The 144,179-nt window shown below is 46.3% G+C and overlaps 3 protein-coding genes across 6 annotated transcripts; 2 read left to right on the forward strand and 1 right to left on the reverse strand.

Annotated features, from left to right (window-relative positions):
* Positions 1 to 21,555: 21,555 nt before the first annotated feature.
* Positions 21,556 to 55,878, forward strand: LOC131260505 (microtubule-associated protein Jupiter). Its single transcript, XM_058262246.1, has 8 exons — positions 21,556 to 21,663; positions 49,295 to 49,431; positions 50,221 to 50,256; positions 51,625 to 51,918; positions 52,854 to 52,871; positions 54,039 to 54,314; positions 54,580 to 54,702; positions 55,312 to 55,878. The coding sequence occupies exons 1-8, from the start codon at positions 21,602 to 21,604 to the stop codon at positions 55,455 to 55,457; spliced, it is 1,092 nt and encodes a 363-aa protein (XP_058118229.1). The 5' UTR covers positions 21,556 to 21,601; the 3' UTR covers positions 55,458 to 55,878.
* Positions 55,879 to 58,060: 2,182 nt separating this feature from the next.
* On the forward strand, positions 58,061 to 58,981 carry LOC131258422 (D-aminoacyl-tRNA deacylase). 2 transcript variants are annotated; one of them, XM_058259735.1, is made up of 3 exons: positions 58,061 to 58,189; positions 58,267 to 58,357; positions 58,429 to 58,981. In XM_058259735.1, the coding sequence occupies exons 1-3, from the start codon at positions 58,147 to 58,149 to the stop codon at positions 58,880 to 58,882; spliced, it is 588 nt and encodes a 195-aa protein (XP_058115718.1). In that variant the 5' UTR covers positions 58,061 to 58,146; the 3' UTR covers positions 58,883 to 58,981. The 2 variants fall into 2 exon arrangements, with proteins under 2 accessions (XP_058115718.1, XP_058115719.1); XM_058259736.1 differs by having other exon boundaries at positions 58,267 to 58,361; positions 58,429 to 58,622.
* A 5,160-nt stretch (positions 58,982 to 64,141) lies between these two features.
* LOC131260992 (uncharacterized protein DDB_G0283357) lies at positions 64,142 to 109,114 on the reverse strand. 3 transcript variants are annotated; one of them, XM_058262866.1, is made up of 6 exons: positions 108,962 to 109,114; positions 104,942 to 105,807; positions 69,029 to 70,601; positions 66,482 to 66,786; positions 66,204 to 66,424; positions 64,142 to 65,960 (listed from the first exon to the last, which is right to left on the reverse strand). In XM_058262866.1, the coding sequence occupies exons 1-6, from the start codon at positions 109,031 to 109,033 to the stop codon at positions 65,857 to 65,859; spliced, it is 3,141 nt and encodes a 1,046-aa protein (XP_058118849.1). In that variant the 5' UTR covers positions 109,034 to 109,114; the 3' UTR covers positions 64,142 to 65,856. The 3 variants fall into 3 exon arrangements, with proteins under 3 accessions (XP_058118849.1, XP_058118848.1, XP_058118847.1); XM_058262865.1 differs by having other exon boundaries at positions 66,216 to 66,786; XM_058262864.1 differs by having other exon boundaries at positions 66,204 to 66,786.
* Positions 109,115 to 144,179: the final 35,065 nt, after the last annotated feature.

Raw genomic sequence — 144,179 nt, forward strand, 5'->3', positions numbered from 1 at the left:
AGAGAGCCAACACACCTAAGCCCAATGTTGGCGTGCGCTTCGCTTGGTGGTGCATCATTTTCGCCGAGCACCAGCTTTACGATCAAGAAGAGTGGCTTTCCACTTTATCCAGCGGATAACGCGCCCCCTTTCTCGGTCTACCAAATTAAAGCACCGGCTCAAACACACCGGCGAGCTGCAGCTGTGGGAGGCGTGAGTTTTCCGATGCCTAACTCTCCTGCTAAGCGTGAAAGGAAGGATTATCGAACTACGCCTTTTTAATGGGGCGTGCAGTACTTGGCCACATAAATGGGATAGATCACTTACCATTTATTTTTACCACCGGCAGAGTACGAATCCAAAGCGGCGATCGAATAGGATTGAGTGCACTTTAGATCAGTGGTTCTCACAATCATTTCTTTTTGCTAATTTGGAGAAATGAAAAGTGAATTAGGTGAAGTAAATTTGTACACATATTTAATTTAGAATTAAGGCTTCATCTTTGCTCTTTGCTATGTAATTATTACTCTTCAGAAATTCTAGAGCTTAAAATTCTCTGAGAACGGCTGAACTTAAGAAATCTGTCCAATTCCGAGCGTGTGAAGTCGCGCAACTGTTTGTCATTCGATTTCCGGGCGTGTGTTTTCCTCCCGTGGTTGCGTGCTTACTTGCAATGTTGCAGCAACTGAACCACCAACATACCGGTGCGGCATTTGGATAACAGTTTCTAATTTGCTTCTGCACGGTCTGAGGGTTGGTCCTAGGGACCACCGGAAACTGGAACCATAATCGGATGGCTGATAAGCAAAGCGAGAGAAGGTGGCAGTGTCTATACTTGGACGTGGAGAAATACCGATGGGTAAGGCAAGCATAAACTAAGTTGGTTGGGTGTATATGGGGTGATAAATTTCAGTTGAAAATCGAACAAACATCATTACTCTTTCCAACTGGGACACGCGGTTCACGCTATAGCCGCCGTACCGTTTCCTTTATCTCTGCGGGACTCTGCACGCAACCACGATATCTGCTATTAGTCGATTTTATGTTGGACTGATTGTGGACAGCGCGTTTTGCTCCCTCGGGTGCTGCTGTTTTGTTGGGTTCCTGCCGTTTTTTTCTTCTCTCCAGTAAATACAAATTAAAGGGCTCCAAGGTGCTGTTTACTTTCTCCTCCTTCTGGGAGCGCAGAATTAACGATTATTAGTGTCGCAAAAGCCGGGAGGATTGCGAATGTCGTCTGAACGGATTTCGTCGTCGTCTCCTCCGAATGATCGAGTTGGGGGTTGTGGGTGAAAACTGGAACCAAGAGCACATACACACGACAAATGTCGGCGGTCAGCGGTTAATTGCTGTTCATTTGGCTCCCATTACAACTTACTTTGTCGGTGGTCGGTGGACAGTAAAGAGATCTCTTGTGTGCCGTCCATTTGTCAACGACCCCTTTCTCTCTCTTTCCACGCCCACGTTATTTATCGCTGTGCGCCGTGCGTTACATTGTGTTTAGCATAAATCAAACAATTAAAGCCCCAAAGGCCCACGTGCGGAAGGAACGGAAGCGTTTTCCGTCGGCCAGGCTGGTTAGTTCACACATAATTCGCGGTGGTGTTATTTTTTTTCTTCTTAATCCCTCTTGTATGCGCGGGAGTTGTGTCTTTGTGGGGGGAAAAGCGTGCACTGGCACGCTGTCTACTGTTGTTGCTTACTTAAGCCTTCCACGCGTTGGCCCAGAATGTGATAATGCTGTTGAAATGAATGCTGCCATGTTCTGCCGTTATGGAGCTGTTGACCAACATTGGCCCTTTTCCGGATTTTGCACTGGCGAACCCGACGCTACATGTTTAACCATGTAATTATGCTAATGAAATATGGCTTTTTAATTGAATAATCGGTTCTCTCCTGTTAGAGGTCGCTTCCAGTCCCAAGGGATCCCGGACGGGCTCTGGGGACTACTTAGCGCCACGTCTCACGAACTCCACACGAACGTGTTCGTGACGAGTTTGGCAGGCTAAATTCGAGCTCGGACCACTAAGGCGGTGGAGAGAAGGTTACGAGAAACGCGTCCGGACCGACATGTACCAAGTGGATCCTCCTCCTTTTAGGAGGAACGCGGGATCGATGTCTCGCGCATCAAGTCCTAATGAGGCTCATTAGCGTGTAATCCTTCCTCGTAGGGGTTCTTCATCTTCTTCTGAACATGTGTTTAAAACAAAGAGTAGGGTGAGGAAGGCATGCTGTGAGAGGCTGGGAAAAGGAGAGTCGATCTTGGCGAAAGGTCGTTAGGGATGGATCGTTAACAATTGGTTCCGGTGTTACGGCCGGTGGAAGCTTATGGAAATTTCGCGATCACTTTCCACGGCGGGAGGAAAGGCGGCTAGTGATAATGTTTCTTCATTGACCTGGTGGGAAAAATAGACAGAAGGCAATAGAAATACCGTTGTGTCTGCACACCTAATCAACGTAATCAATGTTTTCCATGGTTTGATACATACAGGTTTGTAATTTGAACGATCTTAGAACAAAATGTAATACAGCCTTTTGAATATTTATGGTGAGTATTAAGTGAAAGATTTATTGATCAGTCTCAGAGCATTCAGATCGATTGAGATCGAAGATTGCCATAAATCTCCATCCAGGTGATGACTTTACCATCGCGGATTCAGTGACAGTGGTTCACAATAATGAAGTTTTTTGTTTTGTTGTACCACAAACCCTCCGACAAAAACAACTATCTACCATTTTGCATTCGAGGTAACGGTTGGAAGGTTTCCTGCTAACCTTTCACGTTCACGCCGATTTTCACTCAAAAGACTTCAACGGAACGACGATGACGACGACGACGGAATCTAATTATGACCACCAATAAATTTTCTGAAGTGTAAAATCAGAAATTAGAAAACGTGACGCACCCGGTCGCCCTTTGGCACCACCGAAACCCCTCGCATTGGTGGGTCCAGGTGGTGTTCACGCGAATGCAATCACACTGTTCAATCAATGCAAAAAGGCTCACCTTTGCACTCGAATTGTATCCCCCCGTGATGGTTTCTCCCCTCGTTGGGCTACCACTCTTTTTGTTTATGATCTCGAGGGCCACCCTGTAGGGTGTTCTGGTCGGTGGAAACCCCAACCCCAACAGCGGCGTTACGTTTTTGCACCTGTATCCCGGACTTTAGAGTGGCTCATCATCATCCCTTAGGTCGAAGAGAAAGTGCAAGTGCACCTTGCATGTTCGATTCACCCTTAGTTACCTTAAAGGCAGGCAGTTTTGCAAATTTATCTAGTCAGAAGAAGATACTGTTAGTGAAAAAGAGGGAAAAATCGCACCCAAGAGAGAAACTTCACAAGCTTTGTTTTGCATCTGACCAGGAGTTGGCAATGGTTCGAGCTGCTGGCATTTGGTATGTCTTAAACAGAGAAGATCGCTGAGAGAGTTTCGTTAGCTGTAATGAGTATCAATTCGCGATACTTTGCGAGCTTAATGCCGATAATTGCCACAAAATGGCAAATGGAAAGCGAAATTCACGTTCAAGTAAAAAACGTTACTCTAGGAAAACCTCGACTGATTATTTATCCAATCTGATGGATACTTAATCTTTTACTTGAAATCATTGATACAAATAAATAAGTATAACCTAGAATTATTTGATTATTTATATTTCATTTATATCAAAAGAAATTAATTTATATAAACCGTTCTTTAAAAAAAAAATAGCTGGTTATAAAAGTTATTCTTTTGAAAATAATTATTCTACTCTAAAATTTTCCTTTCAAGTTTCTCGGCTGACAATGTATGTAACGGACATGACAAGCATAAAACAATCGGCCCAGCAACGTTCGCGTCAGGTTTTTCTTTGCCCGTTCATCGTTATGAGTTACATTAACGGGGCCTTCGGGAGCGGCGGAGCCTCGGGCTTCATCATGCGGAAATGCAGTTGGCAAAATCACGGTCCCCTGAACCGCAGTTTCTTTTGCAATGGATCGAAACCGGTGGATCTGGTGCCATATGTATGAGTTTGCGCGGCGATCTTGTGTGTGTGTGCATGAAAAAAGCGGTGGAAAGTCCTGTTAATTGCTTAATTGCAACATCACGAACATTGAATGTTCTTTGTAAGCTTTTTTGCTCTCTCCTTCCTCCTTGCTCTATCTTCCCTTTTCGCCTATTTGCTGTCATTTTTCCCCGCTTTTCATTCGATTCGAGTGCTAGTGCTTTTACTGTTTCTTCCGATGGCGATGGAACGATGGATCCATAACCATCATCATCATCATCATCTTAGTCATTGTTGGCCACCAAAGTCTTGTGTCGGTTGTCGGTAATGCACGAACTGCACATTACCACCTTCACCATACGGTGCACGATCGTGTCTTGGTGTTCTGTGGCGTATGTTTAAATGGGCCTCTTTTTCGTTTTTCGAGCTACTTTCTTCCGTCGAGTTTGGACTTCCTCCTCCCTTTGACGCTCGAGTGCGGTTCGTTCTGTTATGTTATGGTTTTTATAATATTTCTTCTGACCGTGGCGCTCTTCTCACGTAATGTTTCTGCTCCATGCATCCTCCCTTGGTTCGCAGCTAACACCGGTTCGCTCGAATGGAAAGCCATCGGGTGTCGCCCCACGGACTCCTCGTCCTCTTAAGCCCCTCGAGCAAAACAGAACAAGTTGATTATGAAATAGTGACAAGATCGTAGCATAAATGTGTGATGTCGTCTTCACATCCAACCGCGCCTCGACCGTTGAGTTGGTCGAAAGTCACCATCGAGGAGGACATCGAATGGGGTAGGGACAGAAAAAAAACCAGAAGCCTTCCATCGGAACGGAATAGGACTTCCCCGGACGGTGATGGCCACCCGGAGGACCATCCCGCGCGCGCGATGGTGTCATTTCTTATGGTGCACGAAATGTCGTTATGTGTTTCTGCACACCCACCCCCTGTGTGTCCCCAAATCCGACCCGGGCGAACAGCGTTAGTGTGTTTCGTTTAATGGCAGCATTACTTTAGCTTTGCTTGAAGCCATTTCTGCCACCAACTGGGCAGGCGTCGCATAAAATACTAAAGATCGTTTCATGGCGGAGGAATTGAAGGTAGCGAAGAGTAAATAAAGTTGTCGGAAATGATCGAACGTTCCCTTTTTCCACTCTTTGTTAAAGGGAGGGTTTTACCTTTAGCTCTTATGCTTGTGTTTTCTCTGTTGTATAAACTTGATGAAGATATCTTGAATGTGACATGGCAAAAATATATCCTCCAATGTGATGAGCTTTTGAGCTGATTTACCGTACTTGAAATGGTAATTTAAGCAATGTTGTATCTTTAAGTTATGGCGTTTGAACCGTTTTGTTTCGGTAAGTTTATTGCTTTAATTACAACGAAGTCTCCTGTTCACGTTTCCATGCATCACGACGTTTAACGCGATGCGCATTCCATTTCTCGAATTTTAATCACATATATTTCTTACAAGGCCGGAGAAAACACGGTTCAATTTTTCGTTTCTCGAATGCAAAATGCTCGGTCCACCTTAGCGCTCATAAATAATGCCCCTTCCTCGGGCTTATCACATCTCCCATTTGTTTTATGGACAAAAATCGTTTACAGCAAATGAAAGCAGGCGAAAACTAATCGCGCTTGTTTCTGTTGAGATGTCCTCGTTTATTTTGGCTTCAGGTGAGCTTAAGCACCGATTTGACATTTTGCTCCAAATGAGCAACATCCGTGAAGTCGCGAAAGTAACACGCGCTCGTCGTCTGCGTACACGCTTTTCTCCCAAAAACTGGCAACCATTTCTTGGTGAAATATAAATCGCCCCTTTGTGTATCATCTTTTCTTTTCCGTGCCCCCCCCCGAAGTTGTATTCATCCCAGGTCGTGTGTATCGTGTTCGCGAATGACTCTGCATTTCCGGAGCAATTAATATTAATCTCGATCAGCACACGGGGGGAATCGGATGGAAACCGAGACAATTTTCACTGCACCGCTGCTGGCGAACTCCGATTAAACTATTAAATGCCATCGCGCTTATCTTCTCTCTGTTGCTGTCTCGAGCGGGCCGTTTGGGGCAAGATAAACAAATTGAAACCCCGGCAAGCGTTTCTTCGCGTTGCGACTCCTCGGTAGGTTGTGCGACAACTTACACTTAATGTAGATTAATGTAGAATTTTTAATTAACCCATTGCGATTTGTCTTTCTCCAGCTGTGCTGGGTGAAACATAAAAGCGTACTTCGGGGAGGGTAAGCGAACGGTGAAATTGTTTTTGATCGTTTCATTCGATGGACTTTTACGAATGACGATGGTTTGGTATTGAAAATTTCCGCTTTTTTTTTTGCTATGTCTTGAAATTGTTGTTTCTCTTCACAGTGGAATCTGTTGGTGCCGCACCTCTCTAGTTTTGAAGGTAGTTCTGCAAAAAGACGAACGTCGATGTTGTGTTGCCCGTTCCTTCTGCTGCCCGTTCAACAACATGTTCCCAGCTTCCCTTACTCCCTCCTCCCCCTGCACGCAAGTATAGTTCACGCGCGATGTCAGGCCGCATCTCGATGCGAAATGACACGCCGATAGAGGTCGGTAATTATCTGTGCCGTTCCATCTAAGTTCCGCGCCCCGTTTTTTTTTTGTTTGTGCCGCAATCTCTCCTAAAGCCGAAAACAAGGGGTAAAAACGCGATGGAAAAATGCACTCCTCCATCGTGCATCATGCGAGATTAACCCGCGCATGAAATAATGTCAGGCGCATAACAGAATGGGCGACCTCTACGCCCGCCTGCCCCCCCGGTTCAGTTGTCTTGAGTAATTATGTGCGCCGACTGCATTCCAGCGATATTGGTAGGGTGGGAACTCGTGTGACCAGGAAGAGAGAAATAAATCCGCACATTTTTTTTTTTTGCATTCTAACGCTCGCCAGGGGTGTGTTGAAACATCGAGAATTTGTTTTTATCCCATGTGGTTTTTTTTACATTAGTAAAGCTAAGTCTTATTTAATTTTCTCCATGTTTCGTGGGCATGCATCGAAAGAAAATAGTTACAAGCACATGTTGTACCGGTTTGTTTTTTTTTCTCTCTCTGTCTCGTGTCGAATCGTATTAGAAAGTTCACGTTCAAAAGAAGATTAATTGTTGTTAGTAAGCCCAACCGTCACTAATTCGTCACAGGCCTCCAAAATGTCAGCACTAACCTCAATCAGACTGTGGCTGCACTTTCACGTGCGCGTAGTTGTCACAACGTTTCCATTTTTTTGTCACGAGGTTCGTTTCCTGCACCATCGTCGAAGTCTTTCGTTACACCTAAGCTCTACCTCCGCCGAGATTTTGGACCGTTGTAACAATGCTGTTGACAGTTGACGGAAAAGCGATCGAAGCTCACGCACAATTACATATGTATCGTTCAGTTCGTACCCTTCGTTTTCTCCTTCTGCTCTTCTCTTCCCTTTTTATGTGTGGATCATTGAAGCCTGTGGTCACCCTTTATCGATCCCGGCCTCGTATGCATGTTCTATCAATTTCCTTTTCCTTCCGGCACGGGCGGTCTTGTCGGCAACTTGGCACTTACGGCGTTGGACTGAGAAAACCACACAAGAAGTCGACGTCGATGTTCGACACATGTATTGGGGATTAAATTATTGCCATACATACGTAATTTATTAATTATCTTTTATCCCCGACGGCGTTCATAACTGGATTGTATGGTGTGGTTTTTTTTTTTGCAGCGTGGATTCGATCGTGGCTGTATCCGGTTTGATACTTACGGAAGAAAGTATACTAAATGTTAATTTCCTAGTGTGTTGCTGTTAAGACCTTTCTTTATATTTTTATTTCAATTTTTAAAAGTCTTTGTAGGATAAACTTTTTTGAAGATAAATTATTGGAAAGCATGTGTCATTCAAATCTCCAGTCTCTATTTCTTTCAATTTCCGTCGCCAGTTTGAATTGAAATGAAACACAATCAGAGAAACGCATTCCAAAACCAGAGAACCCTTTCTCTCATACAGTTGACTTCTTGTGCTGCATTTTATTGATCAATGACTTTTCGTTCACTATTGCACTTCCTGCACATATCTGTCCGACCACGTGTGGATGTGTGTGTATGCGTCCGAAACCCTTCCCAAACGTTCCCGGCTGGCCATATCTATGGCGTATCTTTTCTCCCTCGGCAAAAGTCAAAAGATCATTCAGTCACTAATTATTTTCCACATAATTGCTCCGGTTCGGCTCTCGACTGTTCGTTAATGTCACCGCGGACACCGCGATTGTGGTGAGCTGCGCAGCGATGAATTGTGCACGGCCCCTCCCCAACCCTCCACTATCGCTTTCTTTGCCATTCTTACTCCTGGTGGAAAATTCGTCGTTTTCCCGTCGTTCGGCACGCTTTTAGTACCGTGTCCAGCGCCGCGGGTAAAAGTAATGACAGTACGGCAATAGAATTAAAACATAATACTCCCACCACCCAAACCCGACGCAACCTCATGCCCGGACTTCAGTTGTCGTTTATATTTCTGCAGGAAGAAAGCATAGAAAGCGGACGGAGTACGGATTGGAGATAAAATGGAACGCCCAACTTGGCTTGGGGTTGCTTTTTTAATGATTGTTGACAGATCAGCGGTGTTTCCGTTTTATCATGTCAGGATGATTTAAAGGGCGAAAGATTGCTGGGCTTTTGGTTCAGTTTCACGCTAGGGTTTAAAAGATCGTTATGTTTTCCAGGGGGAAAAAATACACCCAGGAGTCGGCTCTTGGGAGTTGGTTGAAATTTAATTGTGCTTTGCTCAATTTTAGATTAATCGTTATAAAACTGAAGCTTTTCTACAACTATCGGTTTTGTTTGGTTTGGTTAAATTATCCTTTTTACATATTTTAAACTTAAGTATTTTTTAAATGTTTATTATATTCAAAGTTCTGTCACAATTTAACCTTTCCAACTGACCCAAACCGGGTGCAAATACTACCATCTCACGGACTGTCAGAACACTTGACACATGATCGGTTTATGCTCGGTTATTAAGTCATTTCCACCCCAGCTCCCAAGTCCTTCTTCCTGGAGTCAAGCATGATCACGTTTTTCCACCCCATCTTTCAAAGAGATTTTTCATTCAAAGACTGAACCGTTTTCCCACCGAAAAAATACATCGCACTACGAACCACGGGGATGCTGACATTTTTGCCCCTGGTCACCCGCCCGTCCGCCCGCCCGCCTGTCGTATGCATCAATTAAATGGCCGCGATCGTGCCTAAAATGTTCCTTTCGCTTGTCGCACGCGCTCTTGCTGTTGGCCTTTTCTGCGCAGAACACGATGGACAGCAAGGTAAAAATCTCGCACACAACCTCCTGTCCCCCGATCCGCTGTACCGTGGGGCTGCTCCCTGGTGGCTAATGATGGGCACAATCGGTCCAAGATTATCCAATCGGGGGGTTTTTTTTTTCGGTCTCTCACCATCCACCGGTCAATGGTCTATCCAACAACGACGACGACGACGACAACGAGGTTCGGTTGGGCACGTTCACAAACCGCTGGTGCAGTTGATTGGGCGCGGGAGACACTGTTTTCCACATAACGTCCCCGGACCCAATGCGGAATTGCGCAAAAATCACGCTCCTCGAGCTCGATCGACATTAGCACGTAATTTTGTTGGAGGGCCCAACCCTTCTGGTTGTACGCAAAAATATGTGGTCTCCACGGGGTTGCTCATGGATTTGAGCGGCGCAATGTTTTCCGACATCGGTTTAGGGTGCCAGGCTAGCACTTTCACTCACATGTGGAGAACGCAGGTTGATAATCGCATGAATGTGGGTCTTATCTTTTCTTGCAGGACATGTCGCAAGTAGTTACTAAATTACTTTGTATTCCGCACGCAAGCCCTGTTATTGATCACTCTGTTTCAGCAAAGGAACGTAAGCGTGTGATTTCAATCGATCGATAATGATCGATAACGATATCGTAACGTTGAAGAATTGTTTATGTTGACAAACTAGCTGCTCATAAATAAACAACACACTAAACAGAAAACGTTCTCCAGATCCGGCACGATCCAACCATTGTTTGGCGAGCGCGAAATTTATGTTCGACGTGCATTCTTCATCGCCGACTTCCTTCCCTACATTCCCGCTGACATTCCTATCTGAGAAGCATGAAAAATGGATCTTTTTAAACGGTCGAAAGCTGCACGCGCATCACCCTTGACAGCAGAAGTGGGTGGGAGGACAATCTTTCGCCGGGTGAAAATCCCCCACTCATTAATTACTCCCTATCGACCCGGCACGATACGATCTTCGTGGGGAGAAAAATTGAAGGGAAACGGGATACAACTCCACACGCACACACATCCCATCGTGTGACAATGGTGCGGGACAAATCTGTCAAGCCGAAGATCAAGTTATGATGGCCTCCACGACAGAAGAGGGCGTGCAGTCCCTTCCGACTAGAGTTTCTTCATTGGTATTCCACCGACGACGACGACGACGATGATGACGACGTCGGACGAGATTGCCGATTGGGATTTAATCTAAGGCGAACGAAGGAGCGAGGGAAAACACCACCGCACTCTCGGAACGAACGGAGCGGAGCAAAACCATCGATCGTGTGTTGCACGCGGATTAGAGATCGAGTGGTTCGCCCAAGACAAAAACCTACTTATTAGGGCGCACCGAGGGTATGCCAACTCCTGCCACAAGGACCCCACCGTCTTCGGCGAGCAGGGGTTCCCGAGTGCATCGAAATGGCGTCGGCGCAAGCCTTCCCCAGCCTGTTGACGACGTGTTTCTCTTCTAATGAGCACTGACGGGCGGGTTTTACACAGGAGGACTAGGTCCCACTCCTCGGACACCCCGGAGGAAATTGATGCCTTTGAAAGTCCGGCCCCGTACACAATCGATCGCAACGAGGTGGCTTCGGTCCGTTCGAAGTCGATGAAAACTAATCAAATTCCTCTAATCCGCAACACGCTCGGACAACGAGGACGCGAGGCTTGTCGGGTTGAGTCCACATAAAAGTAATCTAAAGGAAAGTGTTGCCTCTTGTGCGTTAGTTCTTCGTCACCGTCAACAAATCGTCGATGAGCTTTAATTCGAACGTGTTAGAATGTTTGTTATTAGTTTAATTTAAATTATACCATCTTACGGAACGATGCTCCTGACGCTTGATACGCAAAGGAAACGGTATCGTGATTACACTGAGTGCTCGATTCTCCTCGCTATCGGTAAACGTTGTAGCTGGTTCCATCGGGGATAACAAGCACTGTTGATACCATTTGCCATTTGGACCAGTGATTCGTTGTGCTGGAATTACTGTAATTACTCTAATGCTCTACAAGAATTCGCATACTTCGTAGACGAGGAATATGGAAAGATCAGTGTGGTCTTATCCCTCGATCGACCTAAGAAATGATCCCATCATCATAGTAAAGGCACCTCGTGTAGACACCATATTCTTTGAACCCTCCGCAATGGAAACGTGCGTAAGCAACAGATTTAGTTGCGTTGATTTCACTCTCGATACCGTTCACTTCAAAGGTGATTGAGAATTCCTCGCTCGTGCCAACTCACAAAAAAAGGCTTTCACCTGCTGCTGCAGACCATCTTCAGCTCAAGTCTGGATGAAAATGGCATCCATAGCGATGGACACAAGTCTAGACGAAGTCGTCACCCACCCCTTCACCTTCCAGCCGGTAGCTTCTTTTTCCGCGGTGAAAATTGATTCATTCAGCAGCGAGCGATAAGATCTCCTTAGGAGTGCAGGTAGTCCAAGCTGGTGGAGTGCTCGGATGGCGAGACGTTGTTGTTGCTGATGAACTACCGTTGCACGGAAATGTGCGCGGACATGTGACTGAAATAGAATCCACTCTCCTCGGATGGAACCGAAACGTGTGTTCCGGGAGAGTTGCAACCGCCTCGGGTTGGTAGAATACGACTCCTTTCCCGCCCCCCAACTACCTCCCCCGATGGTGCAAGTGTTGGTTTGGCGTGCTCGGAATGACATAACCGTGGCAAGTGTGTTTAAACGTGCGTCGAAGCCGCCGCAGGCGCAGCATCGCTCGCTGCACTCAATCGATCCCGGCTTTCTCAGCGCGAGCTACGATTCCCCGCATGTACATGCATTTTAACATTCTGTACCACGTCCACACCACGTTGGCTAACCTTTTTCTTCCTCCGTCCATGTTGCCACCCGATCTTACAGCGGGCTAAATTTATGCACCACAATCACAGTTTTTGCGGACCCGCGAGTAGCATAAATAAAATAACATAATCGTTTCGCGCTTCACTCCACCATTTTTCCATTCCCCACTCGTCTTCGCTAGGAGTAAAAACGGGAAAGGGTGGTGCCATAGGAAGGCCGAGGAGGGAAGGAGGGAAAACTAGGCAAATATTAGCGCAGCGCACAAGTTTTCCACCGACCGTGTGCAAGATCACATTCAATGCAAATGAGTGCAACACCATTTGGAGCGATTGGATTTTGTTTTTCGTTCTATTTTACTCGCAGATGTTGTTGAAGCCAGTGCGGGTGGGGCGGGTGTTTGTCCGTTTTCGTACTTTGCGGTTAATGTTTTAACTTCAGTGGTACAAACTATCGTTGTTTTCTCGTTTTACTCATTGGTTGACTTTTTAATAGCGTGTGTTTGTTTAATTGCCCTTCGTTACGAGAACCTAATATGTACTAGATTTGTTTTCTACTAAATGGACATCTGTTTGAATCAACTCGATAAAGATATTTTCGGTCGTTAGATGTTGTTTCAGTTATGCTTTAAATCTAACTCTTTTGGATAATTTTTGAAAATTTATTTACTGTTCCCATCCATTACCAAATAATACACATTTCTACAACCTTTTAAATAACCCAAATTACTCAAGTGAAAGCTTGTTGACTGAACATTTTTGTGCTAGGAGAAATGTATTCAGGCATGCATCTGACCTTCCGCCATGAAGGAATGTAAAATGTGTGCTTGACTTCGTGCCTTTCTTAATTCCGATCATAATCGAACATCAATTAAATACTCTTTTCACCAATAACATTCCATACTAAATACGATATTTTTCTTTCTTTCTGCTTTTAGGTAAGTTGGATGAAGATTTACTCTTTTGAAACGTTTTATGTCTACAAACATCATACCAAAAGTTTGGTTCATGAATGCGGAGTATCAATAAAATGACACTTGACTCAATAAGTAAGTAGATTATTTTAAGTTAGTTAAATGCCATCGCCATTACACCTAGAGCGGCCCCAGTTCAGTTCAGTTCAGTTCAGCTGAGCTGAGCTTCCGATTTGCCCACCACAAAAGAGCGACAAACCATCAAAAACGTTGGCGGCTGATGGATGTTTGATTATGAACGTCCACATACCGAGCATAGGAGAAAGAGTGCAAGATCTTTCACCTGTCTCGGTTGATCCGATCCTGCGTCTTTGTGCAACCGTCGCCGGTGCATGGAGGTTGGTTTTTGTGGAGCGCAGGCTTGGGTTTTCTTATTTGATTTTCTTCTTCTCTTTCCTTCTGTGACACAAAGGAATTTATGTGCTCCCTTGAGTGCCTTCGGCGACCCTAGGATGGGTCCGGCGATATCAGGCCGCATCTCTCGCCGCATACACCCCGGACCGAATGCAACCATGAATCATCCGGGGAAATGCTGTGTTGTGCGCCTGCGATGCTTTTCAGCTTGTCACCACCGCGGAGCGCTGACAATTCGGTGAAAGGAGGCTGACCGATGATGAAATCTAAGTTAGACCAACGGCAGCACGATGAATGAACGGAGGTCGGCACTTGCCTACCGGCTAGATTGAACCATTGGCATATTTGTGCTTCCTATCCTTCCCGGGGGCGCACACAAACACAAGCCCTCAGTCGACGTTGGATGGACGAAAACAAAATCAATTCGGAGTCCACTAACTCCGGGTTCGGCTGCGGGATGAAATCGTGTTATATCATAACCCGGCACTGGCCCTGCAGCACTGCAACGGAAATGATGCTCTATTTGCAAACCAATCAAGGGGGAAAATTGGTGTACTTTTTCCCAGCTACGTTCTTTTTCCACGCCGTCCTGGTTCGTTCGTTTCACACTGCTGGGAACTCCTTTCACTTTTCGGTGGTTTCGATTTTATATTCCGTCGCTATTTTCGGCTCAGGAGATGCGGCGAGATTCGATCGCAGGAATCTAAGGTATTTTATTTTTGACACTGTTGATAAATTGCCGCCTTGCTCGATGGGGGTGGGAGGTGCGGGAGACGCCACGGAACTTCCCAGGGGAGTTTTACGATGCCACACTTTTGTTCGTTATTTGTTTTGTATCACCTTTCAGCGTAAGATGGGAGATCGGGTTATGGACGATTGGAATCGAGGCAATGACGTTTATTAATTGGGTGAAAGGTATCTATTAGGTTTATTGTTCGGAGTCATTTAAATTTTCCAAAGTTGACCTTGACCGTTTGCGTAGAAATTGTGCTCTGGGAAATATAATGACGAATATTATGGTACAATAATGGCATGGTTCATTTCATGGCTTTATTTTCAAAGTTGGTTTAGGTTTGATGTATTAGTTTTGGGTTTTCCTAGATTGTTTTCATGAACACTCAGTTACATTTGATAGCTGGAATTGTTTTCTTTAAGCAGTTAAATATACATCATTTAAGTAACTTTCCATTTCAATATTATTCATGTGCAATCAATCAATTTTGGAAGGTTTAATAATGTTACATGCATATTTTTGCCTTTCCCTTTTCAAACGATTTTAAAAGTGGTTAAGACTGCCGGACTCGGAAGTGTCTCACTTCCGTTTTTACTTTTCCAAATGTCGTGTGTGCAAAATCATGTAAATCACCAGGCAAAATGTGATCCGTTCGCGGTGAACAGGGCTTGGGTGGCTTTAGGAAGGAAGAAAACACAACAACAGTACAAGCAACACAGGACCGGTAATACAACACGCGCAGGCTCGTGTTTCGGACGTGATGACATAATGAAGACGAAGTCCGCCAATGGCGACACCTATCTGGGAAGTTTTCCTCCGTGGAAAGCTACACAGAACGGGAATGTGAGAAGGTTCAACCAGCGCAACGGAACGCTCGGTAGGGTGCTAGGAGGTTTCGGAGGTAAATAATAAATAATAATAATAAACTCCTCACTACTGCTCGAGGAAACACGAGAAGCTTCGGCCGCAAAACCCTTCACTCGCACTCTTTCACCGCGCCGTGCTCCGCTGCCGGCGTTTCTATAAATCATAAAACACCTCATGTGTGGAAATAAATATAATCATGAACTCCTACCAACAACGCAAATGAAAACACAAAAAAAAACAGCAAACGAACTGAACGTTCGGTCATGGATTGGTTAGCTGTGAAATGCAGAGCGTGCAAAAAAAGGCTGAAAGGAAAAGAAAACTTCCCCAGATGCAATCTCTTTTCCTTGCGGACGGTTTTCTTCTGCACACTTTAGTTGCAGCTGCGAACGGAAGAAAACAGCGGTTTTCCAGCGCGCCGGTTATTGCGCGAGTGAGCAAACGCAAAGTCGAGCGAGCCAAAAAGCTGGGTCATCGTCAACGTTCTTCTGCTCAGCAGCAGCGTCATCATCGCCATCAAACAACGCGGTGCTCTGGGAAGCGTAAAAACCGCGACCAACTGGAGCGCGCACCTGGACTCGGGGAGGCCACTTTTCCTTCGGCCCCTTCGCCGAACCGATTTGCCGTATACATGCTGCCGGCATTCGTTTCCCCCAAAGCTCCGTTAGTGCCACGGTTTGGGCTTGGGCTTAGCTGCGGATTTGGGATTTGAGCTGCGGTTCTTTTTCGTTTTGTTTGGCTTTCGGAGCTCGAACACGCAGCCGAACATGGACACACATCTACACGTGTGGTGGATGAAGTTGGTTTTTTCTCCTCCTCCCAATGGCTCACCTCTTCTACCACAACCCTCACCGGGCATTACGGTACACACGGACGATCGTGCTGAGAAAGGGAAAAAGGTTCGGGGCTTGCTGCGCCGTGCTGACTCGTGATTTTCGTCGACCCAATTTTTGGGGCGAATTCAATCGATGATGTTTCTCGATCGATCACCCTCCCCAAAATCGTGTCGATGGACTCACACGAAAGCCAGCGTCTTTGGAGGAGCCAACCGGAAGTCGATAAACCGAAAGTGGTCAAGTGATCGCGTACCGAGCGCAGGTTTTCTTATTTTCCCTTTCGATGCCATTTGGCAAATTTCATTTTTAACCGTTGTCTTTCGATTGGAAAAGTGACAGATTGAGAACCCTTTTGCGGGGTTGAAAATACCAAACACGAAACGATTTACCGTGTGCTACTTCAATAGGGGGGGCACAGTTCAACTCGAAGTTGTTAGGAAATAACAGGTGCTCCAGGGGACAAGGAGTTCGGTTTCGGAAGAACAAGTGAGGGGAGAGATGAATGTTGATGGGGATGCTGCCCTTGAGGAAATGGCTAGACAACCACACGAGTATCGTCTATCCTGTGGAGGGTTTTCGGTCGCCTTCCTTTAGCATGTCTCATGTCACGCCTTCAAGGGCTTTCCACTGGAGTACGAAAAGTTTTCCCTTTTGCTGATGCCAGACGTTGTTATCAACACATCGACGCAGCAAAACAAAAAACATTGCTCAAGAGTAGTATAATGATGCGGTGACGTTTAGCGCCCGTTCATTGAAATGGGCAATTCATGATTTCTGCCAGAGTTGTTGAGCGGAAGGGAAAAGGGTATCGTCACGTACGAACGAGAGCATCAAAGGTGAGTGTTTCGGGGCAGACGTGAAAACGAATTTAAACAACCAATCTCTTGTGACAACAGTAAACACTAGTGCTTTCGAAGCGTGCACTTTCTTCCGGAGGTTACGAATTTTATTTTTTACCTAAACCCGGTCATTTGCAAAAAGTCGTAACAAAAAATGGAACTCTGGAAGCAAAAGCATAATAAAACTAAAGCGATGGTTTTTGTCCTGGTGACCTTCAAATTGGATGGTGCGCTTTTTTAGTTAAACGATTTATGGGTGAAGCTAACAAATGCAAAACCACCGAATCACGCGTTCGCGTCACCTGACAGCGTCAGCATACGAACGATAGGCCAATAAAATGTCATTTACCCGCGTGCCAATATTATCGCCACCTTCCTTCGAAGCGGTTTAAGCAAAACAGGACTAAAAAAAACCCGCGGTCGTGGAAAACCACGGTTTCGGTTTGTCGAAGTGGCGTTACGCATGAATGGTCGTTGCTTGAAAAAAAGATGCAATCACGCGTCCGTAGGAATGCAGTTTTGTCTTGGGAGGCGTCGCCCGAGAACGAGGGAGCGCGGGAAAGGAACCGCATGGCGACTCAAGCCAAGAAGGTAAAAAAAGGCATACTTTCCGCATGGTCACCCACACTGGGGTAGGCCGGGGCGGAGTATGGAAAACCGACCAGACAAAACGAATTCACGGTGCGAAAGACGGGTGAACTGAACCTCCTGGATGTTGCGGAAGAAGCAAACCACACAGGAGTCAGCTGTCCGTGTTCGTGTATTTCTGTAGCGATGTGTTTTTTTTTTGCAGCGCCATAAAAGTCTAGAATCAATTTTCCCTTCGTCACCCGCTTCATGGTGTTCCGGGTTTAGGTTTTATTCTTCCTGCGGTGGTTTATTGGTGAGTGATTTTATTTAAATTTCATCAATACGATTCAGATGACATCACATGAACGTTCTTTTTCAATTGTGTTTTTTTTTCTGTATTCTTCACCACGAGGGGGGAAATGCATAGTAATTTGGTCACATTTTCTTCCCTCACATCGTCGTCAGCTTGGCTTTCGGAGAGCGTGGATCGATGTCGGTGAGACATATCGAACGAAGGTCATTGCACGGATAAGCTCTGGCGGGCGAGAACCGATATTTCCCGTCCATTGCGCCGCCAGGTTGTAATAACGCTTTGCACCGCGACTTGTCGGTCGGACCTCAATAATCCAGGTCTTATTCGGTGGATTTGTCATCGTTTAAACATTTCCGGACGAAAAAGCGGCGGCCCGTGAATCAAGAAAATTTTCTCCGGCTCACTTAATCCGGCACCCTGCAGAAATATCAAAAATGACTTCGATGACGATGTAATGAAGCTGGAAGTATTGTGGAACAGCAGAGGGTGGTGGGATGTGGGCATGATGGTTGGGTTAATGGCTGAAAACGTAGAGAACCGATGAAAATAAACATAGAAAACACAGCTGACTCGCAGACGGGCCGACGGGGGGATTACTAATGATCGAGCGTTTCGCTCATCTTTCCCTTTCCCTTGTGCGTCGCGAGACAAGCGAGCACCGAGTTTTCCACGGGTTCCCCGCTCTCGTGCTCTTGGAAATCGCAGGAGGAGAAAGATTAGTTTTTCCTATTGCGAGCAGCTTCAGTGAGTGCCGCCGGCGAGTGAGTGCTACACTGTAAAATGTTTTGGTCGTTTGGAGGTAAAACACGAATCTGTCGAGCACGAGAAACAAATCGTTTTTATTTAATAAATCGTTGATCGTGTTTTATTCGAAGTAATTATATTTTTGTACAGATCTTATGTGTTTCATTATTGACTACTTGTTTTAATGTTCATTTCATTTTTAATTTATTTCGATACTTTCGGTCTTGATTGTGTAATTTTCTTCTGCTGTATTTTACTTTATTTTGCTTTGGTGTTATTTGATCTGAAAAACATTGAAAAAGCTTGTACTTCAGGTTTTCCACCCGGTTCAAGCATCGTGAGTTCCAGTGATGGTGTTTATGTTGCAGCATAATTTCTCTCAAATCGCTGCTTGTCTACGAATCTTTCGCTGAAAATCTCCCATCTCTCGGCGAAGAGCGCAAAGATAAGAGCAGGAGAAATTTCACCCAAGAGAGTGAGAGAAAGTAGATGGAGAGCATAAAACTATGTTCCAACATTCCGATGGGTGGAACTGTTGTATGGGGGAGTTTATGGCCGACTAGCGGCATGTTGTTGATGGCGCTTTTCCTCTGTTGGGGGGGAGCATAGGCAGCGCGGTCTAGATGCAACGCTCTCAATTCTCATCGCTGGTTCTTCTCATTTCCCACCCCGAACCGGAATCACCGAACCCCCCAGAAACTCCCGCATCCCTTCCCTTCCCTTGGTACCGGAGAAGGCGCTAGGGCTCTGATTTCCAGCGTCGCGGGACTGGCTCCGGTCCGGTGGGCTGGCCTGGGAGCGTGCGGTGGCTGTGGCTCAGCTGGGAGGGAGGGGGGGATTGCCACAACGGTTCCCTCGGGTTTCCCGCTCGCTCCACTCGCGCCGTCTCGCTCGGCTGGCCATTTCTCTCTCGCTCGGTCTATGCTGCTCGCCTAGCGGACGACCGGGGCTCGTATAAAATGCCGCTGGCACCGTAAATAAAACCTTAGTCCAAACTCCAGTCTCGTACCGTGCGCATTCCGTGTATTTCCGAGGTGGGTCTTCCTAGCCTTTCTAGTGCTTCTGTGAACAACGGTTTTTCCTCCTCCACCCGGGTTTGGGGGTTTCCTTCCCATCGAGTGCAATTTTTACTGTGGATCAAGTGGATGGTCGTGTGAATAGGACTACGGATTTTGGGTGCCTTTTGTTTCACTGGCGCATAAATTGTGTGTGTGTTTCGAAGGACTTCTTTCGTGGGTGAAGTGCACCCTGGCTAGACAGTTCTTTTCCCGCCCTTCGTTCTACTCCGCGCCCCACTCGTGACAGTTTGTGATTTTTCCGGCCTCTCCGGGGTTAGCGATTTGAAGTGTTGTTGTGGCTCGGGAAATCACTTTCCTCCACACCCTGTGCGAGTGTGTCGAATTGCATACAGTGCAGCATATAAAAGCACTCGCGTAAACAAATACGGGACAGAAAAATAGAACAAAAAAAACTGATTGCATGTTAAGAGCAGCTTAAGAACTCTTAGTGTTTTTTGTATGTGCTTTGTGGCTTTGGCTGACGAAACGCAGCACCGAAGTGGAAGTGTCGGACGATGAACTATTGTTATGCACCGGTGAATGAGAATGGAACCCTGTGTTCGATGTTGACGCAGGGTTTGGGAGTGCATGTTGAAAACATTGTGATCTGGAATCGCGTGAAAAAGGAGAAAAAACTTTGGCCAAAGATTAGAATTTGCAGATGTTGCAGATTGTGTGATTTGTTTGTAGTATGATCTTATTTGTTGAAAAACTATTTGGTGTTGGTTCTTCTCCAGTATGGTGTTCATCATCAGTAGATGAAAATGTGCTAAAACTTATCCCCTTTCTTTGGATTCGATTTGACCATGAAATGTTATCGATCCGACACCAGATGTTGATGGTCGTTGTTGATGATGCTGCAACTTACATGGGGATCATCTCACGCTTTTTTTGTTCATCTCCGAGCAAAAGGCAGCATTCCTAACCTCCATCAACGTGGTTTGCCTTGCGGTGCGAGTCCTTGCACTATACGAACTCAGAAGAGCGAGTTAACCTGTGCTGACGTCACACTTTCGATGCTCCCAGCGGTTCCAGCATCCAGCAGGGATGAACATGTACCAACTTTTTATCACAAATACCACCGCTTTTCCGGCGCATTCGCTGGTGCGGCTATGCTTTTCTCGCTTTCACTTTCGACATTCCCACTCGAGGATGCCACGGGGTTTACGAGGACCTATTTGAGATGTAATTCCGCATTGTGGAGGCTGCTTCTCTCATGGCGCTTTGCGCTATTTTCCTCTCCTTGTGGTGTGGCCCACGGAGCCTCCTTGGACGGTGCCCATGGTATCGATGCTTTTGCGCGATGCTGCGCGCGTACGTGCGTTGTCTCTTTTTTACACATCCCGTTCGCATTCGCGAACTCCCAGCGGGCGACGAAAACATTCCTCCACCCCGTGAGGGAATCCTCGCATTCCGTGGACCACGATGAGTCACTGCGGCATTCCTCGCATCCACCAATACACCGACACATCTGTGTGTGTGTGTGTGTGTGTGTGTATTTTGTTGGATGGTGGCAGACGATCGTCCATCCCGTTCTTCGGATATCGATCGGCGAGTTTCCATAACGCCTTGTTGGATGCTGGAAAAGAGCAGCAGCTGAGAAGAACCTAAACACGGTTGTAACAAGAGTTCAAGTGTCCTAGGATACGCTTCCTGCAACGGGGGGAAGCTCTCTGTTTTGTGTTCGCGCCATCTTTGCTCCCATTTCCCCCCTGTTTATTTTACTGAGAAAAAAAAACACGAACTTTCAGCAGGACTGCGGTGAGAAACTGACACTCATACCAAGGAGCCCGGCTGACGAAAGGAGTCGGTTCCGAAGGCTCCGATAATTTTGTCGCCAGCTCGTCTTCATTACGGTCGGTGGCACGGACGGTTGAAAGACGGGAAAACCTGTTAGTTGAGAGTGTGAAAATTTTCCTAAACTCTAGAATCTGTGCCACGGGAAAAGTGTTTCAAAGTATCGCGCCCCCCCTGTACCTCGGCGTTCTAGTGCGCGTTCCATGCAACAGTTGACCAGCAACCGAATTCTCTATCTTGCAGGTTGAGTTTCAAGAGTTTTCCACCTTTATTTTCCACCAAGAACATTACCGCGAAGCAGTGCAATTTGCTCGCTTACGAAGCAGCGACTAACCGAGTGTGTTCCGAAGCAGTGCTTTTTCGTTTTATTTCCGTTCGTTTGGTACGCATTTCCGTGCGAAAAGCACTCAGTGTTCGCTGTTCGGTTCGACCAATTACACAAAAGCTAAAACAAAATGGCTACATACGCAGCGTTCAAGCACGTCGAGCTGTACAATGTTGGAAACACCAAGAAAAGGTAAGATTTGGAGTGCTTCTCCGGGTTTGGAATATAAAACGGTTGCTTCAGATGAATATTAAACTCATCTAGGGTACAGTTACCTACTTCTAAAATCGCCAAAAATGATGTCAAATATGTACCGAAACATTTTTCCCCTTAATTGTTATGTCCTGTGCAATCACTCGACAATTTTATGTGCCAGGAATTTATTTTCCTCTTCGGTACCAAATCTGCCATAACCCCAAACCGAACCACAGCTGACCGACCTTCAAGGTTAATTTCATTTTTATGTTGATAAAGTAGCTGCTCGGAATCAAGCCATGTTCATGTAATGCTCCGTACTCCTCCGACCAATGAAATGTTCTATATATTTCCCCCCTGAAAGCACACCGCCTCCACCGACCTCGTCATAATTTGGGACGTCGGACGGAAAAGTTGAAATTGAATTGCGTCGGTTGAACACAAATCCCCGACCGAATGGGGGTCACTGAAGTGGGGGGAAGTTGCGTTGCGTTGGTACAAACTGTCGCCAACCGGGGTAAAAAGTCAAACAGGACATCGTGAAAAGCCCACTCGACGACCACACTGGCTGGGATGGGATGTCGTATAAATTAATTTCCTATGCAGCATAAATTCCGATGGATTCCGAGCGAGAGGGGGAGAAAAAATCATTAGAAATACAGCAGGGTGAGGTGTGTGCTGCACTGGTCTGGTCTGGTCTGGTCGCCGCACTTCAAAAAAACGAAGAAACATGGTGATTTTATTTATCTAGGTTCCATCGCAAGGACTTCGATAAAGTGCCAGGATTAAAGGCTAGCCCAAAAGCCTCGTGCAGCAAAAGCTCGGCCAGAAAAGTAGGCCAAAAGGAGGGGAAGGCAAGGTAAAAAAAGGAAGAAGATAGCCAAGTGGAAGAACTAACGCCTCCGCACCCTCGATGGTGTATGGCGATGGGCTTTGCTGGGTTAAGGGCACCGAGTGGCTATTAACATTATGCGAAGGATAATTTCGGGCTGCTCAATCGGTGGCCAGTTGGCTTTGGTGTTTCCTCCGTCTGCAGGATAGGATTGTGTTTTGTTTTTTAGATTGACCGGGGAGTTTGGTCGATTGCCCAGTTTAGAGGGTTTTTTTCCCACTAAGCGTAGTTTGTTGTGTCTGACCAAGAAAGGATTTAAGAACGTCGATTGTAGATCAAACGCAGGAAAAAAGCGAAGGGAATTTGTCGGGCCAATCGATCGATCTGTTGGCAAGTGAAGTGGTTCATCGAAAGTCTCCTTAAGTAGAATTTCTGCTTCTAGCTTTAGGAACAATTGGTCCCAAAGGGAGGTTTGGAATGGTGTCATGGTCAGCTTGCTTTTCTAATTTCGATAAGATGGTAATAGAGTTGGCAATGGAGTAGATGCTACACGATTTTTATTACCCTTCACTGCCGAGTTATATTCATTGATTGTTGGAAAACCCGGTTTGCTGTTTGTTTTCTGTTCATGCCACTCCCAAATACATGCCATTACTGTTCGATTTCATGTTGCTCTTTTAGTACCGTTTAGTCGCTTTCTAATGTTAATCTCACATTACGCGGTGCGATTTCCAGTACACGATAATTTCTCTCCACCGAACACTTTCATTCTGTTTGACCCAGCTTTGCTGGCCAGCCTTTCTCACCTGTTCACAAGCCCCCGCCCGTGTTGGAGTGGTGTATTTCGGTGATAAATTATTAATTTCTCGATTATTGCAATTACTTTCGCGGGCGGATGAGTTAGGCCAGCGCCAGCCTGTTAGTGTACCCTTTCTACTACTGTGGGGAGAAACGGTGGAAACGAGGGGTGGAACCGAATATAAACTAAATTTTCCTGTGTGTTTCTTCTTCTCCCGTCTGCCTGTGGAGGGGTTCAGTCCACCCTTCTCGCCATTCGCTACCGATTTGATCGATCGAATGCGCGCGCGCTATGGGCTTATGGGGCTATGCTCACGGTATGCTGCCCATCACGGTCAGTGGCGCCTCCCCATAATGTTTTTTTTCCCAGCCGCCAAATGGGTTTGCGTCTTTTTTCGAATAAAAAATGGGTAACCGGCACACAACCAGCCTCTCTGTTGCCACTCTCCCCGCTCCTCGTGGCTGGCTGACGTCTGGGGAGCTAAGATGGTTTACTTTTGTATTTACTTAACTCGGTTGTAAGACATGGGGCTGGAGAAAAGTGATGCGGTTACTGCATCACAACAAAAGAAAAGGGACATCGTGAATATTTGGCGCATAAATGGGTCCCTCGTCGTTGAAATAAAAGTATGGGGGCTTGTTCGTTTTAGAACTCTTTTCCCTCGGGAAGGTTATGCTCTGTTTACAAATCGGTGCCTTTTAAGAACGAACAAAACAGCGAAATTAAATGTTGCTCTAAGGAAGATACCATATAATTCAAGGCTCTGGCATTGATGTTACCGTTTTTGCATCGTTTGACGAACATATGCTAGCAAAGTTAAATATTAGCACAAAGCAAACCTTCCGCTAGCTTCAGGGACAGGTGATGGACCTCCCTCCCGGAGTATAAACATTCGGTCTTTATGTTTCACTTTCACGACCAACCTATCGGTTCCCGTCTACCGCGTTTGAACTGTTTGCCGATCAAACTGGAAGGGCACCTTTAATTAAGTCGAGCTACATACAACCCTTACCAAGGGTTTCCCTACCTTAGCTATGGGCTATACGAATGCAGGAATAAAAATAGGAGGCAGGTACATTCCCATCGAGCTTGGAGGCGAAAATTCTCATTTATATCTGTTGTCTTACGCTTATGACGTTTTCCTTTCGTTTCATCCACCGGAGGGGTTTGTTTCGCGTAGGTTTTCTTCACACTATTTTTTGCTGTACTATCGTGATTTATTGACCATTAAATGTATGTATAGAGCCGAGCCTCAGGTTACCTATCGTGGAACTAATTAGGGAGCCATTTCGAAGCTGTAGCTACAAAGTGTTGTAGTTATTATTAAATGCAGTTGCTGCAACAAAAACGTTGGTTTTAGTAAAAAACTTTAAGGTGATAAATATCTTTGATTTAGTCGACTAGAAACTTGTCGTTTTAACAGCAGTTGTTGCAGTTATTTAACCTTAATTAAATGGAAACATTTTTCTTAAAATGAATGATCATTTAATAGAAAACCCATCGCCTGTTAAGAGGCGATACGACAGGATTTTGCGCAAAAATTTCCGTTAGCGTAATTCGAAAATAAATGGTCACAAATTGTAACTCGATTTCGCTTCGACAAAATGTCGTTTTGACAAGTGATGATGTGCTATTTCTTTTTTTTTTCACGGCCATCGTTCATCGACCCCGAAAAGCGTTTCACGCCATTCCTTGCACGTGGCCTATATATCTAACGTTGCTCCATTTTCCTCGCACCGGCAACTTCCCAAAAACTAACAGGAGAAAAAAGAAATGGACTAAACATCGGGAACAGATTCCACCAATTACGGATAATTACAAATGAGCTGCTGCATTTTCGGGAGTCACCGACACCGCACGCTTGGCCACATCAGACCCGACCGGAAGTGGACGATTTCTGCCCCCCCCTCCCCCCCCCCCCCCCCCTTCTCACTTCACCCACTACCATCATAGTTTTCCCTTTTGGCAACCATTTTTTGTTTTGTTTTTTTGTTGAAGAACGTGTCGTTGACCACCGAAAGGCGCTTGATGATGGCACTATTAGGCTTGGCCTGGTGAACATTAAAATGGAGCCACACATAGACAGATACTGTACGAAGCGGGAAAATACAAAAAAATCGGATCTGAATCACTCCGGAACCGCAAACCCACTGTCCCATGAGCGTGTGTGTGTAATACATTCATTAGCAGTGAACTTTCATCGCGTTTTCGGTTCGGTCGGTTTAACTTCACCACCCCGTACCAACTCCCGCCCCCCGTCACCACTCTCAGAAGACAAACGGAACAAACAAAACATAAAAGTACGACCACGTCTGCGGACACGTGTTATGAGCTTTTAATTTTTCGGACAAGACCCACCGGGCTCCCCGATTTCACGTGAATGGGTTTCGCTCGGAGGGGGTCGTTTTGCATTCTTTTTTTCTACTTCTCTTCCCCTCTCGATAGTGCTGCGTTTTTATGCAAATGAGGTTATGATTGTAACTGTCATAAAGTAATATGCGAGCATAACCGATTCACAATCCCTACCCCATTCGGAGCAGCGGAACATTTGATTCCAACGCAAACCGAGACGACCCCCCCGAAGGAGCGATGAATAATTAAAAGCATGCATTACACATACGCAAATTCCTTAGCATATGAAACCATTGGGTTCGGAAAATAAACAGGCGCAAGCTTTTACTGCCAGTGGCGCAGCAGACAGAAGCAACTGTTCTTTTCCGCCGACCCTTTGCTTTTATTGCAGGCCCTTTCCTTGGAGGCCTTAGGGATGTGCTCGTTTGTGCACTTGCTACTAGTACGGCGGATAAACAATTAATTATTGTTGTCTGTTAACCGGTGGCTAGTTTCCTACGCTCACGTGTGCCTCAAAAGCATCGAAGACACTTGCTAAGGGCGCGTCGGAAAGACAAGGTTTACGCATAAACGCAAAAGCGCTTTCCCGCTGTCAAACAAATATACACATTTTAAAGCCCCCGGTTTTGATCGTGCCCCGATTGCGACCACCTACCGATTTTTGTGATGCTTTGTGTGTTTGTAATGTTTCGTTTGTTTCTTCCCCGGACGGTCCGGCTTTCGGCCGCGATGTGTAACGGCTTTCCAGCCATATTTCACAGATTGGGGCCATTTTTCTTCGCCACGATTACGATCGCGAGCGAGATTTCTTAGCGCTTTTAGTGGCTTGCGTTTTGATGATGATTTTCATAAATGACCCCCGTGGTTTGAAATTTATAACCCGTTACCCGCGGTGCGCTTGTTCGTTTCGCCCCTCCCCAGAGGAAGCAGTGAAAGTGTTACGTTTACGTTGCTCCGGGTACCGTTTCGCTGTTCGATTTGGAAAACTGTCAAAAAAGTCAAAATATTACCGCAACCGGCACAACATTTCACCGACTGTATATGCAAATAATGTGTAAAGCTTAGTGTCTAATTTTGCTTCTTTTCTTGTTTTCTTCTCTGTTGTAGGTAAGTGGACACGAAAACGATCTCAACGATTGGCCATTTCCTTCCGGTGGCACGCCGTATGTGATGTGAGAAAGTTAAATTTTCTTCCCCCCCTCCCGAACCGCCGAATGGAGCTTCCTGCAGCCTTCGCGGACAGCAAAGGAACACAACAAAATACGCAACCGGACAAATTACTCGTACCTGTCAAAACTTCCACCACTATCTTCATCATTCATTGCACACCCGAAGAACGGAGGACGGCTGTGGGGAGCACCCGAAGAGCGGGTGGTTGAGGGATCTTGCCCCCAAGGGTTGGCGGATAATCGGGTGCGCGTTGAAAAATGCGCGCACCCAGCAAAGAGGAAGCCCGAAAAGAAGCAGCAGAGTCGACACACGGTCTGTGATGTGTGGGGCTAATGTTAACTGTCTGGTAACGACCATTTCCTCACCTGGCGAAGACCCAAAACGTCAGCCCTTTTTGTCAGCGAGGCAGGGAGAAGGGAAGTCTGGTAGTCCACTTTGGGTGCGCCTGCGATCTCACCTATCGGGAAGAAGGTTACCGGAATGGCGTTAGTTTGTTTCCATTTTGTTAGCTTGTCACGAGATAAAAAGGTGACGGCGGTAAGGAAGGAAGGAAGGAAAGTAGAGCTATACAGCCGTGTCCCCTGCCGAGGAAGGTGTGTCAGGTCCGAAGGGATACACCGAGGTCGTAGAAATAGCCTGCAGCAAGTAGTAGCAGCACCCCGAACATGTCCGTGAGCGTATGCGGACGCGAAGTCACCGTAAATCGGTTAAAGAATACATGCACGAACAGGAAGTCCACTGTCGTCGGCGAGAAGATTTGTAGCATCTACGTGTCCCGAGTCCGAGTGGGATCCGAGCGGCTGACGAGCAGAAGGTGAATTCCGAGATAATTTAAATGGAGATGGAAAAAACAACGGGACACTGAAATAGATTCCTCGCAACATGGCATACCAGATAAAAGTGGTTCTTCTCTTCGGATGCTCCAAATTGGTTCATTCCACTGAGTTTTACCGGGCTTATGCTAACGGGAATCCGTTAAACCTATTTTACATGGTGCCACATTGTATTTGTTAATTATAAAGCCGTACTTAAATAGGATTTGTTTTCGGCTGTGCGTCATTCGCTGCTCAATCACGCTTTGGCCAAGAAGTTTTCCCATCCTCTCCCGATGAGTTACTTGTCCCCAACGGTGTATAGTTGCTTACGTCGGCCTGTAAAATTGTAATTAGACAAGCACACAACGAACAATCAGTTCGTTTGTCCATTCTCACACAACGAATCGTTCGGCCTCGAGTGATCGCGCGCGTTAGAATTAGTTTCAAGCCGTCAAAATTCCACTGAACCCAAGTCGTGACAACCGATGGTGTGCGATTAAGCGGCCAAGCAACTACCATTTGGTGGTTAATTTAATTAAATTATTCCCCCACGTTCCGAATCGGCCGGGAGGGACAAACATTAAAGGAATGCCGACCATCAGGTTGCTACCAGCTGGCCCTAATTAGTCAATGCACACTGGCAAGTGACAGTCGAACAGAGGATTTCCATAAGCGACCCAACCCACATTTATGATTCCTCCTCGAGGCCGTATGAAAGATGCCCGTCGGGAACGCGGCCCTTTGGTGCGATCAATCATCTTTTCTAAGCTCACCGTTTCGACTACTTTCACCCGTTCTTACCGGCATTAGTCCGGGGGATGGTCTGCTACAAAATGGGTTTTACAACGCGCCTGCTATTGCTCTTAACGGCTTCCTCTCAGGCCCTTTTCCTGGCGAATTCGAATTGCACTAAGTGTTTGTGTGGGTCGATGAATGATGACAATGCTACCGGGCGTAGCTTATGGAAATACGACGTCGAACTGTTCCTCCCAACATTGGTGTTGCGTGTTGCCTCTCCCATGTGTGTGTGTGTGTGTATAGAAAACGAGGGAAATTGAAATTTTGACAGTTTTCCTTAAACGTTTGAGAAATGATAGCGTGAACGAGATAAATCTTCACACCTTCCCGCGGGTTGAGTGTGTAGAGGTGTGGGGTTGGAGAAACACGATCGTGTTCGCACGCCAAAGGGTGGATGATCGCCAATTTTCCTCGCCGTCTGCTGAACCGGTATGCGCGGTTTTTAACATCTTGTTCATCGTTGTAGGCGAGAGTGTGATCAGTTGTTCGCGATAAAGGGAGAGAGGCGGGAGTGGTGGTTTTTCGTTTTAGAAAATGGCCTTCTGTTTGCCCATCTCGTGCCCTGGTATCGTTACTGCTAGCTGGTGTGTCTGTAATGAAGTTGGCTGTCGATTATCATACACCGGGAGCAATGGAAAATGGAATCTTGCCTCTAGTTAAGGGGGGGAGACTGCGAACATTAATCATAAGGTTGGAAAAAGGCTTTCTGCTTCTTGCAGCGCGCTCTCGGCGTGTGCATTATTGGCGTGCGACGACGGTGGTGGTGGCAGCTGCAGTAAGCCGGCATCTCGCCGGCCACCGTAGACTTAGGCCCTCGACCTACACACAACACAACACATCGCAAAGTACACGGAAACTTTCCACTAAACGAATGCTTCTTTTCGCTGCACTAATGCACACACAATGCTTTGGCAACTAATCTCGAGGCCGAGGGGGTCTTTCCCGACGGAAAGTAACTGGATTAGGAGAAATCATAATTTGGCCTGCGAGTGTGGAAGCGAGAAAGATTTCTTTCTTTTTTTGATAAATGATCAATTTAATGGCCAAGATTTTCCTCCGATTCGCTTAGTATAAACGGGTGGTCCCGTTTGTAACCGATTGGATTTTTGATGGTTTTTATGTGGCCTTAATGAACGATTTCGTTTCACTTGCGCGATATGATGAATCATATTGCACCGGGAAAGCCGAGGTGCATCAGCATTTTTCCTCCATTTGTCTTCTCTCTCCGCACGCTTGATTGCCTGTTGCGCATCGACGTCGTTTCTCAACCCCGCTGTCCAATTTAACGATTTGCCATTAATTTTCCTCTCCCCGGAAGTTGGAAGCGAAAGTCAGGTGTCGGGAGAGATAAGGTTGGCCCAATTCGGTGTTGCCCGGAATTTTACGAACTAATCTTCGATGTCAACGCGCGAGATCACCTTCGCTCCGGGGCGAATATCTTAATTAACGGGAACCATAATCAAACGATGGCCGTTTCGGGTTTGGATTCGGTTCACGCCCTTAGCACTCCCCGGCTCCTCTTCAGTCTGGTGCGCAGGTGTTGTGGAGTGGTCCGAAATTCATCACCTTGCCTTGAATCGAAACCTGCCCGTCGGCTCAGCCGCGAAGACTGATATGACTTTATCACCAAAAATCAGCTTCCATAAATTTACGCTCGCGAGCTCCGTTGAAAGAAGTGGGTTCCCAGTGTCTGGCTGGCCGCCTTTGCCTTGGATGATCCTCGGGGGCACCAGAACAACCAGGGATGCTCAATTTTAGATCTTCGATTGGCGCTTTAAATGGGTGTAATAAAATGTTAATCATTTGGTAATTTATTTACCGATAAACTTTATGACTTCTCCCAGGCAACGTTGTAGGCGCGGAGCGGAGTTGGACATGCTTAAACTTTTACTTCGGTGTGTGTGGGAAGAAAAACAACACCGCTCGAGGAATGTGCTCATTTTCCGCAAACTTGTTCGGTCCCATGCAGGAAGAAGCTGCATATGAGCGCGCACTCTAGTGAACCTGTGAAGGCAAACATCTGAAGAGCCTCCGGAGATGAGAATCTCGTTGCCATCTCTATTATTTTAATTAATTTTAGCATGGCGTGCGGCCAAGCCCGACTTCTTCGGCGTCCGATGCGATCTTCTTCCGGACTTCTCCGAACCTGAACCCCGAACTCGAAAGCGTACGCCTCGAACTCGAGCGCGACTCAACACGATCGCGATGCAATTAATTAAATCGAGAAATTTACATACCTATGCGCCCCGGCTCGGCTGCTGCCCTGGTTATCGTAAAACTTCATCTTGCGCGTTTTCCCCCCCAAGCGCGCGAGCCTATCTGCAGTCATTGATCTTCGAAGCCTCCCGACGGAGCCGAATGGTAGATTTTTTTCCCCCCGTCTTTTGTTTCAACCGTGGCGAGGTGTGGTAGCTCGGGTTTTTTGCTTCAGTATCTCATTCCGATTAGCTGGGGAGGGAATTCCATAGTGCGGTTTTCCACGCCATTCCCCCCAGTCTCCGAGTGCAATGAGGAGCGAAGAAAAATAAAACACAGTCATCTCTTATGGCACACCATAAATTATATGCCACTTTTGTTGCGGTGTGTTCGTGGCCTAGACGAAGAGTTGTTTCCACCGCGACGGGCAGGGCTAGTTCCCTCTTCCAATAAGTGACGTATTGAGTATCACTGGAGCTTGCTTGCTCTGGTAATTTATCCCCCAGGCGCAGACATATTCGATAGTGTGCTTTGTGGCTTTAACAAGCCCTCGACGGGTTTTCCACCAAGTCGACGGATCGTCTTGCCTTCTTTCGTCTTACTTCAATCGCATTTCCGACTGGAGTACTTGAGCGCACGAGCTCCACATTTGATCGTCGTTGGTTGGCCTTAGCCGCGATAACTAATCATCCCCACCGCACGGGCCCTTTTGTGGGGAGTGTCGCGGCAAGAACTCCGACATTATCACTTCCCGTAATTGTCTGCGTAATCGGGCTGGTTCTCTGCTCCGACATTACCTAGTTCTTGCGGTTTCCGCGGTTCCTGTGGCTTGGACATACACTTGCCCCAGCGAGAACCAAGCGAGTGGGCATTTCCTAGTCCAACCCTCCGCTTGTCATGTTTAATTTTCTTCTCGTCTATACCAATGTGTGCGGTCTCCAAGCTGTAGCGCCACGGTGCGCGCAAAGAGCTCTGAGCGTCCACTCCTTGCGGTTAATGGGCGTCATGATGGTTAGCTCGCTGCACATGTAACGAGGGGAGAAAAGCAGGCCACCAGACAGACAGGGCATGGGCATGGACGCGCTGCATTCCACCGCAGAAATCATGTTATCATGTCAGCCCTATCAGCTGTTAATGGAGACAGGTTGCTGCCGTGAGCAACCAATGCGCTGGAACGGTTACACAGCAGCAGTGAACAGATCCTCGAATCGGACGATAACATTGTACAAAGTTCTCGTCGGATTAATATTGAATGTCAACTTCTGAACTTGGAAAGTTGGTGTCGGGGTTTGACTAATGTCTCAGATATCTTGTAAACGCCATGTTTGGGTTTAAGAGACAACGTTCCTCGAGATCCTCTACTACACATTGCAGCTATTCAAGGAACCAATACCAGCTATCGGGAGTGTTGCATGATTCAAGTTTGTTGCTAGTAACCTTAAAGTTGCCTCAATCACCCTAGAGCGTCCATTTGGGGGAGAGTTTCGCCTTTTTTACTTTCCTCCATATTTCGTTTTATGGCCAGAGATTAATTCTATTGGTGCAATAAATCGCGCTCAGATAGGTGAGATTTTATAACACTCTTTTTTAGTGGGTTTTATCCGAAAATCATACAATATTGGGGATCTGTTGTTTCTAAGTCGCTATCATCTCTGTGTCGGGAACATTACTCAATTAAACTACTTTCTATCGGCAAATAAAAATAAAACGCAGGGAACAACGTGGTACGTTCAATGAACCTCTTCTGCCGTGCTTAGCTTTGTTTTGGTTTGGGTATCTTCCCTTTCCTTTGTACACTGATACCGAAGCACCACGTTAATCCGCTTAGTTGGCTCCGTTTGGTGCAATAGTACTTCGTCTATTGGGATTTTCCAATGGCGACCATTCTGTCTGGAAAGCCTCTGCCTCAGAATGGTTCACTAGTTTCAGCTGGGAAGCTCCATAGCTGATGTACGATTGCGGGCTTGTGTCGGACAGTGGGAGCAAACGGAGGAGCGTGGGGTTCGTTCCGAAGTGTAACGAAACGATTGAAGTTTTCGATTGAAAAGTAACTGGAAACCACTGGCATGGAACGGGAAGGTTTTATGGTTAAGCCATCGCAAGTCTTCTCTCCGCCCAGCGGATAAGGGCTTAGCCAACACATCTGGTTGTAGAACAAACTCCAGTTCAACCGTGGCTGTTTGTGGTACTGCACGGGACTTACGTTAATACGATTTTGAACCATAAACAGAGCTCCGGTTCCAGGGAACACTTACGGTAGTTCTCAGCATTTCCGCGGTTGGCAATAGCGTTTTCCGTGGATTCCCAAGAACTTCTGACGTATCTTCTACGCCACGCTCACTCCTCCGATGGGTGCTATTTATTCCGCATTGGCCTGGTTTCCGTGTGTCGCCGGGAATCGGATTTTGCGCCGGCCGAGAACCGGGAACCTAAAACGATGGCGCACATTCTTGGAAGTAGTTCATTTGAAGGTTCCATGCCTTCTTTTTTGTGAACCATTTTGTTGCCTGCTGCGGAAGAAGCGAACGAGTAAGTTAGGCAAGTAGTTGTTGGACCCTTCGGAACACAAACTATCGCCTTTTCGTCGACGGTCGTCTCGGATTGATGCGACAGAAATAGATTCTCCCGGCCGAGGAGGTAAGGAACCCATACTTTTACGACCAGAACGGTGTGAATAGGTTTTGGCCACGAGGGTGAGAGATTTGTCTTCCGACTTCCAGCGATTGATGTGCCTTCGCTTGGCCGTGGTTCCCGAGAATTGGAAGGATTACGATTGGTGATTTGTTTACGATGATGCGCGGTGGAATATGGGGCTTGCGATGGAGGGGTTTAGTTGGACAGAAGGGGTTCGAATGGAATGTTTGCGGTGAAAAATGGTTTCAACAAAGACATGTCACGGGAATGTTTAATGATTAGCGTGTTAAATTGTGAGCTAGTCGTACTGTAGGATTGTTTACTAACGTGGAGGTATGAGGAATGGTATTTACACAAAGTGTTTGTTTTATTCCGGACAGTTTGACAAGCATGACGGTAAATCTTAACAGTAAAACATACTTCATGGTAGTTCTCTTTTATAGAACAAATGAGTTTGGCATATCAATAATATATGTAATAATGCGAATAGTATTTTCCTCCTGTACTAAATTCAGAATTCTGTTCTGAACCTAGTCCCCGTTCAGGAAACGAACGTTCAAAGGGCATTGCTAATAACCATTCCCATGTGGGAAGTTCATTGTCATGCAATGGCTGCCGGTGGGTGCAGCCTTACTTTTTTTTTAAACTCCCTCTTCCGGACAGAGACGGTTCCAGTCCCGCCACCGTAGTTGACCTGGCGCCGTCCGTGGCCCTGCCCCAGAGTACTTTTTCTTGACTTTCCCAGGGCCCCCGGGTCAACTGTCGGAAAGGGTTTGCCTTCCCAACCTATTCGCGCGGCAAGAAAGTAGAGGTTTCGCGACTAAAATTACCATACCGGGTATGTGGCGTGCAACTTTAGCCGAAACCCGCTTGGTAGTGGAGCAACTTGTCTGGCCCGTCCGTGAGGCAGACGATGGAAACAGCCGGTTGCACTTGCAGAAGCATGCAACTATGCTCCCCTTTTGGTCTCGGACCCAGGCTAACCGTTCTCGGTTGGTTTGAGTTGCCTCACGGCCCCCCTCATGGTGTTTCTAAGCCCCTTCGTGGTTTAGGCTTCAGAACTCGGCCGGTTTCGCATTGAACCCCGGAGCACACGCTCCCGACACGCCTCTGGGCGAGTGTTTAGTGTTTAGCGGTGGATCTATAAATAGCCGTGTCACGTGTTCCGTGACAGGCGACCGCGTTAGTTTTTCTCGCAGCGCTTGTTGAACTCCAACTTTTGACGCAAGCGAAGATGCGCTACGATGAGGCCGGGTCCTCCTAGGCCTATCTAGGAAGTAACATCGATGATCTCGTTGCAATGGACGATAACCATAAACGAGTTGACGAGACGAGAGAGAGAGAGTGTCTGTTTATTGCTCCAGTCGGTGCTCCATTCGCGGCCCGTTTCTGTTTGGGAGTGAGAAGTGGATGAATTAAACGTTGAGAAACACTCCGAAACTCCGACCACGACTAGAAAGGGCTCTGTAAGACGTAAACGGACAGAAACGAAACGGCTCGGTGTGTTTTATCGCACTTTTCCAATCGAGAATTGATTGTGGTTCTACCGGGCCGACCGACCAGCAACAACACATGCTTGGTCCAACGCCGCGCGCCTAGAACCGACCTCTCTGCTAGTCCTCAGCATAGGAGTGAGCACTCCCAGCACTCCGATGCACCGAATGGGGTGTTGCTGTTACACCGTGTGTGCCTTCGTTTACTTAAAAATAGCTCTGGAAAAACTCTTTCCATGGTGTGGGTGTCCCATCGTGTTGCGGTAGTCCAATTGGATGGATGGCGATTGGTGGCCGTGCCTTGGCCATAGGTGCGGTTCATTGAACTCCAGCATGGACACAAAACAAACGGGCTACTACGGGCCCTTCGCTAAGGGAAATGACTTAAGTTTTTCCCTTTCCACTGCTCTGCACACATCTGTGATTGCTCGCCTGACACCTTCCGCCTGTTGGGGTCCCTCCCCAGAAGCTCTTGTACCCCTCCCCATATCGGACCCACACGTCATTATTTATCGTTAAGCGCGAAGCGGTGGTGTAGGGTGCATATATAGACGCCCTTTCCTTGTCATCAATCCGGCACATTTTCCCCAGACCCAGGGAGTGTGATGATCAATCAGGGTAATATTTCCACTCGCGTATCACGAAGTAGTTGGCTTATCTTTTTATGGTGAACAATTAGAATCTCCACTATCTTTACGATTGCGTGGATAAACGCCCTCCCTTCGACGGACGCCTCTCTTTCGCTTGATGACGAGTGGCATCGAAATGGCACCAAAGGCGACAGTATAGCGTTACGAGGCTCGTTCGCGTTTGTGTTGTGTCTATCTTGTTGCAGGCAATTTATATTAATGGACCTCGCAATAGACACGAACCCGTGAATGACTAATTGGTTGTGCCTTCCCCCGGTGGGTGCGAGATGAAAAATCGCTTGTCAACCCGGACAGGCATGAATTATGCTCCGAGGGGTTTCTTTTTAGTTTCCTTCCACTCCACAAACTTGGGCAATTATCCACTCTTTTCGCGTGTCTTTAGGAAAGTTTGCGCATCGAAATTAATTACTTCCTGAGGTACCTCTTTTTTCCTTTTGCATTTCCTTTTTCGCGAGACACACAAAAAAAAGGGGAATCAATAAAGTCCCAATTGATTATGGCAAATTTGCAAAAGATTTAGGGTTGCCCAGGGTTTGTCGATCGTTTCCTCGTACCCTTCGTACCCGGTTCGGGGACCCATCAGTTCGCGGATGTTTAACGTCGCACGAACTCTAACAACCCCTATCTGGCACCATCATTCAATTTCAGCTTTTGGTTCCCAGAAATTTGGAAATCAATCCTCCGCGAACCGAACGGCCGAATGAACCCGGTGCAAAGTGGATGGATCTTCCGGCCATCGATGGCATATCGAACGGGTCAATTCAAACCCCGGGTCTCTCCCCGTGTTTGGAACCGAGACCCCCCACAGGTGGCGTGAATCGTGCGACAAGGCACAAGAGGAAGAGTAGAAAAAGTAAAAATCCCCACCGAAATCTTTCACATCCTTCGAAAATACGTCTCCCCGTGGCCCATTCCTTCTCGCCAGTGTGTCCGCCGAAAATTAGCCACTTCCCTTTCCCATTTTCACCCCGAGCAAACGCGAACCCGAATTAATCTAAAACACCGAAACCACCAGCACCACCAGACCTTAATCCGTTAACCAATCATCTCACCAGCGGGAAAGATGTGTGTTCCGAGGGTGGTCCGCAGGTGAAGGTTCGCCCGGTCCCGTTGGAACTCCTTTCTTTTAAATGGAGGAACCCCATTAGGATGGGGGGCAGTGTTGCAGTGTTCTACTCCGTACTATCGGTGTTGTGTTTTTGTCTTTCTTTCCCCTTCTCGTATCTCAAACTATGTATGAAGCGCCGATCGTAAGATTGTGTTGCAACGCGGTGTAATTTCTTCATGACTTTCGATGCGACTCATTACACCGCGCTATCTCTTCATACTTCCCGTTGGCTTTTGATTTTTTTCCGCCCACCGAAGGGCGCTCGCTTCCATTAGCTGTCACTAATCAGCATCAATTAGAGAACTTCAAACGCAAACGCGAACGAAGTGGATGGGCTCAACCGCAGTAAAAGTTTTCCCCTTTCGTCGACCCCCGCGATGGAGAGCGATTGCCAGCGCGAGAGAAGCGTATTTGATTTCCTCCGATTGCGCACCGAAAGCCAAGAAAGCTCAACTCAATGCACCCACTATTCAAACGTCGTCCGACGTTGACCTCCTCCTTGTGTTGTGGTATCTTATCCCGTGGCTAGTTTTCTTCTAATGGTGCTGCAAAAAATAAATAAAACTCATCCAGGGGGAAAAAAGTTGAATCAAATCAAACAACAACACAACGGTAACAAAACGCGCCACAGGAAGTGGGCTGTAAAAACTTTAACAACCTTCCTTGTTGGCCCCGGTCTTGCCCGTTAGAGTGCGGCCCGTCTGTGAGACATCACTGCTCGATCGTGGCCGTACGGCATTTTCCTCTTTTCACCCCCGTGGTGATCGCGAAAACTGTCTCGATCTCGCGAGCGCAAGTCACATTAAATTAAATCTGCACCATTTGCAACTTGACGCCCATCTGCGCCGCCGTCGCGATCGACGGCAGCTGGCAAATGGCCGCCGGCGCCTTGTGGGAAATGCATCGGAGTGTGGTCCATTTTCCCCACCCCACGCTGCAAGCGATCAATCGAGCCTCCATCGATGCAAGATCCGGCCGGACAGACGATCGAACAAATTGATCCTTTTTGATTTCCACGCTCCGACTGGCCGGACGGGGACGGGGTTGATGTTGTCGATGTTGTGGGGGCGCACGTGTCTGTAATGGGGTTGTTGCAACAAAGCGAATGCGATATCGAATGTCCCATTACCGTCCCAGCTGCACCGAGGGGATGCGGGATTTATTTCCCGGTGGGCACAACTGTCGTAAAATTAGAAGTTGTTAAACACAAATAAACGTTTGTGTAATTTTAGTGTCGATTTAAAAAGAAACAACATCTAAGGTGTTTTCAAGTGTGTGCTATAAAAGTAACCGCTTGAAGGTGAGGGTTTATTCCGCCCGTTGTCTGCATAACTTTGTACCGTGTACTGATCCACATTGAATTGGATATATGAAATTAAATGTTTATGGCACACTTTTGAAGCGGGTGAAACTTTTACCCTTTTTTGTGATGGACGTTGCTCACTTCAACTACAAGCAGTTGCACGTGTTTTCCTGCTTTTCGGGAATGGTAGATTGTTGTCGGTCACCCCATTCACCCCAAAGTCCAAGCGATCAATTTAACACAGCGGTTTGTACGAATGTGCTCCAATTTTTTTTTGTTAAACAAGCAAGTAGAAAGGGCGAAGCGCGATCGACTTTAGCAAATCCTGTAAATCACCTTCACCAGCGCAAACCACACTTTACTGCCAGTCACGGTTCGCCGATGCGATTGCCATTTAGTCGCTGGTAAGGCGGGCCAACAACACCGGGAGCGAAGGGGGAAAATTGGATGATCTTTTCGCGCGAGTGAAAGTCAACCAGCGTGTCGTCGAAAGTTGGGCGCTCGCTCTTCGGTCTTCACTCATTGCCACATCGACCCCGACGTTCCCGGAGGAAAATTAATATGAACTTCTCGTTTGGTTGATCGCCGCAGCTGAACTCCCCGTTTGGCAGGAACAAATGGATTGATTAACCGTATGCGGTTAATAGCTTAGCGTCAGGTCTTCTTTCTCGGCTCGCGGTCGACATTCATTTCGTCGGTAAAATGTCCCCGAAGACATTGGAAAAGCGAATCATAGCGTCAGCCCGGAACATGCAGCCAGTTAGTCAGAGTCTTTATTTCCGCGGACAACCGTGACTGCAAAAACGGGAAGCTCAATTCTACCGTGGGCAATAATTTCTGCATTGGGAGGAACGTTAGTATCCCGTTCGTCTCATCAGTTACGCCATCAACCGGAGGGTCGAGTTGTTGCATGACATTAAAATCGAATCAAATCACATTACTGGAAAAAAAAGAAACGAACTTAGAAATAGTTATATTTTTGCGAATATTTAGCGATACTAATGTAGCATTTTTGTTTTCTTCTCTCTCTCGTTTTAGGTACGTATGAAGGAAAGCTCTGACGTTATTCGCCACACCGACATCGAGTGTCATTCGGCCATCATCATGTGAACAAAATGTTACAAAAGGACGGAAAGCTTTCTTCAAGCCTCCCAGCGCTTGTCCCAAAAATATCGATGTAACTCCGTGAGGTTTCCGTTTTTGTGTTGCCCTCTGGAGAAACGAATGCCATTAGCATACACGGCGTCGAGGTGGTGTGGAGAGTAACAAAATCATAAAACTAGACCCGCTGGTGGTTTAACTTATTTCGGTTCGATCCTCCCACTCGTCCCCGGACGGGTTTCGTGAGTAAGCTGGATAAACATAAATCCTTTTTGGGCAAGGTAAAGGAAAAATAAAGCACCAAACCCGTGCAAAGGTCTTGCGGTTCGAGCCAACAAAACGGATATCTCGTCTGCGCCCTCGGAATTGCGTACCAGGAACCGGTTGGTGTCCTTTTTACTTGTTTCGACTCGCGGCGCCGCGAAGGAAAAAAGCTTTCCGGGCCACCCCGGACTTCCGAACCCGACCTGGTATCGATCTTTTTACAGCCCGCACTATAAAATGTTTCAGTCGCTCGGCGTCCGGACGCGGGACCTCTATCTGGGAAAAAGCGAAGGTAGATTCCTGGTGAACTAGTTTCAGCGGAGTTCGTGAAGGTGAAATTCCAAAGTCTACGCCCATCTCCCGTGGCTTCCCTTGGCGTGCTTCGAGCCTGTAGCTTGTTGTCTTCCAACGGTCTCGCCATAGCGACAATCGCAAACAAATAAAGGTTTCATCTTTCCTGCGCTAAACTCTATTTGCTGCGGAGGTGTCCCTTTCCTGACTCTTCCACTTGGGGGATTGATGTTTGTTGCGCGCGACCTATTCCGTGCGGTGGAAGTTTGCGCTGTTTCAATGGTTCCTGTTGCGAAAAAAAAGACCTCAGAAGGACCATCCGGTAACAACCATGAATCAACTTTTCGGAAATGGATCAAGCACGGGCAACAGTAAACAATCACATTCGTCCACGCTCCCGAACGATGATGGTGATGATGATGATATCGAGCATACAAACTTTTCCAAACCACCATCGTCGATGTCGATGGCATGTTTCGTGCTTAAATGGTGTAACAAAGTATATTCTCTAGGGTCGAGCAAAAAGGTGGATCGCGGGATGAAGAGAACTTTGGTCACAGTTTGGTGAACGGAGGTGAACATTACGTGACCTTTTTTTTTGTTGTTGTTAGGTTGGTGGACCTCCCCGTCAATAGTAGAAAAGCGGCCTTCACTAGGCTCCTCCAAAAACGCACCGCGCTTTTTACACGGCGAGATTTTCCTCCGCACACGCGAGGAACCAGAATGGAGCATGGATAGCGGTTGAATTTTCCCATAAATACAACACGACAAAGAAGGAACCTAGTGAACCGATCTACGCCGCCCCCCCGGGGCCACCTCTGGCAGAAGATTACGGGAATTTAGATAAACCCTGTAATTTAACTACCAACACCAGCTTTTGTGAGCCGACCGAGAACGGAAGAGATCCTCCGGGCGGTTGGGTCGTCGAAAAAACAAAGGAGAAGATTAAATTTTCCTGTGCAACTATTCCATTAAATTGGAAAACAAATTAGTGACTCATCTCCCGGCCAGCTTCGGCTAGTGCGGCGTCCACCTATTGCCTAATTTTCCCGGCTTTCCCCGTGCAGAAGAGAATGAGGGGACGAGAAAACTGCGGCTTATAATCGACGGGTGGCGTTTCTTTTAAAACCCATCCCGCCGCGGTATGTTCGGTGCATGTAAACCAACCGTGAAGTGAAGGCCACAACCACGGGGAGCCCTTATTTGTAAGTGTGTTTGTGTGGAGGTTCTACCGGTTCGTGGCACGGGATAATTATTATGGAATAAATATTGTTTTACGGTATTTTCGAAAGAGATAATAATACGCCCGTTAGACGCTCGCCTTCCTGTGGACGCGAGAGCTAATTAGGTCGTGTTCCACCGGCTTCGGTATCTTTGAGCGTGCCATCTGCGATCAGTGCAATTTTTGAGGTTCCAGTGATTTTGTAACCAGCTTATCATGTGTCTCGTTGCGTGATTACTGCGAGTTCTATATGAAACGACTGAATTAGATTTTCAAATGGGGATCAATTTCGAATGAAGAATGAAACATACAGAAATCAAGTATTGTTAGAGCATAAAGTTCATTTCATAATAGCTGTCGACCCAGTTCGAGCCGGTTGGCCGACGGGCGAGAACTTCATAAATAACGTCAGGGAGGGAGAATAATTTGAATTTATTTTATCGATACTCCACCGAAAGCCGTCGTCGTGGCCCATTGGGAATTGGTCCGGGGTGACGGTAGCCGCCCTTAGGCTCTCTCTTTCGCTGGCTTCCGGAGTGATTGAAAAATGCTTCCACCCTCGGTAATAGATGGACTCACCCACATTTTCCGTCGCCGCCCTCCGGTTTGTCGGAAGTCGGAATTGTTTCAATAGTACTTCAAATGTTTGACCTGTCGACGACGGCGACGATGGTGAGGTCCATGACTGCTGGGTCGTCGATGTCCCCATTCGAAATGGTAAATTATCTCCCCGTCCGGATCGCGGGGCACGCACGCCAGGTCGGAGCTTCCGGTTGTTCCGGTGACCAAAATCGTGCGCGTTTTGGATCGATGATTTTTTATTATATTTATGCCATCGCTAGATAGCATCGCGGTGGATCTCAAAGTGTATGTGAGCCTGTTGGAATGAGGGCAATGGTTCTCACTCCCTCCCCCCCGGCCTCTGTAAACGGCACCGATTACTTCCGCCTGTCATTGGTGGTATTGAAAGCACCTCCCCGGTACGTTAAGTGAAACTGCGAGTAATTTCTATTTGTTCGTTTATGTCATCTTCTCAAGCCTTCTCTCTTTTTAGTGTCGATGCAAAACCGTTCCAATTCGCTGTCCGCAAATGAACGCTAATTTTCATTTATCATCACGACGAGGGCCATCAATATTCGCCGCATGATCGTGCGCGATAATCGCGCAGGCGCCAGGCGAGAAAAACGACGCCCGGTAGGAGCGTGGAAATTGAATCTTTACGTTGCGGAGCGGAATGTCGGAAAAACATGGACTGTCAACCCACTAATGTGTCCGGGTCCGGGCGCGGGAAGCACGCGTCTACAAATCAAGATGTCATGTTCGCTCGGGAGCTGCACGAGTGCGTAAGAAGGCACGTTTTCCCTACCGATGTCCAATCGATCTTCGCCGTGGACGGGGGAGAACAAGCGATGGGTGGAAAGATAAATCGAAACTTGAACAGTGCGGTTTCGGTCACGGAAAGGCGCGACATGCGGATCGTTCCTGTTTGTACGGACAATTTATGGTGCGGTCCGATACAATTTCAAACCCATTATTATTAACGCACGAAATGGCACTCTCCCGGTCTTCCTTAAACGGGGCACGATCGGGCAAATATTTATTGCGTGCTCGCGCGTCCGGTGTCCTCTTCTTCCTCCGATCGACTGATAAATAAATGCGCGAAAGTATCGATTTGCATTTACATAGCAAATCGCGTTGCGGAAAAGACATTCGCGAACGTTACACCAGAGAGGAATGCACCGGGAAATGCCCGTTCGAGATGCGCCATTAAAGGTTGAACCGCCCGGCGGAAACATTTCCCATCGAATGGTTTCCATTTCACCTGCTTCGGGTGTGTGGAATGTTAAAGGTTAATTTGTTTTGGGGTATGGCTGTTTTCCCCTTCATTTGGCGTGAAAATTCACCTCGCAAGGTGCATGTTGTCCCCCTCTCCCCTGACGGGGTGGATCGTGTGAAAGCACTCTCCCATCCATCGGGTGGTGATCATGGGAAAAACCCCCCGTGGCCGAAGATGGCTCGGTAGTATCTCTTTCGCTTTTCCGACCTTCCTCCCATGCCTCTTCCTCCCGTGTCGTGTGTGCGTTGGCGTGTTAATGAGTTGCATTGATTTTGCGTAACAAAAGCACAAATTACCGTTCAATTTGTTCGGCGGAACAACGGTGGTAACATTAATTCGCAAAGCCAAACACCGAGTCGTGCGTCATCCAGCTTGGGGTTGGCCGGAAAACAACCATACCGTAATAGCATGGCGCTCGGCGGCAATGGAAATAGGTTTTTTTGCCAACGGAAAAGAAAAACTATTTTCCCAGCATGGGCTGCATCCGACACTCCGCAAGGTGGGAGACGAATTGCTCGCGCCGGTTCGATCCCGGGAAAGCCAAACGTCATTAAAATAGTTTTCTATCCTCTTTCTCCCCTACCTCTTGGGACTATCTTTTGCATCCATCTTTTCTGTGCTTAGGTTTTCCCGCTGCACATTGCATGTTTTTTTTTCTCTTTCCAGAGTATAATGTTTAATTGGCAATCTTCTCGCCTAGTGGTAGTGTGCTATTGTGCAAATCCAAAGTGCACCCAACAATGTTAGAGAAATTTCTTTTCAATGCTTTGCAGACATCTTCCGTGGAAGATCGTTGATATCTCATCTTGGACGATTGTTACAAGTGTTGTAAATTACGTAAAATCGTGTTGATTAAACAGAGGAACTCTACGTTGTTGCCTAGAGTTTATTTTTTGTGATCTCTTATTTTTCTTCTTGCTTCATCAACTTTGTCTGTTCGGTTATGTTCTTTGGTGCAACCCGTCATCGATAAATTGTAACTGGCAGGGCTAATTCCATCCATCTCCTACCACCCGGCGATGGCGAGGAACTATTTGACTTAATAAAAAAGCCGTAATTCTATCGATAAAGACGACGCGGCGATGGCAATGATGCTGCTGCTGCTGCTGATGATGATGATGATGATGATGCAAACTGATTATAATGGTGAATTTTATTAACTTTTTTCCTCCTTCCACCCATCCATTCATTTTCCATTATCTTCAAGAACTCGTCGGTTCGGGGTGTGTGTTGGTTGTGTGAGAGTATGGTTTTTTTTTGTTGTTGTTGCTTCGACTACAACAATTCCTGCACAAACATGAGGCGGGCGGGGGAGGGCTAACGGAATCATCATTCTCATTTCCCTCAAGCCGGGGGCCCCGATGCCAAAGGGTCGGGTTGGCTTTTGAAGAAGGAAGTATGTTGGTTATGCAAGGTTGCTGCTTGCTGTTATGTTGGCGGTATGATGCTGGTGTTGCTGCCTCCACCCGCTTTCGCGCCCGTCCGTTTCAGGGTAGATGAGGAAATTCATAGAACCCACACAACACTCACCCACCCACCCCGCCACCTTCATTTCGGTGTTCTTTCCAACCCATCGCGATGACGATTGTTGCATTCCAGAGCAGCTGATCGCGGTCTCATCAAGCTCCCATTGCAAGCCACTCTTGCGTGGAAAGCTCCGCTGGCGAGGAGGACAATCGATGTAAAAATCGCCTTCCATCCCTTCGAACACCTTCGAAACTCATTCCACCCCCCCCCTCTCGCACCCAAGGGCTGAAGAAGAATGGAAAACGAAATATTCTTCCTCCCATGGATCATCTTCGCGTTTAGCAAAAAAAATCCTATGTACGCCGAGCCAGTAAAGACCGACCGAGAGGCATCTTTGTTCATGGAGTGATCGCGCGTCATGAGAAAAAAAATGGAAGCCAAGAACGATGGAACGAAATTGTGGAACAAAATTTAATTTATTTTCTTCCCACACATTCGCGTGCGCTTGCCGCCGGTGAAGAAGTAAAACCCGCCCGGAGATCGAATTGCATCCCTCGCCCGGAGACGGTTTGCTGCCGGAAGGGTAGGTTTTTATCGTGAGGAACCTACCTCGCGAACCACATACGAACAAACACACCGGCAGCCGGGGCGGTTCAATGGACGCTCACGCTTGCGCTGTCGCGCGCTGCATCACGAAAGTGTGTAAATATTCATCAAACGATCGCGTTTATGATCAAGTTAATTGTCTCATATTCACAAGCCACCTTCGCCACCGGTGGGGGGATGGATTTCGAGCTGCTTCTTCTTAGCACACGGCACGGAATTGCGGCATTTGGAGTTCCTCTCCCTTCTGAGACGGCTTGTTATAATGAACGGGTTGCAGGAACACACACACGCCAGCTTTGCCGGTGTCTGGAGCCCATCATCCGACTCGTTGGGCCATGAAATTGTTATTGTTTCAGTGCGGCATCAAATCCAGACCGCGAGGAACGCAAGAAGGCACCATTTGGTTAGCTAAGCATAAATATTTCTTAGGTTCCGCTTGTGGTTAGACGCTTTGGGTGATCTAACGCTAGAAAACTTAATTTTACAACACGAACGAATGAATTTCCACCGCGAATGAGTATTTGTTTTCGAGCTAAAGAACATTAGAAATCAAGAATTTCGATTTTTTTTACTAATTTGATTAACTAAAAATGAATCAATTCTGAATCATCTGATCTCATCAAAAATCCGCACGTGCTCTACCGGCAATGAACTCCACTTACTCATCCGAACCACCGCAGCCATAACCGTATTTGATAATTAAGTTTTAGTACAGTTTGCTCCAATTCGTTTGGCGAAACCGCGTGCTAAGAAATAATGAGAGTTTGTGTTCCTCTTTCCCAGTTGTATCCCGTTGGAGCATCGGGTTGGTTTCGGGTGGATGATTAGCAGCGTGTGCTGGCGCTTATCGGGTGAATGAGTTCTTCACTCCAGCATAAGGAAGACTAGTAACGACGAGCAACGATCGCGTGGAGAACCGTGTATCGCACGAGAAGAACCCGTAAAAAGCACTCGAGCATACGAAGAAATCGTTGCCTTCCCTAATTTATTGTGGATAACTCATGTCTTGGCGATGGTTTCGATATTTGAAGTGCAAGCTGTCGCAAGAAAAAGGAAATTTTAATTTTTCGAACAAATTCCTTTCCAAATCTCTGATGTCCTACTTTGGTTGCATTGTTGGTGAGAAACGAAAATCAAACCCGACTAACGATCGTGGTTCGCAGGAAGCGAAATCCCAAGGTGCGAAATAAAGGCACGCATTATTGCAACTTGCCTTTGCTGCTTCACGCTGGAATCTTAACTGGATTGGGTACAAATTTGGACCGGTCTCACATATGGGATACGGCCATCTATGTGTGAAAAGGTGTAAACTGTCCAATTCCCGAACCGACGCGATTCAACCAGAGGTGCTAACGAGTGCCATGTAGAGACTCCAGGGAAGAAGGGTTTAATCCGACCGATCGGTACAAACGAGCGATACTTTGATGCTCGCGTCGTGGTGACTGCATCGGGTTCGGGTGAAGGTGCATCGTAATTTATGTAAATTTCATGAATGTGTTTTCTTTCCCCCTCGCGAGGGCCCAGTTTGTTGCTGGTGACACCTTGGTGCAATGTCGGTGAGTTTTATAGGCACAGCGAACGGTTGATCTCGGGAACACACGGTCGAGATTGGTGGATCAGTGTTTTTATTTCTTGTATCAGATGAAAACAGGCCTTCTCCACTACTAGAAATTAGTGGCAGTCGCGTTGACAACACAAGTCCCCCGTCGGTTTGGTGGAGCGCGCAGCACCCCCTGGTGGCAACAGGTCCGACAAGAGGGTGGAAGTCGTGTAGGCGAAAGGCGATAAATTTCCCATTCTTCCTCTCGGTGTGCGGCCACAGCAGGATGGCGGTTTGTTGGGAAAAACACATCTCGTTTCCTCCATCGGCGACAAATCATCGCAAGTCAAGTGTCGTTCGGGGTCGTTGGGATTATCATTCTGATTTAGCGCCCTAGGGTTGCGGTGGTCGTCGTCACTGTTTCTCACTCCCCCATCCCCCATTCCAGAGTTCAGTCCTCTTCCCTAGTCGACATCTTAATCTCCCACACTTCTTTTCACGCGACGCTGGAGCTGGGCTTTCGTGCTGGAATGTCTATGCCCTCCATCGTCGGCATGTGAGTGGTTTCGGGTAGTAGCGCCCGTGGTGGTGTTTTATGGTAGTTTATGGAATTTAAATCTCGTTAGAGTAATCGGAACGACGCACATCGATGGCCACTTGAGCCCCTTGAAATGACAGCTTTAGAAATGGAACATGGTTTTGAGACAAAGCTGTTTCTCCCATCGACCTTTTTAGGGACTGCTGGAGTAGTGTTTTATTTGGGGTCATATGGATTGGAGAAAAGCTGGATTCCATGGGTCTGTTTTGGGAGCCAACATTTATTGTTATATCTCAACCGATTTCCATATTCACAGGCTTACAGTATCAATAAAGCGCTAAAGATCAATTGCAAAATACATCCTTCCGTTCGAAAATAAAAGATCACGATCAGGTCCAGTAGATATTTACACCCAACTTCACCACAGTTCATCCATGACGATGTTTTGATTCCTGATGGGAAGCGAACTCAAACACCCCGAAGCCGTGAGAAGGTTCCCATCGATCGTAAAAGCCGAAATAATCGCACCCGAAATTTGGGGACCTCAATCCCTCTCGTGTGAGCCAAAAATTTTCAATTTTCTCCTCCCAAAAATGGGGAATCGAGAAGCTGGGAATCGCCGATCGATCAAGTGATCGATCGATCGGAGTCCGGTGGAAATTCACACGCAACGAAGTGCAGAAGGAGGCGGGGGAACTTCCCAGTCCAACGAGATTGATGAATGTGAGTCGGCGAATTTCCTACCTACGCCTCTTTCACCCAGTCCCAGTTCCCGGCGGAGGAAATCAAATCGAAAATTTCTCTCACTTTTACCCAAAATCAAACCGACTTGGGAAGGGTGGAGTTTTTAAGCGGACGGTAGGACGGATGTTTGGGTTTGGGATCTCCACCGTCGTCGTCGTCGTCGTCGCAGGTGCCTCTCGCCTAACGAAAAATAGCCGGAAACCTCATTTCTCACGTCGGGATTTGGCCGAATCAAGTCGATGGATAGTCGGCTACGAATGAGGTTACGACAGAATCGGCAAGCAGTCAGGCACAGACCCTCGGTGTCCAGGTGGGAAACGGCCAGTATCTACCCCGACCCGATCTGTGTCGACACATGCCTGAACGTGTCTAGAGCACGTTTTTATGGTTCTCAACCCCCAGACTTCACCCTGCGGCGGCTTATCTCGGCAGTAATGCCGACCCAAATGACTGTTCAAGGTCGTCGCAATTCTAAGCTCAGCTCCGAAGCACTCATTAACCCAGACACCGAAACCGACTTTCTTCAGCGCCAAGACGTCGACGGGGATGACGGCAGGGTTCTGTGTGTCACCACGTCTGCCCCAGCGGGGGAGGGTTCCTATGATTGCCACCCCGGGCTCGTGACAAATGGGCCACAAACAGAACGAAGAATTGGGCAGAAAGGTGCGTGACTCAGTATTCTAATTTCATTACGACTGCCGGCACCCAAAGGTGCCCTCTCAGGCGATCGAAAGGGACCCCCGAAAGTTTGGCGCTAATCGTTCCAATTCCGCCCCGCCAAGGAACTCCGACCCCGGCCAACATCTGATTTGGCTGGAAGCCTTGATTTCCGTTCCCATACGCACCTCTTCTTCCGTTCGTGGGTGTTTCTTTCGGGGTTTTTTAGCACATTGCAAACACGTGGCCCGGAGGAGGTCCCTAACGTGGCTCTCGAGAAATGTAAATACTTGACCCAAAATCGTCTTTTCATTACCTGCTTCTCTCTTGTTTTGGTATGTTGCCACTTGGTCCTTCTTTGTTTTACTTGCCAGAACATTACGTAGCGAACATACCTACCCCGAGGGTAGGGTTAACCGACTGCGCTTTACGGTGCCTCCGCGAAAAAACTAACAACGGTCAATACGTTCGCACCCGCCTCCTCCTCCTCCGCTGCCACATAACGACGCTTCCTTATTCCTGCCAACACCAATTAGCAACCGCGCCGGGTCCTTACCTGCTCGGTCACGTTCGGTCATGTCCGCAGACGGAGAGGCAGGAAACCCGAACCCCTTGCTTCAGGCAACATTAAAGCATAGCGTGGTTTATGCTAGCTCGTGTGCATGAGTGCGTGTTTATGTGTGTCGTGAGGGACAAAGAAGGAGGGATTACTTTATTGTGGGTCGAGGGAGATGCCACGATTAAAAGGACCTCACACATATTCACACACCACTATGTTCAACAACGACGGGCGACGATGAGAGAGCCCCCTAAGCAGGCTATGGTTATCCTTTCGGACGGTTTGTACTGCCATACCGAAGAATCTAGTCAGCCTGGTCAGTCAACGGTGCAGCTTTGTGGATCATTGGTTTGCAGAAACGATTACAGGAAGGATATTATTTTGGTCGGTTTTGCAAAGTGGTGTTTTATCCTGGAACATTGTGAACTTTGTGTCGAGGTTTATCGTTTTGAACAGTCTTCTGTGATTGGTAGTGAATTTTTCCAACGGAAACGGTGCTGCTTGTAACGGATACGGCTTGGGCTACCTTTGGCCCAATCTTTCTACAACTCGTTTCTTACTTTTTTGTAGGTTTCTGTGCCAGTTAATCGATGTCTTCTGCTACTCTATTCATCTATTAATCGTTATCTTTTTTCTTCTTTTGCGTTTTCAGAGTTCTGAAGCCACCGGGCGGTGGAAGCAGTGATCTGTTCGGCGCCGAGCACCTCGCGCCCTCGACCCCACGCACCATGAGCAAGAATCGCATGCAGTCGAACATCTTCGCTACCCCAGCGGATGCCCATAAGAATGGTAAGGCTCTCTATCCAAACAACGGGTTCTTTGGAATCTTTTCGTCGGGAAGCCCCCCCAGCAACGATCCGCTTCGAAAGCGTAAGGTTGTTTACGGCGGGGAGAAACCAGTGTGCGTATATGTGTGAGTGTTCAGTTCAAACGGTTCAACAACGGATCGGGAATGGCCTCCAGGAGCGTCGGCATACACACTTTCCGATGTGCATGATGGTTGCGAGCTTGTGTTTCCTTTAACCAACGCCGTCGTGAGGACGTTATTTTGATGTGAACTTATTTGTTTGTGTGTGTGCGCGCGATGTTCAAACATTTTATGTTGCCCTATGCTCCGACCCTCAGGTACAAAGACCCCCTAGTACCGGTCGAGGATCGTAATGCTGAGGGAAGTTATGCCAGATGTCGTAGGACAAACTTCCCAGGGGTGAGATGACACCCGGAGGAATGTGTATGCGTGTCCTGTTTGACGGATTTGACGGGGTGTTCGTGAACCCGGCCGATCCTTTGGCCAGCTGTGTTTATGCGAATTCAAACATCGAGTTCTAAACAAAGCAGGAATCCATTTTTGAAAGTTTGATGAGCAATTTTTGTTATCAAAGCAGCCAGTTTACAGTCTTTCGGAATTCTATCCTCTCAAAGTAACCAATGTTTTTAAATTACTAACATTTGTTTAAACGGGCAAATGATTTTCTTTATTACATAATTTTTAAAGGCTAATTCTATGTTCTTTCTCAATCTAAACATATTTAAACTTTATTGTAATCATACTCTTCTGAATGTATTTCTATCTTGCAGTCTTCCGACAAGGAGTACACCGATACTACTTTCTTGGTACATTTTCGAAATTTAACCCTCTCCTTATCCGTACCCTTCTGACTGTTTATGCTCTTGTTCATTCTATTTGTTTACTTTTTAAATATTCTTTGTATTTCACTGTTCGTTGTTAACTTTAAAGTTCGTCAGTTTGCGCTTGATCACGTGTATTCGCATCCGTTAACGTGTTTTGTTTGTTCTCAAAGCTACAATGAAATATGCTGTTAGGTAGAAAATTATTAAAATTGACTACGTTAATGCTTCAATTTTCATAATTAATGACTCTGCTACGGACAGGCAACAACGCGTTGATAATCCCCCGTGTCTTACGATAGTGTTTTTTCCCCCCTTTTCTTTCTTGAATTCATTGGTTTAATTTTCACCAATCATCAAATTATCGCACACCTTTGCTGATTACATTATATTTATCCATCCATCCCCCCACCATCATGGAAGCCACTTGCCTTCAAGGGAGCTTTTGCTCTCGTAAGGGATCGTAGAGATGCGCATGCGTACAGTTGTTTGCCCCATTTTCTCATGATCACCGTCATCGTCATTCCTCCCCGAAAAAAAAACAACCCTGCTGTAAAATCATCTCTCGCCCTTCATGATTCGTTTTTCCGTCCATTTCTTAACGTTTTCAAGTTGTTACCTCCCCACAATCGCTTGCAACCGCCCCTTCTCCACCGTAATCTCCTTCCAACCATCCAAGTTCCAAGGTTCAATAAAAAGGTGACAATTGTGTCCCGCGCACGAAACAATGGGAAAATCGACGGTTGACACCTTTTTCCCGCCGAGGGAGAACCAATTTTCTCCGATGCTTTCGCTACGCGGGCCGCACTCTGTCCGTTGTCTTATGGCGCTTGTGTAACGATATGGCCCTTCCTACGTTTGTAATCGCGCTTCGAGACCCGCAAAAGCCCTCCCCGTAATTTGCTAGTTTCGTAATTTGATCGTAATTCGACGCCAACGTCGTGATACGCGAGCTGCTGTCGTCCCCCCTTGTTCCTTGTTCTTCCTGTCGAGTAGAAAATTGAGGCATCAGTTGAGTTTCGGAGCCGGGGAGTTAGTGACGACCTGAATAATGTAGTGAAGTTGGTGTAGTTTTGTTACTCCCCAGTTTTAAACTAGTTAATCGAACGTGTACAACCCCGTACTGTGCCCACGCGATACGAGCCTCCGAAGAACTTCAGAATCGGGCCACGCCGGTTGCTGATTGATCGCGATTTCCGAGGATGTCGTATCGCGTGTGCACGTCGTAATGTTTCTGTGCTTCAAGTTCTCCATCTTCATCACCGATTGACGCATGAAGACGTGTCGTTCTTTTCCTTCAATTTGAACCAATCCCGCTAATCGTGTCATTGTGTTTCGTCCCATCTCCAGGAGGCACGGAAACTCCGCGCCGCACCCAGGGCCAGGATTCGCACAATCGCCTGTTCGGCGAGGTCAACCGCCCGTTCACGCCGGCCAAGAACCACATGAAGAGCAACCTGCCGATCGGCAACGGGCAGGATCACCCGGACGCCGGCAGCAAGCAGCACACCAACGGCAAGGCGAACGGTGTGGCACACCAGAACGGCAACGGCACCGCCAACGGACACGGAAACGGACACAGCAACGGCCACAGCAATGGCAATGGACACATTTCGTCCGCTTCCTCAGACAACGGATCCAGCCACAGTAAGTAGCGACTCGCCAGAGCTTCCGGAACTCCCAAAACTACCCTGGTAGCTGTACGGAATGTTTTGTATCAAAGTTTTGTGTGTAGATATGGGCGAGTGTTTGGAGTGTGCACTTGTGTTTTAGCTTTACTTTTTCTGTTCTACCTTTTATTATTGCTGTAAGTTCCAATTTCCGTGCCACTTGACATCCAGAAACGACGGGGGTTTGCGTTTCTGAACGTGAACTTCACGCTCGGTTGAAAGGTTACCGATTTAGTCGACGACGCAAACGATCAACGGATACTTCCCGCCCATTGTTCCTCGGCCGTGTGTTTATTTCACTCAGTTTTTTTCTCCTGTACATTGCAAAAATGGCACAGTTTATGGTTTGATCTCTCGGCAGACAATTGCACGCAACGTTCGATCAGTTGGAACGGTCGCGGATCGATAGGTTGCGCCGTTGTGCGTTCCCAGCGCCGATCGTCACCTGCGATTACATATTGCGCCTTGCGTTTCTGGGTGGTGGTTGGCAAGGTTTACATGATTTCATCCACCCCACATCATCACCTGAGACCCGGGGTGACATTCAGAATCCGTGTGTTTTCCACCGCGACGACGACGACGACGGCGGTGGTGTTCCGTATTTGGTTATACCACTTGCGACGCATTTCGTTGCGGGTTGTTTTGGCCATTGTTTTATGGTTTTGCTGTGTGACCAATTTTTATGTTTTTTTTTCCCTCTCCAACTTTCCGCTACCCTAATTTCCTTGAGCAACTTTGTGATCGTGATTATGTACAATTATTCACACAAACCACCCACCCACCTACCGAACCGCGGGTTCTTCCCGAGGGGTGTATAGCACCGTCCTGCGCGTCAACATCTTCTCAAGGTTAATCGATTTGTGTGTGTGTTTGTGCTTTTTTCCCTTCTCCGGTGCTTTACCAACCGCGCAGTTTTCCTGAGGAGATTAAGTAAGTCCGGTAGCGTGGCGACAATCGTTTGCGCCTTGAATTCGATATTGCTTCCCCATCCTAGTTGCTTGTAGTTGGAGAAACGAGCTACTTAGGACTATGTAAAATCACACACGTCACAGCATTTTGCATCGGTTCACCAAAATTACACAACATTCCAAAACGATTCTTTCGTTCCGGTCATTGTCATTTGTTTTAGTTTTTGTATTTACCAATTATAATTTAAAAGCTACGTCAATGCTCTGACTGTACACAAGACTTGTCTGTTATTCTTCTTGTTAAAACCATATACGTGGTTAGTCAATGTCGTGATCAACATCAGAAGAACGAAGTTAATTTTCCACTTGGTGAACCCTCTCAGTAATAGGTAGATAGGAAAGTTATACCTGAAAACGAGACCAATCCACTCGAGATACTTAGTAATCAAAGTTTACCTTCATCCAATTCGTGAGTTCTAGACCATGTTGCCGATGAGGAGGATTGTGTCGTGTGGTTGGTTGATTTGATATTTCTGCAGAAATAATGATCGAGTAGAAGCGAAGCATGTCATCAATAGAGTCAGGTTGATGACTGTGATTTGTGTTTTAAACGTTAAATGAAGAGAGTTTTTTTTTGCTTCATAAAAACACCTATATCCTACTGGTAGAACTGATATATCATGTTTAACCTTATTAGTTTTTAAAGCCATTCAAGATCGTACATTAAATCAAACATTTAGATGCTCTAGAGCTAAACATTTCATCGGACATTTGGGTGTAGAATTGGCCATGTTTGAGTACACTTCTTCTAAGATGCACGATTTCAACGCCATTCCATAAGTAGTGGCTGCAAAATTCATCCGCTGCACCCAAAAGGAAAATGGTAGTGTAGCCTGATAAACGTATCGCCATCGTTCTTAACGAACCAAATGTGTCTCGTTTTTTTTTCCCCACTAACCGCTTTACTACTTTTAACCCGGAATGCTCGCTATCAATCTACTTCTACTACTCCCGTATTCTTCCCGACTCGATGTCTGTGTATGCCTGCCTGCCTGCCTGCCTGCCTACCTGCCTGTTTGTCCGTATTTGCATCCTTCAATGTGTACTAACAACCAACTCGAACACTACCTCCGACCGAACCGCCAATAACCGCGATTGGAATTTCGGGGGGGATGACGGAAATGTAAAGGTAACGAAGACGCGTCGCCGGATTCGGCCTACTCGTCCGGACAGCAGTCTCACTCGCAGCAGCCGGTGGCCGGTCCGGGTGGCATTTGGGCTCCGTTCGATGGGCTGCCCCTTCCACCGTTGTCCCCGCGCCGCCAGCTGCAGTTCTATCCGAGCGGCGAGGCGCTGAATCCGACCTACGCGTCCAACATTAATCTCTGCATCAGTGACGACATCATTATCAGCGTGACGGAGCATGACGATGCCTCTGCGAGCGTGCTGCAGTCTTATGGCAAAGGTAGCACACGACGATCTGGCCGGTGTCGAGTCTGGTGCCTTCCATTAGAACGATACTGATCTACAAAATACTCTCTATACCTTTATATTTGTTTTACTATTTCCCAATTGGCATTAGTTTACTGTAACCGTTGTATTTGTTCCGTTGTGACAATGTGATCATCATACTACCCCCCTTTGGCTTCTGCTTGCCCCCTTTCTCGCTTTTTCACTAACCCGCTGTTTTCAACTTAAACGTTCAATGCTTTTCCCACCAACCAACCTAGCATCGCCGAGGTCACCCCGCTCGCCACGGTTTGCGCAACGGAACCCGGTTACCGGCAACGGAATCGAAGACTACGGAGATAAGCCACGGAAGCCAAGCTCGCGGCGTGGAGGAGCAGGAGGAGGTAACACCATATCCACACAACATAGCACCACCACCACCACCACCACTTCCTACTTTCTCTATCGCGCCTAATGGCCCTTGTTGCTCACCGAAACCGAAGCACGCTCAAGCCCATCGTTTGAGTGTGGTTTGATATGTTTTCTCACACTGTTTGTCTTGCGGGGGTGATGCACATATTATCCATACCTTGCTGCACTATGCACACGTTACCCACGTTAAAACCCATGAAATGCGCCCCGTCAACCCATCCACCATCTTCAATGTTCAAGTTGCTAACAGCATCGATCAAGCGCCAGTAAAATAGTAAAAGGATGCTAATGAAATGATGGGTTTGCATAATATCATAATTGGTTAAAGGTTTCTAACCGGTGAAAGGATTAACGATAACTTAAATAAGGTGAACCTTTGATAGTGAAAACTGCTCTCCATTCCATTAAGGAAACGTCTTCGAAGAAATGGGAGCGCAATGGTGTGAAAAATAAAAACCAAGCTGACCCTTATCAAGCGAAATGGAAAGAAAATGATCCCAACGATCCGCGCCACTTGACTCTGCTAGGCATAATAATATTTATACATCCTTTTTTTTTACTCTCCCCTTCCTCCTTCGTAGATGGCAACCCGGTAACCGGTGAAGGATACAGCAAATCGAACGGTGCAGCAGAAATCAACACAACGGTCCCGTCCCTGAACGGTGGTGGCCATGTCATCAACAAGAATCGCATTCCACCAGGCGGTTTCTCGTCCGGCCTCTGGTAAATCACATCGTCCGCCCGCAGCGATGATAGTGGCCACTATTCAGTGTTCCACTATCAAACACATGCATACACACAAACACACATACTACCATCATCGGACCCGACCATCGATGCCGTCGATATTTTGTCTTCTTTTTATTTATCAACCGTGTACTCTCCATCCGCATTATCATGAATATCAGGAAAAATAGGGAAAAACCAGTAGAAAAAAGCAATATTATAATGACGATATAAACTTAAAAGCAACAGATTTGGTGTTCATTATCCAACGGAGATGTTTGGACTGGAATGCAAAACCAGTATAGATGTTCAAAATCCCTTTCCTCTAGCAAAAAGAAAAAAAAAAGAAAACACGATAACATATGATTAAATCATAGAATCGAATCCAGGAAAAAAAACGGTACCGAGCTCGGTCCTTCCAACCAGAAATCAAAGCCGAACCGAACCGGAGATAATGAGAAATGGTTTTCATTATTTTTTTGAGTCGACAAAAATGAGCAAATAGCGAAACCCAAATGTGCGCGCGCAGATCCTTTTGATTGTTTTGTTTTCACACCGTTTTCACATCGAGGAGAGAGAATGCACACTTAATAACGAGAGTCTCTCGACGAATTGTGATGGGGATTGCAAACGAGTACGATTTATCGAACGCGCCCAGATCATCTCGTATTTACAAACAGGATAACGAACGAACCGCATGAGATGATGATCAAACGAAACGAGATCGAACGAGGAGGAATGGAAAAATATGCCGCATGTAAAAACATAAACGTTGAGATGAGTTTTTTTTTTTGTTGTGGAAGAAACATTTCCTCGAACGAATTATACGAGATTTCCAGCAAAAAACAAAAAACGCGTGGCAGTGCAACACAACCAATCGAGGAAGTTGAGAAATTTAACGAAAAAGAAAAAAAAGTTGAAGAGAAACTAATATGGCACTATTATCCATACAGTAATAAAATCTTTGTATTAATGAATCTATATAATCACAAGCCAGAATGGATGGATGAGATGATGCTAGAAATCAAATCAAATGAACAGGACGCTGCGAAATATGATGGCGTGTGAGGGTTTAGGAGCATCCACAAACTCGGGGTGGGGTCGTCTTAAATAATCGTTAGAGAAACAAGGGATCGCAGCTGCGGTATCAGAATAGTAAAGAAATTTATACACACATATTTATCTGAACATTGTGAGGAATAGTGTTACTGCTGGAAAGCGAGAGCAGCAGCAGGGTTGTAATTTAGGAGTCAAAGTATCGAAAAGGAAACCTATATACCCCCAATCCACTATAAAGAAAATTACAAACACAGTACCACACGGTAGTGGAAACGAACGAAAGGATTGATGTGGTCCGAACATTCTTAAAATGTTGTTCCCTCCCCCCAGAAAAAAAAACTGCTATCAAAGTTAAACAGCGACCATTGTTTAGTGAAGCAGTAATCCTTTTGTTTACCCTTTTTGAAATGCAATGTTTTTCGTTCCAAATTGTAGATTTAGCACAAGTCGTACATGTATTAAAGTTGAACCATCGGTTTAATTGGCCTTATACGTGGATCGAAATGCCCGACGTTCACTTACTGAATAGAAATGAAAAAAAAAAGAAATTACCGCTTCGGATAACTGTTGAGCTGGATTCCGATCGATCTATCTAACGGTTATGAGGGTTGTGTGGATTCCTTAATATGTGCGCGTCCTGCTTGTAGTTCTCTCTCTCTCTCTGTTCCCGCGTACATGCAAGCGACTTAGAGAGATCGATGGCAATATAATGTTCGCCTGGTATCCACTTGGACCCGTCTCGGGAACACTGAATGAGGGCTCTGGAAAGGGAAAAAAGTAGTGTTTTGGTGATGAAATTTCATTCGATTATAGTTCTGCTTGCTATTATAATTTTTATAAAATTACCAGCTATATAAAAGAATGGAAACATGGCGAGTTTGGAAGAAAACCGGAATCGGGCTAGACGCGATCCACCGTGCGATCGCGAGGAATGTTTGTAGAAGCATAAATATGGAAAACTCATTACTGAGAGATGTCTCTTGTGTTTTTTTTTTTTGTGTAATAACTGTGTCTTTCCAATTTCTTCCTTACCTTTTTTTCTTTTCAATGTCTTTAGTATGGGTATATTATGCACATTTACTGATAACTTCTAATATTCTATTGCATTTATGCAGCAGTGAGAAGGCAGTTTTGAGAGTACTGGGTGAGCCGCCTACCCGCTTTTCTACCCGGTGTAGCGAGAAGGGTAGTTGCAGCAGCACCAGAACCATATTTAATTTGTGCAAAATCATTCACAAATCACATACACACCACACAACAACTACCCGATATAAACGAATGTATCTCTTTAAACATGTGTATCCCATAACGGAATGAATTCTTTTTCTCTTTTGTAATAATAAATTTTAATTTAATAAATTCTGCTGTGTTTTTCCTTCTTTGCTATTCCGCAACATAGGAAAATAAATGAAAGAAAAAGAAACGGTCATTTTGAACATGCGTGGTAAGGTTACAGCAACAAAAGTGTATTTGAGTGGTTGGTATTGCTTCGTTTTAGTAACCTTGATACGAACATCATGTTTGTTTACATTTAGAAATGTCAATTCACCAGCGACTCGTGAAACCGGCGTTTTGCGTGTGCATACCTTTTTAAATTCAATTAAACTGTAAAATAATATAGAATACAGATAATGAAAGCAATAATTCAACGAGTCACAGCAGCAAAAGTTACTGGTAAGAGCAATTGGTACCTACAGAGTCGTCGTTTTTCATTCCATTCTCAATCAAAACTCCAAATTTTCCGATTGCAGTTGGGGATGAATTGGTTAGCTCGATAGGACGAGGCCTTTGTGTGCTGGTGGGAATATCGACCGACGACAATGCCAACGACGTAGACTGGCTGTGGGTAGGCACCGGAAACCGGTCCGCAGAACATTTGAGAGATGTATTCACGTTTTAATCTTTCCTTCCAGCGCTCGGAAACTGTTGAACATTCGGCTGTTCGAAGAACCGTCCACCGGTAAGCGATGGATGGAATCGGTGGTGGATCAGCAGTTGGAAATACTCTGCGTCAGTCAGTTCACGCTGTACCATCGCATGAAAGGAAACCGGCCGGATTTCAGCCGCGCCATGCAGGGTGCCGACGCACAGCAGCTGTACGGAACGTTGTTGCAGAAACTGCGCGACCAGTACGCCCCGGAGCGTATCCAGGACGGTCGGTTTGGGGCGATGATGCAGGTGCACATCCAGAATGATGGTCCGGTAACGTTGGAGATCGAATCGCCTGCCCAAAGCGAGCAGGAGCGTCAAAAGCTTCCGCGTGCTCAGGACCACAAAGCTAAAGTGGCCAACAAACAAGCGGTAAAGGCGGAGCCAAATCCGGATAATCAACCTGGCAGGATTGATAAGTTAACTCTTGGAGATTGACTCGATTTTTATCACGAAAAACGTTCATATCGTGTTATTTAATTACGCAGAATGTTTTTAAAAAATTAATTTCAGTTTAAATAAATAATCCTAAACGTGTTTGCCTACTTCAAAGAGTTATTTTTAAACTAATAAATGTATGTTATTTGTACATCTAATAAATATGCGACTCACCGAAAATTGTTATCAATTTAATATAATTTACAATAAAATATACTTCAAAATAAATTACAGTCTTTATTGTAATCATTTTATTCTAAAGTATCCGAAAAAACATGTGGAATTTCATACCAATTAGACCAAACACTGAAAACCCCTACCCCGGGTTCGATACCGAAATCCGAAAACAACATCGAAAATCGTTCGCCTACTTGGGCGCTATTTGCTTAAAAATCCACCAAAAGTAACAGGAGCGCAGAACCTACCAGGAGGTAGCACAACTCTGCCGTCGGGTTCATCGCTTGTTGTAACGTTGAAGTCTATAGACTTCAATGCCGAGCGGTTTGAAAAGCGACGAACCCTAGAATTAATTTTTCGTCCAAAATTTCAATTTCGGACCCGGAATTACAAAATAACACAGCTTATTGTTATTGTTCAATAAAAATAAAATAGTTTTCTTTTATTGCTTTTAATGCATGGTATTTTTTTGTACAATAATTCTTTGTTTATTGATGACTAAAACTCATTTTTCATTAATTTTATTATTGCAGCGTCCACTTTTTGATCCGTTTGTTCCTATTGATCTGCATTTCGTGATCCTCCAGTGAATGGTATCTGAAAGAAATGAAAATAAGGCATTTGTTAGACAATTTGTTTGGTTTATTTAGGAGATTAACTATGCATACCTGTTAGTCAGGATGTGAGATCGATACATCTCCGCCATCCGTTCGAATCGATAGCTAAAGAAATCTAAAGAAAACGATTAGTAGTTCTTAACAAATTACCATTTCTAATGGTATTCAATTCAAGAATAAGTTGATTGATACATTGCTCATTTCATTCGCATTTTCTCCTATATTTCCACATAGATTTCACCTTCCATTTATCGTATCATATAAATCGCTTTCAATGATTTTACTCTCATCTTACGTACAGTTCAGTTATTGCAAAAACTTAAAATAGAAACAAAATTCCTAAAACCAAACCGCTCCAGTTCAGCGAACAGAACGAAAAACATCAACATCTCCTCCGTACCTCGACCGTGTGTGTTGTTTTTTTTTATCGTCGCCACCTTTACGTCTCGTTAGACGTTAGCTCCGTTCAGTGGAAATTGGATAAGGCCTTCTTTCTTTAAAGATAAATTCACTACTTAAACATAAAATTCCTTAAGCCGATCGGAAATGGAATAAAATAAAAACGAACTGTTCTCGATTCTCTTAAACTTAGGGACGCTTAAAAACAAAAAATAGGCTCCTTGAGCCTTCCGGCACGCCTGTTGCCTTCCTATTGCTTTCCGTAACATGAACCACCACACTTCGAAACAACACCGGAAAAGTGTGGAATGCTTATCAAATAATAACGAAATATAAGTGTTTGTGTGGTTTTTAATCCTATATTCGAGGACAATGCTCCCCCATCGAAAGGGGAATCTGTGGGGGTGTGTGTCTTTTCTGCACTTTTTGTGTCCAATCATTTATTTTTTTTTTTGTACTTGGGGAATGTTTAGTTGAAAAATAGTATTTAAAAAACAATCGTATCACGTCCAATTCCTTGTGGTGCCAGCTTTTACTCACTTTCCTGTCTAGGTCTATCATTTTTAAAATTCTTTTTCTTTATAATGTTAATATAGGGAGCGTGGGGGACCGCGACAGCCGGGCGATAGCGCCGGTTAGAAAATCGGCCCATTAGCGCCGGGGCTCACCACCTCGACGGCGTGGGTTCGAATCCCAACCGAGACCGGACCCTCCCCTGTACGAGAGGACTGACTATCCACGTCTTAGATTTCACGCAATTCCTTTCTTAATTCTCCTGATTGGTTACGTAAAACTTGTAGTACGAACTTTAAGAATTTTTTTTTTTTTTTAAACCAAAACGGCCGTTAAGGGGGTTTATGAACATCTCTACCTCAAGTCTCGTCTCTACTGAACTCAATGTGTTTTGTTCTCAAAACATAGAAGTCAAAGAACTCGCTTGTCCTCATATCATTACCATTTGACACCGGAAAAGATCAATAACAGACTGTGCACGAAACGAACGAAGATGAATTTGTTTCAAATAAACATACCTCATCCCACACTCTTGAACCATTTCCATCTTCTCCCGAGAGTTGGAGGTATAAAAGTTTACCCAAAACGTTCGAGACCCCGTGTTTGTTTCCCCTTTCCTTTTACCGAACGATTGCTGAGCGTGTGCTGACATGACGTCGGATGCGTTATCATACGGAATAATTTATCTTTCCAAAGCGAGGTTGCTCACCAGAAACACTCAATTAATTTAGAACGGTGACTCGTTTGTGTCACGGTGTGAATTTGTATCCATTGATTTAACGCAATCGACAGAAAAAATGGCATGTTTAAAAGGAGGAGACATTTTTCATCGGAAAAATAATTATAACTTCTCGAGAGGATATAAGTGTGTTTTCCACAAAAAAAGAAAGCTCTGTTCAAGCGGTTACACACACGATTCTATATGGAAGGGTTCTAAAACTCAAATCAAATACTTTCGATATGACAGAGCCTACTAGGTTACGTTGCGTGGAAATGTTCTTTTTTTCGTTCAAACCTATTGTTCCTTTTTTGTTTTGAAATCTTATAGCATTTACTCTCTTTCAGTGTATTTTTGCATTGGGATATTTCTATTTGTCATTTAATTATATAAGCTCTTTCAGATTCTTGATCAATTTACTCTGTTTCTATGTCGTATGTCGCTGGTGTATTTGTGTGTCGGGATGATTGTTTATTCTAACCGTTTGCGAATTCGGCACGTGCATTAACTGATCGTCACGTGGTCGAGTGTGGTGCACTACCTTAGCATTTTGGTGACGAGTTTTTAACTCTCCTCTGATGGTCGCCAGACTGACTGAGAAGACTGAGCGGGAAGCGAAATGTGTAAAAAAGATTGCCCAGAATTGCGATGCCGCAAGATTAGTGCCGTAAATATATATGTAGATCTGGTGTTTGGTAGCTGTTCGTGTGTAAGTTTAAATTCATTCGTGCATCATGAAAACCGTTTCATAGCGTCCCTCCTTCTCTCTCTCTCTCCCGCCATCGACGCCTTGGGCGTTCTATAACATGTTTTGATTTTTCTCGTTTCAATTCCGTCCATCCACATCCGGTAACAATACGGTGCGCCGGTGACACGGGAGGCGCATTTCCATTAACAAGGGCATTGTGATTAACCGGAAGAACATGGTGCGGCCATACTTTTTATTCCCTCTGTTTTGTGTCTGTTAGTTTTAATTTATTTTAATTCTTTTTTATCCATTTTTCGATTTGTGTGAGTGTGTGTGTGTGTCTGTTTGTGTAAAAGGTATTGTCTCAAAGTTCTATTTTTCAATAACAGCGTGCTTTCATTAGCTTAGTGCGGAGAGGTTGGCTTAAGCCAGCTCCCATTTCGAACCGAGCGAACTTCACAGTCCTTTGGTGCGCTTCAACTTCCGGCGGGTGCGAGTTTCCACTTCAACGACAAGCTTTCCCCCGGCGGCCGAGAGAGCTCACTTTCCTAACTATGGGGTTCACTTTTTTTTTGCAACGAGTTCCATTGGGTACGAGGAGTTTGTGTACTCATTTTTTTCCCTCTATCTTTCCATCTTCTCGTCATCATCCTCATCCTCGTGGTTCAGTCGGTTCGTAAAATAGTCGAAAGCCGCTAGGACCAAAAAACAAAACAAAAAAAACCGACGAAAACTTTTGCCCCAAGCATCGTCGTTCGCGTGGGTGATTTAGTTTTTCGGTGTGTTATCATTCTTCCATTCGTTTTTCTCTCGCTGTAGCGTGAATGGTGAAGCGAGCCCTTCCGTCCGTGGAAAGGTGGACTAGTTTCGGGTCAGACCACCGGTGCCTTCTGGACAGAATTGAAGTATTTACGAGTCCTTCTTGTGTTCTGCCTAGGATCATGGTTTTTTTTTTCGCCCGGAAAGATTCTAATGTTTCGTGATCTACTCTAACATGGGGTAGATGTATGATACACTTTACAACGTCGACGACGACGACGACGATTGACTTACGGCGGCCAAAAGCTAGCACGGAAAGCCTTTCTATTTCTATCGACCGAGTCGTTTCGTCCGCTCATCCGTGTTTGTTTTCTACTCAAAAACAACTCTTGGTGTTTCATTTGCTTGATGATGATAATGATGATGATGTTGATATATACTCTTCTATTTTCCCATCACTCTCTCTCTCTCGCTGGTTGTTCGGTAATTAGTTTTAGCAGGTGAATTCAAACTAAAAGAGATTACTTCACCGCTAGACTGGCATTCTACATCGCCGGAAAATTGAATGAAAAGAAAAACAACCCTCATTACCCAACGCTTTCGTGGAGTGCAACCAGTAAATCTACTTCTTCGAAAGCTATTCATCACAGTTCGAAAAACATTAAAATGTATTTATACGACAAGCTACGGATCCATTCTACCCCCACCGGAAAGGATCAATATGTACACTGAAACCTTTCCCCGGAATGAGTAACTGCACGCCGGGCGGTAGATACAGATGGTGCATCTTCTTTAAACGAGCTCACACAACACACAAACACACATACTCACGAACTATAGCGAGGCTAGGCGGACCAGTCGGTTCCACCGGCACCCGTCGGCAGGGAAGAGGAGAGCTCGCTCTATACGTTAAAGGTGGTTTAAGTTTCGTTCAACGTTTGATATTTATGTTTTTGGTGTAATCAATTTCGCCCTTGTCTCGAGTACGGGGTAGTTTGTCCTTATAATTTACTTCCTACAGCGTTCGGCTCCAAGAGTTAAACGAGAACGAGACATAGAGAGAGAGCCTGAACCGGACTGACTGGTGTCACTTTGAGAGTCAGGCATGTAATGGGAATGTTTTGCACTCCCCGGAGCAAGCTTCCCTCTTTTTTTCCGAGTACATTCCATGTACGTTTTTCTTCGTCGTCTTTAAGTGATACGTTAAAATAAAGCGCATTGCACACACTTATAAGGGGAATTTAACAGTCCCTTCTTCTCGTTTGCCTCTCATCGACTGTTTTTCATTTTGATTTTCTTCCCCCGGTGTTTTTAACTTTTTTACTTTGTGTCTAAACTCAGCGAACGCAATAACCACTGGTGTATATCATAACAATATATATGAAATCTTTAGTTTTTCATTTTCCCTCTGGAAACACACACACCACACGCACACTTTCTGTTGTATTTCTTTTCCTCTTTATAATAGTCTTACTTGTAACGGGCACATGTACGCTCCGTTCCTTGTTCCGGTCGCTTTTGTTTCTATCATTTAAAACCCACCGAAAACGTCTCCCGGAAAGCTTGAACTAATGTACAAAAAGACAAACGCAACGAATCTGGCTGGGACTGAAGGATAGAATTTAACTAAAAATAACTATAAACAATCCTCAGTAGATGATATGTCACGACGGAGGTTGTGTGTCCTGCATTTTTTAAGTTTCAATCCACCCAACGGGATGAAAGTGAAACGAGAACTGAGAACCCTACATGACGGTTTAAAAAACTAACAAAACGAAACCCATGTGGCGGTTAAAAAAAAGTGTTTACACAATCGATGGCCTTGCGAAACGGGAGAAGAACTAACTCATAAGGGGGGTTGTTATCGTAATTGGGTGTCCAAATTGAAAAGAATTTTTGTTGCTTGCTTCTTAAAAAAACATTTAAAATAGTACGGTACTTTTCTAAATAAATTAAAAACATACAATCTGTAAAACATCCTGACAATACCTGTGGGCAAGTTTTAGTAAACTCTTCTGCATCGGCAACACACTTTAAGTAAGTAAGTAAATGGCAACCTAAACGAAAGTGAGTATGTGTTTTCCCATTGTCAATCTCACACGTCAATTTTAATAAAACTTTACATACAAATATAAAAACGTCCACTGGGGAGGGAGGGCGGGAACTAAACCCCAATTGCAATAAAATACGTTACAGTACGGACAAAGAGTAAGGACCGACCTAGTATGTGTTCAATCGGAACTTTTTTTTGTTGTTGTTGTAAAACCTATTTCCCCCTCTTTACGGTTTCGTCAAGGATAACCAAAAGGAGGAAGGAATGTGTGGCGGTATATATATAAAAGTATAGCGGGCTGGGGGAGGCAAATCCTTGTTAGGCTTTGCTCCCCCGGGGGGAAAAGCATACCCACTCGAACGCACTGGGAAACGTAGGCTTCCACATCTGGATCGAAATTTCCACTGCAAAACTTAAAACATTGGACCCTGGATTTTTTCATTTCGCTTTGCCTCTGTAATGGTATGCTTTTTTCGCCGCTTTTCGTCCTTAAAGTAGAATAAAAACAACAAAGACACGGGAGGAAAACATTGGAAAAATGCTTCTGGAATGCTTTTGCCTGCTTCTCTAGCCGCCGCGCCCCGCCACAAAGCTGCCGTCCACCAATCGTGTGGTTGTGTTTTGTAGTATTTGTTTTAAGTACAAGCGCATAACTCTACTTTCTCCCTCATTTTTTTCTATGTCCCGTGTCCCTCTCCCCTTCTCTCGCCCCTTCGCCTGTCTGCCCTTACCAACGATTATCACATTTGAGAATGGTTACCATCATTTTGATTACAAGAATAACTTCCGCACGCCGCCGCAGCCGTCGTTTGCTGCTGCCTTCGGATTCGACCGCGCTCGGGAGGGGGAAGTTTCCGAGGTCCGGCAGTCCGGCGGGGCTCTACTTACGCTCTATACACACAAACACCTCCGCCCTGCGCCGGTTCCCCTGATCCTCGGGAACAACACCCGCTCCCTTGGAATTCCAATTCGTCCAGCATCCGCACGGCGTCGTGGTCGTCGTTTTCGGCTGTCCGTTTGTCCATGGCGTTGCAGCATGGTTCCGGTTGTTCAAACCCATACGCCGTGGGGATTTTTGCTCGTCGGAACAGCGTTCTCCAGTTGCCTCGGGGAACCGATCATCCGTCGGGTGCTGCCGGGTTTAACGGAACCAACTGAAGAGGTGAGTGAGAAAGAAGGAAAGGGGATGAATAGTTTTAGTTGAGGTGTAGGGATTTTTTAATTGGGAAACTTTTTTTTTCGAGTCTCTTCTTTTCGGCATGGAACATCGGATGAATACAAATAATGTATTCGATGCGTTCGAAAGTAATGAACCAAAACAAACTCCGTGCGAAAAAAGGGAGAGATTCGAAAAAGAAAGCAAAAACAAAAAAAACAGAAACAAAAACGACTCTTACACTCGGACTCACCTTCCAGCAGATGCCGGACTTCCTCCGCCGGCGGCACCACCGCCAGGCTCTGCAGGTTGACCTCCTTCATCTCGTGCACCAGCTTCTCGACCTGCTTCTTCTTGTCCGCGATCGCGCCCTCCAGCATCGCCACCTCGCCCTTCAGCTTCTCGTGCGCCTTGTTCGCCTGGTCCGCGCTCTGGACCGCCAGGTCGATCTCCACCTGCAGCCTGTCAACTTCACACATTAGATGCCGCTCCAGCAGTTGCTGTCGGTTCGGATCGTACTGTCGGCTATACTTGCGCTGCTCGACCAGAATCTCGTCCATCAGCAGCCGGATCTTGTTCTTGCACTGCAGCAGCTCCGTCTCGCAGTTGGCCAGCTTGGAGCGGAGTAGTGTCAGCTCGGACTTGAGCGTTTTCTCCTGCTGCCGCACCAGCTCGCTCTCCTCCTCCACGTACTGGAAGGCCTGCAGCTGCTCGCTGGTGGCCCGGTACTGCTGGTCGGTTTTGCTGAGCTCCAGCGCGAGCGCATCGAGCTGGTCGATCTGGTCCCGGCTGCGGCCCTCCAGGTACAGGATCTCCGAGTCGTACTGCAAAACGGAAGGTGAGACAATGTTAAACTTTTCGAAAGGCAAGTCCGGCAAGAAGAGCCACCTATCGTAGGTGAAGCAAGTCCTGTTCAGCCCGAAGCAGAGACCCCTGCCGCTACAATAATCACAAGCGTAAAAGTTAATATATTATTAGCACACTACAAGCTACCGGCTAAGGAGATGGTGTAAACAATGTAAACCACAACCATTTACAACGGACATCCTCATCATCTTGTGATCCTTGGGCGTAAGAAAACCGATCGAAGAAAAAAAAAAGCCACTCGAAGGTAGCAGAAGCACCCGGTAAGTGTGCCCCAAAAGTGTCCTCATCGTGCTTGTCATCATTACCGGCTTGTCATCGCTGAAGTCCACCACCAGAATGCTGGTCTTGTTCTTGGGAGGCCAGCCAGGCATGCTGCTGCCGATTGGTTTCCACCTCCCTCCCCCCATTTTTGTTCGACCACATTCGGCGCGATTGGGGGGGATTCCACTAGGACGCTTCCTAAATCCACTTGAGGACCCTAGACCACTAACGCTGCTCGTCATCGTTATGGACTCGTTGAACAACACTTATATTCTTTTTTCGCCCAACCCCCCTCTTCTATTGGGCCATGATGTTTGCTGCGGCATGTAATCGAAGAGGGGGAATGTAAGTCCTCCAAGCATCGGCTCGTTGTGCCTTGTTTCACCTTTCCGGAACTGATCCCTACGTATGGGCTTCCGAGGGAAGGTATCTTTCCTCCTCATCGCGTACCGTCGTCGTGTTCGGTTTGATTTTACTTCTTCAGGAGAGGCACTCGCCGACTCGCAGTGTACGGTTTGTATGTGTGTATGTGCATAAGTCAAGAGGGTGGGTTTCAGAAGCGCGTGCTATCGAAACTAATAAGAGGTGAAAGCTTAAGTGGCTTTTTCGAAAGCGAAGAACGGAAGAGCGCTATAAGCCTTCGTCAAACTTTAACCGGATAAAGGAGAGGGCTTCGGAAGCACTATAGTAAAGTGAGACAGCCTGTTAGACGTGGGGCGTACCATCACCAGTTGAGATATACAATTTGTAAACATTATTATACCTTTAAATATTGTTTTTCGCAACATTGTTCGTCTTCATTTTTTAAACATATTTCTCGCTAAGAATCTATACTCCAAGTAGGCTTAATTATCAGTGAAAATGATCGAGCTAACGTAATATTTAAAGTCGAATGAAATGGCCATACAGTAGGTTCCCGCAGTACGCTAATGTTTGGGACCGAACGCTATAGCGTATATCCAGTTTTAGCGGATTTCCCCTACCATATCCTTAATACTTCATATTGAAGAGTTGACACCAACAACCGCTTATTTAACATATCTTCTATCCAAATCACTAATAAGTGTTCCATTTTTTCTATTATTTCATTACGTTTCCGAGAGGCTATACTCCTTTCGTAGAATTCCAGAGCCTATCTTAACTTTGCATAATGGTCCGCACTGTTGATTGTGGTCGTTTTATTTCCCAGCAATTGCATCGTAACTCTTTGCTTGTTCGAACACCTTGACTATTTCTATCTTTCATAGAAATTCGGGCCAATGAAGTCATGGCCTTTAAACGGCTTTTTAAAACTGCGTATTAAAAACTTCATTCTACCAAAACCAAGCAAAATTAACTAATCAGAATTCAAGCAACAACGGTAAACGCAATGAGCTGTCGGTTATAAAAAAAATCGTGTATCTCGAGTATAGAGTACTGTGGGGACCTACTGTTTATGCTATCTTATATTAACAAGCAAAAATGCTCATTTTGATCTTTAATTGGGTCGAAATCGTTCCAATTTGAGAGAAAATAGCGATGAAACAAAATACGTAAAACCTTGTTAAACAATTAGAGGCGGTATTATATTATTTCAACACATTCGCTGTAATTGATCTACAAACAGGTAGCTTTCAATTGAAAAAAAAGGCTAAGGAATTTTATCTTAGTGTTGTTAAATTGATGTTAAAATGTGTAATATAATATATTAGACACCGTGTACGTTACCGATCTTTCGCTAGGGTTAAATAAGAAATCAACTTAGATGGAAGGTGTGTAGAAGTACAAGGGACAGAATACATTACAAATGAAAATAAATTATAAATTAAAGGTTAACATTTATAGCCTCGTTGTTAGTTTCGTTGGTTGGGGTTTTGTGTAGCACATGCAGTACATACTAAAAAAAAAAGAGAGATACGTAGAAACAGGGTTAGTAAGCTCCCCGGAAGCAGGACCCACCTTCGTTATGTCGGCCTGTTGGTTGTTGATTTTTTCGCGCTGAAGTTTGATCAGTTGTACCAACTCCCGGTAGCCGGTTACCGGAGGTTGCTGGTCCGACGAACCCGCCCCGATCCCCATCAGCAGGTTCGTCTCGGCGTTGGTCAACCCGAGCAGCGGTTCACCGGGTCCCGCACCGACCCCGCTCCCACCCACCGACGGGCCACCGAAGGAGGAAATCGTCGACGAGGCGGACGACGATCCACCACCACCGGGGACATTCCCGGCGGCCGCCAGGTTCATGTTGATGCTGTCCTTCTCGTACTTCCTGCTAATACCCCCGGCACTTCCGGCACTTCCGGAGCTACTGAGACTGGTGAGCGTGTTGCTACCGTTGCCGAACGCCACGTGGTGATGGTGGAGATGGCTGCCGCTACTGTTACTACTTCCACTGTTGTTGTTGTTGTTGAGGCCATCGAGGAGGAGTCGGTGGGACAGTGGACTGTTCCGTGGAGGCGGTGGATCCCGGTACGGTGGTGGCACAAGGGCCCCATTCGAGGAGATACCGGTGATAGGGGAGTTGGTCGTCGCGCCACTACCCGCTCCTCCGCCGTGCCCGGAGGTTCCGCCGTTCAGCAACAGGTGGCTTCCGTTCGAACCGTTGCTGCCCGCGCTCTGATTCGCCCCACCGACGCTCGAGCTGCTGATGCTGCTGATGCTGCTCGTGTCCAGGTGCTGATGGTGCTGATTGTCCGTGCAGAGCAGGTTCTGGAGCTGCGTGTGGTGGTAATGCTGCTGCCCGACAACGCCGACACCGGCGTACCGATTTAACGTCCCCAGGTGCGGTGGGTGCTGGTTATGTTGATCGGCCTTCATGGTCGCTCCCACGATAACGCTTCCCACCGCCGCCGGGACACCACCACCGCTTCCAGCTGGCACGACCGCCGACACTGGCGGGACTCGCTCGTTGAGCCCATTGCTGAACACGAGCCCGTTCACCTTCCGGTCGAGCGAACTGCGCAGATCGGCCGCGTTAAATTCGCCGACCACATTGCCCCCGACACCGCCACCGCTCCCCGTCGCCGCCGACGCCGAGCTCCCGGCCGGACTGCCACTGCCGCTTCGGACCTGGCCGTTACTCTGGCTAACCGATGATGCATGTGATTTTGGCTTCTTGATTACGCTCGCATAAGTCGCCTCGACGGGCTGCTGTTGTTGCTGCTGCTGCTGCTGCTGGGGCTGAGGTTGTTGATGGCCGCCGCTTCCACTTCCCGCACTCCCTCCGATGCCACTGCTCGTGCTGGTATGGTTCGACGAGGCAGAGCTGGCGCTTGAAGAGCTCGCGGTACTGCTGGCACTACTGCTGCTACTGTGGTCACTGGTCGCCGTAACGCCGCCGCCGCCACCACCACCACCCTTCCCCACCACCGCCGTCACGTTCGGCGAATGGCGGACATTGTTACCGTGGTGGTTCTGCTTTTGCTGCTGCTGCTGCTGGACAATTCCTCGCACGATCCCCACATTTTGGTGCTGCTGTTGCTGTTGCTGCTTCGGTTGCTTGCCGCCGCTCGCCTTCAACGTCTCCGGGGACGATCTGAGGGGAAAACCATAATGGGAGTAAGACAGTAATTAATTGTTTGTGATTGGTTTTCGGTGTTAGCGTTAGCGAGTGCGAGTGTGTTGGAAGTGCCATGCACACCCGGCCATATCCCGTGGCGTCGAGAGAGAGTGTACGGTTGATTAGACGATGGATACCGTTTTACAATTGCCACACACCGGCATGTGCCATCCATTTGCTGCACACATCTCTCCACGAGCGCTGCAGCATGTTGCAAAAGCAATTACGAAATGGGGGGAAATGGGAAAACCGATCCCGGTTGATAACGCTGCGTCATGAGGCGAACCTTCGTTACATTCCGACGACTCAGCTTTACTCCGAGCCGGGGGTCGGTGGTGGTTGTGGCTTCTACCAAGGGCGAAAAACGAGATTGCACTGCAGTATTACACGGTGGAGAGGATGCATGATATTACCCGTAATCGCCAGTGCCACGGTTTCTTCGCTTGCCGGCACCGGCTGCTTGGGCAGATGAGTTCGAAACGATATCCAAGATTTATGGAGAGGCCAACCATAAAGTAGGCAGTGGTAGGAAAAGGTTCCCCCTCGGTCGTCCGTCGCAGGCCGAACGTAACGAAATAGTTTGGCGCTAATGTGAAGCGTACGGGTAGATAAATCCACTTGGTCTGGGGCAAAAAATAAACAACCAACGGGCTGAACGAGATTCAGCAACCCTCCTCCTCCGGGAATGAGCTTTAAAGTATCGATTAAAGGACGCCAAAATAACACCCAACAACACAGGCCCACTAAATTCACCCTCTTCCCTCCGACGGGGAGGGAAGGCGGTTGTACTGCAGCGATTAGAAGTGGTCCCTTGTCAGCAATAACCGAGTCGCCCGCCACCGTCCGCAAAAGGAAACGGGCGCACACCCGGCATGTGACACAATTAGCGAAATTCCTGCAATTTGTCGTGGCAGTAAACAAGCGCTTCCGAGTCACGGTGGGAGGCTTTTCCGATGCGCCAAAAGCGTGTAGGCGGGGGAGTAAATCATCAGAAGTTGGTCGACGTCAACACCTTCCTCCGGAAGTTCCGAGGTGGAGGTGGGTGATTAAAAAAAAAAAAACCTGCAAGCGTATGAAATCGAGATCAGGTTGGGTGCGTTTTTTTTCATGAAGCCACATTGAAGCTTTCCCTTTCGCTCGGGGAAAAATTTACGACACAAAAATGAACAGTGTGCACAAAACACACAAAACAAAAACGCAACAACACCCCAGGGGGGGGAGCTGGAAAATGCAAGCGAAAATTCCTCCACGTGGTGGTGGGGCCATAAATATCCTTCAAGTCACTTCGCGTGGGAGGGGGGCGGGAGGTCAGCTTTCCGGGTCGGAAAAACGTTACGCGCGAGCCAAAAGGGAGAGTTATTTCCGAAAGCCAGCGAGCTTGATGATTTTCTTCCATTTTATTTGCATTTCCGTGCTGTAGAAGGAATGTGTTGGCGGGTGAGTGATGTTGTTTTTCCGGGCACCCAACATACCAGATCTATTTTACACCATTTCCGAAGAGGAAAAAAAACACACGGGGAAAATGGTACTACGAATAGGCAGGTTGGAAATGTTCATGGCACCATAAATAACATCACGTGGCACTTGCAGGCGGGCCTCTCGTAATGCGACAACGTTCTCGCCTCCTCTCCCTCTGTTTGGGGCACACGAGGGTCGAGAACTGTTTTGGGGGCCAGCGAGTTCCTTCCACGAGCCGGGTTGCTGTTGTCACGTCAAGACCGGGTATCAAATTGCCTTCCGTTCTCCCGTGACACTGCGGCAGAGTGATCGCAAGTGTCAACCCCCTTTCGAACCCTTTTAACCCTTCGTTTGGGGTGGTGGAAGACGTCGAGAAGTCTTCTGCATATCGCATTTTCCCGGTGAGGAAATGCCACCGTGGCGACATGTTGATAGACCACAAATTCATCACCCACCGGGGTGGGGAAGAACAGGGGGGAGCTGTAAATGAAAATTGATGTACCGCGGGACATGCGGAAATCGGGAAAATCCCCCTTATCAAATGCCCCTTTTATGGTGTGTGTGTGTGTGTGTTCCGGTGGATCCAAGACCATCAACCGGTGCCGGTGTCAGTGACTAACACGATTTATCAATTTTCTAGCAATTTTCATTGCCCATCACCAACGCAACGCCCCCCCCCCTCCTCCCCTCCCTCATATCTTCCCGCTTTTCCCAGTTTCGCGTGTCAGAAGGAAGTGACAGAACTGACAATAATGTCGCACCGATCTGTCGCCCTTTTGCTCGGTGGATGGGTGGGGTGTTATGTTTGTGTGGAAAATCGAATTGAATTTAAACCGTACCACGTCGGGTGCACCCTTCCCCCTCCTACTCCACGAGTGGGTGGCGGTGGCACTTCCGGTGGGGCCGTCGTAAAATGATAATGTGCAGCGCGAGACGGAAAAGCCCGCCTTTTGCCCACCCCCCCCGGGGGGACTATTTTTCCGAAGCTCATTTTCACACCATCGCCACCTTGGAAAGGTTGTGGAAGGAGATGGGGATGGAGAGGGGTGGTGCGGTGAGTGCTCGTTTGTAAAAGAAGCTACACAGATGAAAAGAAAAACACATTTTACAGCCCACCACCACCCTCCACCACATCCCCCATCATTCCACTCTCGAGTTGGGGGACCGAAACCGTTTAAGGGTGTCGTTAAAATGCATAAATTTTTCCTAACTGAATTCCAAAGAAAATGTCCCCCATCGGCCCGTTAAAGACACGGAGCGTGGTTCCGGATGGATAAAAAAAAAGTTGTCCGCTGAATTGTGATTCCTTCTTTTTTGCATGCCCCAAAGAAAAGCTCGCTTTCCCCGGGAGAGGGGGGACGACTGTTTCGGAAGTAAGGTTAAAAAAGAAAGCATTCCTTAAATTCGCACCCAACAACCGGTGTCGCGGTGGACGACCAAGCCGGGCCGGCAGGCAGGCAAGGCATGTATGGCAGCAAGATTACTTTTACTGTTTTTCTTTGGAAAGAAAAACACCTGCAGCGCGCACTTACGAGACCCCGGAACCGAAAACCCGAGGCGCACGGACCGTTCGTTTTGGGAAGTTTCGTTTGGTAAATTATTTTTCCATCTGGTTGGTAACGTTCTTTCCTTTCTCTGGAAATCCTCCCCGCGCTGGCCGGAAGGTTAAGATAATTTTCCACATCTTTAGGGAGGTTCGAAGTGAAAAAATTAAATGGAATGAAATAAAAAAAAACCGAAATGACCATCGGCCGCACGTAGCGATACAACAGTGAGGCGCGGCGCTGTTCCGCGTGGAAAGGTTGGTGAAATTTATGATTATTTTTCATTTAGAAGAACGTCGTGCATCGTGTGAAATTATTCGAAGACCTGGACCTGGTCGGCATTTAATTTTTCCTGAGGAATATAACTTGAATGCCAAACTCGTTTAAATAATTGGAGCATAACGAACCGGGACGTGCCATCCCCAGTGTGAGGATTTAGGAGAGCTTGCAAACGACACGATAACACGTGATAACCGCTATGAAAATTGTTCAGTGGTGATATCTAAATTGCGGTTAGATTTAAGTTCCCATGTGCCGCATAGGAATTTTACCGAACAGATGGGAGAAGGTCCGCTTCGAACGGAAGAAAGGAGAAAAAAGTTTAGACTGCGCTTTTCCGGCGAATGAAATGAACTGCACCCGCGGAAAAACCCCCCGTCGCGGTATGTTGACCACCGGGTGTGGGGACGAAAATCCGGTCACGCGGTTTCGCAAACGGGAGGCCCGCGCCAGACAACGACATCGTTTAATGCGATTAAAAAACATTGGCTCGCCACAGATTCAATTAACACCTTAATCGAATTACGACCCACCGAACCGTACGATTGCCTGCCCGAGGGAAAGGTGTAGTGGGGGAGGGGGAGGAGGACGAGGATGGGAGCGGGAAAAGGACAAGGTAATCGACGCCTTGAATTCGCACATTCGCGGCGGCAAATGGTTTTAGTTTTCATGGGAAACGTCGTCGTCGCCGTTTCCGGCGAACGGAGGAGGGGAAACCCGGAGGACGCGTAACGGTGTCCAATTTTAAGCACGCGTTACGTGCGGGTCCTTTCGGAAACCGAAGCATAGTGGTTCAGTTCTGGTCATGTCGACGACTATTTAAAGGTAAGGATTCCACTTTGATTTAAATTTCCTTTTTGAGAATTTCACTTTTATTTAAGGACTATTACTAGCAACAGAAACAAAGCCGTTTAGTGAAATTTGTGCTTCATTTCCGGCTTAAGAAATTTTGCTCAAAACAATTTAAGTGAATAAGTTCCAATTATGCTTTTCTAAGAATGTTGAAAAGGTTATCAATGTCAGTAAAAATGGATTAAAGGTGATCTAAAACATAAAATAAAATATTTATAATTAAAACAAATTAAATTAAGTCAATCCAAAGCCAACGGCGCAGATTTCACTGTGCGAAAAACAAACCCGCGGTTCAGCCAGTTTCCTCGTACTATTGTGTTAGGGAAATAGCACATCGATGAACCCGACTGGATCATCCACCGGAGAGGGAAAATGGGGGTTTCGGGTGGAATTAGTTTTAAGTTTTCCAAGTTGACGATAGAAAATACCACCTGCACAAAAAGGGGTTTCCCGTTTTCCCCCCGAACTCGATCGAGAGGAATGTTTGCCAACAGATTGCGCTTTTGGTGCTCGCACACACACACAAACTGTATTACCACTCCGGTGGCTTTTTGGAAAGGCAGCAGGGAAAAGGGCACTCGCGGCGAGGACATTCGTAAACATTCGTTACGAGGACGCGATAAAACACCCAAACACCTGTCCTTTGGGGTTGCATACACACACACACACACACACACAAGCACGCGTGTGGGTTTAGTAACGCGTACGAAAGCGAACGGTTATCATCATCCCGCCCGCTTCGAAGTTATTCAATTGAATAAAGCTTCCATCCCATTTGGGTGCGTGTTTCAACACGACGATTTTCCCGCCCGTTGGCGCGTGACGGCGTAATGGAGGCGCCTGGTGGTTTTGTTGGGTGCGAGTGTGTGTGTGTATTTTTCGTCCTTCGTTCCCACGGGGGGATTCTTTCCCACTTCTTCGCCCGGCGAATGAAAGAGTAGGGGGAAAATAGTGGCAACTACCATCACACACCCACCGCAACTCAAAACGACAGTTCGATTTGGGGAATGCGGTTATGGAGGATTTCCACGCCGAGTGTTGGGTGCTAATCTGCCGGCCCTAATCCACCCAATTCCGACCAGCAGACAATATAATCAGTGGCATTAACGGTTCGCTCGCCTACCGTTCGGCCCGTACCGTGCGAAACCGGAAACCGCGCCTTACGGGTAAAGCGTAGCGACGACTAAGTCCACCTCCCGAAAGTCTCGCCCCGCACGGCTCGAGCCATCCAACCGGCTTGGATTGGGCCGTTTAGCGGGATGAAGCCGTCGCTAATACGGTTGTCTAACAAATAACGAGCGTCTTTGATTGTTCCAAGAAAAGGTTTAAGTGTTGTTTCCCCGGTGGGTGTGTTCAAGATTGCGATATCCCTGTGGAAACAATCTCATCGAAATGAGGGGAAAACAAAACATCAAATATAACATAACTATTCAAAGCCTCGTAAATTGAAATTTTTCTGGGAGATACCGGAGTCTTCTATAAAATCAATAAGTTTATTGACACACGTTTATATTTGTTTTATCCATCAGCAAACTTTTATGTTTGCATGTGAAAAGCGAATGATGTTTATGTTCCATCGAGGAAGCGTTAAAGTTTGACAGGGATTTGCACAAAATCTGAGACGTTTATGGAATTATTTGCACTTTATTGTTTAACTTCCAGTTTTCTTTTTTAAGTAGGATTTTCGACATAAAGGAATAAAAAAGTGGAACCACAAGCGAACATTTTCCAGTCGCATAATCACATTACGTACTGACTCTTCGCCTGCAGCTCGCTTTAAAAAACGCACAGAAAAAAATATTATCCACGGGAATAAAAGGTAATGGTCATAACGGTGGTGGTGGTTTGTGACTCGGCCAAACTGCACCATGAATGATTTATCGATGTCATTCCAGCAAACGGTAGCCTCGCGCGCTGTGAGAAAAGAAGCCAAAGAGAAGCCAGTTTCGCGGCACACAAACAAACGATTTCCCGCGATAAGTCGATAAGGCGTAGCGAGGGGTGAAAAAATGTGCTGCAAGGGAAGGAAAATAAATCCAACCGAAAAACGGTCTAATGATGGAGAGTGCGGGCTGAGAAAGATGGGTGAGCCCGACCGAAATAGCTCCTTTACCATAAATCAGCACTCAGTTGCAGCAGTTCCCGGAGTGGCAGTAAGTGTTTACTCCTCACTTCAGGAGAGGGGGGAGCGATGAGGAGGATTGGAAAGGAAGGGAGTAGAGCCATAATGCAAATGTTATATTTTTGGCAGTGCATAATTCACTTAGGCTGTTAAGATTATGGATGCTACTGTTTTCGGCATGGAGCGACAGATAGCGTCTTTCGGTAATTTTCCTATCCGAAGTTTTCTTTCTTCCACCCAAATAAGACTTAAGCTGTCATGTACAGATAATCAGAAGACAATGATAATTTAAAAACAAAGATAATTTAGCTGAATATGATTGGCAAATTTAAAACATTGGATAAATAAAACGATTTAAGTAGAGTTGTGTCATTAATATTCAGATGCATGAATCTGAATGATTCTTTGCGTTTTAGAGATTTATGATTTATTTGTTCATTTCAATAAGATTCATTAGGGTTTCGAAAGATTAATTAAGATTTGAAGATTCGAATCCCAAAAGATTCGTGAATCCATCTGAATGAATTTTAGGTGAAAGGTTGATATGAATGAATCTCGCCAATAGATTCATAAGGCACAACACTAGATTTAACGTTTTTAGTACAATCGCTGAATTGTTTGTACCCTTTTCTACATCATCATATGAGGCAATAACGCAAATGTGTGTTGCCCTAGATTCAACAAAATCTTGTAAAACAACGCTCAACACGATGATCGCCTGAATAAAGCCACCGTGTGTTTGTGGTGGATGTGTACACAGACGGAATCAGCTTTGTTGCATAAATAAACCGAATCCACAACCGAAACACACACGCATTCCACGAGCAACGAGGAGGGTAATGTGATAAGCTGCGCCTTTTCCCGAGGCCAATGGCAACCGGGCAATACTGCGTCATAAAATGTCCCCACGCCGACACGTTCTCGCCGGTTTGTGACGAGCTTATCCGCGGGCGAGCGGGAGAAAAAAAACGCTACCACCACGAGTTTTACGAGGTGACGATGGATGGGGCTTAAATCATCACTCCAGAGTCCAGAGAGGGAGAGAGAGAGACAGAAGCCACGATAAATCGCCGCCCTGAAGTGCTGACAGTTTACTGCACCACATTTGCACATATTACTCCGGTTCCGAAAGTAAGCAGCGTTCGTGTACAATCAAAGGGCGGACCGTGCTGTGCTATTGATTTTATTATGGCGGAATATGTTGTTAAGCATGATGTTAGGCTAATCTCCGTCGGCCGACGGATAATCCAATCCCGTGGAAAAGAACGTCATTTACCGAAAGACAATCAATCTCGGTGGCGTGTAAATTTCATCTCCAACCCATCCGCCCAAGAATGGCTTCATATTTTGAGTAAAGCAGAGGCAAAAGTGATTGTTTGTTTCTTCTTCTCTCCCCAAAAAAAAACTTTTCAAATTTAGTTAAACAAACGAAGGATCGAGATTCCTTCAATACCGCAGGGATAAAAACATAAAAAAAGATTTTAAAAACACACAACCCTGTAAAAAATTGCCTAACCTTGTTTGCCCGGTACGGAAGGATCATTTTTCAACTCAAACAAATTTACCCCGATTGTGTTTGTGTAGCGACGTTAACCGTGAGTTGGTTGACGAGGGACGAGGGACGAGGGACAAGAAGAGTCGCACATATATTCAATTTATGGATGGGTGACGGTTTTGTTTTTCCCCGTGTCTTCCGAATTCCATCGGGGCCTAGAAATTCATAACCGGATGAACACCGAACCGACACCAAATACGGCTACGTGTACCTTTTGCTCAGGTAGGGCCCCCACTTCAACCCAAAGCACCGGAGAGGATTTCGAACGAAAAGGACAAACTAACTTTTGAAAAACAATTCGACACACGACCGGCATTCCCGTCCTTCACAAATGTAGGGTGCAAAACAAAACAAAAAAAAAACACGGACAATTTTTCAAATCCCCACCACAACCGGGGAAACGGTCGAGTGGAATGAAATATGCAATCACCTTGGGGGGTGGAAACCCCGGGGATGGAGGCGGGACAATATTCAAACCGGGGAAAACAATCCGTTCCTAAACAACACTCGAAACTTCACTGACCTGAGATTCTTTTCACATTACATATTTTAAGCATTAAAAACAAAGAAGAAAACAGGAAACAAAAAGCGTGTGTACATGTGTTCCAACCGGGGGGAAATCGAGACATTTTCATGAAAAATGGAAATACAAACGACTCTCGAGGTATGGGACGGGAAAAAGAACCTCTGCATGTATTCCAACAGAGTAGTTTCATACCATCGAAAGTCAGCCGGGCCACATTCTTCGAGTGTATTTCGAATACGTATCTCTGTGGCAGGATGTTTCCGTTTCGCATCTAACAAACAACGAATGCCACTAGAAAGAAGACCACCACAAGGCGTTTGGAATGTGCCCGGATGTTAAGTAAAATGAAAATAAAATAAAACAACAGGGAAAGAGTTGGAAAACGATTCGACGGTACATTTAGCAAAGGTCGTCCGGGGACGGTTTTCCATGAGCGCGAGAAAATAGGGGGACAAAAAATATCACCAGCACACACCAAGTCGTAGTGGGATTGTTGTGTGCTTTTGCCATCGTCGCGGGAAAACCCGGAGAAAAACCACACCCGCACCCCACTACTACCAGCAGGCTTACCTTTTAACGCAAACCGACCAAACGACGAGCGTTTGTGTCGCGGTTTATGCGGGCAGGAGAACGACAAGATGGTACACGAAAGGATTTAAGGGGGATCGGGAGGGAAAAAAAGGCGCCAGGTGATAATGTCAAACCGTGGCACTGGGTTGAAGTCCAATCCATTTGCTTTGAAGGACTTTAAATACAGCAGAACGGGATAACAAAAACCGGCTTACCGAAGTTGGACGTTAAAATCTGGAGAGTTTCGAACAAAATAGGAGCAAAAAGCATCCGAACCTCAACCTTCAAAGAACCAATCGAGCATGCGAGGCAAGGAACCTCAGCAGATGGCGAAAAGGAAAAATCCCCCAACGACTTTCCTCAATATGGCCGCAAGGGTACGACAAAAAAACGGGAGAAAACTGAAAACGGACCTGCGAATGGTCGCCTGAGGATACAACTTTTATTGCGCTTGTAATTGTTTCGGTTGTTTCGGGCAGTTGGGTTCGCCGGTGCCGGTGGACTTTCATTTCCGCTTCCGGTGACAGTACCGAAGCCGCCGGTTACAAAAACCCCCTTCTGGGCTGGCGGTTTCCGCCCGGGTAAGCTTTTCACCTGTAGTCAAACGTTTTGCGAGGGTCTGTTTCCCTTTTTTTTAACCCCCCGTGAGTCGATTGTGTGTGAAGCTCGGCTCGATATCAGGGCGGTTCGAGAGTTCGAACGGAAATTCTCGTTTTTAACTAACCCTTTTGAAAAATCGGACGAAGTGGGAATAGGACCAACGGAAAGCGAAACGTTCAAAACTGGTAAAAAGTAACAGAACAAAAAACCATGATTAAACACTGGCACTAAATCAATTTGCCGTGAAACAAAGTAAACTGATGGACTTTACAAAAACATCCCAATGGTTGTCTAAAGTGTAATTTAAAATTCGAGGTGTGAGGAAACTAATCGAAACCGAATTCCTTTCGAATGAGATTCAAGTGATAATGTCAAGCTGAACTGAAAGCTCAATCAGGAGTTCAGGAATTTAAAGAGTTGTTAAAATACCGGAGAAACGAAGAACTTTCCATTTCAAAGCAAACAGTCGGGTGGAAATATAAAAACAAAGCACTCGATCAGCACACGATACCAAAGTCAAAGTTTTTGATTATGCACAAGAGGCTATTGAAAAATAACTAGATCGTTGAGAGAATCTCCCCACTGACGTTGTGTTTCTGTTCTCGTCTTTCCTCGGTCTCGAGCGAAGGTTTCCGCAATCTGTTAGTGAAATAAAATTGGACTCCAGTGGTACGCTAAAAAAGGGGTGGATACTTTCGTCACAACAGATTACCCCGGTGTCAAATTATATTTTATCATCATTTATCTTCTCCGCGAGGTTTTTACCCGCGGTTCTGGATACTGTTTTCTGTTTGAGGGCGGAAAATGGGGGTGTAACTTTACACGTAATCGATAAGGATACGACTTTGTGACGCCTTTCCAAGCGCATTTATCGGTGTTTTGGACGGCATGAGTCTCTTTGGAGTAATAAGATTTTAAAGCTCGTCCAGAAAATGAATGTGTCGACTGTTGCCGTGTTGATGGTCCAAAGAGTGTATTTGAAAAATGTCAATACTATCAAAACAAAGTACCTCCCTATCTTTCAAATAAAGCTTTTGGAAGAGAAACAAAAATCTTTCTCCGAGTGGATAAATAAACGAACGAAGAAGCTCTAAATAACTTTTTCCGATCTTCGGCAACGACACGTTTGCCTTCCAACACACACAAAAAAAAACGTCGCATGCTAATGGAAAAAGAAATCGCTCGCAGTGTGACTCACTCCAAAAGGCCACGCGGCAGAAAGTCATACCTGGCCGAAGAACAAAAAAAAAAACGGTGCCTCGCAAACTGTTCGTTTGCTTTTCCCAAAGCGTCTGCCGAGCAGACTCTGGCCTGTGGAAGTTGGTACACCGCATTTCGAAAATGTCTCTCTTTATCTTCGACCACTACCGTCACCACCGCGCAGGCAACGTCTAATATTCTCCCCTCCCGTCGTTGCCACCCACACTTCATATTCATACCGCGCAGTTTTCCGCTTAAACTCACATAACCGAGCGGCGAAAAAACCAACATCGTCGTCGTGCGCAAACTGTGCCACTTTTAGTGTCCCTTCGGAAGCATTGCGCCGTGCGCTGATTGTCTCGTCGTTTTGCGGTGATTGTCTGCTGCCATGGCCACGGCCTGAGGGGTGGGAGAAGGCAGAAGGGTGGGGTGGTTCATGTGTGTGATTGCTGGGTGGAGGAACGCCATCGGGTTCGGGACACTGCTGTGCAAAACTTTTCCATGTAAAAGCTTCAAATAAGTGGTGGCTTCATAAAGTGCAATTAAAATGATTTCGAAAATCATATTCCGAGAAGAAATAAAACAATGGGGCAAAAGAGCAGTTTTATTATCACAGCACGGTGATGAGGGGGTTTTCCTAGAGAGATTTTAATGGTCCTACAATGGCAACCATCACTTAATTATCTGTAGTTAATTTTTCAATTATGTTTACGAGCGCGATAAAACTATGGTTAATAGTGTTGCGGGGGGTTTTTGTTCCAGTGCCTGACCAAAACCGAATATAAATAACCCAAGAGAGAGAGAGGGAGAGGGTGAAAGAGCCAACGAAAAATGGTCCATTCCAGCTGACTCCGGCTGGGAAAAGGCCCACGGAATGGGTTCACAGGTGAAAATCGCTCGATATGGAGCGATAAAAGATGTCCCCCGGAAAGCATCCGCCGGGAAATGGCAATGAAATGGAGGAGGAGGAAGAGGTGCGGTGGGGCGGTACCAGAAGACCACGTGCAAATATTTACCCAATTTCCCTCCCTCCTTCACTCGCATGTCCACCGTCGGAAAATGTGTCGCGGCTGCAGAGAAGCGCGCGCGCGTTCGACGTGTGGTCGTTATTTTCGTGCTTATGAAAAGAGTTGTTCTTTCGCTATATTCTCATACCCCTCCCCCAACGACCATCACCCATTAAATTCCTCCCACCCACACCAGCAGTTCACTCGCGTCCGGTGAGCATTTGGCCCAGTAAGCAGCATTTTTCCCACCGGGAAGTTCCACATTTTTAGTGTTCGGTGCTGCACCGGATCAGCAGTTTGGAAGTGCTTTTTATGCCTTACTCTCATCTTTGCGGCCTCTGGTACTTTCGTCCCCCTCCCCTTTTGCGTTATCTCTGCCACACCTTCCCCACCGCTTTGCAGGAGAATTTGATTTAAAAAACAGCCAAAACCAGTACGAACCGGGAGCATCGGCGTAAAGCATAAACACTTCCGAGCGAAATGCCGTTAGCCAGCGACTTTTCTCCTCCTCCAAATCTGGTGCCAGCAGAAGGACCTTCTCGCAGCAAAGTGCTTCCCCGTGTTAGTGGGTGATGTGTGGTGGCTGGCGAGGGGGTGTTGTGCTCGTAAAAACAATGATTTCATTCTCATAACTTTCATTACAGCATTTGGTGCGCGCTGCATTGCCGTGTTTCGTTGCCTGGAACGGAAAGAGATTTTCCTTCGGGGGGTATGTTTACTGAAAGGGAAAATCCACCCGAAAGCATACCGAAAGCCAATAGTGCACCCAGGGTCTATTGATTCAGGCGCTTTAGTAGTAGAAATCTCGGCCCGGAACGGAGGAAAGAGTTAGGAACAACTGGAGGAATTCCATAAGTCTATTAAAGAGTTGATGGTGCCCGCAAGGATAAGCTCGTTGTTCGCCCCATTTTCCACCCCCCCGAGGTTCTGGTAGATACTTTTGCGGTGGCAATGACAAACCCACAACTGGAAATACGATCATTGGCATCGACAGTCGAACCGGAATTCGGACAAACATTCGTAGTCCGGTTTATTTCGGTTTCCACCCGGTAATGATGGTCTTGCGATTCATTCCCTTCTCCTTTCAGTCTCACAGTTTTATGTTGGTACCAATTTTACGAAATTACTTGACCATCGCACAACCACCTACGCCGGTGAGCGAGTACGTGACATGGCTTGCCAAAAAGGTGGCAAAGATTGTCCACAGAGCGGGTTTTATCCTCACCGGTCGACGGAAAAGGTAACGGCCGGTTTTCCCGCAACAGTGTATCCTTGCGACATAAAACCGCTTGGTTTACTTACCTCCATAATTGAGGGTGCACACGTAAGTGGGGACAATCCACGTCGTAGGTGTTTGAGGATTTGAGAACGAAATGAAAACACCGCGCGAAGTGAATGAAAAACTAACTAACCAATCTTGTGTGGTTTGCCAAATTAAGGTGCTGGAAAAGTAGTGGAGCCATAATTTTCCACCTACATCCTTAGTTCCATCCCACCGACGTCCTCAATGGCTCGTGGTGGTAAAGTTTGCGTCTAATCTGTCTTAGAAGAAAATGGCCACACGGGCTGGGAAGAAGGAAAAGCTCACCGCGAAAGGTGGTTTGATTGGATTCTAATTTAAAGTTTTCCTTTCCTTTTCATTGAATTATAAAAAAGAAGGTAAGCGGTTGGCTATCGTTACATTTTTACCATCCTCCCTGGCCCTGGCGGGGTTGTTTTATCCCCTCGGTGTTCCGGTGGCTACCTTACGAGCAACTTGTGGGGTACGAAAAGTTTTTCCGCCAGATTATAAACCCTCAGCTGGTGGTGAGCTTTTTTCCCCTCCGTTTTCTTTCGCCCTTGACGCCAATGTCACCATATCGCTGAAGACGAAGATGTGCCCGAAAGGCACTAAAGGAACTGTCTCCACATCCACCTTTCTTTGTTTCGCAAACAGTTCACCGTAGTCCGCATTTTCGTGCGAGTCGGAGGAGTTTGGTGCGCTGCTGTTGTGGCGTATTGACCTCAATTTTTCATCTGCCAACTTCATTCGGTTGGTTTTCATTATTTTTCTTTGCATTTTCAATGCCTCCCGCGCCTTGGACCGAGGGGGGATAAGTAAGAAAATCAAATTAGGATCGACGATTTTTCATTCCCAACTTCCCGGGGCTTCCGCCCGTTGAACCGGAAGGTCCGGAACTCTTCATTAGGGCTTTTCGGCGTTGGCGTTGGCGGGGAAAAAACGCTCATTGAAACCACATTGAAATGGAAAATGGATGAAATGACTCTGCCAGCGCGGGTCGGGAGGGAGGTAAAAGTGAAACAAAAAAGGGAAAACAACACTTCTCGCGTTAAGAATCTCTCCTTCGAAGGGTCCGTGTACGGCAAGCAATAAGGATGGGAAATGATGTTTCGAGCGTGGCTTTTTTGCCTTCCTTCCTTCCTTCCTCTTCCCCTCACCCATCTCCTTCATCTGTTGTTCTAAAATGATCGACAATCCCCTTGTGATCGGTTTACGATGATTGATGATTTACAGACTTTAGAGCTCCCCCGAGTGGGCGTAATAAAATTATTGTAAGTTGTGTTTTTTCCTTCCTTATGGCGTTCGCATGCTTCCGATCCTTTCAGCCAGGGACCCAATTTTCCATCCCAACACAGCAGCCTTTTCCGTGCGCTATTTTGCTTATTTATTTTTTTTTTGGCCCGCACGCTTCCATCCCATTAGGGCAGCATTATTTATCCGGTCCACCACGAAGAGGAGCTCAACAATCATTATCGAATGGCTCGTCTCATCGCAACGGAACGGTGCTGCTGTGCGTTCTTAGTCCAAGATTAAGAGAGTAAAACAGACACAAGAATGGCTTTCTTTTTTTCTCCAATCCCCTTACCTCTTCCCTGCACTTCGTCGCGTCGAGCGTTCCTGTTGTTTTCCCAAGCAGTCGTAAAATGAAATTGCAAACTCATCGGCGTTAAACTTTGGGGTTTTGTCTTTAAATTGCCCACGGCGACCGTTCGGCTTTGCATCGATTTTTATCGGCTCCAGACAGGGAAAAAGGTATGATAAGCATAATTACGATGATTTAAGTATGGTTTTATCGAAGTTTTACATCGGAAAGCTCTTTTCCTAATTTTTGAACAGTAACCGTTCGGTTGGAGATCATTAAAAGGCCTTACCGGCCGGTTCAATTCGACTGTTTTGACGCACACTAGGGAACCTCATTAGAGAGTGCTTAGTAAATTAAATATTTGTTATTGTTTCAATAGTTTGGTGTATTTTACTTTCAACACAGAGTATCGAAATCGCACTTGAACAGTATCATTCGATTGGGGGAAGAACCTCAATGAAAAGCTTCCAATCAGCATAAATTAATGCAATAATCTACCGCTGAAAAGGGAGCCGTCAATTGGACAGCACTTCCGGTAACCGATCACCATATTTGCTCGGTGAATAATTTCGTACAATTTCACACCGGAGCGCCGGCTAAACGCGTGAAAATTACAAGCCTCGAGCGACCCGAGGAGAACTGTAATCAACCGCCCAACCCGGGGTGGCTCTAATATTTGGGTCAATGTTAATTATTAGATACCATCGGTCGATGTCCCAAAGGCTCGACACGAGTCCGCCGCCGACGCCATCCGCCCACGCGAGGTTCGGGGGTGAGAGGTGAAAGTGAGAAAACCACCGGCTTAGGTACGGATGAAGTCGCCTTCACACGGATGCCCCTCGCTTTCACCGGCGCAATATGGTAGGCCGTTCGAGGAAATCCTTTCATTACAGGTGATGGAAAAGCCGTCCGCCACCCTCGTGTCGGAGTCGGTACATGTTCTCCGATTGGGGTTGGGGGGGAGGAGAGCCCCATTAGTCACACCAGGAGTTCCGAATGGAAGTTATTCAATCATTCCGCACAGCTTACCGGGGGGGTGTCGATTTTCATCCACTTACCCGTTCGGGAAATGGTTACGGTATAATTTAGCGAGCGTTTGTTTTTGGCGCAAAGGAAGCACAACAAAACCCATGGTCAGGATGTCATTTGCCTATTTTACCATTCAGAGGAAATCGATAAATGAATAAACAAGTGCATCCTGCGTAACGTAATTTGTGTCGCTTCTCGCGCGGGCAAAATGGTTGAAAGGATGCGGTTATCCAATTTGTTTCCATTTTAATCATCATAAAAGAACAGTGTTTTCCGGGAAGCGAACATATTTAGATACGTGTGGGGAGGGGGTGGAGAATACTATGGTAGCTTTTCAATTTGCATTCGATTGCAAAAGCACCCTTTTCACTCCGGATTGTTGCACATCCGCTGCCGGAACGGCTGCATCATTAGTTCTAAATCAATAGGAAGAGAAAATCCGTCTGATTTATTATTAAAATTTGCAGCGCACTTCCGCTCCACGGCCGGATGGGTGTTCCATTTTCTCGAACGACAAATCCTCGGCACAGCTGCGATCAGTAATGGGGATTTAATTATCCTCCCTCCGCTCCGCTGGGAAGGGTTTACCGGGGAGTAGAGGGGATTTATTTTATTCCTAATTTCGAAGAATAATGAATTTCCCCTTCGTCACGAAAACGTCATGCAATTCCATCATGCTTGCATTCGAACCGATCTCGATGATCGATAGGGATATTCCGCGAAGGATTCATCACTAATTCGGCCAACTACTTGTCAACTTATCGAACCCGATTCGATGTCGAGCGAGAGCCGACGAAATGAGGAGCGAATTGAATTCTCTTCAATTAGCCCGCGCTAATACCCGCCCGCGCCGCTTCCCTTTGACGCTCACTGACGAAGAGGATGATAATGATTTTTGCTCCTTCCTTGTTGGAAAAGCGAACGGACTAGCGTAGGCGTGCGAAGTGATAAGTCTTCCCGTGGATCTAATAATTGCCAGTTCGTGAGCGTTCGACGGTCCCTGGCCCTGTTCGTTTCCTTCCATCCCCCCGAGGGGGTATTATTGGATTTCTTTCGGCCTCACGCAAGACGTGTGTGTGTGTGTTTGTCGAGGGCGGAAGAAGATGGGCGAAACCCGAAACTTCCACCGTGAAATATGCTCCGAATAATCCCCAACTAATTAGCGCCAGCCAAGCCTTAAGGAAACAGACACATACACATACGCACAAGGATAATGATTGTGTGTCGAAAGGTGTTGGGAGGACGTCGAGATAGCGGCGTGTTCGAGGTGGAAAAGCTAGCGGGAGCGAGACGCTGCTGGAAGTCGCACGCACTACTGGACGATAAATGAACATCCTTACGACGGTGGCACACACACACACACAATGGAAAAGAAAGGAAAGCCAAACGTTTATACAACCCGCACCTTCGGACAAGGTGGGGAATGGAAGGCACGCAAGGTGTTTGTGGGTGGTGGGCGGCTGGCAGTAAAAACAAATCAATAGATTTTATTGACCCTCTACGAAGGTCGGGCCGGACTGAGGATAGGATACACACCAGTTTGTATCCTTGTTTGGTCGTTTGGCCGTGGCTCGGATTGGTTTTTCTCGAGATGGAAGGTAACCGGATCGCTGGGTCCGATTTTTCACGTAGCAACATTTGCAGACTCCCTGCTGAGACGGGCAGCCACACACACACACACACACACACACACTTGCAGAAACGTTTGCCAGTGAAACTGAGGTTACTTTTTGGAAGGGATTTCGTAAGGATTTATTTACAATCCACCTCACATTACACGACACGCGTTGCCTAGAAAGTTCAGTTTACACATACTTCTGCTACAAGTACAAGAATGAGGCTTTTCAAAGTGACTAGTGAATATTATATTGTTTTCTATACATTTTTAAACAATTATTTACGAGATTTAAGCTATCCCAGTTCCACAAAAAAAAACCCTTTTAAAATTTGTCTTAACAAACAGAATTCGAAACAGGGTTCAATTGCAATCTAACATAGTATCCCATCATGATATAATGTAGATGGGAAAGAGTTTTCCTCCTGCGCATTTAAAAACGTATCAAATGCTTACTTGTTACTTCATTCAAAGAACAGTAAACCTTAAAAGAAAACAGATCCTCAACACAAAGACCAACGACAGACAAGTTGCTACAAAACGGGCATCCATTTCGGGAACTCTGAAATGGAGGAGCAAGAGGACCTAGACGAGGGAGCAATGTCTGGCAACATGTGCCCGGAAATGTGTGTCCGTGTGTGGGTGGAAAGTAATATGGATTTCAAGGAGATTGCGGCGGAAAGCTCATGATGTTGGATGGTTTTTGGGAAAATGATGATCCCGCGCTGGAGTGTGGTTTTTCATTTCGCTCCAATGTTTAGTTGGGGGAAGGTTTTTTTGCGGAGCACGAATGGAAAAAAAGGATGGGGATGGGAGTAGCGTTGATGTTTTCGTTTGACAACCGATTCACAGCAAACGCTTACTGGACGTGGAAGAAAAACCCTCAGAATTGGATGCTTTTCAGCTCGTTTGCCATTTGACGAAGCAGTTGTTTTAAAGTGTTTTGTTTCACATCTTCCCACCGCCGGTCTTCCCGTCTCACTTCACACTCTGTGGAGGAAATGGGTTTGTTTTTCTTCTATGAGATCCTTTCCCCCCGTTTGGTAGCACCCAGTTATTTAGCCTTTCCTAATTTGGGTTACCTTTTCCTAGGCGAGAACTGACTCCGACGCGTATCGTTTTTCCTCATCCCGACCTTTCTTTAATGGGAGGCTTATGTAGTGCTAATGGTTGGCTAATAGACATCTGTTTTCCACGATTTAAACATACGGACCAGACGAAATGTGTGAGTGCTTTGAAACACACAATACAACTTTGTCCTGTTGAATAATAGAGAACGCTTAGCCAAACATTTATTTACTTTGCGAAAGAGTTGACAAATGATGAATGTTGAACATTTGTTAGCTACTTTCACCTAATTGGCCACATTATTTACGAGTCCGCACCGTGGCGTAAATTCCGCCATTGAAAACGTCCCAAACTTAAATTGACTGCCAACAAGGAATGAAATTATTCAAATTACACTCAATTCAATTATCGTCCAAAGTCAGAGTTACCGACGTTTTGAACAACCCAGAGCGCGAGATCCGAGAGGTTAACGGGGAAACAAAAGTTTTATTTTGTCATTATTTTTACCACTTTTCCCGGAATTTTATCAGCGGAAGAGAAGGTTTCTCGAATCGAAGAAGTGGCTCGGACCGGAGAACCGAAAAGTCAAATCAGAGCATACCAACATGACAGGGCAATAGGAAAATTGAATAAATATTCTTTATGAGTTGAAAATTGAATTGCATTCCAGCAGAACGGACGAAGTTGGATGAAGCGCGGGCGACCCGTCCGGTCAAAAGTTAAACTTTTCCAACACTTTCACTGCCCCTTCGTGGACTTTTTCGATGCTCCTTCTAGAGGATACCTTTTCTTTCGCCGAAAAAAAGCACCGGAATTGCTTAGACGACTTTTAACGAGCATACCCGATGTAATATTTAAGTAGTAAAAAAAAAATCCTTTCCTCGACCACCATCCGCCTTCAACAAGCGCGTTCGGAGGAACATCCAGCGGGAAATACAAAATTATTCCCGAAAGAATCGCGGCCCAGTGGCCAAACTTTAAGAAGAGAATACTCGTATGCACTCCTCCCTCGAGGGCAAGGTTATTCCGGAGGCTGTTAAATAGATTTTAAATTGTGCAAGCAATTACTTTCACGGAAAGTTTCTACGGCGAGACTTTGCCGTCCAGCAACAGTTTCGAAAAGAGCTTCCAGCGCAGAAACAATTGGCTTTTCCCCGAACGAATCGTGTAAAGGAAACCCGCCGAACAACGGTTTGGTAAAGTTAGTTCCTGCTGACAAACTGCACTTGTCTCTCCTTAGTCGTAGTAATTTGTGGTGAATCAAGTGAAACTAAATGGTTATTAGCTTGCGAGGCGTCTTCCTGCACGATAGCGGAAAATAGCGACAAGATCTTTAAGATATTCAATTTTGAAACCACAAGAACCATAACTAGGAAGGAAATGTAATGCATTGAATTTCATATCTGAGGCTTTTAGTTCGAAAACAACAGGAAAAAAAATAAAATAAACAGCTAATCTCGACTAGCATCAATTAAAACCAAGGCGCCATCGTCGGGTGTTCTCACCCCAGCAACGTTCGGAAGGCAGGCGGAAATAATTTGATCATTTGTGATTCAGTCCGGAAAACAAAACTAAAACCACCGCCAAACGACGACGTCCTCGCTTCGGCGGAATGGTCTTGATTAAAGAAACCCATTTCAAAACCAACATACCTCGGTCCAAAAAGGCCCCGCCTTGCCAACCAATTATTTCGGCTAATGTTAATGTCATGGCGATCATCGCCACACCAGGCGAAGCAACTACGCAACCATAAAATGCATGCCAACAAACACACACACACGCAGCTCAAGGGCGAGAAACGATGGTTTATCGTGACAAAAGTGGTTTAGTTCCGAAATGCGCACACGAACACGAAACCACTACCGGTTTGGTGATTCCGTCGTCATCATTAAAACGGTGAAACTTGTTTCAATCCGTGTTTGTCAAGTGTATCCGGGCGTGCATCGTTTTCTAACCTACATAGGAACCGAAGCATAAAGTCGTCAAATGAATGGTGGAAACATAAAGTTTGTACAATTGTACTTGAAATGTAAAATTGTCAGACGAATAGAAAATAAATTGTAAGATATTTGAAAAAAACACCTCTCGATATCCTTTCATGCAGTTGGGAAATATTGTTAATACACTCCCATTTTAGGATGGCCGCACTTTACAACCTTGAAAGTGCCATTGAATTTTCCGCACCGCAACCAAACAACTCCATCGGCATGATGCTTATTTCGGACGTATGCCATACAGGTTCGTTGCCATGCAAAAAACCCGAGGGGTTGGCATACAACCGAAGAGGATTTTCCCCGTGTGTTTCGCCAAACAAGAACTATGGCTCGCAAACACTGGCGAGAAAGTACGCAGGTCGGAAAGGACACACTGACACACACACACACACAGAGACCCAAGGGTAACCAGCGGTGGCGTACGTGTCCATGTACCTGGGTTGTCAAAATGAAAAATAGACAAACCGGAAAAAATAAGGGAAAACATTGTCCTTCGGTTCGTTCGGTTGTGTAAATGTGATTTTGTGTGACGACCATCCCCCCCCGTTTCTTTTTCTTCTCTTGGCAGGAATCAGTGGTTCAGCGTGACATCGCATGACCGCACGTCGAAAGCCACACAAGCCCGAGTGGGAATTCGGAAGCAATGACGGCTTTGTCCTCGTTCCGCCCCTCCTAACCACACACCTGGCGTCCTGGAGCTCGCAACATCGTTACACTAATTTGGTTAGGAAGTCCACGTGTGTGTGTGGATGGATTGGAGAGCTTTTTCACCCCGAGTGTGGGACACACTTTTTTCCCCAAACCTGACCGGCTCCATCCAACCGGTTGATGATGTAGGAAGCCCAACACCGTCCCTTGAAGAACACCTAGCCATATTCGGTGCGATTTATGACCCCCTCCCTTTCGAGCGTGTTTTGGCCTCTCAGAGACGTGGAAACCCTTGACAGGACGCGTCATGGAAATAGGTTTCGCGCTGCACGACTTCCCGTTGGGCTGCGATGATTTGCCTTCCGGCGATTTGTTTCCTTTCTCTAAGGGGTTTAGCTTGGTGAGTTTTGGGAGGAAAACTCAAAACCACACCAAAGACGAAGGATACCCAATTGATACACATTTTTCACGGGCAATGATAAATCGATTATCGTACCCACGGAGCGACACGGAGCAGATGGATTGAAGTGATCTTTCGCCGGGAAACCCGAAATGGAATAACAAAAAAAAACAAAAAAAGGGTTACGGAAGGTTACGCGCCATAGAGCCGACCAGAAGGATCGAGGTCAATCGCATGCCACGACGGTCGTCAAGTTTAGAGACCATCACTTAGTTTTCTCCATCGTCCCTTCGTGGCTTTCACCGAGGAGGACTCCAGAGAGAACCCATCCCGGATTGACAATGTGGTTTATCTTTATTGTTCCCACCTCTTTCTTGCCTTCCCTCCTCCTCGGTTCCCTGTTCCACTGGATGACGGGTGAAGAGAGATATCCTTATTTTATCTCTCCACTCCGAACTCGAGGTGGATTTTGGTTTCGTTCATTTCATTACTTAGATCGCTCGCTGCGGAGAAGCTGACATACCACCACCCAGGGAACGTCCACTGTCAGCCAGCGACAACGAAAAACTTGGGTGAATACCGCAAGGTACTACGACGGAGTTTTCCGCCGGGCCGGAGGTTGTTCGAAACCACCCAAACGACGGGCAATAAGGTAAAAGTCCTTTCAAGTCCCGCCAGATCCATTACCCCGAAGGTCCGAAGTTGGATTTGTTCGGCATCCTCCCTTCCCCAACCCTCCCCACCCCGGGCTTTCCACACCCCGGTTTGATGTCGGTGTTGATTAGCTCGCTCTGGTTCCATGGCCATAGCCGGGGACAACTTTTCACCCGTCACCGGGTTTTCGTTTTTTCCCGTCCATCGGATCGCCGTCTGCTTTCTGCTGCGTACACTCTCCCCATCCATCTTGCCATTCGTCCGCCTTTTGCGTGAGGACGGCGTCATGAAGATAAATGTTGAAATAAGGCAACTTCAAACAACCGGTGACAGTTATTTACAACTTGCCATCAGCATCGGACACGGAGACTCTTCGTGAAAGCTTATCGGTGGTGGTGGTGACTCGCCACGTCGTAAGGCAAGATGGCCAGCTCAAACCAAGGGCGGGCGCATTTTATGGTGCAGCGTGGAGGAGGAAGGACGGCGAGCCCACGGCCAACAGCCGGGACCGGAAACAGATTGGCAATTGTTTCCCGTTTAAGCGATGCCGTCGCCACGATTGAGAATCGCCGGCTCGGTTAAATGTAGATTTACGATAACGAAAATCTATTTCTTCGTCAAGCTGCTGACACGTCCGAGCTTTCGAGTGCGTTCCTTCCGCGCCTACGTCTACCGAACGATTGTGTCCACCCTTTTTTCCGCAACCCGGATTTCCACCCCAAAAAAACATCTCTTTTCTAGTCCCGTGTCAAAACCGCACCGAAGGATGCGATAATTAAAATTCTCCGAACTACTCGGCAGCCCGCTGGCGAACGGAAAAACTCTAAACAACCCCGTTTTCCAAAGCACCCCCGTCCCTCGCTCCGCGCGTTTCGGACAGTGGTAAAGTTGGAAACGGTTTTTAATGAGTTAGTGTTTGCGATTTTCCATCCAGTCCCTCGAAGCGCAATACTCAGGGATCTCGCTCAGGTTCGGTGAAAAGCCCGTGAAACATAATCAAATAACTATCAAGCCATAATCAAAGCCATCTAAATGCGAACACTGACCGAAGGATTCAATTAAAGCGTTTTGGGAAGAGATAACTGAGTTGGAAATGCTTAGAATTTTGAAGGGAATTTTTGCGCCCCCAATCGCTCACGGGTGTTCAGCTGAAAGGTGTGCAATTTGAGAACTTTCGGCGGGATTATATTTCCCAGCTTTTAAGTTTCGTTCGGTCGCGATATGCGCAATTTGGAGGCGATAATATTCTCATCCTCCCGGGAAACTTTCAAACGGGGTGATATCCCATCATTAGAGCAGCCATGCTGAGAAACGAATTTGGTTGTTGTTCTTCCTCCTCCTTTGCTTGCAGTATCCTAGAACGACTCAACCCCCACCCGGTCATCGTTCGTTTTGGGGGGAACAGTGTTTCGCAAAAAATTGACACCGGGAAGCGTGCTTTTAATCTTTGACGGGAAACAAGTTTTCCTACACCCATCATCCTTACGACCGTTTCCAGTGACACCGACAATATTTCACCGACTTTTTCCCCGGCTCAACAATTAGCCGAACGGTTTCAATGGGAGGAGTTGTGCGTTTGTTGTTGCTTCTTGGCAGCCACCCGGTGGTGTCGGTGTTTTAAAGAATAATTTCCCCGGCCGGGCGTCTGGTGGAAAAGAGATAGATTTTCCTACCGTAGCAAAGTTTCGTGCGTTGGGCCAACAAAATTGCGTCGGGCAGGAGAGAAGAACACGAACGAAGGAAAAAAAGAACTTTCCTGCCGAAAGTTTTCCTCCTTTCAAGCCACCGACGACGGTGTGTTGTGCAAACAAATACGCGCACACAACTGGTGGTAGTGAACTTATAGGGTGAAGGTTACGAAAGCTGCTCACTTCACTGATCCGCCACGCGGCGATGTCATGGAAGTTTTTCCTAGACTAGAAGCGCTGCAAAATGGAAATGGGACAACATTCGTTCGGTGTGTCACAAGTCAACAAAAAAAAATAAAATCCCGAGCTCACCCTGTACGAGAGCATAAATCAACCCACTTTTGCCCACCCACCGGGGGGGGAGGGGGATTTTTCACAAAGTATGTTAATTCATGCTCGGAAATAAAGAACGCGGGCAACAAAAGGATTTCGCTGTTCGCCAGCAAGTGCCACTTAAAAACCCATAAAGTTTCCCCAGAGCAAAAGAAGCACAAGATCGTCTGTGTGTGTGTGTGTGTGTATTTTGGAGTGAAAACCAAAATCGACATGGTTAATCAGAAATGAAAGAGGTTTCAAAGGTAAAAAAGTAGAACGCGATTTATCACAACAATTGCCGCGTTCATGTGAAGCGAGTAAACTTTTTACTGCATTTCGAACGGTAAATAAAAAACAAAAAACAAGATGAAAATTTACCTCAAACCGTTGGCGAGGGTAATGATAATGATAATGGGTTGGTCACCATCACAATCCTGCCACAAGGACACGTGAGGAAAGAGGTGTGTGGGGGGTGGGGAGGGGGGGGGTCTCTATGGATATGGTCCTTCAGCAGATGAACCACAGATTTGCATTTCAAATGGGCCACTCGCAAGCAATTAAATTCGTTGTAAGCCATTCACAAAACAGCGGGTTATTCGCCGGGATATAGGGAAAGAGCAGAACAAAAAAAAAAGGGAAAATCACTCGCTACTTTTTCCCACTTCCGGAGATGCGCCCATCCGGCACCGGGGAAGCCTTTCCTTGACGATAATTACGTACGTCAGGCCAGCATGTGAGTAACGGACCCGGCACAAAGAGCATAATTCCATCACAAACTGGAGCATCCATTAATACACCCGCGCTTTCCCGGGTAGCACACACGACAATGAGAGGTCGACGGAACGACGATCTACAACTACGACTTTCGCTTCGGCTGATCCGTCACGTAATCACCAGTGTTGCCCCCTGCCTGGCAGGCAATTATGAGGGAGTCATTTTCGAACAATTTTTCCCCAGCGACCACCACCGGGGCGGGGTCCGGGTTTTCCCCCGCGGTTTCGAACCGAACGAAAAGAAAAACATTTTCCCGGTAGAGTCGGCGAAACAAGGATACCACTTCATCGCGATTGTGCTGGAAAAAAAGACTTTCCTCGACCGTGCACCTGAACGGAGATTAAAAAGAAAAAAGGCGGATCGGAAGGATCATTAACGATGACACATAAATGGCAATTTAGTTCGCCATGTCGACGATTTTATTTGTCGTCGAACAATTGTCGGAGCGAAACTACTTCCGGCGTGGGGAGGGAGGGGTGGAGGTGGTTTGTTATGTTCTGGCTGCTACCCGGTCCATATGTTTCGTCGTTCTGTGCGAGCATCATTTGCTTTTATGGGTGACATTTGGTTCGACACGATGGAAATGGCACGGGACAAACAGCAAAGGGAAGGCGACGATCGGGAAAGGGTGAGTAATAACATTGGAAAAGATACTCCCAGTGCACCCAGATGCTGTTGGAAATCGGAAAACATTAACCCGCTCTGCAAGCACTGAACACCATGCAAGATTGGTGCAAGTGCAGTCAACGGACATCAGCACACAGAAAACAAAACAGTTCAACCGTGAACGGCATCATCGGTTTGGGGGTGTGCAGTTGAAATCAGCACCACGATCGTCATAGAGACACTCACACACGCACACGGAAGGCGGAGTGGTTCCGCAGTGAAGCCCAACATCGCATTGCGTCACGGAACGACTGCAAACTCACTTCCATTTGTCAACTTACAGCCCGACACTGACGTTTGCCACTGATTGACGGGCTAACTGGCCGGCTGGGTTAGGTATCGGATGCCGTTGCAACCCGTGACAATAAAGGTACGACACGGGAAAGCCAACGTTACCCTCTCTCTAGTGGTCAGAGTTGGCGAACATTACACGAGTGTACGAATATAACAACTATTTTCAAGAAGAAACCCAACTGCGTAAATCGTAAACAAGACAATTTTCTCAACATTATCAAGCTTATTTTTAGCCAATTTCTAAACCAATCGGCCGGATTGGATTAAATCCCCTTCGCCATCACTGACCGAACATTCCTTACCATGTTTCGTTCGGAGGCGGGCAATACACGATCGAACCCCGATGCGTCTACCAACACTTATCGTCCCGTCGATGCCAGTGCAGAGTGGAGTGGCCATTTAATTTGCTACCTGATGTTATTGCGAACCAAATGTGTCCTATCCGCACCGATTACAGTTATGCTGTATGTTGCAGACCGGGGGAAAAGTGTCGAGGGCGGGTAAAACATCCGGCAACATATTGACTTGCCAAACATATACACTTGTCAATTGGTCTGAGCTGAATATCACCAATCTCTTCTGTGTTGTGATCTCTTCTGTTGTTGAACTTTTCCATTGAAAAATGCCAAATGCTGGCTGGCTTATTTGTGGAACGGTGGTTGGACAGTTTTAAATAATAAAGCAGCATTTCATTCGAACTCGATGAATAATTACTTGTCCCTTTTTCGTTGGTAACCATTTTGATGAAAGAGTTTAATTACAATTTCCAAGAATACATTTCATCAAATGAAAAATTTAATTCTGGAAAAAGGTGTTATGTGCTTTACAGTTGTTGATAAATATCGAAGATAAAACGAACGTTATTGAATAGAATAAAAAGTTTATCTGTGATTTCACAGCACACAAAACTGTAAGAGATAAACTTTATCAGAGATCTAAAAAGTGCAGGGATTTGCACAATTTAAAAAAAAACATGCTCCGTTGAAAACACAAACTGCTTATCACAGCTTTCCCAAAATGGAATTGGAAACCTTCCAACCAGCACGTTTAGTTTCCCAGCACGGAAGCTCCCAAAAACTCGCCAAAGCCAAGTGTGTACAGATTTGTTTTGCACAAAGAACAAATGAAGTGGAAAAAGTAACACAAAAACAGGGAATAGGTTTACTCCACTCGGCAAACGAAAACCGTACCAATCCAAGCGGGAGGGGGTTGGTTGTAAAATATGGGAAAAAATAGCAAACGAGTCAAAAAAAAAAAAACCGGCAAACCATTTATCCAATTAGTGACCATTGCTAGAGACGTGGTGTGTGCGCGTGTGTGTTTGTGCCTGCGGTTGCACACCCGGTCCATCGAAGGGCGAACACCTTTTCCCAATCATTAGCATCGAGCTGGAAGTGGTGGTTTGCTTTACAGCTTCAAACCATCCCAAAGGGGATGGGGTTTCTGCGTTTGTTTTTTTTCTTCTCTCCGTCCGTTGCGCTCTTGTGTGGACTGTTTTCCATTTTCCATTTTCATTTCTACATACCACACAACCGGCACGAACTAGCCCGCCACCACCTAACACCATTAGCAATCTGCTCGCCCGGCACACATGCCCCTTACACACACAGGGATACAACCCATCCGTGGAGCTAGAAGAAGGCCAATCCCTCGCGGGAGGCGAAATGGGAGTTCCACCCGGCGGTCGTTGGCGCCTTGCCTTTAGGTGCTTGGGGTACTTCAATTTTCCATTTCGAATTGGCTTCGCTTGCTGAACCGCTTGCCGGTTTGCTTCGGTTGGGATTGTGTGTTTTTCAAGCTTTTTCGACTATGTGTGTTTTTCAAGAAGTACCTCAGATCGTTCTGTTTTATTTTTCCCTCCGCTTCCACGCGACTCGGAATGAGGAAAGAATCTCTGAGGCTGTAGAGTTTTCGACTCGGAAGCGCTCGGCCCTCGGGAGGAATTCGATAAACTTAATTTAGCGCCCCGTGTGACGAAAATGTTTCGTAAAATCTACCCCTCCCCCCTACCGTCTGAAGCAGTGCCACCCTTCGTCACCAAACGGAAGAAAACATCCAAGACATAAAACAATAAACCTTGCGACAGCTTTATCCAAACATCACCTGAACAGTGCTCGGGGCGAACACCATTTATGATCGATTCGTGTCCAACACAAGCGTGTCGTTGAGTTCGTGGTCTCTTGTCATCAGCTTGGTTTTGCTCGTTTTCATCCGTTTCGAGCTGGGAGAAGAATTCGGAAAATTGGTACAAACACAGCATTGAGGATGGTTTCTTCCCGTTCCCGTGTTTACCTTTTCAATCGATTCACGGACGGATTGGGAGGATTGTGATTTGAGCGAGGATCATGGCGAGGAAGAAATGTCAATACCGAATGCGGTAAAATTCGTCTCTTTCTTTGCTGGAAATTTAGCTCCACTAGGGGAGGGAAAACCATTTATACAACCTCCCGGAAGGCTAGACATGGGCTTTTTCCCGCACATGGTCAGCGATCGAATCGACATCGCCGTTTCCAAACGACAATCCCCAGTAGGAAGCGGGGAAAATTTACGACCACTTCCACTCATGTGCCAGCGGGCGCCAAAGCGGGCGCTGGGGGGGTTGTCGCCAGCCCATGGAAGCCGTCAAAGGCTGTCGCGAAACGTGTCACCGTCGCGTCACTTTCACCTGACAAGCATCGGAACCGAACGGCAACTACTCCATCATCGTCGTCACCGTCGCCATCATCATCCACATCACATCTCTTATCGAGACACTTCCATGTTCAATGATGGGTGTAAAATCGGACGTCACTCGCGAAGGCGGGAAGTGATTTGGAAAGCTCGCGGGAAAACGCGGAAAAGACTCTCGATGATTTAGTGTTTTTCTTTCCCCCACCCCCAGATGAAGTGGTTGACGGGAACACATCAGTGAGGGTGGAGGGGGGACCATTTGTCAACGGCAGCAGACCAAAGCCATCTGTCCACCGCCGATGGCGAAGTCGATCATTTTTATCATCCGAAGCCTTCTCTTTCGATCCGAAAACCAGTCGATATTTTCTTCGCTCTTTCATTCCACTCTAAGAAAAACCATTAAAAGCGCGGAAGCTGGTCGTTCGTCGCACGGTAGTAAGCTTCATCATTTTTAGCCACAGGGACACCAACGTTGACCACGAAATGTCAGGGCTCCAAACAAGGAAGGAAATGAAAAAAGAGACAAGACTCTTGTCTTGCTGGAAGGAGAATAATTAGCTGCCGGGAGGCATTTTGACAACGATGAGCGCTTCGTGGATGATTAAAACGTAATTACGGCTAAGGAGGAAAATTATGTTATGCCCGGCCCCGGCGGGTAAGAACGATTATCGATTTATGTGTAGCGTATCTTCACGCAATCGCGCAGGAAGGTTGCATCCATCGGAGACGAGATTAAGATTGGTTGCGATACTAATTAAATAGGGACCCACTTTTAAACCTAACAGACCAGATGGGACAGCATTTTATGATGTCATATAAATTATGCGAAGCAATCTCATTAAACCTATTTTTTTTTTTTGAGCATCACACTCCAATCCAATCAAATTGTAAACAAACCTATTTAGTAAATCATTTTCTAAATAATTGAGTTTTTCATCCGGTGCTATTTTTGACACTTCCTCCACTTCCCTTCGTAACATCCGGGGATGTGGTCGATTTGAGCCTCAGCCAAAACCCGTCTCTCAATTTCCATTACTTCCCCCGCCCGCTCGGCTTTCCAAATAACGAAGGGCAAACTGTCAACATTTGAAGAAGGGCTCCTCGACATTATTAAACAAGATTTGGCCGGAACGCAACAAACACACACCCATACAACACGGGGGGAAGAAAAAAAGGCGCATTGGCGAAAAGTTCGGCTCTTGACGTACACAAAAGGTGTGCGATAAGTCCCAAACGGTGTTAACGGTACGCCGAACGAAAGCACGGAAGGTGAGAACAAGCCGTGATCTTACGCTTGATGGACACAAATGGAACGAAGGGAGAGAAAATACTCATCCGGAAAAGTTAAGTCAAATTGTAATGACTTCTTGAAAGGATCCGGTGGGAAGATTGGAAAGGGGGTGGTTTCCGGGGAGGGTGAGTTATGGACGGCGGTAACGGGTTCATCGAGCACCGGGTGCTGGAACGATATGGCCTTAGCGGTATCCACAATTAGGTGGCGTGAAGAAAAACCTCGTACCACATCAATCCGGTTGATTCGATTAAAACTTGGGGCATAACTTCGATGTTGTTTGAGAAAAAAAAATCTCCCATGCGGTTTATGAGTTCAATTTTCCTAAGACGTTTTAAATTGATTTACAGGAGGAAAAAATTATACCGACACACATACATTTTTTTCCTTCCACAGCCTTCACTTGTGTAATAAATTTATTTAGATCGTATGAAAATGTTTGAGCCTTCAGTTGTGTAATAAATTTATTTAGATCGTATGAAAATGTTTGAGCCGATGGTCCCAAGTGATGCAACCGGGCAAATAGGAAACTCAGCCACACCTTTCTCAGGTAAATGTTTATTTAAATATTCCGCTTCCTCCTTGCCAGCGCTCGGCCGGCCTTTGTGATGTGGTGGCATTATTCGGTTATGTTATAAATTAACCGGCGCGCAGCAAACATTACAAAAACACCCGTCGGCACGCAGCACAGCTTTGCCGTAATCGACAAAACTTGATGCAATCAAATCGATTCACATGAGCTGAGAAGAGAAGCAACAACGCAAAAAAAAAGGAAAGCAGAGCATACGACGCCCTGGAAGATGAAAAAACCATACGAGCGAGGGTTGGTTGTTGATACGGAAGCAGGGTGGGGAGCAAGAAAAACCGGCGTCAATCCAGCTGAATCGCCCGACGTAACACGGTCGAGATAATGTGGTGCACAACTGAAAGGGAAAAGTTTTTCGGGGGGTGAAAATAAACGAAACTTTGAGGTCATAAAACGAAACAAAGTGCTGCAATTGTTCCACCGGGTGACGAAAGGTTTTAACGGGCCCTTTTCCGGGAGGGGGGGGTAGTGGCCGTCGTAAAAGTCAGTCACTGAGCCGAACGCTTTGGAGCTTTTGCTTCAACCCATTATCGATACCGCCCGCGACGCGAGATCGGAAAAAAGGAAAAAGAAACATGCGCACAATAAAACGGAAAAAAGCATAAGGTGGCGGCGTTCGTTCCGCCAACGCCGTCGCGTAGGTTCAATCGATAATCGCATGATTGGCGCAATTTCGGCGTTACATTTCCCGCCGCCCACGCGCCGTTCCGTTTCGTTTTCAACCGAAAGCTGGCGGCCTAGTTTGGTTTTTCTTTTCCTTGGCGGCAACCTGGGTAGGATAAACGAACGAGTGCGCTCTAGTGTGCTTCAGCGAAAACGATTGTACCACCAGGGGGATTTTGGGGGGCAAAGGAGAGGAAACAAACCTCACCTACCTATGACCCCTGTGAAGATGCGGAGCGGAGGTCAACGGGAAAAGGTCAACTTGTTGGGGGGGAAATAACTAGCGAACATCCTTTACGGCGGCAATCAGTTCGGCCCTCCTCGGCCACCGGACCCCACACCCAGCTGCATAGCCGGAAGATCTAAAATATGCTCCAACAGCTTTTAGCGTCGGAATGTCATTTTGAATATTTAATCGACTGCCAGGAACGAGGCCTCCCCGTTGGCTTCCTGGAGTTGGAGCTCCAGGCGAGTGTCCGGAAAGGACACCTAACGAGCGGCTGGTTTGGGGGAGAGGAGGGGAAGATAAAGGACACCCTCGTTGGGTAAGGACCAAAGGACAATATCATAAAGCGGTTGAGACGGAAACCCCAGGCCGGGCGTTTCCAGAAGGAAACAAAAAGGACATCCCTTCCGGGGTGGAGAAAATAAGGGAAAAAGGGGGCAGTGAGTCGATTGAATCGGAAAGTAGCCAAGCCAAAAAGGTGGACAAAAAAAAAATTAAACCAAATCCCCATTGCCATTTGGCTCAGAATTCGAGATAAGCGAAAACGATTGCCCAAGATCGTAGATTTATGCTTTAATGAGAGCGATAAAGTATGTACGAGACGGCATGGCTTTCCGGCCTACGGTTGCAAGCAATCGATTCGAGGCCGAAACATACGGATAATAATTGGATCGTAGACATGGGGAGCAGGAAGAAAGAAAGTCGATAAAAGAAGGATTTTTCCCAATCTCCCTCACAATGGCCGGGATTCTATCGACACTTTTCCCCCCCCCCGATCTCGCACATCGACTATCGGCGTTGACGTGGTGCAGAAAGAGAGTCAAGTCCTGGTTTCGTAGAAGGAAAAACTTTTCCCCCGGGTTGGGCCTACCCACTGACCATAGTTTCCGATGAAAAACAAAAAGCAAAATGGAAACAAACGAGGACCTTCCGGCGACGGTTCGCTTGCTTGGAAAAGGGATCATCTTTATCCCGCATCGGTCACCTATCGCGTGCGCTCGGGATTGGATCAGCCGGCGCTCGGCCGGCTCTTCCGCATTGCCTTGCGGAGCGCTCGGATTATATAGTCTTCGGCCGTGTTTGGCGAAACTCGAGCAAAATTGATTGCCATTTATTCACGCTCCAGATCGCACCACACGGAAGCGCCGGAAGCCGTCGGATGGGACTCGCAGTGAATGATTTAGTCTTTTTAAGGACGAGAGCGTCTTTCCCGAGCAGCCAGTAGTATGTGGCCTTTTTTTATCAGTCCTTTATTTCTTCCCGGTTCCTCCATTATCGTGCTGCTCCTCCCCGAACCATTGCCGATCGGGTTCGGGGTTGAAGTGTTTAAAACTTTTCTCGTTTATCGTAATGCCTAGTTGTCTAGTGGGAAGAAGGGAGAAAAACGGACACAAACGATCGGCATTTGTGGAAAGGGGAAGAGCTGATGATGGATAAGTTGTGATAGAAGTTCGCACTTTACCAACGATTATCGTCCATTCGAGACGATTGAATCGTCAAGTTGCAGATTAAATCAATGGGAGTTTGGTGAAGAGGTTTCTACCCAGCGGAAAGCAACAGTGCCCGAACTTTACTGCGAAATAAAAACACAATCTTTTCCACTAAACATCAATCAGCGCAATCAACAGATGATGTACAATCAATGACGCCAACATGGTTGAACTAAAAAGGCAGAAGAAAATAGAAGCAATAAGATTTTTGAATCATAAAAATTAAATAAAACACGGAAAGAGAATCATGTCCGAGGATGGGCTACCACAAATCTTTTGCCACAAATTTTACCCTCGTAACAGCTCCAACACCAACCCACATACTTTTCGAGGAGGGAGGGGGTCCAACCACCTACCACCCACCAAACTTCTCCCGCAGACGTCGAAAGCTATTAAATGAATATAAATGATGATGGCAATAATTTTATTCGCCCGTTGCTGGCAACCAGCAACCGGCTTCCGGAGATGGGCAGAGGAGCTTATTTATAATTTTCCACAGCCACTCGCCGTTCGGTTCTCCCCCGGCTTCCCGCGTGCCGCCACTGACTCATCATAATTTTCGGCCAAAGTTCAATTTGCTACCGAGCACGCTTTTCCGGGACGGTTTCGGGAAATAAAACAATAGCAGATCGCCACGAGCACCCCCACAACAATCGCGGGCCCAATTTACAGCGTCACGTGGTATGAAAGGAACTTTGTTGTGGCACAGGGTGAATTAAATCTCACACAAATCGCGGATATTTATTGCCCGAGCCGAATGAACAAACCTTTTCATTGGTGTGTTGGTGCTTACATTAGGTTGATTCGTAATAAAAGGTAATTTGCGTAAAGCACCGAGGTTTATCGTGGTTTAAATCATCGTTGTACCGTTATTACTTTATTTTCATCAAACCAGTCCTTAACGCGGATTTAAAAATGGTTGATACACACAAAGGCTTCCACAGTTAATCTCTTTAAATAACTACCAATGCGTATCGGTCTAATTGAATGAGGAAATTGGAAGCTCATCCATTTCATCTAGCCCCGGTACCACCGGTGTGGCAAGTGTGACGACCTTTGGCTCTTGAACCTTTGGGTCGGGAGCATACATTTTTCCTTCTTCATATTCTCCCATCATCAAAAAACCGGGAGGAAGTGGATTGCTTTTGCTGGTCATGGTCTTTTCTCTATCCAGTTTGATTTCTTCCTCCATCAATTGATCGCCGGCAGGGAATCGTTTCCAACTCTTCCCGCTGGAAAAGGGGGAAAAGAGGTAAGCGGAAGGTGGTGGTAGGCAATAAGAAATTACGTCCAGCGTCCGTCCGAGCGAAAGCACGATGGCCCGCTGGGTGCCACACATGCGTGTGAGACAACATAAACTAGATAACAAAAACGAACGCCACGCGGCGAGCGGATCGAAATACAACCCCGAAAGGGAAAATTAATAGCTGGCCGATAGCTGGACCACCGACAACACGGCGTAAAGATGATCAAACGGGTCGGCTATAAACAACGGCGCAGCCAGGGATAAGGAATGGAGAACCAGCAACACCAGACAATCTTTCCAACGGCAACGGAACGCACACAAACATCTTAAAGTTTGTACAGGAGAAGGCCAAGCGGATGGAGTCTAAAAGCACGAAAGGAAGGTAAACGGTGAACGGCGTGTTTGACGGTGGTGGTACTTACCCGGATGAATTGAGACTTTTTCTCGTCTCCCTGCCTCGCTCGAGCGGACCAACGTTCCCACTCGTCGGGATGATCAATTCCGTCTGCTTCGTCGCACCTCCGCCAACGCCAAGTGTTCCACTTGAAGGATCATTTCCGGTTCGAATTAACGCACCAACGCCGTTCGATTGAAGATGCTGCTGCTGTTGCTGCTGCTGCCGGAGCTGATCGGATGACGTTGACGAGGAGGATAGTTGGTGCTGATGGTGGTGTTGTTGCTGCTGCTGGTACTGCAGTTGATGGTGAAGGTGCTGCCCGCTCTGGGCGCTATTCTTCAGATTGTTTTGGTGAAGTTTACTCTTCGACTGCTGCAGCAGCTCATCGCCGTTGCTATTCTGATGGTGCTGATAATGCTGATTCCCGTTGTTGTTGTTGTTGATGCTGTTGATATGGTTGTTGTGCGCACTGAGGACGCCATTGGAGATGAGAAGCGGACTCGTGTTGGTCGTGTTGGGACTGGTCGGTCCACTGTGCCCGTTGCTGCCGAGCACTCCGATGTGATTGTTGTTCAGCTGGTTGAGCTTCTGCTGCTGGCGAAGAAGCTGCTGCTGCGATTGGGCGGGCGGTTGCTGAGTTATTGGTGGTTGCGTTTGATTCGGTTGACCCCCATTCTGCTGCTGTGGATCCTTTTTCTGCTGCTGCTGCTGCTGCTGCTGGTCGGACCGTTGCAGGATAAACTGGACATCGCTCGAGTACTCGCCCCATTTCATCAGGATCTTAAGGGGATTCTCGTGCGGTGCCAGCAGACGCTCGTTGTTGCGCCACCGTTCGATGAGCGTGAAGCGGCCCGTTTTTCCGGTGGCGTGTGCCAGCGCGAACACAACATCCTGTGGAAGGTGGGAAAAAGAGAGAAGTTACTATCATTTGTTACATTTTACAATTAAGTGGAACCATTTCATCCCCGCGTCAGCGCAAAAGAGTAACCACGAAGTGAAAAAAATGACTCTTTTCAGCAACAAGCCACCTTCTTCCCGTTTGCTAATCCCTGTGAAGGGCTTGCAACCCCATTTATTTCTTCTCAAACTCCCAAAACGCCGGAGGTTAAGTGAAAAACTCTCCTACGCTGTGCCGAATCCAGGGGCCAAATGCTAAGTGATGGCACGCGGTGGCATTATGACTCGTGATATGTGACACGTGATTTTACCCAACCCCAACACGCTCGCTTATGGCAGGTGGGCTCCTGTCGATGATTCTCGCATACTTTCACCACCTCCACCACCACCATTCGTTAGTGAAACTGGGACAAAAAGGAGTGCCAAGATGAGTCCCTTGCGGGATTCGATACGTTGGCAAGTAGGCGCTCGAAAAGCGAAGCAGCTTGGCGCTTTGTGTCGGCGAGGATGGTGCTTGGGGTGGAAAAATGAGGACGACTTCATTTCATCCTATTTTCATTCGTCATCGACCCAAGGAGGGCACCGGGAGGGGGCGCGCGAAACGCGTTATCATGCACATTCCCATTTCCATGCCATCGACGGGCTGTTGTTGTGTTGTGGGGTTTTTTTCTCCCCCCGCTCGGCTGTGGGTGCCCGGGGACACATCATTTATGAGACCGGAGCTCCCGAGGATGATGAAGCGTCAAATGGGTTCGGAGAAGGGAACGCCGGGTTCATATGATTCTGCCTCCGGGCCAAGTTTTACTGATCCCTTTATTTTGCAACGGTGGAAATCCTCGGAAATCCTACGTAGTATTTATCCATCTCTTTGCTTCCCGGCATAACTCTGGGAAGCTCGCAACGACTCTTTCTCTTACGTTGGTACTTTATCTCCAGGCTGAAACAAATCAGGGACGCATATTTACTGCACCAGCGGACTAAGAAGGGATTTCTCCGTTCCGTGACATTTGATTGCTCCACCCGGAAGCACCGAATCAATATGCAGCTGAAGGAACGACGCAGCGAACGGTTCAAGCGTAATGAGAAAAACCCAGGCCACAATGCGAATGTCCGGGGGATTAAAGACCACTCCTGCTGGTCGATATAATCGTACCGGAACGGGTGGAATATTAAAGGGAAAAAAAGCTCACTTTAAACGGAAATGTGCGCATCGGTTCTGCGCATTCTGCTAGCTATCATAATCCCCAGAAATATGTCCACGGAAGTATGCTGGATGCAAACAAAACAACAACAACAAGGCGAGCGATTCCGTGCGCCACCGCGATGTGCGTTTTCACCGCCGAACGGTTTTTCCAATCCATTTAATCTCTTTAATCCATTTACTCCGGCCTTCCGGCGCTTTTCCAAAATGCACCGCGCGCGAGTGGAAGAAGCATCAGCGGACATCGGACATTTTCCACGCGAGCCAGTACCCAAAACGGGGAGAGAAAAATACGGAGTTTGACGACAAACCAATTATTTAAAACAGATCCGTCCGGCAGAACGAGCATTCGAACGGGGGTAATCTGTTTTTCTTCGCTCCATACGCTGAGCCGGAAACAGGATCGGAATCGATACTTCCGAGGCGGAGGGAAAAAAAAGTTGTTTTTATTTCATTTATGATATGTACCGGGGGTTTTTCAATCCGCTTTTCTAATCCAGTACTCGAACGATGCGTGGTGCAAATGCAATTCATTATCATTTGAATCGAATCGAACCCGGCCCACCATCGAGTTGGAAAATTTGCATACATTTCCCAACGGAACCCATTCAAACGCAGAGAGCTTTATTTTCCAGCAACAGGTTGAAGGGTTTGAGTGCTGTTTTTCTAGGACTAGGAAATCTGAACCAGTTCCGGGTACGACACAGCAGCATTTAATTACATTCTATACCAATTTTCCAACAGCAGAGCAATCATGATCATCCCACTAATTGTCACTCCAATCAATGGTGTTTTTATGAAAGCCACAAAAAAAAGCTATGAAATGATAATTTATTTCCATGTATGCCAACGAGAATCGATTTTAATTCGGAGAAAATATAGAATGCGTACGACACACAGCTAGTGTTGGGTCAAGTAACACTTTTCAACACACACAATTTACTGTTCTGTACATTTGCGGTAGCACAGTAAAGTGTCCAACAGTCATACAACGTCTCTATTTATTCAGCAACACCTTTTCGATTCAAAAATGGTCAGTGTGGTCAAAATGTTCGATTCAAAAAGTGTGTGTGCGGAGTGTTGTAACTCTGCGCGTAAAAAAAATCACAAAAGGATGCAAAAGTATCCCAGTGTTGAACAATACAAAATTAGTACACAGTTTCTAAGGTACAACACGGATAAGGTGCATAATTTTGCTTGCTATTATGCATGCTCGATAAAGGCTGTAGCTTAACCTTAATATATAATCCATAAGCGATTAGAGCCAGTGTTTAAAATGTGTTCCTTATAAAAAAAAAACATTAGTTAATAAAAGCTAATCTATTCAACAATCCTGCTTTTGGAATTTTAGATTCTTGTCATTTTTGTTTCAAGTATATTTGTGCCTATCGCGCTTTTTTATACAAATGATAATGTTTAGATTATGTAACAACGATGTTCAAAATTCCAAAGACTAGACAATTTATTCCTATATTATAGTAGTTATGGAATTAGTACACCAAAGAACCAAAGAATTGCAAAGAACGAAACATATACCCCACAATGTGGCAGAGGTGAACTTTACCAGATGGAAAAAAGTACACCTAACGTAAGCACAAATATGTATGTACAGCGCAGATAAACTCATCAACATCGAGGTGGTGAAAAACATCGTCCTACGTGGGAGTGTGTAATGATATTGCTCTTCGAAGAACCGGAAGAGTACTCCACCGGTTTCTGGTATCAGCTTCTTATAGGTTCTACTTCTTCCTAGCGTAACGCTTTTCCCTGTTGTCGGTGTTCAATTTATCTTCAATCACTCACAGTACGGAGTGTACTGCGGAAATGCTTTAGGAGGATGTTCAGCGCGCCCAACACACGCTGACGACGCCCCCATTTTCCACGACATCCGGAAACATGTCGACTCGGTTCTTATGACGTTCTTCTGCCTCGCACAGCAGCACTCACCTGGCACGTGGTGACTTCCGTGACTCCGCACACGATTCGTTGGATTCCTTCGACCCACACCTTCAGCTCCATCGCGCCCCCGGCGGACGCTGGTGCCTGGGAGGGGGTGGTGGGCGTTCGCCACCTCCTCCGCTCGGGTTGTGCCTTCCGGTGGTAGGATCAGCCGCCGCCTGTCCCCGCGCACCCACCCGTTCCCCGGGCACCGTCGACAATGGTGAGGCTGCTGTTGCCGTCGCTGGAAGGTTGCGCTTCAGATTCACAAAGTCGTCAACCGGACTTCCGTTCCCGATATCGCGGACCGAACTGCGTCCGATAGACTGCCGGAACGACCCGGGGTTACCCCTCTCTTCCGGTTGCTAGTTCCTTCCCGCCGACGAGTGTCGCACACTTCCTTCCGACCACCGGGCCGTATCGCCACTCACACTGCGGCGTTGTGCACGGAACCGGCGTCGCGTCCTCATGAGGCGCCGCCCCGGGACCAGAGGCCAGTGGAAGTTGTCAAGCACGGGGCGTGGGCGCGTTGACTCTCTCTTCGCTGTTCGTCCTACGTGACACCGGCGAAGGTGGTTCGCATGTCACGGCCAGCACACACTGCAACGACGGATCCGCACCCTGTGACTGATGGGGGACACCTCCGCTGGGATCAACATCAAGCTCGGCGACCAAACTGTACACTTTTCTGTAAAAAAAACAACAGAGAAACACAGAGATATGATGAGATAAAGGCGAAACTAACGAAAAAACAAAACAGAACGTAAATCAGAAGATGAATATAAAAATCATAAGCCAACTCCGCGGCGAGCACGTCCGCGATGATCCGCTTCACGTGCGGCGCACGAAATCAGGATTCCGAGCAGGCAAAAGGAGGAAAAAATAAAAGTGAGGCTCAAAAAAGAACCAGCAAAGTGGTAATCAATTTCGTTACGCCGCACATTTTCGAGCCGTGGATTCGAGCGCCCGGAGATTGGAAGAAGGAACAACGATGCGCGCTCCTTCAAGGAAGCGAGCCGGTGGAGCCATTTTCAGTGCCACGGCATTGTGGGAAGATTTGGAATTTTTTTTTCTCTGCTCCTCTTCCAGCCTTTTTTATTCCCCTCCCCAGCGTCCCATCATCGGAGTGTAATCGATATGAGAGAGACGCGAGAGCAGTGGGAAGGAGGACGATAAAAGTGGGGATGAGTAGAAAAAATCGTGATCCTCCGAGGATTAGCTACGCGTTCGCGTTTTCATTTTCGTTTATTATTTTCATGGACGGCATCATGGAGTGTTCCTGCGGAGGCAGAAAAATCCATACGTTCACGTTGGGCCGGCCATATCCGGTGCTTTGGTAGCTTCTCGGGAACGTCTTGCCGCGATTTGCTCGATTCCCGACCCGAAGGAACGAAGGCCAAAGTGATTAAAGTGCCAGCCTGAATACCGCAGCAGCAGAGCGGAAGATCACTATGCTTGGCGCTATCCAAAAGCGTGGAGATTTCACCCGACCATTTCCAAGCGGCCTTCCAAGATGAGCTCCGTTGCATTTCTGTTTTAAAATAAAGCTCATTTTTAGAATTTTTATTATAGGCTTCGTTTTTGAAACACGTGCTGGAAAATACTTCCCTCCGCCGCAGCGGACTTAAAATGCATAAAACGTGAAACCCTTATATAAATGCATGTGATGCGGAATTCATAGGCTGAAGAAAGCTTAGCACTGATATGTATACCGTTCACAGGGGCGCTTCCCTCGCCAGACTCGGAACTTTCGCGAGCAGCATTTAACAGCTCGCCCAGAAGAAGAAGCGCCAACATGGCGAGGGTGTGGTTTTGCATAATCAACGAGAAGCCCTCTATTCGTATTCCGGGCGCGGCGAGGTCGAACGAACTCCCGGCAAGTGAACGGGTACATTTAAAATACCTCTAGCCAACCCCTCAGGGCTCGAGGGCTTGAGGCTTCCGTTCCACTGCACAATTGCATTCGCAACTGCATACACACAATGCGACGAGAGAGAGCAATCTGGCATGCGGCATATATTGTGACTGACGCGCAGATTCATATTACATCAGGAGGTACCGCTTCTTCTGAAGGGCTCAAGAACGCACAGAACATTCCCGACACGGCAAAGCAGGCGTTGAAGGTTCGCTAAGCTCTCCCCCTCCCACGGGTTGATGTCCCGGTTTCCGTCGACGACAAACGGCACGTAGGGACACCGGAGCCGCCCGTGGTAAAATGAGAACGAACGTCACACGGCGAATGCGACACGAATACGACAACGGATTCGTGCGAGGTTTATTTGCGATAATTACATACACTGGCACGCCCGGTCGAGCGGGTTCTTTCGCGCGCCGCCGGGACGGGAAAGATCGCATTCCGGGAAAGAGCTGGAAAATAGTTCGCCAGAACGTCCTTCTGCCTTGTCGTACCGAAAGGCGGTCAGTGGACGATTATTTTTCCGGGTCTTTTCAAGCATGCCCGGGCAGTGTTGCTCTCTTGAGTGCGGCTTACGGTTCTTCCCCAGCCAGCAAAGATATTGCAACATGACGTCTAGCGTTTCTGAAGTGAAGAGTACAGCAAGAAACCGTACAGAACGGACAATCGTCAGGATTTAATCCTGTCATTATGAAAAGGCCATCACCATTGCAATACAGGACTATTGTCCTAGGTATATTTAAAGGAGAAAAGCAAGGTTTAAGAAGATTTGTATGATGTTCTTTATTTTTCTAAGATAACATAACCATCCCCCTTAAAAGAGTTAAGCACACATACCTTATAAAGTCACTGTATTTAAGTCACCCAAATGTTGCAAGGTAATCAAAACAAATTCAATTTCACCTTGACATTTCCCTCCCCTTCCCTACACGTCAAAGTACACAACACCGTGCACGTGACATTCACCTTGCCTGATTAACTTTCCAAGCTCGTTTTGATAATCTTGTTTATGTTTTTGCAAGCTTTCGCCGTTCTTTCTTTCCCGCTCCCTATCCAAGCAAAGCGTCGGCTAGAGGCCGACGTCGACGCGTGATAACTTATCGCTCCGAGAAGACGGTGGCAACATGTAGGACGCCTCTTACGCCTCTTCCGTAGGAGACGGTGGAACTGAGAATGGAACGCCCAACACGCTACGAAACATTAGCATCGGGTAGATGTGACAAATGGGACGTCACGCGAAGTGATGAAATTAATTTTTCCAGCAATTAATTCCACCTCCGACCTTTGCCAGGGGCGTCAGGTTCAAGGCGTGAATTTGCGGTAAGAAGATAGGTTTCCTTTCCGATCCTGTTTTTTTTTGGCCCAGAAAGAGATAACTTTCATACTCGACCAGCGACCTAGCCACAAAACGACTTAACCATTCGTTGGAGTTCAGTTCAGCCATTGTGTTGAGGTCTGAAAGGCAGAACCTTACATATTTAATGGTTATGTTTCGCCCAGAACTTCATTGAAACCGGTTGACGTGTAACGATTTATCGCTAGGACTCCCACTCCGGAATTTTAAAACCGCTCCAAAAGCTCCAAACACAGGACGGAAACAAATGTAGTCCAAACTCCAAAAACCCCAGAAATCGTTCAAGAATATCGCACGCACATCTGGGACGTCGACAGGAGCTAGAGCAAGAGTTCATAGGTGTGTGTGTGTGCCTCCTCGGTTCTGATTTACTATGCAAGCAAAAGAGTAATATCGTTACGTAACGTTTTGCAAACGGTGGATCTAAGAGCATGTTACCAGTAGCAGGAAGAAAGCCCGGAGGACGACCAGGACCTAGGGCAGGGTGCGAAGAAATTGAATAAGAAGCGCCAGAGTATTTAGGCACCTTTGCTCCGCAGTTCCTTTGTTTTGCGAGATGCCAGAACTAGGGCTAGATGTAAGAGCTGGGAAACTTGGGGAACTTGAAGAGGAATGCCTTTCTTCCTCGGAGTTGCCATCCATAATTGATACAGCGCCAGCAGGAGGAGAGAACATGCATATCTTTCTTTGCGCACATCATTACATGGTGTTCTTGGGAGGCGGCCCCGGGCGGTGGGTGAAGCGATGCCATGCAAATCTATTCCACCTTCGATGTGTAGGATGACATGTTTCTGTACCAGCAGCGGAGGCAACGCGTCGTGCAAAATGATTGACACACATTTATGCTGCACACGGCGCTGTAAGACATCCATCCATCCAAACCATCCATCTAACCATCCATCACACACCCAATCGGAGAACAACATTCCCTCCCCCTTACGACTGTTGTGTGTTGTGCGTTGTGTGTGTTCAATGTCAGAGGCTCGTCCTCGTCTGCCCGCGTGGCTTTCGTCGATCTTTCGGGATGTGGAGTGAGTGTAGAGTTTGAGAGCCCTTTAAAGCAAACGGAACGGAATGCAAAGGGAAGCAGCATCATTTTCCGTTAAGCTTCACATCGTACGTGTGCTGAAGGAGGCACACGAAAATCAAACCCTCCCTTCTCTCCTTCTCTCGCCCGCTCGGTAGTAAGACGATGAACGTGACGATGGCAAGAACATGGATTTAGATTGATTTCAATCGATTTCCAGTAGTTATGAAACAACGGAAACATTTCGAACCGTTTCCGAAGGACGAGGAAAGCGCGCGGGCGGTAATGAATCGATCGATCAATCGATCGACCGACCGAAGCGAATGGATCAATGTCCGTGGGTATGAAACATTGCCCGCAATTTGCTGCGACATTAGTCTCACCGTGCGTGCGTGCGTTCGTGTTTGAGTTTCGTGGGATCTGCCTCCCGAAAGTTCTCCCCCAAGTTCTCGTCGCCTATCACAAAGCCTCCAATCAAAACCTACGCCCTCGGAGGGTTTTTGGCCCAAGTTTTGGCTGCAGGGACTTCCCGGGAGGGGGGGGGGGGGGGGGGGGGGGGAGAGCAGGGGCGTACGCATGAATGAGTAAAACGGGGTTAAGATGCCTCCGAAGAAAGCATACCAACGGTGGGCATGCTCGCACGGAAAGGAATTATTCCGGTAGTCCCGACGAAACCTGACGACTTCGAAGCCCGAACCGCAATCTGTTCTCCTTTCCCGGTGGGAGCTAAACATGCGCATGATTAATTTATGTGATTATGTAGAACAAATAGTAGCACCCCCCGGGAGTGGATCAGACGCACAAAGGGACGGAAGCATCGGTATGGAAATGAATTCGGTGGCTACATGCAATAAAATTGATGTTCCCTTTTAAGCCAATCTCCGGTCGGGTCTCGTGTCATGGATACTTTTTGCCGAAAAACAATGCACGTGACGTCAACTACATTATCGGCTTCCGACACCCGTTTCCTGGGAAAACAAAAGCGGCAGATGGTTGCCATTTGAATTAGCAACACAACACAGGATTCATTAAAACACATTGAATTACTGAACTGTACTAGACTGCTCGAATTTACTTTATCGTCCCATATGGTACACACGTCGACAGAAGACTTTTGTAGGACTAGAGCGACAAGCGAGCTCAGTTGGAATGGAAACATCATCCCCTATTATGTCCTGATAGTGAAACAAAAGCAACACTACGAACAGAAGCTCCCTTTTCTTGCGACATTGCATACCGATATCGGGTGATTTTTGGAAACACTGTCGTCGCCGAACGGAATAAGCTTCCCCCGAGTGTTTGAAGAAAACCCTTTTCTTAGACCGTTCTCCAAATGGAATGTCGTAAAACTATGGAAAAAGAAGGGATCTGTCCCTGGACGACTCGGATGGTGGGGCGACCGGACCGAATTGTCGAAAAGATAAAAGCATTCGAAATGGATCGCCAAACGCAGGGGTCGGCAAAGTCCGGCCCGCTAAATGATTTTATCCGGCCCGTTATAAAATGTTAGTGCTTCATACAAAAAACCTATCTCAATTCTTACCGGAATTGTTCACGATGTAAGGTTTGTTTTTTCCCCCAAATGAAGATTAAAATTGTTGATCGAGTTATTCCATACCAGGTGGCCTTCCCTTATACTTTTTTAAGCTTTTCCTATCTCATTTGTATTATTGATCGTTCTTAAATTTCCGAACATTGCGAGTCTAGTCAAAAATCCGGCAGCAGTAACTCGTTTACTTTGCATAAAAAGACTATATTCAAGGACTACAATTTTCATACTCAGTACGAACTAAAATAAGGCTCGCAATATTGAAAACATATCGCAGGTGAGCTATTTAAGTTACTCAGAGAATACGGCAGTAAAAGTAAGCTATTTTAAAATAATTTGTAAACAGGATTAATTTCAAGTACAATTTTAAAAAAGCAATTTATAGTACAATTAACAAAAATTTATATGTTGATCAAAACTCAACAAAAATACAGGGGTTTTCAGATGATATCTTAACAGTAGCAGTATTTATTCTAACTGCAGCACATGATATTCCAACAGTACCAGTTGGTTTTCTAACGCAATCATGTTTATTATAACTCTGTCAGATGAAATCAGAATCGTAGCAGTTGATATTATAAAGTTGGTATGGCAGGTCGAGCGATGTTCCAAGGTAGATCAACATATCAAGTGGTTTAAGGAATTTTTAAACAAGCATTTTTGATTAATTTTCATGTTGAATGTATGTCATTTTTTTACTTATTTTTGTGAGCAGTGTCGTTCCAATAAAATCAAATAGCTTCATTCGTTATGAACCCACCTGCCTTGTGGATCAACCTTGGGCTGTCATTCGTACGATATACGTTTACACTCGCTAGTTCCGTACTTCGCTCAAGCTGCTGTACCAGGAAGATTATAATATCAACTGCTGTGATTCTGATGTCATCTGACAAAGTTATAATAAACATGATCGCTTTGTAAAATCAACTGACTATCATCTGCTGCAGTTGGAATAAAAACTACTACTGTTATGATATCATCTGATAATCCCTGTAAGTATGAAAATTATTGTTTAAGTTTAACGATAAAATTTCAATTATTTTAGCTTTTTATGCATTTCACTTTTTATATAACTTTACGATTTAGAAAGTTAATTTTGTATTGAAAAGGGTTTAGTATTACTTTAAAAACATCATATAATCTTTCTAATGTATTCGAACCCCACTTTCGGAATCTCTTTAACCAACTGGCCCTTTTTGGAAAACGTGTGCCGACCTCTGGCCAAACCGAACGAAACGAACCCAAGCCGTGAGTCGAGAAGAACGGCTGGCGACGGGAGGAGTCGGGCATTACAAAAGCGTCAAACTAGTCGCACAAATCCGAATGTATCCCACGTTATAGTTACTTGGTTTACACATTCCGATGCACGACAATAAGGGGTTGCTTCGTCTTGCGCTTCTACTTAGGGACCCCTCGACTTCCCACTTCTTCACTTGTCGAAAGAGAGACCAATAATGGCTCACACGACAGTCACCGAAACTAGCCGAGAAATGTGTCCTTAGCTTTTCACCGACGGCATCCTTCGTCAAATGTGTACCACTCTGCCACCCTTTCTCCCTCCCTGTCCCCCTGCAACCGGTGAGGGAAATGTGTGCCAGCGGTGTACAATTGCACCGAGCGGCAGGCTTTATTTGGCGGCAAAAGCGTAAAAACTTGTCCGTTGGATACTTTCCAGACGGATTGCCAAACGGATGGCAACCGCGAGATGGGAGGGGGAGGCAGCAAGGTGGGAGGGGTGGAACGAAATATACATTCCGTCGAGCCAAATATATTTTCTACTCTCGCTACGAACCGGCGCTCGCTGCCTGGTTCCGGAGCGCTGGGTTTGACATGGAATTTCGATTTTGATACTATTTTCAGCCGGTTTCAGCACTTTTGACAGCGACGAACAAAAAGGCGATTTTAGTGCTCTTCCCGGTTTTCGCCTACTTTTTTATTGCGGAGCGGATTTATGTCACCGTTGATTTGTCCGAAGGCTCGGGCTTTCCTTTGCAGCACACGTTATGATTTGATCCTTTTCGGAAGAGGGGTGGGAAGGAAAGCGACCGAGGAATGAGCTTTTCAGGACTATTTTTATGTCATCATTTTCCAAGCGCTTTTAAGATTGTGGAATTGAGCCAGAGGAAGGTACTCAAAGAATTCAGAAGAACTCCAGATTTTCCTCGCCATCGAACCATTTGAATGATCCAGTTCCAGTGAGAAATTTCGAAAACCATCATGTACAAAAAGTATAAAGATTCTATTCGCTTATTCTCCCAAGAAGTTGGATAATTTTGAAAACTTTCTCACAACGAAAACTTTCCCAACCGTTGCCTCAACATGCCAAACGCAGACCCATTTAACACGTTGCTGAATTCCCATCCGATACGCCCAACTTACGACGAATCCAATCGTCATCAATAGGATTTGGCCGAAAACTCGTTACTACCCACACTTCGACCGAACGAGAACACTGAGCAATATTTACCACTGGCTGGACAAACCGGTAGCCCGGTGTTAGTTCTGCTAATATCACCTCTCTCTTTGCACCAGAAATCATAGATCGGAAGATTCAATTTTATCGTTTCGATAAACTTTTGCCATCCACTTCTGGTCTGCCCCCCCTGAAAACTCTTTGCTTCCGTGCTTTCCGGCTTTCCACCGCTGCCTACGGAACTGTTTGAGACCGATTTTTCCGCCCTGTTGCTTTTCATGCAAAAAGTTTTCCCTTTTCGACTTCTCGATCTGACGACGATTGATTTGCAAATGAAAGCACCGGAGCGCCGACGACGCGAGGTGCCAACGGATCGGTCGTCAGCAATCGAGAAACTAGTGACGCCTCGGGTTTTCCTGTCGGGAGCGTTACATTGCGGTGAGGTGAACATTCGATACCGCTGGGAAAAGAGGATGAGCGACTGGCAAACGGTGAAGTTTTTTATTGAATTTCCGTGATTTCTGTGAACGATTCTGGGACAGTTGGTACTTTGTTCTTCGATTGCTTTTGACAATAAAGTATAGAGAATTGAGATGATAGACTATTGAAGACTTAAATAAATTCTAGTTCTAGGATGTTAAGGATATCAGAATTACTTTTAAAATTAGCTTACCATGTGCGTGATAATGTTTGGACCATCGTACTATTAAAGTTCCCACTTTCTCTGAGCATACAAATCCTTGAATTTCTTTGCATCCACTTAATCCTTAACTCGTACCTAAACAGGTTGGGAACGAAAAACCACGTTGTACTTAGTTTAGCATTCGCGCCATGGCCAAGTAGCAGTGTGTTCACGATTTGTCTCAAGCGCAACTGTCGCAAAAACATATTGTCGATGCTATTGGAGTATCCCGGTGGACCGTTGAAAAGGTCTTGGACAGGGATAAGGTTGGATAACTATCCATGGGGCTCTGTCCCATCCCTCGAAACGGACCAAAAACTAGAGGCAGGAACAGCTTATGCTCTGGTCGAAATATATGTGGCCACCATGATGGATTCCGGGGTTACTCAATATGGCGCTTTATGAAGGTCAAGGCTTACTCTAAACGCCACCCAAGTATGACAGGCCTCCGGAAAACATTGACCAATTTTTGGAGAGAATTAGATCTAACCTACATTTTTAGAACCTGCAGTGCATTCCGCAAGCGCGTAGAGACTATAGTGGCCACAAATGGCAATTCAATCGAAGACTGACATGCTTAACAACATTGACAAACACGTCCTTTTAGAATAAATGAAAAAAACTACATCCTAAAATTGTTGAGGATATTTCAAATTTTGTTATTGCTGTTATGCTATTGGTGCAAACATTATCGCGCATACGGTATTTGGCAGATGAATTTCTAATAGGAATCTATAACAACATAACCAAGCTATTAATCTAAAATTTGACAAAGTATTAAGTAATCAAAACACACCAAACAAGGGGTAAACATATTAACTGCTTGGTTCTCACCCCTTTATATGGATAGTCCTTTAACTATACCATCCTTGCATCGACAACGTGTATGGTTACAGATTACAGCAAAATAAAAACAAAATAAATAAATAATCATCCGCATCCCGCCGGCGCTTCTGAAGCAAAGCTTTGGGAGGCTTCGCTTTCCGCGCGGGATGAGACTGTTATTTTATTTCCGTAAAATGCTCGCCACCCCACCACCGCCACCGTGGAGCGCTTATCACAGCAACAGGTTGCAGAAAAGGCAGCAAATTGCAATCGCAAACCGTAAGATAAATACTCCTCGCTCAACGCCAACTCCCTCCTCCCCCCACATATCTCGGATTGAAATATTCCATTCAAAAGCGACAACGCCACACACCGTTGACATATGTGCCGTCGCCGTCGTTTGGCTTTATTTCCCTCGGTTTTTTTTGCCTCCCGGACGAACACATTTCCATTCGCGAGACGTGCGAAACGAAATGTCGTTCGGTTTGGCGCGTGCGAGATGATATCGTACAATTGCCTCCCGAGTTGGAGTTGGTGAAGCGAGGAGGTTGCTCGAAAAAAGGATCAAAAGACTATGGCGTCAGGGGGGGAGAGAGGGCGCGCGCGTTGTACTGGCAGTGAGGAATCATAAATGTGAACATGAGCCAATATGAGCCCGTTGGTGCCCTGAACGGGCTTCGGAGGCTTCGTCACACGTGAGCGTCCAAAAGTCGGTTTAGAAGCTCTTTTAGCGCCACCACAAAGCGCCGTCGGAGGCATACGACATCCTGCAGCAGAACGATTTTGCGCGAGAAAAGCCTCGTGAAAATCAGCACACGACGGCGAAAAACAAAATCAAAAATACACAGTACCAGCGAAAAAAAGCGCTGCTCGAAAAGGGTACAAACACACACACACATGTCACACCGAAGACATAAATAAATCTCTTCCAAGCCAACCACCAGCACCGGCGAGAGCGCAACGGGGTTGACAAATGATGGGTGTTATGGTGGAGTCATTGTAATCCGGTTCATAAATATGCTCCTCTGCACCAACGGAGTGCGCGCATTTCGGATGCGGCTGCCTTTTGTAACCGACACCGGAAAAATGGCCAACACCGGCGGAAACAGCGCCGTATCGCGCGCGCCGTTCGTCTATGCAAACCAGTCACCAAAACATGGACGGCACCGGCGGAAAGTGCCGTTCATCAACTTAACCCTGCAATAAAGAAAGATGGAAAAAGGTATGACCGAGCGTGCGAGTCGTGTCTACTTCGAACTGCGAGTTCGACTCGGCCGCAGATTTAGGGACCGTTGGTTCGTGACGGTCCGGGTGGCTTCACAGTATTCCATTATTATTAAGGCAAAAATAGCAGGTTTGAACGAGGTAAAAAAACCGGAAAGAATAGGCATATCATTCTCCAGCAAGACGTATCCGGAGTGAGAAGTTCCGCAGAGCCCTTCTCCGAAAACCTAGTGGACGCCCTTGTTTGGAGATATCGCGAGGCGACTAGCGCTGGTAACCTCTATATATCACCTGGTCTATTTGCCTGGTGTGGCTTCTTCTATGCGGCACTTTTGCTGTCACACCGTTTCCGGACTGACTTTTTCGGCTCGGACGAACCCACGGTAACACGCAGGACACGTTCGTGGAAGTAACACAAAAGAAAAACAGTATCCGGAAATGTCTAAAATGAACTGAATAAATGAGGGATCTTTCGACCACCCCGTGGCGTGTGCGCACGGGTTGTTCCGGTTTTTGTCATAAATTTACGACCGGAATCCTCTCTATTTTCCCGACTACCGGGGGTTTGGTTTTCATCCAATCGTGTTACGTCGCGCGAAAAACGACTCATTTCCGAAGTCCGCACTCAATGCGTACGCCAACTAACCACTGCCGGGTTACAAGCTATGTCCTTTGTCTAAAATTTCCTTCAGTGAGGCAGTAAAAACAAACCATAAAACCCGGTGGACCTAGGGGACTTTCCATTTCCCGAACTCCGGACCGAATTGAATAATCAGTATTTTAAATTGGAAAAACGAGAAATGGGAAGTTTCTAAATCCAATATCTGGTTTTTTGCGGAGGAGGAAACGAAAAACAAAGCCGATAGGGGATAGAACAACTCCGACACGACTTAGTGTTCTTCGCACCATTTACCCCAATGGGCCCATGTGTTCGAGTGCTGGCATCAGAAAAGGGGGAGTGAGGAGGTGGGGAAAAAGTTAGAAGCTTAGCATAAATCTTGTTTTAACGATTTATGGAGATAGAGCCACGGTCACCATATTGAGTCGTTAAATTCTAGGGGTCACTCACAAACCAAGGATTGAGTGGAGCGCACCAACATAGAAAATTGGGGTGACTCCGATTAGGTGTACGGTCTCAAGCGTGGGGTAGGGGGGTGGGGGGCGAGGGAGTTTCCCAAATGTCCTCTAGGTCACATCACCTTTTCCACACCACACCGGATCGAGTTCTCGAGGCCTGCGTAATGGATTTCGGCAACTGCAAAGACACTGACAGTTCACCAACGATTATCTGTGAGTGTTCACAACCCTAACAAAACGAAAAACAAAAAACCTTCCAACCTCCCCCTCTTTAGGGTCAAATCTACGAGTGGGTTACGGTTGAAAAATGAGCAAGTATTCCATTACGGCTTTTCGTTCCCATCTTCCGGTGACGCGACGAGAGAAAGGATAAAATGCGATAGAACGCCGCCGGTAATCTACTCGCTCCCCAAAAATATTAGTAGCTTAATCCACTTTTGCCACAGTTGCCGCCCTCGAATCACTCACGGACACCACCACCACCACACACACATTCGTGTCGGGAAAAGGGAAATGGAAAAAACCTTTTCCTGGTGCGAGTTTTTATATTCCCCACCGACCACCATTCGGATGAATGTCGTAAGTTTGGTGAAAGTTTTTTAAAAAGGACAACCCCAGGAGTCGGAGCTTTACCACGTTGGCCAGATTCACCGGGGCCAAAAAAGAAAAACGGAAAACGGCAGAAGCGGATAAGCAGGACGAATAAAAAAGAGTTTTATTTTTCAGTCACAGTTTGCTGAATAAATAAAGAACAGAAGTCCGGTAGGAGCAAGAAAGACACAAAGAACTGGTAAGAAAATAATTTATCGTTTAAAGGCGCGAATAAAAACGTGCTGCACTTCCGTACACTTTCCGGGCCAGGGGCAGAAGTAAAATTGTGTTTTACCAAACAAACCCGCTGTGTGGCGTTTAGCAATCGTTATATTTAACAATTAAATATAGCCTTTTTTTAAGCTCTTTGTTTATTGGTCAGAGACTCGCATTAACTAAACCCTTTACAGTGGACCTTACTGATAAACGAAGTTTACTACATTTACAGTTTTTGCCTTTGCAAATGCCATTAGAAACTTCACAATCGGGTCCACCCAGAAGCAAACAAATGTTTGTTTGTTAAACCACATTGAAACAACAGGAACGTCCCCTTTAAAGTGTTGAGGAAAAAACTGTTCGCCTTTTTAAATTCATGACTCGGTGTTGGACAACTTCGAAGTCCTTCCCTTCAAAAAAAGAATGCCACTACACCAACATACATCGGGGAATGTAATGGCAACATATCCGAGGCATTTGTTTCAATAACAAAAAATCACGACTCCGAGCAACAGCGATCCTTTATTCATGAATATCATTCCCGAGCAGTTTGCGTTCGTCGGTCATAGCCGACGAGAGGAGGGACGAAAAAACACCAGCTTCAACATGTGCAGTATGCATATTTCATACGCTGTCCAAACAGATACGGTATTTTCGGGGACCCCGGGGGTGGAGTGAGACAGTGTGAGTAGAGTTGGATTTAAAAAACAAAAGGAACCCGTCCATACATGAAAGCACGCATTACACTCTTTTACACAAGAATAAACGAGACTCGGATGATGATGCTGGGCTTGGGAGAAAAAAATGAATCGAAATTATTACAGCACATACTTCTTCTGCCCAACGATGCGAAAGAACGAGTGATAATTGATTCTGCATACACATACACAAAAACAAGCGAAGAGGGAAAACAATATGCCGAAGCAGAGAAGCACCCTCAAAAGTGTGGTCAGCCGGAAAACATCCGGGGTGGAAATCGTTCCTGACGAAGCCAAGTGAGATGGCCGGTCGGTCAATGGGGGTGGGTTGTGGCATAACGTAACCTCACACGTTTGTCAGCCCAAACGATCCTGTGTGCCGGAGTAGCTTCTGCCGCCGGGGCAGGTTCATAAATTTCGTACGGCGGAATTAGCCAGCATCACACGAAAACCATAAGCCTTTATGCTTCCCTGCCGACATGCACGGTCTGCCGGGGGTGGGTTTCCCTTCCCTTCACGTTATGATGTTTCTCCCGAAGCGTCCTTTTTTATGATCTCCTTAGTCTCTTCAACCCATTTCCCTCGGACGAACCGTCCGTGAGTCAAACCACTTGACACCCGTGGTAAAATTTTTGACTTCGATGCAAAGAGCATCGCATCTCTACATACTTCCCCGACGGAAAATGGCCAACTGCAGTTGATGGAAAAGAAACCCGACAGGGCAGAAGGGAGCCCACAAGGAAGAGCCAGTGTGTTTTATCTCTCATCCACCGAACGTTCCACGACGGGTTTTCTTTTTCCTCCACCCCGGGGACGGAAAGATTATTTTTACGTCGGCCAGAAAAGCCCGCAAAACATACGGTCACACCGGGAGGGGGGGGGGGGGATCCCTCGTGGCGACCAAGTGGAAGAACGTGTGGCGAAGGACACAGGTCATCTTCCGGGGGGATCAGAGGATCAAGGGAACCATAAATATTCTTCGAAAACAAACTTATCGGCCAGAGTCAGCCTTGGCGCGCGTTAGAACGCGTCCGTGAGTGTTATTGACAGGAGATGATTGAATATTGACGCCTGTTTATCTTACGGAAGACTTATTACGACTTGTTTACACAGAAATTTGATCCCTTGCGGGCGGCCGTCGTTTCTTATCGGTACGAGTCCAGAAGGGAGAATTAAACCATCCAATAATGTTGGTGAAAACAAAATAAGAGGACAGGAAAACCGCTCCATTTTGAGCCAAAAATATAAAACATAAATGCAAGGGAAAAAATTTGAACAAACATGAAAAACTAATGGTGCAATATGCATAATTGCACCAATCTAACCTTAAACTTGCCGCAAAAAGTTGGCATTATCATGAAGGTAAAGAGATCGGCTTATCAAGGACTAACTAATTTGCTCAACTTCATGCAATGTGACACAAGGGAAGATTCAAGCAAACGAGCCTTTATGGCGCATAAATAGTTAGGCACCAAACCAGGCCACCCTTAGACTTCATCTCGACTCCCACCAAACTCCCTCCCCTCGCCCCGTCGGGCAGCAGAAGTTTAATTAAGTTTACTTGTTTTAGAACAGCATTTACCCGTTCTCGACGTTCGTCGACTGTCGGCTTCAATTTGGAGGAAACTTTCAACCCTTCACATACACACATACAAGTGCGCACGCACCAGAACCAACGACTCTTGATGCACCGGTGTACCCTTGAGCAGCCGACGTGGAAAAGTGAATCGACGGAAAAGGCCACTTCCTCGTGCACACATACAGTTTTTTTCCCCCGGCCGGAACTGACAGGTGGAGCACTCCATCTTTACAGCTTATTAGCGCAGCGACTTGTGCGACCCTTGGACCGGGGCTTTTCTTTTTACAATTTCGAACTGGAACAAGAATTTCCCACCTGCGAGACAAAATCATCTTCAGCGGAAAACCCGAAGGGTGCCCACAACCTCTTGCCCGGCGGGGGGGTTGGTTTGTGCACGGCGGGAACAAAACTAGGTTTGCAGAAAGGCGTCGGAAAAGTTTGCCGACTCACCAACACCGATGTTTGCTATCATTTCCACTGGTGTGCCGCCCGGTTGTTGTTCACACTCGCTTCGCATGCTTAAGATAATCCAGATGAGCCCAGAAAGCTCCAACAACCCGAGACCCGACTGATGGATGGGGAAAAATAATGATAGCAGTTTTCCGACCCGGAACGGAGAAGACGGTTGGCAGTGACCCTTTGTGTCAAGCACCTTTTTGCCAGTCCGTACCTTCACGAACGAATGGGTGGTGGTTTGCTGCAACAATGTATGTTTTGTCTGCACCACCATGGAATCAACAACCTCGCTACCGACACAGACAAGCAGCACTCGCTCGCCGCGTCAAGATATATCGTGGATGCAACGTGGAGAGATCAGATACCGTAAAGCGGGCGCGCTCGTGGGTGCTGCTGCTGTTGGATGCTGATAAATTACGAGCAGCATAATGCTTGACGCTGTTGGGGGCGTACGATTCAAATCCTCACACAGAATGATGATAATAGCATGGAGATTTGGAGTTAGAAACCTTAACGGGGCGCTCACACACACACGGAATGAGGGCAAGGGGAGACATGCATGTATTCCACCCCATCGTACGTTTGTCAGACGTGATGCCATGTCTGTGGGTGCCCTTCTTTTATTCCTCGACCAAGCGATAAGAGAAAAACGCGCGCGCATACATAAGATGAGGTGAGAAAGTCATGGCAAAGGCGCAGGTACGACAATCATTTTCCATCCCGTGTACCGGGGTGAAAGGGTCTCTCGGGTCGGGTTCCGTCTGTGGTAGTCAACCCTTCCCTCCCCCTAGGGGGTGTGTGTTTGTGTGCCACTGGTTTTTAATAATATGGGTCACACATACAATTCGCGCAAATGGTTTAAAGATTGTTTCCGTCGCCGCCAAGTTCGTCGCCAGTTTTCCTTTCCCGCGCGCTGACGGAGGGGTGACGCAGCGCATATGGAAAACTTTAGTACCACCACCACCAGGCATAGCAACAACTTTTATCCTTTTCTTTTCGTTCTCCTATCGCACATATGTTAAGCATATCGTATCATGGCCCCCCCCCCACAAACAGGTATGTCTTTCCCGGACGGAAAGCTGAATGAGTGAAAGCTCTCAAAAGTGGTGAAAAGTTTTGTCCACAAATGGGAGTGTGACAACAGGGGAGGAGGAGGCATTTACGGTGGAAAGCATAGAGGCGGCTAGAGCAACATAAAAAGATATAGCGTTGTCCTCAAACGAAACGCAGCTCAAACCCACGCAGGATTCTAGAACGGAGCAAACTTCAGCGTGGAAAAACCAAAAGCGAAACTCATGTCACCTTCACGGCGAAGCTTCACACACGATCGCATACAAACGAAACACTTTAAGGAGCACCAGGTGTGCCGGAACGTAACGATGGAAAAGCTAAGAAAGCAGCAGCAGTGGGTCCTGTTTTTTTCCCCAACCCTCCCGCCGGTTTAGATTTTCCACACGGGGCGTGATGTGGTCCGAGTATAATGGCATGTTCCCGAATAAAAAAAGCACCCAGGCTTAATGAAACCCAACATTAGGCATGAACACTACATAAAGCACAGCGCATGCTGGCTTTTTGTGTTCCCTTTCGCCGACGATTCCGACACATTCTATGTTGCATGATTTGGTGCACATAAACAGGTCTTTGAAAAACAGCCCTCTCAACGGCGGCTGGAGCTGAGGGGGAGGGGGAATGAGATGGTGTGGTTCGTGCCAAAAGCGAACCGAAACTAATTAAGTGTTATGATAATATCCCTCTCTGCCTTTAGTTGGCGGTGTGGCAAAAACTCTCATGGCGAATCAACGAACGCCAGGCGTTACGGAGAGATGCGGTACTTGACTTTGAACGATCTGCCATAATTCTTATCAAGAAGGGCGCCATTACTCGATGGAAATACGTTTTTCCTGCCTCGAGAGCAGCTTTCACTTATTGCTGACGTTTTCACTCGTCTTGCGTCGAAATGCTTGGTTGCGGAATTTATCTCATCGCAACCGATTTCTTGTACATTTTACATCATTGTGTTCCGACACTCCAAACACACTTGTGGTCGGCAAGACATTCGACAATCCAGCTGACGACAGGCGAAATATGTATTTTCCATGCCACAACGAGTTGAAGCACACGCCAGGACGAATGTTTTCACCAGAATCGCTCAGGTAAAGCCATGCAGCGCGACTGCTTGTGGTGAAGCTGTTCCTCAGCAAACCTTTCCTTCCCGGAGGGGCGTGTACAGATACTTGAGCTAACCATGATCATTATCATCATCATCTTCAACCGTACCCCCGCCGAACCGGTCCGCCCTCCGCTGGGGAAAGAGCCTCAAATTAAAGCAGCAGAACAATTACGAGGAAAATGTCACGTCGGTCTAACCCCGTTGCCCTCGGCTCTGGCTCGGGCACAGTTCCTCCTGTGTGTGCACCATTAAGAGCAGTAAAATAAATAGAAGGATAACGATGACGACGCGGCCCCCGCCAGTCGCTGAACCTGTCGGCAAATATGACAATTACCGATGTCCACGGGCGGTACAGCGCGGAGGACACTTCCGGCTGGCGGCAAGCAAAGCAGATGAACTTCTTGCCGAGCTTATCAACGTGACATCCCCCCGCACGCCGGACTCGTTACGGAGGAGAGATAAATGCGGCCAAGGAGGACAAGGATCGTTAGGGGAAAGTTTTAAGATGGTGGAAAAACTGCAAGAAACCAAAACCCTCTGTTGGAAGTGCTGGTTGTAGTTCGCGGACCATCAGGCTGGTTTGAAACAGGAGATGGATGCCGAGAGGGTCAATCAACAGTCGCTTCTGTAAACTGTGAAAACATCAATTACTCATCCTCAGTATGTCTCTAATGGATTTCTACAGGAAACAGATGATTTTTCACAATGTCACTTAGCTTTATTTGACATTTTGTAGTCAACGAACATAGTTTATATTAGGTCCGCAAATAAATAACGGCCGATTTTTCATAAGTTTATTTTTACACGTGGCATTTTTATTTGTAGAAATTGGGTCAATCAACGTATTGGCCATTATTATTTATTACTTTCTTCCACCTTGCGGATAAAACGCGGATTCCTTTTTGGGAAAAATGATACGTTTTTCGACGCAATATCCAGGCAGCCAACCAATTCTGGATCTGTTCATAGGAGGAGAACTGCTGGTCAGCCAATCCATGGGCCATGGATCGGAACAGATGGAAATCCGATGGTGCCAGATCCGGTGAATACAGCGGGTGGGTGAAATCACCAACCTGACGATACAGTTTGTTTACTATATGTCTAAGCTAAAATTATGAAGCGTCAAAATCGCGCCACAGGCCACAGTGGCCCCATCGATTTCAAAACGGCCGTTATTTATTTGCGGACCTAATAATAATTTAGAAAAGTTAAATGTCCTATGAAGCTCCTTTGGAATTATAACATTTTTATGAACGCTTCATCTACTCGTAATTAGACATTTTTCCTTACACAAAAGCCACTTTCAACCTCAATTCGTAATCTGCTCATGGACCATTTCCATGCGGTTGTACTTAATAGTAAGACGATTACTTTGCCGCATGATGAAGATTGGTACGGTTAAACAAGGCCTGTTATTGCCTCCGAACATGGCATAAGGCATCAACCACCTTCATCGTTCATCACCTACAAACCAGACGACACGCAAGGAACAACCTTCCCGAACAATCGCACGAGTGAAAAACGAAAACAAGCGTTTCAACGAAAACACTCGACATGAACGATCGAACACCGATTTTCTCCGGGGCGTATTTGTGACCTTTTTTTCCCCCTGGCTCGGTTCTTCTGCAGCCCAGCAGTCTATCGATGAAGCTGTTGAACGCAACGTCGGTCGTCTGTCACAACAGGATTGGATTTAATCGAAGCAAAAATGACGCCAAAGGCAATTGAAAATGCGAGAACATCAAACGTTTGTGGGGAGAGAATTTTGTGCCTGGAATGTGGCCCCGGGCAGGCAATCTGCTGGCTTGATTAGAGACCCCGAATCGGATCACATCACCATCCACCACCCTTCCACCTCACCGTGTCAACCCTTCTGGGCAGGTACAATTTCCACCACCAACGACCGTGCCCTCTGAGGTGCGTGTTGAGTTTTCCAACGTTCGTGGCGTTTTTTGTTTTTGGTTTTGGGTTTTCCATTCGAAGCACGACTCGATGTTAAATTTGCGTGCCGTCTTGTATTTAGAGGTGAAGCACAACAATCGACCGAAATGGCGTAAGGTTGATCGAGAAGGTTGGGCCCTTCGCATGTCAAAGGTCTGTTTGAGCCGAAGGAGACGAAGGTTAAAATCTTACGTTTGAAGCACTCTTAATGCAGAGCGGAGAGGCTATATTTTACCCAAAGAAACATTATTTCGGTTTATGATAGAAACGGATACCATCTATCGAAACCGCAGCATGAGAACAGAGGCAAAAGTTACTAGAAATAACTCACCGCTTAGGAACCTTTTCCTACCGCAATTGATGGCGGAGAATGAAATGGTAAATTATTGTTAAAGCCTTAACGTTCATTACAATCAACCCTTACTTTCTTCGTTCATCCGGTCGTACACTTCCAACGAAGCTAAAATTTTAATTACCCTTGGTTGGGTCTTATACAATAAATTATATCCTTATCAGGATATCTCAAACATGTTAACACGAAACTTTTAAGCAGGTATTGTATACATTTATTTTTTCATATGTATTTTGTTTCTCTTACTTTAAAAAAAGTTGTTCTAAGGGGTTCTTTAGTGAAATTAGATCCAATCATTCCATGCGTCATGTAAGAGATTGCCACGTATCCAAACACGAACTCATGAATGAGGAAAACACTGCAAACATGCGATATTACGGCTATGAAGGAACAGCCGATACATATCATTACCATTTCCCACATCATTTCCCATCGAGCCCCATCCTTGAAGCCTTCAATGTAGCTAATGATTTATCCTACCAAACCAGCTTACACATGGGCTGAGAAGCGGAGGAAACTCCTCTCAAAAGGAAATGAAACTGGAATGAATGGATCCTTGTAGCATGTGCTTCTGGGGGGGAAATCAGAATAACGTTAGCTTGTTGATGCTGATAAACGGAATAAAAACCTTCCTCTTTCACGACGCGTATCTACATTCGGGATTCGAAACGGACATATTATGAGGAGCAACAATGTGTGCATCATGAGCATGGTGTGTTCGATCTGTTCCATCGCTTGGGAGAAGTACCGGTGCTGGCATAAAATTATACGCCGTACGACATCATTCGAATGCAGAACAGGCAGCCGAACGAACGAATGGAGCGAATAACTAGGTCGTGGTAGCATCTCTCTTCTGGGATTCATTTGTTACTTTCTGCAAAGCGACTGAATATTCATTTGTCAAGCTCTTTCGTCACACAGCGATTTTTTTTACAATTTTCTATTTTTATTACAGTCCAATCGATGGTATCAGGTCTTTTCGATGACTTTTAATCTTGTGGTAAAACGAAAGTAAGTAAAGAGTCCTTTGCAAACCGATGAAGTATGAAATGAATGCGATGGAATAAATGAATGTTTTTGGATAATGCTTGAAGAAAACAAGACAGCTAAAAATCACGCAGTTTTGTAATTACAAAACAAAGTACATTGATGGTAAATTTTTGTTTGATTTCAATTCTAGCTTTAACAGAAGACGAAAGAAATGTGTATTGCATTTTGTTACAAAAGATTAAATAAGATCGACCATTTCTGGTGTGTTTGTGAAGACACTTTCCAGGTCTCGTCGGTGTACGCACAAATAAGCAATATTGCGAGTGAACACGACATACAAAAAAACGCTAATCGAGGCCGTGGGACGTGAGCGATTAGGTTCGTCAGGGAACTTAAAAAGCGCAAAATGGTCCCCAGACGTTGGCGCGACACCAGAGCCAGCAGCAAAAAGAATCCGTACACGGTGTGTGTACGCCCCGACATAACGAGCGCCTTTTCGAACCCGTCACAGCCCGAGACGCATTTCACTGCCGTAGGGAAATGATCACTCCAGGGAGAGAAGCCCTGCGACTTTTGAAAAATCTTCCCACCTCGGAGGGGGGGCTGGGCTGGGAGAATGTTGCCGTCTAAGAAACCCTCTTCTCCTGGGGGGGAAGAAAACGCATGACAACGCTACTGCTGACGGGGCGTAATTTGTTTCGTGAGAACTACCTTCTGCATAATAATGGTGGCACGCACATATTGGCTTCGTTTGTGCAGCATTAGCCTACATCTTTCGTTCACTTTCATCCCTCACTTAAAAGGGTTGAAGTGACATTCTGAGGAACCCTACCCTTCGGCGTGCTAAATTTCGCAATTTGTATGGAATTTTCCAGCGTAATGTCAAACGTGAACCTGCCCTTCTGTAAACCGGGTTAGCAGTAGCAGTGGTCCCGCTCCCCATGCAAGGCACAACAGGGACTTTTTTACACAAGCGCACATAATCTCACATACATCGCCGCGAAATGGAACCTTTTCATGTGGAGATTACGAGTTTTTGGGACATTCAACAAAAACGAAATCTGTGCAATAACAATAAACGAATCTGGGATGATAGTTAGTGGTTTTCAACGTCAGAACACAATTCATGCTCCGAAATAAGGCCCTAACATCATCATTACTGGGTGTTATTCATAACATCAATCGAATTTCTTGGTCAGCACATTTTAAACTGTATTATTTATTTATATAACAGGCGTTGCCAGCCAACTTTACCCCGAAAGCGGATGATTTTGTCTCTAACGCACTTTATTTTGAAATAGCTCATCAACTGTTGTCTCTAACGCATCTCATTTTGTCTCTAACTCATCTGACTTTGTCTCTAACGCATCTGGGTTTGTCTCGAAAATAGGAAATAAACAAAATAATTGTGGTTATGATACGTTGTAGAACTTCAAGAACAATAAACATTATTATTTGTGTATGCTTTAAAATGATTCTTATGTATTTTTAAACAATTTTTAGCAATTTTGGGGTCCGCGATAGCCGAACAGTAGCGCCGGTTAGAAAAATCGGCCCATGAGCACCGGGGCTCACCACCTTGACGGCGTGGGTTCGAATCCCAACCGAGACCGGACCCTCCCTTGTAAGAGAGGCCTGACTATCCACGTACAATAGGGTAAAAAAGTCTCGTAAACCCTTAAAGGCATGACCAACAAGGTCGTTACGCTGAGAAGAAGAAGAAGAAAAAGATAGGTGGCAAACCCTGTACTTTTGATAAGGATATTTAAACGAGTATAGAATATAAAACCACAAAATTCGAAGAATTAAATCCTGAAATTGGGCTACTGTTGATTAGAAATAAATAGGCCCACAAGATGACAACTTCAGTGTCCAACCAAACTGATGTGGGCCGGCAAACGATGCGGAAGATATAGGGTTGGCCAGTTTGGAAACAAATAACAACTATCATCCATTGGATGGAATGTTTTTTTTTTTCACTTTAAATCTACCGGAGGCATAGGTGAATACAACATATCATCCGGAAACATATATTATGCATGATAATTGTGTGTTGCGTCCATCCCTATATCGATTAACTCCAGCAGGATACGATGACATCGAAGAAAACGCTGCATGCTCCAATTAAAAATGAAATACATCAATTTGCATTCAAAACCCACACTTCCCCAGAGGGGGAGGCAAAACATGCAGAGCGAGCGTAGGTCGAAATGAAAAGTAAACATTCTTGTTCCACAGCAGCCAACCTACATACTGTGCGGTTTTGCCACAACCGTTAGTAACTCTTCCTATAGCAGCAAGGATAGAAAGATTGAAAACCAACAAAGTTCGATGAAATATTCACAACCAAATTGTTCCATCCGACATCCGAACCAATCGGAGAGTGCACAAAACTCCTTTTTAATTATAGCAACAATCGATCCGGCTTGATCGATCGGCTCCAGGGGGAGGTCGACACAGTAACGACAAAACCGACCTTAGCAGAGCAGTATCGAAATGGAGCCGCTGTTGTGCGGGCAAACATTAATAAAAAAGCACCTTTTGATGCAATAACGCAAATTTAACCCCCCCAATCAACGTGTACGGGGAAGAGATTCCACCAGGCATTAGATGGGGAAAAAGCATGCCTTCTACCGCCTTGAGATGGAAATGAAAAGGCTCCAGTGGAAGGTAAGAAGGCCTGAAAAGAAGTTATTATTATGAGCCCCACCTTCAACCGATGTAAAGAAACGAACGAAACCACGTCATCGTCGTCACCGGGCGAGCGGTAGAAATATGAAAATCTACTCTCCACACCAGGATGTGGTATGAAAAGGGGCCAGATTTTAAGCAGCATACGGCTCTCGATTGTTACTACAGAATAGATGGCAACACTTACAAAAAAAAGTTTGCTTCTTGCGCAATGTAATGCTTATGCGGGTAAGGAAAAAGAGGAATGATGAATTATGAGGGTATTAAAATATACCTTGATGACAAGAAAATGTAACCAAGAAGCTGGTGTGTCTAAAACGAAACTACTTTATGGTAAAACCGGGGTTAGTATGAAGCCATCCTGATAGCTACACGGCCAGCTTGGTCCGTTTTGTCATATTTTAAAACTAACTAAGGATCCTAAAACCAAATTTAACAAACAAACAAAACACAAAACTAATCATTTATGAAATGTTCAAAATGAATAAGAAACGAAAATCAATATTAAAAACATAATAAACTTAATGATTCACGTTATGTCATAAAAATAAGTAACAATCAAAAGTTGAATTTAGAAAAAATAAAAACAGATCAAATTAAGCAGGAGCGTTACGAAAGAGTTCATATTACCAGGTCAAAATGTCATCGCACACCTTCAATTGCAACAATATGCTGTTTGGAATCAGAAGGTATCGGTCGAAACACCGACTCCCCCCATCGAGGAATCGGATACGCGACTCCCTCGTCATTTGATGCTACCAGCATGAAACATTCGCAATACCAGCATCGCTTCATAACACTCCATGCTCTCCTCCTCCTTCTCCTCCTCTTATCGTGGGATAGAAGAGACAAAGCTAGCGCAAAGTCCCGGCTTGAGATTCTACAGAAGTTATTCAAACCAGCTCATTGAATTTGAATCTGCATAAATTCCAAACTCAGTTGATGTTGTCTTTCGGAAGTCCACCTTCCCCTCCCAGTTTCCCTTTTGCCTCCGCCACGCCATCCATCGGTGTCTCATTATGCCGGTCGCCTTCATGCTCCGCCGATTACGGTCAGCTTCGATTCGGGGGCCGGGGTAGCAAGTCGGAGGAACTGGCAGGGTGGTTCTGCGATGACGCGTGGATGGCAACATCAAATGCCGCCACTCACACTCACTCTCCATTTCTCGATCACGATCCGTGCACTGGAACTGCCCTCGGCCCCCGTGAATTGGAACGCCTGAACAATATTTGGCTCTGGCAATGACCCGGTTTAGTGTTTCGGAACATAATGTTTCGCCCACCCCTCCTCCATGGGCGGAGGTAAATGTTTTGCGAAAAGAACGACCAATTTCCAACAGTTTGTTGACGGGGCGCGCGGGCACGTGGGTGGAAAAGCCACCGCGTTTTGGAACCGTTTGGCTGTTTTGGAGGCTACACACAACAATCGATAGTCATTTTAAATTCCGGTACTCGTTTCAACAAGCTCGTTTACCGGTGTGAACATTGGGAAGGAAAACTGCAAGCCCATTTCGGCAGCATAAAACATCTGAGATCGGAGCAAATATCAGAACAGCCCACGAGCCGCTTCTTTGCCCGGTCTAATATTGGTTTTTTCCTTGGGCAGCCAAAAAGAGAACAACATTACTGGAAACTCATGACTATGTCTTTTCAGATGTTTTTCGAACAACGAGACAACAGAGGAAAGTTGTACAACGAAATTAAATTAAAAATGTGTTTAGTAATGTCAAGAATAAATAATCAAAGATGACATACAAAATGATCTCTTCTTGAAAATCTAAATGAAAGCAATGAGAAAAACCATAACAGTGGGGAAAGTTGTACTTCCCAACGGTAGTCTATCGAAGGACCCAGATGTTTAGTGGGTGAAAAAGGAAAAACTAGAAATGGTTTTAATATTCCACTGAAAAAAACCGCTCCGAATACCATGATCCATCGATTCGCTTTCCTTTCCGTATGACTTCGGCACATAATTCAATGGCATAACGCGCGATGGATGACGCTGGACCTCCACCAGCATTATCATAAAATGGCGTCTCGGAAAGTGATCAAAGATTATGCTGCTGCCTCCACATCCCCTTCCATCCCCGCACGTTCCTCGAACGAGAGCCACATTTCATTAAACGAATTCTCTCGCGAAATTGTTCATAATCAAAGCGCGCCCGCTTGACGTTTCTAGCCCCACGGACGGGCCGTCCTAGATATACACGAACGTCAACAAGCCCTACGGAATGGCTAACGGTGGGTGGGGGAGGGAGGGAGGAGAAAAAAAGGGAAAATAGCTCGGATGACGATCGTGACGCAGGGGATGATGGAAAAAAGAAGTCGAACAGCCGGCGGCGGCGGCGGCGTTGGCGAAATTGGATAAATATTCACTTTTTGCCAGCTGCACGCAATGAACCGTAGCGCAACCGAGTAGCGAACTGACCCAACTGCGCACCATTCCGGAATGGAAAAAAAATCCGGACGGGCCGGACAACAGCATACGTCCACAAACGGCGAGCGTTGGATGGAAATTGGCGAGCGAACGAGAAAAGAACGAACAAGTCACCTGGAAAACTGCAACACGGCGCACAAAATTGGCCACCACCAGCCGGGTCACGGAAGAAAAGATGGCGATGCCTTGGAGGCAAACACACAAGCACCGCTGCACCTGTTAGCAGCAAATCTTCCGGGAGCTGGAAATCTAAACGATATGGCTTTGTTGGCAGTTTTTCCGCCACAAAAGTGACTGCAGAATGGTGAAAATGTTAAATGCGATGAAGTAAATTGATTCATTCCATAGAATTGACCTTCTGCTACGTTATTTAGAAAGCTTTTGCCTTAGTACTAGTGCCGGTACGAATTTTAGTTGACAGATGATCGCAGTTCCAGATCTCAAAAGACCCCAATTCCTGATCCCAAACACTACAGATCGGGATCTCAAGAGATCTAAATTCGTATTCAGGATATGACTATATTCGGCAGATCTTAAAGTGCGTCGAGATAGATTTTCCGAATTCGAGCCGAGTTCCTTTTGTACAAGGTGACAAAAGAGAGATCCAAATGCCGAGGACCAGGTGGAGATCTCAAGGAATCCACATTCTGGATATGGATTCCGATGGAGTTCAGTCTAGATCCAGTCGATTCGGAATCGACTTGGGATCGATCCTCCAAATTCGATTCGAATCCCTTTTATAACAGGAATAGTCCAAACGATCACCTAAATTTCTGATTCTAATCATGGCAGATCCAGAACTAATGGAATTTCTTCATTAGCCTAACTTTTACATACAGTTTACCAAGTTTTTTCCCTTTATATAGTTGGTTAGTCAGCCCTCTCGTAATACCTTGGTGCATGTGGACCGATTCTCTACCCATCGTAACCGATCGGTTGTCACGGACCCCGGTTCCAATTCGGTGATTCAGATTTTGAGGATCCCGGATTTAGGATCTAATCCGAATCGATCCCATCAGGATCCCCAGAATCCTATTTGTATCCCATTTCCAAACACTACTCAATATGATACACTGGTTTGCATCGAAACACACCACAATAATGTCTATCCTTGGGGATAATAACGACAAGCTACCGTCTCTCGTCCCAAATGAAAGCCGTATCAACCTCAATCTCGTGTGCTGCCTTAGGCACAAGCAGAGCAAGCACTTTCAATTATAACCCAATAGTTGCTTCCTCAGTTCAAAAAGCCCAACGTGGCCACTCGTAGGGAAATTTCCGTCGGTCAACTGTTATGCGCTCAAAAGTGCAACTAATCTAACATCCCTTCCGAACCGACACTCGCCCAAACCCGTTCCCGGAGGTTTTCTTGGAAGTAGCAACTGAGCCCTGACTCCAAATCTTCATCCACGCCGCACACCAATCTGACCTTTGATCATTCAGACATCAAAGAAGATGTGCTCATCCGGTGGCCGCTCCTTCCGAATGAGCGGCCTTTTCACATCATCAACACCATCTCAACTTCATCATCACCATCAGATTGAGGGCACCCTGCCGGGCAGCCAACGGATTGGAGGTCAAAGGATGCGAAACCCCGGACCGGGCGAGGAATGAGGACTACCGTTGTCCGGGAAAACTCGAATCCATCACCCAGCCGGAGTACAGGTGCGCAGCAGCAAGCCACCGAACCGAAAGTGAGCGAATGACATTAGGAATTGATTTGCAATTACAATTCACTTCATCGCTGAAATCTCACCTCCGGACGTCATCGAGCGGGGATATCCTTGAAGTTGACTGAAGCTGGCGTGGCAAAATCGCTCCAATGACCCGAACGGTGGAAACAATCGGGTGTGTAAAAGCTGTTGTTTCCCCCCTCCCCGGCACCAAGTCCCACCGATAGGATGGATTATTCTCTACTTTCTTTGCCAAACGAAATCTACATAATGGCAGACGGCAAGGCCGAAGGCACAAGAGGTTTAAGGCCGAAGCCTCGGGGCTTGGGCTCGGGTAAGTCAGTGATTTTGGTAAAAGGATTGGCTTCGCGGCACGGTTTGGGTTGGTCGATAATCCGAACGGACGGAAGGCATCGCATATGGCAACAGTGGCACCATTTGGCACAGGCACAAACAGGCACACAAACATCAATGCTAGGAAAGGATGTACGACGGAATACGAGTCCTTGCTTCATTTCTAGGACACGCAGGTGTTTCTTTCCACTACCGATTGGCGAAGAATGGTTACAATCAATTGCTTCTTGCGCACTGGAACCAAACGTGTTCGGTTTGTAGGTGAGTCGAGAAGATATATTTGATGTCGAAGGAAATGAAAAAGTTGAACAGAATAAAACATTTCAAATGTTGAAGTTGAACAGAATAAACAATTAATTGTAAACTAAAAAAGGATAAAATTTAATTAAAAGGATAACCAATAACAAATCGAACGTAAAGCTTATAGTTAAAAAAAAAGCTATTAAAAAGTCAGCAATAAAACATGGAAACCATTACAATGCCAGCAAATAATGGAATTCTGTCAATCAACGATAAATGCGATAATTTGATTAATTTGTTTTTGAACCGCATTGAATGGGGCACACTTTTCCGCCCGCACAGGAAAAAAACAACAAAACTCCCTTCCACAATGCCTGTGAAAGATTTTCCCGGGGGCAGGGGAAGCACGGAGGAAAACTCCAAACTGAAATTCCATTTCTCACACGCACACACGCAAGCCGGCGGCCGGAAAATGGCTCACTGGCCCGTGAACGTATAATATCGTTAATTGAAATCACTTAATCGCTCATCCATCATTAATCTTCGCGGAAGTGGAAAAGCTGTCGGTAAGGCGCGAAAAAAAAAACAAAAAAACAAACGGCCTGGGTGGGAAACTGTGGCGGGAATTGAACTTTACGGTTCACCCACACACCCACACGTTGAGTTGGGGTATCGGAATCCGTGCCGAATACAAAACAGTTGTGTTTCGGGCACGACTTGCCACTTGATTTCCCGTCGGCAAAACGTTCGATTAAGAATCAATCGAACGGTGGGAAATGGTGGCGCGTTAGAATTTGCAGGAAAAATTGTGCCAAGGATAACACCGTAACAAACGAAAAACAACACTTTGACACACACGCGGGGCATTGAATGGGAAATAAATATTCTATTAGAAGTGTTCCGAAAACAAGGCACGCAGGGAAAACCCAGAGGCTGTTGTTTTCCTTCCGAGAGCGGAAAATCGAACTTCCCGGGTGGGTTGAAAATGTGTCGCATTTTTTCCACACTCAATCGCTTCCGCGGGAAACGAAAGGGTATTTTTCATGCAATATGTATATTCTAATGCCACTGTTTGTGACACACAACCAACCGTGCCTGCCAGAGTTTCCATCCACACGGCTTTCCACTTTTCTTAACCTTTACTCGAGCGGCAGCAACGCTCTCGAAACGATCTGTGATCCCTTTTCAATACGATTCACTGCATGGTTTGTTCGCAAAAAAACAGGGAAAAAGAACGACGCGACAGTACCGTTGACAAACCGTTTTAACAAGTGAAAATGTGAGGCGTTCGCCTTTTCCCTCCCCCAGTTTCATAAATTTTGCTTTTTGCCCACAGAGAAGCAAAGTCCTACACTGCTACGGCGTGTCAATATTTTTCGCACCAGCAACACGTTCGTCGTGCTTTCGCAAGTGGGGGGGAATTTTCCACTCCAAGCAAGAAGGAAAAAAGCCACCACCGGAGCTCTCAATCGAATGAAGAGGGGTTGATTTTCTTCTTGCCGAACCGACTGAGTGGTAAAAAAAGGACAATAACTCCTGCAGCACGATCGATAACATTCAACTCGAATCGAACCGATCACCGCCCGCATATCCTTGGAAAAACCCCCCGCTTTTCTCATGGCTTCACTTGACCCCGGGGGCTTGATTGTGTGTCGTGCCACCGATGAAATCCTTTTTCCCTCCCCGAAGCGAAAAACAACCGGAAGCACAAACAGGTTGGCACTTGGCGGATGTTTTTCCGGGGGGAAGAAAAAAAGCAACTTCTTACTCGTGCCCGAGGAGGGTACGTTTATATTTGACCCCCTCCGGAACTTCCTAGGTACAATTGAATCGTTGCTTTTTTTTCTTTCCTTCCTTCTTTCCTTTTGAAGCAGTGACTCAATTCCGGCTAAATGTTTACCAAATTTGAGGCCACACCGGGTCCTTGGAAGATTCCGACGTTTATTTATTTTTTCCCCTTCGAAAGGTTCTTTAATTTCGTTCTTTATTTTGCGCATAAACACATCCTTCTGGCAATTGCTCGCAATCGGATGAGGCCTGATTAGAAGATGACCAAACAATGATAAGGCAGCAAAAAAAAAGGACACCCACATCCGTCCGCCAAGTAAGGTCCACCAACCGCACGGTTGTTGACTCTTCGCTTCGGAACCGGAAACGAAGGAAAAAAGACCTCCAAAAAAAAAATCCGAGCTCTCCGAGGTAGACACGACACCGAAACACAATGGGACACAAATTGTGCCACGTTTTCTCTGGACAGCGCAATCACGACGTGCCGCCGTTCGGTGGCGGCCACCGAGCGAACGCCAACGGTAAATTAAGGTGGAAAATTGATGAAAAATGGGTCCCGAACCGACGGCTGATAACGAAGGCGCGATCCGACCAAAAGGGGCGATTTTTAAGTATCTCTTTAATATTCATTAGCCTTCCGCCTATCCGCCATCGGGGATGGATTTATATAAATATTTATCCAACCGGTTAGAAAGGGAGGGGAAAAGGAAGGGGAGAAACCCCCGAGCAGAAGACGCGCCAAATCGATCGCGTGCGTCTATCGAACGGGAAAAGTGTTTCCCGGTTTGCGAGGCAAAAGTCAAAACAATGGCGAAAAAGAAGTCATCCACAAATTTTCCTCCGATTCGCGGGGAAAAGGGTAGGATGGTTACGATTCACTTCTGGAAGCATTTTTCCGACCCCCCGGAAAACCCGGATCCCGCGAAGTACGTGATCATCTATTTGTCATCATTCTTCTTGGGATTAATTCTGCCACTGTCTGTTGAGGGGGCGAGGTTGCCAAAAAGGGGTTGCAGAGGCTTTTCCGGGCAAACAGAGCCCTTTTGCCCGCGAGGAATCTGGTGTGCGCACACTGTTACAGAATTATGGAAGTATCGCGAACCTCTGCCGGTGGATTTTTTTTCCCCGACGCTGTTTTTCCAACGAATGAAGCCTCGCGGTAAGCCAAAAAGCTCGGGTTGATGATGAAAAGTTAAACCACAAATTGAGCCTTGGCGGAGATAAAGGGCGTGCGGTCCCAAGAAAAATCACCTCCATCTCCGGAAAAAAAATTCGAAACCGGCCGGCTTCGGCCTCCTTCCTTGCGATAAATCGCGCAGAAACCCAATTAGAACGGATCCCCACTGATCGGTGGGTGGTTGGGTTGATGTCTGGGATGACGCAAGGACACGCAATCAGCTGCGAAACGGCTGCAAACGCTGCCCACAACACTCACACACCCTCTCCCCGAAATGTTTTCCTCAACAACGTCAATTGGTAAAAATCACGCAACCGATTGCTGCACAGGAAAGTTTTTCGTCAGTTAGAGACTGATCATCGGGACAAGAAACCTAAAGGCGGGCAGGGGGAGGCGGGGCAAGATTATGCGTCAGCAGCACTTTAATAAGGCCCGTCTCAATTATACACTAAATAGCTAATCGGATTTGCTCTTTACTGGACGCGTCGTCGGACGTTCCCTCCAAAGGCGGTGGAAAAACGAGACCCCCAAGATTTACATTTAAGTGACATTTGTTTATCGAAACGGGAAAGGAAAAACCCGAAACTTCGCTGGAAGCCTCGCCATTTTGCCATCGCTTGCGTCAGCTGTGCCGTAGGAAATATACGGCCGTCGGGAAAACAATCGACCAATCAATTAAACGAGAAGAAGGAGGACCATCATCGTCATCCGGAGACGGCGAAACATCTCAGCAAACAACTCATTAGGAATGGAACAAGCAGGCGCCCGTTTCTGGTGCGCCTGGAATCGATTTTCCGTTACACGGCGCGGCACAATTAGAAGCATGCATACGAAATTACCAAACAAAACCCCGGGCACGGTGGTGAATTTAATTAAATCGAAATGACACAAACGATCATCTCTATGCCGAGCGTGTTGCTTGCTTACTTATCTAATAGGAGTTTGTTTGGGTTTAGTGAGCTAAAATAAAAGATTGCTTGAAATCGATGGAGAATGTTGAACCATAAGGTTTTTACAGCCTTTTGAATATTAACATTTAAGTCCAGAAAATTGCTTCTCGTGTCAACCGACGCTAACAAACATAATAAAATAAAATGACAATAAAATGTCAACATACAGTCAGTCGCAAAACTGAGCATACAACCAAACGAGCAGTGGATTTTTCTCTATAACTCGCGCAAACATTGACCTTTATTTTTTTTTTAATTTAGTTTGATAGCCATTTTTTTAAGTTTTGGTTTGAACGGCCAGGCCGTATTAATGCTTTTTCAGCATTCTTGCTTGTCTTGGTGCAAATTTATTAAACAACACAAATATACACTTTTTTTTACATACTATTTTTTATAGTAAAATAATAATTGGTAAAAAAGCCTTTTCATCAACACCAAATTGAGCGTACAGATCTATGTACGTCATAATCTAGGGTCCAAATTGGGATCATATTAAAAAAAAGACACATTTGGTTAGTATTTTGTATGACTATCTTTGGGGCTCAATACTGCGTGCTACCGTTTTGGCATCGATTCCATTAATTTTTGGTCTTCAAATGCAGTTTTCTATTCTATATACCCTGCATCACGATATTCAGTTTTCTGCTCTACCTTGGCATTGGTCAATCGTTGTTTTTCGACTGGTACTTTGATCAGGACCCTAAAAGTGCCATTCGATTGAGGTCCATTGATCTGGGGAAGTGTTTTGAGTGACTTAAGCACATTATACGAAACCAGTACCGCACGACGTACCAAATGACGTTTGTATCGTTATCGTACAGGAACTTTTTACATGTTCAATAAATAAACTACGAAAGAAAATTGAAAAAACTGCATTTTCTCAATGTTTCATGCAGTTGTGATAGAAAAACTAATTCTCCTTTAGTTGTATGCTCAATTTTGCGGCCGACTGTAAATAAAATGTTTTAGTTTACTTTTTGTACAACATTTTGACAATCCGTGTCGAACAAAGTGTTGTCCTCAAATGACCCCAATTGTTGACAAGCATCTTTTGACAGATGGACTTGCTTGTTTATATTCAAAACGCTGTAAAAAGATGGCCAAGCAAAATTACACAAACAAATCGATTTATGGTTTTCCCCCAGTTCACGAAAAAGAACGATTACCAGGGAAAACTGCAAAAATATGGTAATTTCTTTATCTTACTTGCATTGAAATTTTTCGGAGATAAGTTGGAAAAGTAAATTGATTGCCTCATCAGCCGCAGGGCTTAACAATTAATTCCGCTGGTCGGATTCCGGATGCACTTTTCATCTGCGTGGACAAACATCTTCTGCTTCCGGAGGGTTTCTGGTTCGTGCCTCGAGTTTTCCCTCCAACTGACACATTTTTCCCCATCATCAAGGCAAGTGACCGAACGAAGTTTCCAAAACGCCATCCATCTCCTTCGGGTGACAGTTATTTTCTCGTCCATACCATCGCCGGCTTTTTTTCTTTCTAAGTCCCCGCTGACGGTTTTCTTTAATTTTTCTCCCGTCCAGGGCAAATATCCACCGCCGTTCGCGAATCGCGCGCCCTTCGGTGTATCGTCTTGTCTCTTTGGTTCGGGAGACGTGGCCGGCGAAAGATAACGCCTCTATCACTTACACCATCGTCAATCGAATCAATCACCACCCGTCCTATATCCACGTTCGTTAGCCGGAAATGCTTCGAACCGGCCACACCCGGGCCCGGGGTGGTGTAATCTCACGGAAATCCTTCCCCCCTGCAGCAGCACCCTCTCGTCACCCAATGACGCATGCAAAGACGAGGGAAACATTTCACAACACCGATAAGCAGCGGCTCTCGCGGGAGGAATGTGTTGAATCAATTCATTTCCTTTCGCGTGTCTCGTCGCGACTTGGTGATGGTTTGTTTAAATAGCGGACTCGAACGGAAAATAAACATTCCGTGGGACCCCAGCTCAGAAAACCGCTCGTCGTCGTCGTCGTCATCGTCACATCCTTATCTTCCTTCCAGCCGGTAGCATTATTTATCCAACCAATTACACGTTAGGTTTCTTGGAGCAATGGACGAAAAAAAAAATACTACACCAACCTCACCCGGGGCCGCATTTGGGGCGAAAAATTTCATCAGTGCTACCACGTACTTTTCGGTGGAAAACCTTCATTTTCAAACACCCACACCGGAGGGGGCTTCGTGGAAATGCAAAAGGCACTTACACGAGCCTCAAACAAGAGATGCGCACACGCGGATCGAAAAACTTGCCTTGGCCGAAGGATGCCGGAGCCTGCTGCCGGCGAATGGTGATGGCGAGTTTGGAAAAACCAAATATGCAAAGGAGGCCACATTCCAACGAACTCTACGCCGCCGGCGGCGGCTCTTGTGGCGATCCGGATCGATAGGGGGAAACATTTTCTGCCAGCTTCGTTCTTGGGACAACCAAGGGGAAATTAATATGCAAACCATCGCCATCGAGACGGGGGCAGCTACACACCCACACACACCCACACACACTTTGGGACAAAACCCCATTTCGTGTGATCGATAACACGCCAATCTAGGGCTCGCTGCTGATGGTGTTGTCCAATGTACCGTAAGGAGGGTCCATACATATTCAGCACATCCTTCGGGGGCCTTCGTGCAATTGTTGTTTCGAGACGGACAGCGATCGATTGCTTGGGCTTTTTCGAGACATTTAGACCCTGAGCGTGAGTTTATCACTCGGCCAGAGGACCGGCATTTGCTACGAAAATGTGGGCGTCTTTCGCGACATTAATCCACCATCAGAGAAAAGTTTGCCCGAAAGATGCCTCGGAGATTATGCCGCCATCGTTCGTAAGAAATTCATCATAAACA

This window comes from Anopheles coustani, chromosome 3 (genome assembly GCF_943734705.1).
Source record: "Anopheles coustani chromosome 3, idAnoCousDA_361_x.2, whole genome shotgun sequence".
In the NCBI taxonomy this organism is placed as follows: Eukaryota; Metazoa; Arthropoda; class Insecta; order Diptera; family Culicidae; genus Anopheles; species Anopheles coustani.

Coding starts and splice junctions, on each gene's coding strand:
- LOC131260505 (XM_058262246.1), top strand. CDS start 21,602: ATGGCTACATACGCAGCGTTCAAGCACGTCGAGCTGTACAATGTTGGA. Junction 54,315..54,579: donor GCTGCAGTCTTATGGCAAAG/GTAGCACACGAC, acceptor CAACCAACCTAG/CATCGCCGAGGTCACCCCGC. Junction 54,703..55,311: donor GCGTGGAGGAGCAGGAGGAG/GTAACACCATAT, acceptor CCTCCTTCGTAG/ATGGCAACCCGGTAACCGGT.
- LOC131260992 (XM_058262864.1), bottom strand. CDS start 109,033: ATGGAGCTGAAGGTGTGGGTCGAAGGAATCCAACGAATCGTGTGCGGA. Junction 105,808..108,961: donor CGGAAGTCACCACGTGCCAG/GTGAGTGCTGCT, acceptor CACCTTCCACAG/GATGTTGTGTTCGCGCTGGC. Junction 70,602..104,941: donor AAAAGTCTCAATTCATCCGG/GTAAGTACCACC, acceptor TTTTCCCCTCAG/ATCGTCCCCGGAGACGTTGA.
- LOC131258422 (XM_058259735.1), top strand. CDS start 58,147: ATGAAAGCAATAATTCAACGAGTCACAGCAGCAAAAGTTACTG. Junction 58,190..58,266: donor CACAGCAGCAAAAGTTACTG/GTAAGAGCAATT, acceptor TTCCGATTGCAG/TTGGGGATGAATTGGTTAGC. Junction 58,358..58,428: donor GCCAACGACGTAGACTGGCT/GTGGGTAGGCAC, acceptor CTTTCCTTCCAG/CGCTCGGAAACTGTTGAACA.